The sequence below is a fragment of the Calliopsis andreniformis genome, chromosome 3 (genome assembly GCF_051401765.1).
Source record: "Calliopsis andreniformis isolate RMS-2024a chromosome 3, iyCalAndr_principal, whole genome shotgun sequence".
Classification (NCBI taxonomy): Eukaryota; Metazoa; Arthropoda; class Insecta; order Hymenoptera; family Andrenidae; genus Calliopsis; species Calliopsis andreniformis.
The window spans coordinates 242,124-355,069 of record NC_135064.1 but is presented as its reverse complement, the minus strand read 5'-3'; the positions used below and the strand labels follow the sequence as shown (position 1 = coordinate 355,069).

The 112,946-nt window shown below is 37.8% G+C and overlaps 2 protein-coding genes across 3 annotated transcripts; both read right to left on the bottom strand.

Moving 5' to 3' along the window:
* Nucleotides 1-19,630: 19,630 nt before the first annotated feature.
* On the bottom strand, nucleotides 19,631-108,328 carry Ccha1 (neuropeptide CCHamide 1). Of its 2 annotated transcripts, XM_076374953.1 has the most exons (6): nucleotides 108,165-108,328; nucleotides 87,533-87,635; nucleotides 29,912-29,947; nucleotides 29,357-29,603; nucleotides 19,825-19,996; nucleotides 19,631-19,745 (listed from the first exon to the last, which is right to left on the bottom strand). In XM_076374953.1, the coding sequence occupies exons 2-6, from the start codon at nucleotides 87,618-87,620 to the stop codon at nucleotides 19,719-19,721; spliced, it is 570 nt and encodes a 189-aa protein (XP_076231068.1). In that variant the 5' UTR covers nucleotides 87,621-87,635; nucleotides 108,165-108,328; the 3' UTR covers nucleotides 19,631-19,718. The 2 variants fall into 2 exon arrangements, with proteins under 2 accessions (XP_076231068.1, XP_076231069.1); XM_076374954.1 differs by lacking the exon at nucleotides 29,912-29,947.
* Nucleotides 52,554-53,954, bottom strand: LOC143188670 (uncharacterized). Its single transcript, XM_076393066.1, has 7 exons — nucleotides 53,858-53,954; nucleotides 53,600-53,812; nucleotides 53,403-53,557; nucleotides 52,993-53,332; nucleotides 52,690-52,905; nucleotides 52,624-52,642; nucleotides 52,554-52,581 (listed from the first exon to the last, which is right to left on the bottom strand). Exons 1-7 carry the CDS (start codon nucleotides 53,952-53,954, stop codon nucleotides 52,554-52,556), a joined length of 1,068 nt encoding a protein of 355 aa, XP_076249181.1.
* Nucleotides 108,329-112,946: the final 4,618 nt, after the last annotated feature.

The following is a 112,946-nucleotide window of genomic DNA, read 5'->3' as shown; positions in this document are numbered from 1 at the left end:
CGTACTGTTACCTCTTCGTATTCTTTCGATAGAACCTGAGAAGAAAATTAACAAGGTTCACAGTCATCTGAATTTGAATATCATGTATACCTGCAGAACAGATTTATTAACTCATTCAGGACCAATAGCGCTTTCTTTTGTAGTAATCATATAAAAAATGTCATTACTCGATGGAAATCACGGACACGCAGTGTGTTTCTTATATCGAAAAAGGTTAAGGGTGCGTGAAATTCGATTTCTCGTGCCTGTGTAGCGTGTCCGAAATACCTTATTCTTACACCGGGACCGGGCCGTGCGCAAAATGAACGCATGCGTTGCACATACTGATTTTTAAAACAAAGTGTAAGAAATTCGATGATAAAGTTCGGTGAATGTAGGCGGATCATGGTTGAAGTATTGATGTTTGAAATAAGAAGGAAAATTACTTGAGGGTCTTTATTTGAGAAAAAGTTAATTTTATTATCAAAAACTAATTGTAATATTCAAATGACATTAATTCATATCGAATAAATATTATATTATACGTATTTTTAATAACCATACGTTCTTTCAATATTAACTTCATAATATTGCATTCACAAAACTAAAAAGAGTTAGCTAAAATTATATAATAAGAAAAATTCGCTTTATGAGTTAATTCCGTTTGTTCCTTTTGGTATGTGTTAATTGTCACAGTACAATTATTTAATTGAAAAGTAACATTATTGACAGCACTGGAATTACTTGACAATGCTACTAACGCAGATAAATCTACTTCTACGTTAAGAGATTGTCCCGAGTGTTTTAGACGTTTTTAAACTGGGGTTTCCGAATCAGTCTGTGCCATAGGAGTCGATGTAAATGGATCCAACCTTTCGTCACGTGTACGTTTCAGACTTTTTTGAGCCGATACTTCAGAGTCAGTTTGCGGGATAGAAGTTAATCGATTGAGATTTATAAAGTTCGTTATCTCTTAGCCTATTTTCCTTTTGTTAGTTATAGAATTTTCTATGTATCTTTCTGCTACTGTGTTGGACTTCTACCCATCATGGTGCTTCAGGGTGGCGATATCAGTTTCAGCATCAACTCAAAGAGTAGCTAAAGTTCTGCGAAAGCTGTGATCAGTCTATAGTTTCGGTAAATTCAAACATTTTTCAATTTCTTTTGGCATGACACCAAACTTGTTAGTGCCGATTGGCTCCCTTATACATGTTCCATTGTGGAATTGCAAAAAAATCGATTAATCTCCATATCTTTTGGTCGTAACAGCATGAATTTCTTGCAAACATTGTAGACTTCCCCAGTAACCATGAACTTTCGATACCATTATTTGTTTTTAGAATCTTGACCAGTAACATGGTATTATGATCTTCAATGTCGTCCGTCGTCAAATTAGTCAATTCCTTTCTCCTGCACGCGCAGTAACTCCCATGATTAAAACAACCTAGAAACAAAATAATATATTAGTACGACAGTAAGAGGAGGTGGGAAGCGGTCTGGGCAGGGAGAAGAATTCAGGGACGCACCACCCATCAGGAAAATAAAAAGAAAAAAAGAAAAATAAAGAGAAGTTGAAAAATCACAAAATAATATATTTATCTTTGTTGTCAAAAATTTCTCATGTAAAGCCTCATTGCAAAATTTTGACACATTATTTGCCGTAAAAACTTTTGACTCCTTTACTTTGTGTCCAGAATGTTGTTTTTTCAAAAAAGAAATTAATTTTTTGTAAGTGTCTATGTTATTGTCATCATATGTTTGAGTAAGTCGATGACGCAAGAGTCATCGAAAGCTCATTCAAATATATTAGAAAAATTTCTTCAGAATAAAAATTTATATTTTTCGTTTTGCGCCATTTTTTAAATTCATTATAACCAGCAGTGTATTACTTTCTTGATTTATCAGGAAGCAAATTTATAGAAACTTTTTTTGCTTCTTCTAGCAGTTCCAGTGGCAAACAGTCACCAGAATTATAATTTAATTGATTGTCAGTATTCATTTTTAGTAAAATGATATGAAAAGAAACAAATTAATATTTTTAACAATGTTACGAGGCGGGAGGCGAGCAGCGCGAGAGACAGTCGAGGATAGGAATATTTCCAAAGAATAATATAGTCGTTGATGTGTTAGTTGGTACAACGGACGAAACTAATGCGAAATCAGTTAGTCGTTGGAATTATTGTAGGCGAGGACGAACTTGATGTAAAATCAAGGAGCCTCTGAGGATAGGTGTGCTTGCGGACGAAACTGATCTGTGATCGGTGAGCCGCAGGAGTGTGAGCTTTGTGAACGTACCTGATGCGAAATCAGGGAGTCACTAGGATCAGTTTTACAGACGAACTCAAATTAAATTGAGGTGCTGTTAAGGAGGTTGGCGAATTCGAACTGACGAGCTTGATGCGAAATCAGGATGCTGTAAGGAAGTTGGATAATATACAGACGAACCTGGTGTTACAGGTGGCTGTAGGAAGTAGACGAAACTGATGTAAAATCAGTTAGCTACAGGATAGGTTAGCTTTCGTGGACGAATTCGAATAAATCGAAGAGCCACTAGGTTGAATGCAGTTTTCTCTGGAAGTAGGGGTATGCTGACGAATCTGATGTAAAATCAGAGAGCCGCAGGAAATGTTGGTAAGCCTCGTAACCTTTTAAATTACTAATTGATATAACTTGAGCGGCTAAGCTGTATCGTGGTGGATCTGTCAACTTCGAATGGGATCGTTTAAGGTAATTATAGGGTTGAAAGTAATCTAAGCAAATTACTATATGTACTTGAATATATATTCTAAATTCAGTCTTTACGTAGAAGTGTACAGTGTAGTGTTGTCGCGTACGGTATATGAATTTAATGCACGGTGTTAACGCACTGGCGATGCGGGGACTTACAGAGTGGTCATAGGAATTGCCAGATAGAATTTATGCCGACTTGCGGATTCTATGAGGTTAAACGTAGACTCGAAAGGGAACTTTAGCCCGATCTAACTGAATAGCAACCAACTCTGACGAACTTGACTATCAACGTGACGGTACGGTTCTGATTCCGTTAGGGTTAAAATCTCTGGATTTATATAGCCCGAAAAATGAGTGGGGGTTCGTTAGAAATTTCCTTATATGGAAATTTCTCACGGTTGGTACAGCGTCGTGGTTGCCACCCAGCTGCTCGGAATCGCGCTTCCATTAAGATAACAAAAAATGAATGTGCTAGGGCGTTTTCTTTTAATAGGCAGAGACTCGAATATTTGGGAAAGCAATCGGAAAATATTCTCCATACGTAACAATAACACTACACGAAATCAAGAATCCAAAGCTTATACTTACAAGGAAACATCCCGAACCCGGAAATTCAAAAGATTATGCAACTTCGGGTATATGTAGAGCATGTGTAGGTATGTATTACGTAATTTTTTGTTGTTGTCCAAATTCACTCTAAGGCGTTGAAACAACCCTTCGAAAATTTGGCTATTTTTCGATTTTATTTTATAACTTGTGAACTATGTGAGATAGGAAAAAACTTTTCAGACAAAAATTATTTCTTTCGATTATGTTTAGCAAATGATAAAATATTGATCAATTGTTTGAACAATTAGAAATAAGTTATAAACAAAAGTATTGATAACTTTTAATAAAATTAGTTTTTCACGTGAAAACTTAATCGGTGGTACAAATAATTATGCAGAAGCATAATCCACGTTTAACTAAGGAAAGGGTCAATTTGCCGAAGTGCTGCATCCTTATCGATTTCGATGATTCTTAGATATGTTATAAAGAAGTCACCATACAATGCCGATAGGCATTTCCGTTGCACCCAATTAATAGAATTTTTTGAAACTAATATCATTGAACTTTTCTCGGAAACTCTGCGATGCAGCCGAATCCCCACTATTTTTCCCATAGATTTTTGAGTATAAAAAGGCCAAGAAATTCGGACTAGCGGACTCATTTTCAATCCAGTTCGAATTTAGTACGCGGCTTAGACTGGAAGCAAGATCGAGCATTAGTTCTCCTTCGAGCAGAATCTTAGAGTACTGTACGTAGAGTAAAGTCACTGTAACGTAGTCTTAACGACGCGTCCCCCGCATACCTCTGTGCGTAATCTAGAGAGAGAGGACTTAGTTCCGCGACACTTAAACTCATCAACACTTGTATTCCTTTAAGTTAAAATTAAACTTCTAATAATACATATTTTTATAAGGTTTGTTAAATTGGACTTAGTTCAATCAAAACCTTTTCTAAATCCAATAAGAAGCTAACGCATAACGATCCCACAAATATTATCCTAATAAAAAACTTCAACAAAGTAAAAAAATTACGCCAAGTACGGGTCATTCCACGCGAAATCGGGCACGTTTCGGAGCAAGTTCTTGTAATTTGCTCAAATTTGAATATGTTGTAGTCTTTAACGATATTTAAACGTACCCTAAAGGATTTTTCAAAATTTTGAAAATTGTCGATTTTACAGCTGTTTGAAGTTAAGTGCTACCTTTTTTTTAAAAAATTATAGCTATTGAACTAGTAAGCGGATGGAGATGAGCTTTACGGTGCTTATAGAGAAAACATTGAAGTTTGTAAAAGAAATTATTTCATTTAAAAAAACTTGTTTTTTAATCATCTTTTTTGCAATTATTTTAAAGAAATGCAGGTTTTTAAGATGATGTGCGATTTTAAAAATCTGAAAGAAAGGAGAATATAGTTTGATCCTTCCCCTTGATGGACAAACTTTCAAAAAGATGGACATTTTAAAATTGGCCCTGTGAAAATTGCCGAAAGTTGACGCTGCGTCGAGTCGCACTGCTGTAGCGGGCGTGTCATCGCTGGCAGCCTACTCGACTCCAGCAGGCGAAAAAAGGGTCTATCTCGAGAAAGGCATCGATGTGAGCAAACAATGAATAATATGAATGTACTGGTATTTAGAATGTGACACGTGTAAAAGTTATACACATACAAATATCATGTATCGTTTGATAAATACCACTACATTCGCACGATTCAATGCTATATTGAATCACTGAAAAATCTCAGCAATCGGAAATATCGCTCGTGGCTCGTGCCGCTTGTAGGGATTTGAACAGTTGAATATGGCGTTTCAAGAGTGAGAGAGTAAGACTCATATTTGCACTCTCTCTACTTTCCGTAAATGTCCGAAGTCGGTCGCGAAGTGTCGAGTTCACGTACAGATAACTCGTATAGTAGTATGTACAGTAGAGGGGGAAATTTTCTAAGGTACCTCTCGAATTCGAAATCTTAGAAAAGCTCCATCTTGCGTTCATCAGGCAGCGACGTGTCTGTGGATAATACTATTTCTGTAACGAAAACTGTAATAGCAGATACCGACCTGGCAATCTCGAAATGTCACGTGACTACCGTACCCCCTTAACCGCACGCCACACGAACCCCCACCTTTTCGGTTTAGGGACGTTACATTACCATAAACAACAGAGTTAATTGGAATTTTGTTCGAATGGTGGGACCGAAAGACCTGCCGCAATTGATGCTTACTCTGGTGAAATCTATTCTTAAAACGCGAATTGTATACTAAGTCGGTCATCGACACACGTTTGACAGCTGCTCGGTTGGTGTAACGCTGAGGTTGTCAAAATACCAGGTTACAGGGACACTCGGTTTGAAGCAATACTTCTGTTGAAATACAGTTCTCACTATTAAGTTTTCGGGTGTACGCCGTGTTCATTTGGAATTATTTTCCCATCGTTTCACCGGGGGGGTCAAGAGACACACACTGATGATGCCAACTGTATGATGCCGGGCCGTGAAAGTCTCAAATCAACTTCTGTTGAAATGTTATACATATTACGGTATGATTTAACCGGAACGTAACAGCAGTAATGAATATTTCACACTTCACTGCGGTGTGCCTTTTCATCTTTATCGCATATCGTCATCAAAATCCTTGCACGATCAGGGTCGTTCGGACGATGAATTAACAACTTTTATTCAGAATGACATTGTTTATTCTTTGTTTTATCGTTACGCAAGCGACACCATTGGATTCCTTGAGTTCTGCTGTTGAAAATTGTGTAAAGTGCTACAGAAATTACACTGTTATTAAGGGAGTTATAGAATCATTGATTTTCCTTTACTTCATTAATTATGGTTTGAATTATGTTGAATTTTAGATCAGCTTCATTGAGAGAATGCAAGAAATTGATTGATGTAACATTTGTCAAACTCCGATCAAAAATGTGAATTTTTATATGGTCTGTTATTTCTCCCTTATCTCCAGCAGTTTTTTGGGAGTCACGAATGTCGAGCCCCGAAACCCTTAGAAAAACGATCAAGAGGAATCAAAAGTGTGTAAAGCGCATACCCACCACGCTTAGATCAAACTGTTCGGACCTGGACAGTTCAGCTTATGCGGGACTTACTATATCGGAACATATTGTATATGTATTACAGGAGTGACATGTCGATGCATGTGTCGAGTAAAATACCGGGACCTGTGATACGTCGTCTAAGGGTCTAAAGAACATTAATTACAGACGTTTTTAAGACCTCCGTCTGATACATCTTTGAGACGTCTTAAAGACGTACATTTCAGTATTTGTAATTGTTTAAAAAAGCGTTAATATAATGAGAACTCTATCTCGTTCGCGAAAACCGTTGTATGTTGATCTACGTGCCCAACCGAAGGTCGCCTTCGGTTGGAGATTCAGTGTCACTAAGAACAAACACGGTGAATCTGATGAAGGACTCGTTTTTAGATAATTACAGTTGAACTCGAACAGGTGAACGACCCGACGTCGAGTGGGAACGTCGACCCTAGAAGAGAGAGAGAGAAAGTTGTCGAATATTAGATAAAGATAAAGTATGATAAGCGAGAGCCGCGTAGCGGCTAATTAGCGTATTCCGCGCATTCGCGGAGACACGCGCGAGTCTCGCAGTTAGTCTTGTTCCAGTCTTTGACAGGAAACAGTTCGATTAGCAGAAGTATAGCCATTTCGAGATTACTTCGAATAGAGCTTCTTGGTTTTTCCAACAAGCTCGAAGCACTTGAAGAGCAAAATCCTCCCTAATCGAACGATTTTCTCTTGCGGCTTAACCTATTCGTCTGTTCGGTTAACACGTATTATATGTGGGACAGACGAATCAGCCTGCAAAGAAGAGATTGCTATAACGATTGAATGCACTCTTGGAATCGGTGATTTTCACGATTCTCTGAGTTTGCTTATCGCCGGAAGAGCATCGAGCCCACTGCTCAGGAGCATTGGTTGACGGGTAAATCCAGATAGAGTAAACGTAAGTGCTTATCACCTCTGCGTTACTCGCGCTGTACTACCCGTTTAGAAGCAATCCCCGTGTGACGAATAGATGCACACGGTGCGGTGAACGGCGTCGTAGAGCTTCTGGCCGTCACCAGCCTCTGAGCCTAGCACTAGTTAGGAATAGTGCATCTCACCGCTCGCGAATGTCTGCTCTCGCAGGGATTCACCCGACGTAAACCTTTTTATAAGGTGTATAAGACGTAGAGAAGAGGTTCCTCCTCTCTGCGCATTCACCGGTCGACGACCCTTTTTAATTGTAAAGGAAAGTCGATCATACAGTCCACTGTATTACCTTCGCGTTACAGGCAAGGTATTACCACCGACTAGGTAATAATAGACCTAACATCCTATGTATTTTTCTGTCCCTGATTTTTGGGGTGCTAGCACCCCATTATCATTTTAGTGTCACCGCCAATATTACCGGCGAAGTCTCAAAGTAGATTGCAACGCCACGAATTTTCGGAATTACAATTAAAATGGAGTAGGCAGGTTATATTAAGCCCGCAATTTTTGAATGTTTATGTAAGAGTAATAGTTAATAACTATATTGCGAATTTCATTCATTTCTGCCAAAATATAGAAAATATGAAGAATATAAATCAAGTTGCAATATTTAGAAAATAAGACATACTACTTACATAAATAATAACTATACTCTACGTATCAGCCATTGAGATATTAAAGTTTAACATTTTGTAATGTATTAAGCTATTAAACAGTACAATTTTCTAACGATTTGAACTATTAAACTATAAAAACTTCTTAATGTATATATATTATTGTATATAACTAAAAAAAATCATGGTACTAAGAAACAATATTTGTTATATGTTGTAATAGTTGTATAATAACTTACTTTAACTTGCAATCTTTGTAAAGTTTCAAAGTATAAAGTAGTAAAGTTTCAAAGTTTCAAAGTATTTCAAAGTAAATAGTAATAATAAATAAACATAATAATTATAGTATATAAACAAGCTAAATGAGAGCACCTACATACTTGTCCTGTTTATTATTACACAATGTAATTTAACAATGGAAAGAATTTTTCCCAGTCATTCTTTTTACGAGATTTCAAGGTCACTGATATTTTTGAAACGAGATTCTATATTTTTTTCTATATTCTTCTGGAGGATATCTATAAGAATATATTTAACTTTCTTAATACTCGTAACGTTTCAATTATTATTTCGCAAGATGACTTGCTATAAATAACGCTCTGATCTTTTAAATAGAACTGGAAAAAATCCGTTAAATTATTGTTTATAATAATAAACAATTTTAAAATTTAGATATGGTTCTCTGATTCAATTTGTTTGGATAAATTTGTAAGAAATTGTATTGAAATTTATTTGTCAGAAAAATACGAAGAATAAGAAATCTGTTCCTTAGACAATGGTTGGGGTAAGTGCTGTGGGGTTCATCACAGTCCTGTTACCGAAAGGCAAAGCCTTCCCCACTCCGTGGTCAGATCCTTTAGGAACAATATTCCCATTCTTTAGCAATACGGTGTCGGGCCGCTTGCCTTCTTTAAACACTCGCTGTTCTTTCAAACAGTCACACAACACCCAATAACTGGAAGGCCAAACGTAGCCATCAGCCATCAGGCGCCAACGGGACTGTTTAATCTCATGCACCTTCAATCAGCCACAGGCAGACTAAGACCCTATTACCCTATCATAAATCCCTCAAAGACACATTCTCGTTCGGATAACCGTCCCAAACTCTCTCTCAAAATACCTTAACGCTAGCATATTTAATTATTTAAGTTGGAATTTGTTTTTCATGGTCTTCTTAATTAGTTAGTTTATTATTTTTATGTAAAAGAACATATTATATTTTCATATATATGTTTATATTTATATATCATGAAGAGACAAAAGTAACGACATGACTATATGTATAACTATGCAAAATAACATTTTTTTACAATATTTTAATTCGTAACACATAGTATGTGAGCTAAAGCGTGGGTGGGCAAAGCTCCTTTTCTATATTGAATGAACTGTCAAATTCGACTCTATTCTGAGAAGTCACACGTATGTAAGCACACACACTATTCGATATTTCACCACAGGTTGAAATAGTTCTCCACGTAAACGTTATTCGTGAGTAGAGATCGCCTAATTCAGTCTACAAACTATGCATCGGTAAGGCAGTTTGACATGAGACATAAAACCCCATTGAATGTTAGGTCCATCATTATCTGGTCGGTGGTATTACTATCCCCTCTATACAGGCTTGTTGTCACAGCCAGGAGTCGGGAATATTCGGTACAGCTTGACTTACACTCTCGCTTACCGTCGCGGTTCTGCCGCTATTTTCTTTTCCAGACGTCAGCGTCGCTGACCGGCGTCGCGTCGCCAGGATCAGGCCCTCCGTTCCACCGCCATCCGTCAGGAGCCCGCCGAGGACCAGAGGAGCCCCCAGCCCCCACGCCATAGAGCTTAAATAAACGTCGTAAATAAGCCCTTATAAGGGCCGACTCAAATTTAATCAAGTGTACTTGTTTCTTTTCTATACCCTCATTCTTACCTTGTCCGGACCCCAGTTAAATCACTTCCTTTAAGCGATTCGAACAGTAATACATCCACCTTATGTATCTTTTAGATGTCCTAAGGATGTAAATCTAAGATATCTTTAAGACGTTCATGTAATAATGGAGTATATTTTTAAAATGTCTTATGGATGTAAATGTCGGAAGTCTGTAAGACATGCGTTGTCGGACGTTTTTAACACATTCACGCCGGTGCTGCAATTCGAGTTTTTCGCCAATGGACGGCTGCTTTAACAGCTCTTTGCTTTATTGGACGGTGTGATCCATCGGTGGTACGCAACACTCGATGGGATATTCAAGTGTGTCACCAGTGGTACACGCTAACGTGAAGATATCCAAATTGTGTTGTAAGACGTTCAGACATAAAATACACACAAAATAAATTGTTGGATTCCGATGTTTAGTAATAAACTTTATTAGACTAAACTTAATTACACGAAATCTACTATAACTAAACACTTAGATTGTAGGTTCTAAATACTGTGAGTTTTCTTGACGCTGACTCTGAATTTCTAATAATATACATTCTAACTTAACGTAAGCTTTTATATGGTCGGAAGTTTGTTTTTGGAGGTAGTGGGAGTAAGGAGTATTCTAGGGTAGGAGTTGATGATTAAGGGTTTGAGGGTAAGGTTCGGAGTAGATAAGAAGGTTTAGGCGTATGACTCAGTTTCAATGCGTAATAGATTGACGGTCAGATGCGTAGCTATGTATAGAAGATACAAAGAAATGATGAATGGCTTATCTAAAACTAAACGATGTTTATACAATTATCTCTAAACTAGAATGGTACCTAACAAAATGTCTCATTTACTAAAAATTTAAAGAAAATAGACTTTTCATGAAGAAAAGAAAAATTCTCTATTTAATATGCGTTGCATTAATTTCCGGATAGGCTTATTTTATAGAAAAGATCTTTAAAAATGATAGTGTCTGCTATTGTTCGAATTTCTAAATAGGCGACCTCAGGACCCAATTTAAAAAATAACAATCTCTATTAAAATAACTCAATTAAAATATCTTTTAAAGCTACACAGTTTCCGAAATAAAAATGTTCGAATATTACCCATTTTTACAAGAAGAAGGATAAAAATTGTTAAATTCACAGCTCATTCCGTTTTTTAAGCAAATATTCCTATTTTAACTAAATCTCAGTTACGGAGGGAAAAAAATCAACGATTTGACGTAGAATGAACCTCAGGTAAATGGATTTAAATATTCGAGTATTTTGTTATATATTAATAATCGAACAAAATGGAGTATCAATATATTAATGTATATTTATTAAAAATATTACCCACGACGTATGTGTATCCATGTACAGTAATGTTGCGGACGAGAGCCGTTTCGTCTACACGGACGAGAGCCGCGATTTATCCCCACTACCTCGTTTGATACGTGCCGCCGAGAAACCAATTCTTGGAACCATCGCGTTCGAGCTCGACGCCCGAGAACAAGGACGTCATAAAAAATAACGATAGCATTAGGGATTTAAATAGGAAAAATTGAAGTTTCTTATTCGCAAACGGATTTTCGCGCAAGTAACACCAATCGATTCCTTGTGCTCTCCCGATTAAAATGATGTCAAACACGACATGATTCCGATTATTTTTAACAAAGATACATAAAACTTGGTTTGTAGAACGAAAGGTCATGCTCGTAAACAGACCCGGGCGCGACTCTCGTCCGTGAGTGGTAGTCGATTTTAAGCACGACCAGTCCCGAGCGCTGCTCTCGTCCGTGAATGGTAGTCGATTCTAAGGCACGAATAGACCCGAGCGCGACTCTCGTCCGTGAGTGGTAGTCAATTCGACGAGCGCGGCTCTCGTCGTAGGGCTCCCTATTATTCCCTCATATTTTTGTGTTTAATTATTTAATGACTGAAATTATTAAGAAAATGAAAGCGTAATACAAAAAGTATGTATATAAGTTCCGTTTTAAATGTTTAGAAATTTTTATTTTTTTATTTTTAATATCTTCTTTCCGACATCGATTAAATATAATATACATAAATTCTGTTTATGTCATTTTTAGCTCGTAAAGAACTGATAGAAAAGTAACTTTGACGATTCTCCGTAACCGTCGCAGGGTTCCAACCTTTATTATTTAAATATCTTTATTATAAATAATAGGAATCATGTCGTATTTGATATCATTTTTATCGGGAGAGCACAAGGAATCGATTGGTGTTACTTGCGTGAAAATCTGTTTGCAAGTAAGGAACTTCAATTTTTCCTATTAAATCCCTAATGCTATCCTTGTCTTTTCTGACGTCATTGATTTCGGGCATCGAGCTCGAGCGAGACCCTTTCTTTTTGCTTCTCCGGTCGTGTACCAATTATCTCGGCGACCGAGAGCAAAGGAAGCTGAATCAACTACCAGTCGCGGACGAGAATCGCGACCAGACCCGAGAGCGGCTCTCGTCCGCAACATTACTGTATTTGGAATTTCGATGCACAATACACAGGGTGTTCCAGAATAAGTGTAACTCCCGAGAAGGGGTGATTCCTGGGGTAATTCTAAGCAACTTTTCCCTTAGCGAAAATTTTCTCTGGGCCTTTGTTAACGAGGAAAACATCGATCAATCAGAGAGCGGTTATAGCGGACGGACGGCCGTCCAACAGGTCACAACCTAAGCGTAGCGTTCACTACTTGCTGTACTCGAGTCTTGTACGAGAAACCCAAGATCTCTACGTTATTGCTCAATTTTTCTTAAACTATTAGATGGAAAATTATGAAAAAGATGAGGAAAACGTTAGCTATCACGACCTGTGCTGTCAGACTGAGGACGCAAATCTTGAGAATTACGCCCTCCACTACGCATACTAACGCACGGGCCGCGTATCCGTGAGCTCGGCACTTTGGGCAGCTTCGAACAGCTTCGGACAACTTCGGGCAGCTTCGAGAGGTCGCGAGAGATGGATCGTGATGCGCACTGTCTCATTCTATGAAATGTTTACATCCCAAACGCTAGCAAGCGGCAAGCGGCACGGACCTTGCGCGAGCTTTCCGATTGCCTGGATATTTTCAGTTTCCAACTTAGAAACTATTCTAATGAAAAAAAATTTCGAAAATTTTTTTCTGCAGAAAAACTCATTTTAAAACCCCCTGATTACGTTTTAACTAATAAAAAAAGAGCTTTTTTTAAAAACCGCATATGTTTATTAACCCATTTGCATTCAAACGACTGAATGAATTTCAATGAAACTTTATATCTAAATTTTATATTCACATCTCAAGATCTTATTAGATTTAGAGCAAAATCGATGCATGGATTATGATATTTACCTCTTATAATTATATTTATATTACACATTGTATATTTTTTGCTATTAGGTGGGAAGATAAAGATTTTCATTTGTAAAGTTAACGTAACGCGATTTAGTCTGGAAAACACTGCTAGTTTAGAGCTAGGTTGGTTAGGGCTAGGACCGGGAAAAGAAATACTTTGAGTTGATTAGAGCTAGGGCCAGGAAAAGAGATGTTCCGAGTTGGTTAGAGCTAGGACCGGGAAAACAAAAATACTTTGAGTTGGGTTAGAGCTAGGGCCACGAAAGAATTCGAATTCGGTCGCGCGAGAATGATTCCGTTAAGACCTTTTGGAACCGAACCGGAAATATACCCAACGCCACCGCAGTCGCTCGGACGGCAAACTCGTGCTCTCATTGGCCGGTGTTTTTCGTTAATAACTCGTTAACGAAGCGTCATCTTACATTTTCGCTAAGGAAAAAGTTATTTCAAATCACCCCCTGAATCACCCCTTTTAAGGAACTACGACATTTTTGTGACACCCTGTATATTCGTAGATAATAGGCTCTAGTAACTACTGTCAAAAGTTACGGGGATGTAACACAACTCAAAGTATCTCTTTTCCCGGCCCTAGCTCTAACCAACTCCAAATATCTCTTTTCCCGGTCCTAGCTCTAACCAGCTCGAAACATCTCTTTTCCTGGCCCTAGCTCTAACCAACCCGAAACATCTTTTTTCCTAGCCCTAGCTCAGTAATTGAAAAGAATTGGTCTCAATAGAATTTATTTTCCTCTAAGTACCTCTAAGCCCTAGCTCTAACCAACCCGAAACATCTTTTTTCCTAGCCCTAGCTCAGTAATTCAAAAGAATTGGTCTCAATAGAATTTATTTTCCTCTAAGTACAAACAATTGATTTAGTTATTTCGCAATACAATTCGTAGAGATAAAAGTCCTTAGAGTACCCTCTACATACTCATAGGCTCTCTCCGACATTGCCGAGAGTTCTTATTGGCAGTTATAGTTCGATCATGGACGACGACACCACTGATGCAGAGTCATCTGTGGTAAGAAGGAAACTCAGGAACAACCGCAAGAGAAAGATTTCCTCCTCAGACGATGATTCTGACAATATTCCTGCTACACCTTTAAATAACATGGATACGAAAAATTACAATACAGAAAGAAAGAAACTGCTGGACAAGGCAAGTTATCTTAGTGACGTCACCCCTAAAGAAATGGACATTGAAATCCTGTCGACCGGGAATAGTTCTGAAATTAAAATTAAGTCAAAAAAAGTGCAGAAGAGCATTTTAAATTTTGTTACGCTCCCAGAAAATAACTTCTCGAATGACGCGATCAGGTTCATCATCTCCAAAATGAATAAATTGCACAGACTTCTAAATCAAACGCTAACTAAGTGTAGCAATCTTTAGGGGCAAATTGTAGCCCTCAAATAGGAATACTCGGAACAGCGGAAATCCCTCGAAAACGTTCAGCATAAAACAGCGAGTACAATGAACACGATGCGAACCGCTACGTGTGAAAGAGCGGGCGTTAAGTCCAAGGTTGCTTCGCCCTCAAACTTAAAACAGAACCCACCCAATATTATAACGATAGTGCCTAAAGATGTTAAAGAGTACGATACTAGTGAAAAAAACAAACACTTATACGGTTTATTTCACCTAAAACCGATGGACTTCAAGTGAAAAACATCCGAAAAATTCAGGGAAATGACGTGCTCATTGAAACTGCCAAGAAAACGGACATCTCGCTTCTTATGCAAAACGATAAGCTCAAGATTGTTGGTCTTGTCGTTGGTGCTCCACCGAAGAAGAACCCTCGTATCATAATCTATGATATGCCTCGTGACTCAAGTGATGCAGAAATTCGTGAAGCCATCCTTGTACAAAACGTGGACACCGCAAGTCAGAGAACTCTGAAGCAACAAGTTAAGCTTTCATTTAAAGCTGGTGATAAGAACAGGGACAGATGCAACTGGATCTTAGAAGTATTGAAGAACGCCCGGGAATTCCTCATCAAAAAGGAGAGAGTTTACACTGGATGGTCCTGTTGCAGCTTCACTCTATGAAAGCTTCACTCTATGAAACTGACAAGCCGAGCAATCTGTGCATGCGGTAGTACGGAGAAAACACCAATACACCTTATTTTCGAATGCAACCTATACAACAAAAGAAGAGCGATCAGGACAACATCAGCCACCCGACATGCAGGACGTCATGAATATCAGTATATACGAAGAGCTGGTTTACACTGTTAAAAGCATACTAAAGAAGAAAAAAGGCGAATGGTCAACACAGCGAACACATATACTTAGTGAACAATAGTGAACATGCCATGGACACATAAAACACACACAACCCTGACCCATCTGTGCAGGCGACGCGACGCTAGGGCATCGTGATGGTTAGGGTTTAACGGCAAAGACGAAGTCTAGCCAACCTATACTGGGTCGGGTGCTAACCAGCGGCTCTACCTCTTCGTGATCCTCGCTGGACGCTCCTACGCGGCGCCTCACGACGCGCAGAGGTGACTAAACGAGCCGTTTCCCAAAAGGGTAGACCAAACTTGTCCCATGACGCTTCACGGTAAAGGGTAGGGCTTTACCAAGCCTGAGCTTGACATAACACTTACGTTAGGCGCACCCTTGGAAGCGGATAGCGAAGGAAGTATTGTGCCAAGAACACCAGGCAGGCTATGACGATATGGGGGAATACCCCGAGGTGCGCGTCGTTTTCATGTATGACGTGGCCACCATTAATTGTATGTGTCAGGTTGTTGTCTCCTATGATAATCTGTGTGTGATGCCGTTTATCTCTACTTCAGTAACTGCACTGGCTTTAGCTGGTATTATTGTTCCATCAAAGAGTTTTAGCTTTTGTCCATCTAAAGTCAATGAGCTGTTGTCAATGTTGAAATTATATTTGTTTTTAGAAGTTGTTCACGATTGTATAATTCTTGAGGGCGCTCGAGGTATCGCAATAAATTGCACTTAACAAATCAATAAAATTGTCTAGGTCTAATTGTACTTATCTTATTAACTAAGTTTAGGGATTCTAATCACTATTAACCTGGATCCACTTATACCACTTCAATGTTCCTTTCGGCAGCATATACCGTTAAATTCTAATAAACTTAACATGAGGGAGCAAACTTTTCTACTCAGACGCGGGTCTTCCAAGAAGAAGGATCGATATCCGGGAATCAGTCTAGTTTGTTCGCATCGGGGGCATGTGACCACGGTCACGTGTTTTGGTTCGTTAGAAAAAGGAGTTATCCGCAGCGAGGACAAAGTACGATGTATCGAGCGTCGATATTCGTTGTCGACTCGCGAAAGTGTACAAATTTTGGAAGACAATCTGTGATTATTAGAATAAGCAACACGAATTATTTTGGTGTCGATTATCGGGCACGGAGTGCTATAATGCTTGCGCGATTCGGGTTTCCTCCAGGGGTGACTCGAGCGTTTACCGTCGTAATTGTTCGTGCCGATCGTTTCAGCGTTATTCCGGCGTCATTGCGACCGATGCAGTAATTGTAACGGGCGAGTCCATGCGTGTCGATTATCAAGGGCGCGTGACTGAACTTATTACCAAACATCCGCACCTGTCTTTTGTTGTCGTGTCGTATCGCACGGCCGATTTTTTTATAATAAATACCTGTGGAATATATGCGTGGAATATATTTCCGACCCACGACTTCTTCTCTTCAACGAGATAGCGAATCTTTCCGCTGTATCTACACTGCAACTTATGTGACCTTTTCGAATTTTTCGTTAATTGACACGAAAAACTCCTCACGCTCATCCGGAAAGAAAGCCCCCTTTACCCAGCTACTTGCAGGGCGGGTACGGCGAAGTTACCGTGCATCCCTGCCTCGAGCACACGGCAGCTGGACCCGGAGAAATAGCCTAATAGTCTTCTTTTCTAATAATGTTTTCAACAGGTATAACGATCTTTCGGAATAATTCGTGATAAGCACTCAACTTCGTAGCACACGCAGTGTTCCGTTAAAGATGTCTATCCCGACAGGATCACCAAAATGTAACGGTTACGTTGATAAAGAATATGACACAAATTATTCGCGTCAGATCGCTGTTCTGGCTGACATATGTTGGAAACCGAAACCGAGTATCCATGGAGTTCATTAGCTACATATCGCTTGCTTATCTACGTTCTTATTTTACAATGTATTGTCACACCTTTAATTTAAAGGTAGGATTGAATATGTGGATTGACATGCTATATTGGATTAAACCTTCCTCTATCGAATGAGTCCTTTTCCATCTCAAAATCTTTCAATATAAGGACGTAAAGCGTCAGCGCGTAAACCTCTGTTTTTGCCTAATTTTGTCGGTAATGTCACCGCCCTGACATATCTGATCCTAGGCCCTTAATGTTTAGCAACACGGCGTCGGGCTGCTTGCCATTTCCAAACTCTTTTCAAACATAAACAATCAATTCGTCGACACTCAGCAGCCGAGAGACCCAACGTGGTCATTAGCCATCGAGTGCCAGTAGGACCGATTAATCTTACATAGCCCTGTTTATGGCCTCTAATAGCCTAAGTCCCAGTTATAAAATCCTTTACTACAGGACGACCCAAAGCCGTCTATCCTTGATATTGCTAGAAAAAATATACTGATGCTAACATGTAAACAGCCAATTCCACTAACGTCCTACTTTTGTGCTCCGGTTCACCATTTGCTGAAATGTATGCGATAACTTCTAACCTACGCGTGGACCTACATCTCCCCCCTCCCCCATTGGGATTTAATTTCGGTAAACTTAAACTATCCTTAAAAGGACAGACAACTAGATTTACTTTAGTGCGCTTCTTTGGTTTAACCCACCTTTCTCCCTACTCCGGATCGTCGTTAGAACACCTTTATCGATTCTAACATATAATATAACCTCATGCTCCTTTATGAGCTCATTAATATTCAACTAGGTTAGAATGTTAATGTTAGGAGCAGAATAGACTTTTTTTATAGAATAAATTACTGTCAAGAAAGATCTAAGCCGTGGATTTTAGTTCTGTAACCGCATGCCATACGAACCCCCATCTTTCGTCCATTGGAAAACCGGTCTTCTATTAACAACACAGAATCGTTTTAGAAACGTTACATAAGACAAAATAACATTTTTATATACCTTGTACATATAAATTTTACTCTTTGAAACTACACAAACATAATAACAAACAATGAATTTAGAGTTTATCCTTGTGTAACAACCTATAACGACTTAACACTTTCCATTACAAAGTAAAAACAAAATAAGTATTAGAATAGGTATGCCTAGGTAACAGTAACCCTAATCTAGAATTATATCTTAACCTCAATTCCCGAAACTCAATCCACCCATGCGTACAACATCAGGACACTATCCGAGCAACATCCTATGGCATGCTCTCCCGCACGCGCTGACGACAAGATGGCGACAAGATGATGACACTGCGGTCCTATCAGCAGGTGAGTCTCTCGGTACGCATACGGAAACACTACGACACACATGTGCCAAGCATCGGAGCCTATTAGAAGCGGGTATCCTGCGACGATTCTCATCAACGCATGCGCGATATAACAGTTCTTCTCGGCTGAGGGGAATCACTGGCTCCAAAGAAAGGGGAGATCTCGGTACATTTTTGATCCTTATTGATCATTATCCAACACTGCCATCTGCCGAACCAGATTTCATAAGTCGTCTTAAATCGAAAGACATTCGGTTGGTGAATAAGTAGTGATAATTACCAAATAAATTAGTGAGAATACTCAACAGACTATTGTTCCTTTTATTCTAAAAGACTGAATTAGTAGTAATATTACGACTAGTTACCTTAAGTTTAACCGTTAACTGTATAGACTTAGTCAATAAATTTTGTTACACATAATTCTACGAGAAATCCTAGTTTGTAAAATTTATTTCCAGTTCACGGGTAAGCCTCTGTATCCGTAAACATCCTATGTACGACGAAGTTAGATCGTTACACTTAGGATATCAATCATAATATTATTATAATATTATGTAATTAGTATTATTATTTTTATAATATCAATATACTGAAATATTGGTATCTCATATTACTACCAACGCCACATTCTACATTCTGTCGTTACGTGTATGTATATGCTAACCTTCTTTATTTTTTTAAAAATGAGGAAATAAAATAAATTTCACTGTAACATGCACGTGCAAAAACTTTCTGTTGCGATCCATACAAAGTACAACCATCAAGTAAAAGAACAATAATAAACAATAACAGCTGTTATAAGAGAGTGTTATAATCTCCATAATGCTTAATTTTCAACCATTTCTATCAGATTGTGTATTTTATTTCATACTGCTGCTCTTTTCTTTAATATAACACCTCTACTTAATTAAACTATTATAATATCAGCAATAAAATTATTCACAGAATGACGAAATGAATCCTAACAAAGCTTAGAAGTATTAGAAATACATTTATAAAAAGAAAATTCTAAGACATTATATATCAAAATATTAATAAGATGATGATTCAGTTTTTATTCGAAAAACGAAGTAAATACTCATGTTCTTTAAATAATAATTTTCTTGCCTGTTTAGATACAATATATTTTGCTATTTTACATTGAATGTCATGAAGGTACTAAACACTTTTCATTCGAAGTTATTAATAGAGCCACTCTGAAAAATAAAAATAAGACATTAATACTACATGTCGAATATTAATATATTGAATTGTATAACTCGATTTGTAATTTACCAGAAATTCGAAAAGTTCCATGGTTTGCAATTCGCTGCCGTATCCATTGTTATTACCATTTGATATTAACCATATTTCTGGATTTTTTTGGTATTTGTCATGGATATTCTTCGCTATATCTTGCATATCGTAAATATTTCTTCGTGTATCGTAGTCCTCATTACTATTATGCCTGGAAAAGTTATAATTCTGAATTATTGTGTTTGTGGGGAGACAAAGTTAGTATAAGGATCAGAGTTCACTGAATAAGTTACAAATGTATTTCTCTAGCCAGTGGAATGGAAGGTACTGCTGCCGCTTAAATACCCTTCACCGTGGTAATGACACTATGGTTATGTAGAGTGTTTCATAACAGGTGATACAAATTTTTGGCAATACAGGATGTAACAATATATATATTTCAAAGTTTTAAGGGGTGACAGGACACCTCAATTGGATCACAAAATATCCTAAACATAGTGTCCGATCTACTTTCAGTTGCAATAACAATGCCATAAAGTTAACACTATAGTTTAAGACGAAGAATAGCTCGGACATATCGGTAAGACAAATACATTGAAAGAATTTGACGACCTAGAGTATTCGGTTACTTGAGAAGGTTGTGTTTGTACTCATTGTCCTTCAATGGGAATTCTACTGTAAAATTGTCCTTCCTTCATCGGTTACTGGGCCATCTTGAACAGCTAACTGTCGACAGTCTTTTGGTTTACACTTCCTCTAGAATTCCACATATTGGGTTAGTGAGATTCTATGGTACCAAGTAAGACGAAAATGAAGATTAACGAAGTTGCGTGGGAGACTTTGTTAAAAAAAAAAAGGATTTGCAAATTAATCGAGTACACATGCAGCTAATTAGCAACTGATATTACAGATCTCACTCCAGACCGTTGTTGTACTTGAGACAAGGTGGCAATAGTATCCTGTATAGTATTCTATGATATAGTACCCTGATAGTAAATACAGGGTGTCCCAAACTAAGTGCGGGAGCTGGAAATGGGAGATTCCTGGGGTGATTCTAAACAACATTTTCCTTTGCAAAAATGTCCTCAGAAGCTTTGTTAACGAGTAATTAACGAAAAACCCCGACCAACCAGAAAGCGCGAATAGCAAGCGCTAAGCCGACCAGCGACAGGGCACAAGCTACGCGTAGCGTTCACTACTTGCTGTGCTCGAGTCTTGTACCAGAAACTCAAGATCTTTACGTTATTGCTCAATTTCTCCTAAACTATTGTATGAAAAATAGTGAAAAAAATCAGAGACACGCTGGCTATCGCGACACATATTACAGAATTTTTTCAGATTTTTAAATTAATTATCCAAGTCGTAAAAAACAAAAAATGAGGAAAAAGAATTTAAAAATGCCGATTTAGTAAAGTAATGGCATAGCAAAAAAAATAAAAAGCAATGTTTTCGTAATTCCTACGGATTGTACGTTATTTTACTGTGTATTAAAACACTGAAAACTTTACAAGAATACTTATTTCATAATGAATGAACGAAAATTGGCCGTATTAGTTGCTGTAATTGGTAAAAAGTACGGAAACATTGAATTTTACTTTTTTAATTATGATGGACCAAAGCAAAAAATGTTTAAATAATTTGAGATTCATAATATGACTCTAGTAATACGAGTAACTACTATCGGTAAAACTCACCCATTCGGAGAGGAATTCACCTGCTGCTTGAACACTTGCTCCATTGTGTCACTGTGCCGATCCCGATCATTGGGGGATGATGCCCAGGTAGCGCTGATCACAGGTATACAACACAACAAGAAGCCACCTTGCATTTACAACAGTTCGCGGTCACTAGCACTGATCACTTCACCAAACGAGCACTTGACCTTTTAATGACCGATAACCGATTATTTAGAAATGTTCTGCGGCATTCCATAAATAAAAACAAGATGTTACGCAGTTCGGCGGCGAAATTACCGCCAAGTTCGCGTTTGCAAGTTCCTTCGAACTTGCAGGGCAATACCTGTGATCATAAATGGCCACATCTGAAGAAGAAAGTTGCACCTCCACTAAAAAAAATAATCGAGGAAGATCCAACCTCGTTGATGTCAACTAGCAAGCTAAATTCGAGTATTTTGACGAAGCTACACCCCGAGAAGTCGCACTGGAGGGATGCGAGGGCACGAGAAAAGAGACTTCGGAAAAAATCGTCAGTATCGATCGTAATTTCGCCGCCGAACTGTGTAACATCTTGTTTTTATTTATGGAATGCCGCAGAACATTTCAAAACAATCGGTTATCGGTCATTAAAAGGTCAAGTGCTCGTTTGGTGAAGTGATCAGTGCTAGTGACCGCGAACTGTTGTAAATGCAAGGTGGCTTCTTGTTGTGTTGTATACCTGTGATCAGTGCTACCTGGGCATCATCCCCCAATGATCGGGATCGGCACAGTGACACAATGGAGCAAGTGTTCAAGCAGCAGGTGAATTCCTCTCCGAATGGGTGAGTTTTACCGATAGTAGTTACTCATATTACTAGAGTCATATTATTAATCTCAAATTATTTAACCATTTTTTGCCTTGGTCCGTCATAATTAGAAAAAATGAAAATCAATGTTTCCGTACTTTTTACCGATTACAGCAACTAATACGGCCAATTTTCGTTCATTTATTATGAAATAAGTATTCTTGTAAAGTTTTAAGTGTTTTAATACACGGTAAAATCACGTACAATCCGTAGGAATTACGAAAACATTGCTTTTTATTTTTTTTGCTATGGTATTACTTTACTAAATCGGCATTTTTAAATTCTTTTTCTTTGTTTTTTATTTTTCACAACTTGGATAATTAATTTAAAAATCTGAAAAAATTCTATAATATGTGTCGCGATAGCTAACGTGTTCCTGATTTTTTCCAATGGTTTTCCATCTATTAGTTTAAGAGAAATTGAGCATTTACGTAGAGATTTTGAGTTTCTTGTAGAAGACTCGAGCACAGCAAGAAGTGGACGCTACGCGTAGCTTGTGCCCTGTCGCTGGTCGGCCGAGCGCTCGCTATTCGCGCTCTCTGATTGGTCGGGGTTTTTCGTTAATAACTCGTTAACAAAGCTTCGCAGGTCATTTTTGTGAAGGAATACGTTGTTTAGAATCACCCCAGGAATCTCCCATTTCCGGCTCCCGCACTTAGTTTGGGACACTCTGTATAGCGTGCTATTGTATGATCGCATCAATCCGTGTAGAACAGCGATCTATAGTGAAAGTCGTAACATCAGTTATTAATTAGATGCATGCGTACTCGATTAATTTTGAAATGCTTTTTACTTAAAAACGAAGCCTTCCTCTCAATTTCATTCCTCCTGATTTCTGTCGTATTTTGAGTCATACATTCTTCCTGTCCGTCTAGTATCATCAATTTCGAAACACTCTGTATATAAAGGGTCTTATGTGGGACACAGAGATGGATTCTACACATGAGAACATCAAAACAAGTTCATGTTAAAATACTTCTGTCGGAAGATATTATTTAGTGGATGAACTAGGTTTATGTTACTGTTTACGATTACAGAACTTTGTATTCTGTAAACATTTTGTCTTACAATTAGTATCATACATATATGATTTATTGGATTGCAGTAACTCTAAATATTAGATTACTGAAAATGGAAAGTTTCTTTCAATTTTCTTTCATTCATTATGAAATACTTATTCCTGTACAGTTTTCAATGTTTTGATACACATTAGAATAACGTACAATCTGTAGGAACTACGAAAACATTGCTTTTTATTGTTTTTAGTATGGTATTACTAGCCTGAACTTTACGTTGGGGAAACAAAAATTAATGTTTTTTTTACATATTTTAATAGTACTGAACGAGCGGAATCCAAAAATGCAAATTTTAAGTTTAGGAATCCAGCGGTTGAAAAATTATACGTATTTAGAGGTCAGCATTTTTAAACTGTTTCACTAGCTATTTCGACGCCATATTGACTTCTACAGGCAGGTGAGCCAATGAGCGATGCCGTTGGATATGAGCAATTGCGCCACTGATATCATAATAGCGACCATTTAGGCAGGATAAATTAAATTTCGATGTTCAAAGTTTTACGAGTGATTTGATTTACGTGGTAATACCACAATATTCCCTTGCGTTTGAGTTTAATGTCTTCATTGCCAATTTCTTTGATTTTGTGTATTTTCAATTTTAATATAGTATTTCTTGTAGAATAGTAGTTTGGTATAGTATTTTAACATTTGTTAAAGGTTTTTATAAAGTTTGAACAGAAACAAGTCTAAATAAAAGGAACTTTTATTTGGTAACACCTTGCTTAGTATATCTTTGTACTGTTTACCGAAACTAAACATTTAATATATATAGATTAAATTGGGCGACTCTTTGCAACGCACATCTCTCATACATTTCTCATTAATGCACACACCGGTTACGGAAGAAGGTTCGAACGCCATGAGGCGGAAGTGACGTCACATACCCGCAATGACGCTTTTATTCAACAACATTTATGGTATTGTAGTATTTATAGTATTTTAGTATTATTTAAAGTATTTTATGATTTATATTAGTTTTTATTTAATATTGTAAATTAGTATAGCATTTTATTAACGTATTTTAAGTATCATATGTATAGTATTTTAACGTTTCATTCGTATATTTATAGTATTTTAACGTTTCATTCGTATATCTGTAGTATTTTAACGTTTCACTCATTTTATATATAGCATTTTAACGTTTATATTAGCTTTTATTTAGTACATTCAACTAGTATAGCATTTATTTTACTTTATTGTTACGTATTATTAATTTTTGCCTACTCCTCGTGTTTTTTTCTTTTTTATTAGCTGTAGTATACCGTATATTTCTATTTCCTTTCATTTATTTATTTTTTTCTTCTGTAAATTCAAAAGAAAGTGCGATCGCCTGGGCTCGAGAGCATGGGTTGTTAAGGACAGATAAAAATTATTCTGTTCATCGAAAGCCGATGAAATTATATAATTCATCGCAACACGGTGCTAGGCGGTTTCTCTGTTCTGTTGGAAGGTCCAGTTGCAAACAATTTGCAGCCACAATTGATTCCTTTTCTGAGGATGTCCATTTGCCTTTTGATAAGGCGATAAAGTTAGAATTATTTTTCGAGACTTCATCAAATTAACGATTAAAAAATTTAGAAGATTCTTAAAAACGTTTTTTCGTTTTTGTAATGCTCGTTTTAGATTGATGTATTGTTTCACGCGAGATTTTTCGTACGAAGATACTGCCCATGAGTTGTGCGACTTTACAAAAGAAGATGGTAGCAATTTATCATCTGCCACTATTTCTGCGTGGTATCAATATTGCCGAGAAATGGTCGTAGATCATTTCTCAAGAATTCAGGCAGGAATGCCTAAATTGGGAGGCATTTTCGAATCTAGATCTTGTATAATTGTTCAGGTATCTTATATAACTGTTCTATAGTACTTTTTCTATTTCTTTTCTTTGTTTTTCTTCTGTAGTGACACATCGTTAATTTTATATTATTTCATTTATAAAAGATTGACGAAGCCAAATTTGGAAAACGAAAATACAATCGTGGCAGAAGAGTGGAAGGCCACTGGGTCGCCGATACCAAAACGAACGATTGTCGAATGATAGTCGTTGAAAATCGAGAGGCATCGACTTGGATCGATATCTTCGATAAAGATGTGATTGCCGGCAGTGAAATACACACGGACGGTTTTAAAAGTTACGCGGGACTTACTGCTCGTGGATATGTCCATAAAACAGTAAATCATAGTATTGAATTTGTAGGTAAGGGTTAAACTAAACTTCGTGTTCAGGACTAAAATTTTTGGCAATTATTTAGAATAAGGGCCTCCTCACCAATTTCTTTGAAACTTTTTTATATCATGTATCTTGATACGTGGATTAATTTTTCTAACTGAAATAATTGTCGCTCTCTTTTCGTTTTAGAGATAAAAATTTGTATATGCTTGAAAATTATGGTGGCAGACCGAGGGTAGGTAGCAAAAAGGGGGTTTGAGTTGGGTTAGAGCTAGGGACAGTGAAAGAGATGTTTGGAGTTGGTTAGAGCTAGGACCAGGAAAAGTAGCTACTGTCAAAAGTTACGGGGACGTAACAACAGTAGTTACTAAAGCCTATTATCTACACATATATACAGGGTGTAATAAAAATGTTGCAGTGCCTTGAAAGAGGTGATTCAGGGGGTGATTTGAAAGAACTTTTTCCTTGGCGAAAATGTAAGATGAGGCTTCGTTAACGAGTTATTAACGAAAAACACCGGCCAATGAGACCGCGAGTTTGCCACCCGAGCGACCGCGGCAGCGTTGGGTACGCGCGCTAGATGCTACGGTTGTACTCGGATCAACAAAGTCGTCATACATCGAAGAAAATAGCATTAGTATGAAAACTGAAAGCGACATAATAAATAATACCGAGTCCTTGTTTTGTTTATCACTTGAAATGAATAATTACTTAAAATCGCGGAAAACTACGTGCACCGTAAAAACACAAATACGTAAATTTCTCCTTCGCATAACGTATAAACAAAAGAGCAATACAACAAAAAATAAAGGGAGTGAAGAAGAAACTTCACCTGTAGTTTGTAAACCTGTGTCACTGGGTTACTGTATCGATCCTGGTCATCGACCGTCGAAATGGTTTATGCTAGGGTGGAATTTTTTCGAAGAAGCTCCTTCTACCCTGGCATAGTTTCCCATCGTTCTATTATGAGTTAACTTTCACTACGACCACAAGATTGAGAGAGAAAAAAATCAGTATCTGTCAAGAAAACATGCTTTGCAGAAGTGCACAACGAGCACCAACAAGCAGTTTTACAAAAGGGCTCACTCCACTCTTGTACTACCTACGTATCCAATGCTTGGAGACAGAAAACAGACACATTGTGCATCGGTCCAAAAGGGTCCACGAAGAAGAGAAAGTCTTTTCCGTCCCCGAAGAATAAGAAAAAAATTTTTAGCACCATGTGTCGAGTTGTCGCTGCTAGGGCCAGTCTAACCACCTTAGCAGAGATCAGGGGCACGCGTTTAAGTAATTTATTGCTTTATTGCTTTGGTTTCGAAGGAGATATGATCTCGGAGTGTCCAAACAAGGAAGGTCTGAGATGCTTAAACTACGTGGGGGCACAAGGAGCTTCTTTGAAAACATTCTACCCTACTATAAACCATTTCGACTGTCGATGACCAGGATCGGTACAGTGATCCGCGACACAGATTTAAAAACTACAGATGAATTGCATTTAATTCATTAATGATTGTTATTCCTTAAATCTAACGCAGACTACTTTCAACGTTTCTATCTTCAACGTTAATTCTCCAATTCTCCGTTCATTTCTTTTGTTGCATTGCTTTTTCGTTTATACGTTATGCAAATATTTTTATACTAATGCTATTTCCTTCGACGCATGCCGACTTTCTTGTTCGGTGTACAACCGTAGCAGCCAGCGCGTACCCAACGCTACCGCAGTCGCTCGGGCGGCAAACTCGTGCTCTCATTGGCCGGTGTTTTTCGTTAATATCTCGTTAACAAAGGCTCGGAGGAAATTTTCGTTAATGAAAAAGTTGCTTAGAATTACTCCAGGAATCACTCCTTCTCGGGACTTACACTTATTCTGGGACACCCTGTAGTGAATATAGGACTCCTTTCCTATACAGAGATATTTAAATTCCCTATACGTGTCTGGTGGTGTATACAAACGCACACGACTGTTTTGAATATACATGTGATCTACTGCATTTGTTTTTTCATTATACATAATCTAACTGCGACATCAGACGTGTATAGGATCTCACAATCTCACCTCGTAACCGTAATGAAATGATGAATATCAAAATGCACGGATCCCATTGCTCGAGTTCGGATCCCGTTCAAACCTGCAACTTTTTCTTTATTCTGCAAGTAATTTTAATATACAATTCCAATCTTTATATAAATTTGATTTTATATTATTTTGACTCAAATTATTATTTTATTCTATAAAAGACAGGTTGTAAAAAAATGAGAAAAGTACAACTGAGTTTTATGGCTATCTGTGTGGCTAAAATATGAATTATATATTCTACAGTATTTTATAAATGAAATAATATATGAAACGAAGAATTCTAAAGTTGAAAACTAAAAAAAATTCTGTATGAAATAAAAAAAGTCACATATTTGATCCTGCATGATAGCAAAAAACGGGCTGCGTATTCTTGTCTTCACGGGCTTTCATGAATATGTCTGGGCAAATGAAAATATCACGCGCGGTTTGTGTCCTTTGTCGGCAACTGGGACAGTATTTCAAGAGCGAGAGAGTAAGGTCCACTTTACATTCGCATTCTCTTTTGACTTTCCAAAGCTGTCCGAAGTGGCCCGAAGCGCCCAGCTCACGTACACGCTACACCTAACGTGGTGTGTGTAGTGGATGGGGAAATTTTCAGCAACTCGCATCGCCAATTTGGGCATCACAGATTTCGATTCCACATCGGCAGCCCTTCAAATTAGGCGCTGCTTGGTTCGCAAAAGCCCAACTAAATTTGTCATATTTTTTGCTCTGTTTTACCGGTAACCCAGCCAAAAGCAATACTATGGTATGGTTTTACGACCTGATACTTTTCGTCCTTATATGAGAACATTTTGAACTGGAAAAGGGCTCATTCGATAGAAAAAAGTACAACGCAGCGCAGTCAACTCGCGATTTCGTTCAAAACACTCTCTAAATTACATAAAAATGCCTTAATTTCTGTAGCTGTTAATGGTAGATTTTTGCTCTACTTTATAACATTCGTATTACTAAATATCAGTAGAATTTCGTTAAATCGCGAGTTGTCTGCGCTGCATTGAACTTTTTTCTTTCGAATGAACCCATTCTCAGCTTAAAATCATCTTATATAAGAACGAAAAGTGTCAAGGTGTAAACCCCTGTTTTTGCCGAATTTTGTCGGTAATGTCGCCGCTTTGACATATCTGATCGTACTCCCTTAAAACAAAGAAAAATGTTTATAATACGTACAGACCTTTCATTTTTCCGAAGCTAGTCATAAAAATCGACGTTTTCAAGTAGTTCACGAACCTGTATACGCCGCGTAGTTACATCAGTGGGGACCTACCTTAACGATACCACTTAAAAAAAATGCATATGGTGAATTAATTTCCACTGTTGAACTTTCGCCTCTATCGGTAAAAACTTGCAACAGCTGGGTAAATTGTATGATTTTAGATGGATATGAAAAGGTAATTATTTATATGACATAGTGGATATTATCTCTTAATTATTCTAATCATCCAAAAAGTGTGAACTTTATTACAATACCGTCTGATACAACAGTGTATATTTTGTGAAATGCTTTACGTAATTGTCTATTTTATATGTTGATAATTTGTAAAGCTCCTGCAATACATTGCCTAAATTCGAATCAAGGTACCGAAAGTTAGAAAATTATTTTAGTTAGTACTGCTACTGCAACTAATTCATTAATTTGAAAGTAAAAGGAAAATTGTTGACTTGAGACTCAACACTAAATCGTATATTATTATTCTATATATGTACGTAAACATTTCAAAACTTACCTAATAGTCTCATCATTGATCGTGCGTATATTAAAGTCACTATTGTGGGAATGCTGGAGTAAATGCGTTATTATCTTGAATGGTCTGACCCATTCTTCTTTATATTTGGTGGATACTGAAGGTCGACCAATCAAATGATATAATATCCATTGTTCCTTAGTAACTGAAGGTACATAATATTTTATATCGTGTACTAGTCTCGATGCAACGATGTCTTTGTTGTATCCTCCGCTACGTTTACCATGAGCTGTAATGCACATGTTATTAGAATTATTGTAAGAATTCTCTAATTGATTTGCTAACTAAATTCTATAATTGTGCGTTATATGTCCATATTTCTAATAATGTAAATATATGCTCCGAAGACAATGCTTAATGAAGAAATGAAAAAACTTGATAAACATACATCAAATTTATATGTATAACATTAACAAATAAATAATTCAATTTCATATTCAATTTTACATAAAATCTGATTTTTCACTTTATGATTATTATCGAACATGATTCTTGTTCCAAAATTTGACACGGAAGGAAAGATAAATGAATGTGTACCTCCCCAACATGAATGTCCATAGCTCAAGCAAGAACCTGAAACATGCAATATTTTATAATTAGTAGACAATTATTACTAATATACTCATAAGGGATACGTGCAATCATATTATTAACTACGCTATTTGCGTCAGTGAACAACTCCATTAATAATTCTTATTTAAGAAACTTGTGAGTAGACTGCGGATGTTTATCCAAAAATATATTTTTGTAAAAGAACATATAAAACAATTGAACTCGTAGAAAAATATGTTTTGTGATTAGAAAATTCTAAAAATGTGTTTTATATTTTTTATTCCTTACGCAATGCATTTTGCTCATATGCGATAAAAATGACAGCTCAAAAAAGTATATTTAGCAAAGTATACCTTGTATAATTTGTAATCCACGTTTCTTGAGGTGTGTCACTTCTATCACATATCATATTGTACATGTCTCTAAATTGCTACTGTTATGTGGTGTGCCGTTGCGCAAAGAGCCATCCCCCTGGTTAGTGAATTTAGTGTCGAAAAGGACTGTACAGCTCCCTTGCGGAACACGTGCTGTGTTGGAATCGCTTAAAATAAGGGATCCAACGGAGGTCCGGATGAGGTGAGATGAAGGGAATTCGAAAGAAACGAAAACACAAGTTTTATATTTTGTCGGCCCTGAAAAGGGCTTTTAAGCGACGTTTATTTAAACTTTTTGGGGGCTGGATGCTGGCTCCGGTCCTCGTCGGTGGATCGGATGGCCCTGGCTGGTGGTGACGCCGGCGCTCCTCTTAGCGACGTTGACGTCTGAAAAAGAGATAGCGGCGGAACCGCGGCGGTAAGCAAGAGTGTAAGTCTGGCTATACCAAAGATTCCCAACTCCAGGCTGCGCTCGCGAGCCTATTTGGAGGGGATAGCAAAACCTTGCCAGTAACGCAAAGGTAATGCAGTGGACTGTATTATCGACTCTTCTTCTGGCGCGAAGAAGAAGTCGATGAGCGAGTGGCTTGAGAGGAGGGGGGACCTCTTCTCTTCGCCATGCACCTTTTGGAAAGGTTCGTTCCGTACGAATCCAAGTAACTTAGGGATTCGTGAGCGGAGGGACACGCTATAACCAGCGAATTGCTGGTCCTGGAGGCTGAGGACGGCCAGAGGCTCCGCGACTCCGTTCACCTTACCGTGTGCTTCTATTCGTCACACGGGGGTTGCTACTAAACGGGGTGGCAGAGCACGAGTAACGCAGAGGTGATAGGCACGTACGTTATCTCTCTCTGTTGTAACCCGTCTCTCAGGGATCCAACAGGCAGCGGCCTTTGTTGCTCCGAGACGAAACGAGACTCAGAGAATCAGGGCAGGCCCCGATTCCAAGAGTGCAAATCTCGATCAATTGTCTCCTAAAACAACCCAGGTGCTCTTTCGTACGTATTATACGTACGAATCGAGCAGAGCTTCCTAGTCTGTCGGCGACAGAGGTTCAGCTTTTGAGAGCTAGTGAGATTTCAAGTGTCTGGTAACCAAACTACTTGAAATCTGGAAACTGGCGAGCTGAGATGCGCTTGACGAACGGTCGCACTGACTGCGTCAAGCTTGATTGTCGTAAGACGACTGGGGCGAGAGCCGCGCGTGTCTCCGCGAAGCGGAAGACGTGCCAAATTTTACCACTACGCGGCGCTCACAAATTATCTTTTGTCTCGTGCTAATGTAGTACGATGTACTCTCTCTCTCCTTCAGGCTCCGATGTCCCCACTCGACATCGAGCCTGGAGTTCAAAACCGTTGCTCGACAACGCTTACTTTGTTTGAACTTTAATTTTGACGACAAAAACAAGTCATACGACAGCTGATCGTGTTTTGCTGCTAGGACAACGTATGCTCCAACCGAAGGCCACCTTCGGTCGGTCACGTATACCAACAAATTACGAATCTCGCGGACGAGCCAAATGCCCGTTATATAACCGCTTTTTAAACATACCGCCCCCCTTGCACGGTCCGTGCAACGGAGAATCGGTAATGCTCTGTCGTATGCACATCGTAACGCGGGACTCGAAAGACTAATACTTTCTCCGCGAATGAGAGAGAGAGGTGCTGCAAGTGAAGTTCAATTGAAGTGAACTCACTCGCAGCGTTGTCGGAAATTCAATCAAAATATAAATTCAATTGAACTTACTTATTAGCGGGTGGAGCCGTGGTCTGCTGCTGTTGGAGCTGCTGCTGCTGCTGCAGCAGCCGCATCGATGTTTCGACCGCTATGCCGACTGCTGCCCGCGTAAGCTCTTCCAACGTCGGTCCTTGAGGCCGGGGTGGTCGCCGGGTGCGGCTGGCAGTCGGGGAGGGCCTGGCCGCCACCAAGGCCCTCGAGGTCGTTGGTGCTGGTGTCTGCTGGCGGTTTTCCTCCCTTGTCTTTGGTCGGGGCCTGTTGGGCGTTTTTCCGCCCGCTTGGCTCGCTGCAGCCGCGGGGGCGGCACTCCTATCCTGGCCTCTCGGCGTTGGGGGGTCCACCGCCGGCCGCCAAAGCAGCGACGTTAGTCGCTGCTCCCGATCCCATTTTAGGGCGTACCGCCCTCCGGGGACGGTGCAGCGATACCGCCGCGTGGTGCGCGGAATGTGCTCCGGCACCCTGAGCAATTGTGGGCCCATTCTTGGCGGGCCGATAGTTATTATCCACTCCTCCGGAGAGGTTTCTTGTGCAGCTTCCTGATGCGACTTCTCCGGTGGCGTGGGTGTGAGCGTCTCCTGTTGGAGGGCCTGCTCCCCGATCTTTAAGCAGCGATCGAAGGTCGCTGAGATTTGGCTTTGGGTGCTTTGTCCGTCACTCTCCATTGCTTGATCTCTACTGATTCGGCCGTCGCGACGCTCACAACCGATTTTGGTAGCGCCCGCGATTTCGCGGGGGCGCTTTTTCCCTTGGAGAGATAGAGACGGAAATACTTCGTCTCCCCTCCCAAGGGGCTTGGGGGTCAAGGAAGAGGGGGTCCCGATCGTTCGATTTTCTTCTAGAACAATCGGTCTCACCTTGGTGTCTCCCCTATTTTTTCCAAAATTGTTTTGGCAATTTATTTTGGCCGCTCGACCTCGGCGTCGGTCGTCATAGCGGGCTCATCCACGGGTAACCTACACATCCTTGTAATTGGGCGTGTGTATGTTGACTTCGCTGTACGTACTTTTACCACACGTACATTTCCGTCTTTCCCCGGGAACACCTCCTCAATTCTTCCCATCTCCCACTGATTGGGGGGAAGAAGAGGATTCTGCACTAGCACCAGATCTCCTGGTTGCAGTTGCAGTTGGGTGGCGCGCCACTTGTAGCGATTTTGGAGGTGCGTGAGGTAATCGCGCGTCCAATGCCTCCACAGTTGCTCGTGGAATTTCTGAATCGCTCTCCAACGCGACAATCGCGAGAGTTTTTCATTTTCCACGGACTGCAGCGGAATCGCATTTAGTGGTCCGCCTGTCAGGAAGTGACCGGGCGTAAGAGACGCATAGTCGTCTGGGTCGTCACTCAGGGGAGCGATCGGTCGCGAGTTAAGACTCGCTTCGATCTTGCAGAGCAGCGTCTGCATTTCCTCTCCCGTTGGTGTGAACTCTCCCAACGTGCGTTTCAAATGGTGTTTCACCGATTTCACGCCGGCCTCCTGCATTCCACCGAAGTGTGGGGCACTGGGTGGATTGAACCGCCACTGAATGCCCATAGCACCGCATTTATTATGCGTGTCCGTTGCAGAAAATACTGCACGACAGTGCTGTTGTAATTCTCGATCGGCACCGACGAAATTGGTTCCATTGTCACTGAAAATGCAGGACGGGATTCCTCGTCGTGCAACGAACCGATCGAGTGCGGCTAAGAACGCGCTCGTCGTGTAGTCATGGACGAGTTCGATATGGACAGCCCTCGTAGCGTAACAAACAAACACCGCGATGTACGCTTTGTGAGCTGTTTTGCCTCGGCCCGCGGAGTCGCGGACACGGTAAGGTCCCGCGTAATCCACTCCGCAATTGTCGAATGCTCTTGACGGGCGACAGCGCTCCGGGGTCAGATGCTGCATTATTTGCGTGGACGTGTTGCCTCGCCACCTTACGCATCGCATGCATTTGTTGACCACGGTTTTCGCTGCATTTCGACAACCGAGGATCCAATAATTTTGCCTGACAGTGTGCAAGGTCAACTGCAAGCCCCCATGCAACGTATCTACGTGGCACTGCCTAATTATTAATGTCGAAACATAATGCTTAGGCAGTATTATCGGGTGCTTGGTTTCCCAGGCAAGCGTCGCATTCTCCAGTCTTCCACCGACTCGCAGGACGTCCTTTTCGTCGAGGAACGGGTTGAGACTTTTCAAGGGAGACTTCACAGGGATACTGCGATGATTTTCTAAGCATCGGTATTCCTCTGCGAAATGCGAGCCCTGTATATGGCGTGCGAGGCGCTCAGCTGCGTTACGCATTTCTGCCGCCTCGATTACTTGACCGGCGTTTGACCTTTGATTGACGCGCGACGGTCTTCGCCAACGAAGACAGTACGCCGTTACACGTAACAGTTTTCTCCATGATTGAAAGCGGAACAGAAAATCCCATTCCGGCTTCGGAGTTGCTACGTGTGCATGCGCTACGCGCTTGCTTTCATCGGTCTCAACGGAAGCGGGTATGGCGGGCCATTGCGCTTCCGCTTCGCTCAGCCATGTCGGTCCAAACGTCCATAGGTTCGACTGCAGAAATTCTGCCGCGTCGATCCCGCGCGAATTTAAATCCGCGGGGTTCGAACGGGTCGGCACGTAACGCCATTCCGCGTTCGGGAGGGCCGTTTGGATTTTCGACACTCGGTTGGCCACTATAACCTTCCAGGTCGAAGGGTGTTTTTTCAGCCAAGCTAGAGCGATCGTTGAGTCGGTCCAACAGACTACACGATCTATTTTCATTGCAAGTGAGTCTCTCACGTACAAGATTAGCTCGGTTAGCAGTACGGCCCCGTTCAATTCAAGAACTGGGATCGACTGTGTTTTTATTGGAGCCACTCGTGTTTTTGCCATCAACAGCGATGTAAACACACCGTTGTCTATCGTCGTCACTCTTAAATAAGTGACGGCCGAATAGGCTGCGAGCGATGCGTCACAAAATCCGTGCAGTTCCACAGAAGTCGTGTCGGCTCCATAACGGATCCATCGGGGAAGTTTCCACTGGTTCAATCTGCTCCAATCCGCACAAAATGTGTTCCACATTTTTAGCGTTTCTGCGGAAACTTGCTCGTCCCACTGGATTTTCTCCAGCCATTGGGACTGCATTAAAGTTTTCGCGCGAATCACGACTGGCGAAAGCCAGCCGAGAGGGTCGTATAATTTTGCAATTTCCGAAAACAAAGTACGCTTTGTGATCGGTGTTGCAGACGGTTGGAAGCGTTGCAGATTAAAGTAGAAAAAATCTCCTGATGGAATCCATCGCAGACCGAGTACCTTTAATTCGGAATTATCAAACAAATCAAGGTCGACTGCGTGGGAGTGCGAGCTATGTGGAATATTGCCTAATAAATCTGGCGAATTTCCAGCCCACTTACGAAGGTTAAATCCACCTTGCTGTAAGAGCTCGCACGTTTGTTTACGGATTTGCTCCAACAATAGTTTGTCCGGAGCTCCCATAAACACGTCGTCAACATAGACGTCCTTCTCGAGGATAGGAGCGGCGAGCGGGAAGCGGTCGCCGTCCTGTTTTTTCAGCTCGAGAAGCGTTCGCATCGATAAATATGGGGCACACGCCGTACCGTAGGTCACGGTTTTTAACTCGAACGCTATATTTCGTTCGGTTTCTGGCGTGCGCCACACGATACATTGAAATCGACGATCCTCTGCAGCTACGAGAATTTGTCGAAACATTTTCTCGATATCTGCTACTAGCACGTATTGATACAGACGCCACCGCGTTAATACTGCGGTGATATCGTTCTGTAATTTCGGTCCTACGTGGAGGATGTCGTTCAGCGAGCGTCCGCCCGCTGTTTTACTGGAAGCGTTAAACACGACGCGCAGCTTCGTCGTAGCGCTTTCCGTTCGAACAACCGCTCTATGTGGAATGTAGAGTCGTGTTTTGTCGAGGAACTCTAGGCGAGTCATATGACTCAACGACTCATATTCAGTGAGAAACTCACTGTATTCCTTCATGAGGGTTTGATCCAGGTCCAGTTTTTTCCTTAACCTAGTCAACGCGGAGAGAGCTATTGGAAGAGATTCTCCCAACAGCTCGTCCGGGTTTTCGTGGTTGAAGGGCAACCGAACGATGAATCGTCCCGTCGCGTCTCGCGCGACGGTTTTTGCGAAGTATTCTTCGCATTCGTCCTCTGCCTTGGTATTCACCAATTTCGAGGGAATCTCCTCTATCTCCCAGAACCTTCGTATCGCTTTATCGAGCGATTCGAGGACGGTGCAATGCAGCGTCCTCACGGAGTTTGGGGAAGAGGTGGCTGCGTCGACCGGGCCTGACAGTATCCAGCCTAAAGCTGTTTCCTGCGCGATCGGCCCTCGCTTACCGAATCGCCGAAGCCCTGGTCGAATGATGCTCGCATATGTCCCAGCCCCGATCAGCACCTCTATTGGGCGGTTTGAAGCGGGGTCAGGATCCGCGAGTGTCAGTTCACGTAACGCGGTGTATTCCGGCACGTGAACCGACGGCGGGGCATACGAGGTGATTCGGGGCACCACGTATGCACTGGTGCGGAACGCCTCCTCAGTGCAACGTGTCGAACCGAACTCGATATCCACGCTATATTTTATATCCTGGGCTTTTCCGCCCCCCAAGCCCGTAACCGTGGCTGGGGTTTTCCTTCTCGCGAGTCGCAAGTCATTTGCGAGGTTCGCGGAAATGAAGGAGGCTTCCGAGCCCTGGTCTATGAGTGCACGCGCGATGCGCGTCGTGCCTCCCTTTCCTATGACTCGCACATTTGCTGTCGCCAGAAACACAGCTGGTGTTCCGCTCTCCGTCGCACTACAGTGCGACGTCACGTCGGCGCTTGATGTAGAAGCACGAGATTTCGTGTTTACATTCGCGGGCTCGCGTGCGGAGACGTTACTCCGTCCCGCTTCCCGCTGGCCCTGCTGTGGCTTTTTCGTCGTTCGACGATTGCCTGTGCCGACTTGTGGTGCGTCAAAGTGCAGAATAGTGTGATGCTTCTTACTGCACTTTGTACACGCTGCGTTCTTAGGGCAGCGCGCGACTGTGTGAGTCGAAGCGAGACAGTTTATACACGATTGATTCGCTTTAATATAATGGAAGCGCAATTCAGGCGTGAGCAGCTTGAACTTTTTGCACGTTGTAATTCCGTGCGTCAGTCCGCAGAATGTACACTCCAAGGTTGGACTGGGAGAGCTTTCGACTACGGCGTTATGTTGCCGTATGCGAGGTTTTGCCTTGGGGTCAACCGCTTGTTTCTGTAGCGGGTTGATCAGCACGTGCAGCCTGTGCTCTTGCTCCCTGAGAAAATCCAACATCTCATTAAATGAGGGGATTTCTGCATTGAGCTTTTGCGTGCCCTCCCACTCCCATTCTAGGGATTGGTCCAACTTAGATTTGATCAGGATGACCAACACGTCGCTGTAATGCTCTACCTTGCGCCCCAGCTTCTGGAGCACGGCGAGCGTTTGTTTCCAGCCGACGGTGACCTGTTGCAGGCTTTCTATGTCGCCCGTCCTGATCGGCTTCAGCTTCGTGAATGTTGCGAGTAGCTGAAGCACCATACGACGTGGGTTCCCGAATTGTTCGGTCAGGGTATCCCACGCCGGCTTGAAATTACGATCCGCAATTTCAAGCGTGGCAATCGATGCGAGTGCCTCTCCTTCCAAGCAGCCGTTCAGATATTGCAAACGTTGTGCATCTGATAACCGTTGATCTTTTATTATACTTGCGGTAAACAGATCCGCAAAGTGACACCACTTTCGCGGATCTCCGCTAAATCTCGGTAAATTCTGCTTGGGAAGCTCAAGCGTACTAGGCTGGCCGGTTGCTCCGGCACCCGCGGTATTCCCGGGGTTACCGAATCCAGCCGATCCCTTTTCCTGGATGAGGCTGTCCAATTCCGTCATCAGGAAATTCTGAGCTTCATGGAACGCATCTTCTGCATCATCCATCGTACTCTCGCTGAAGAAGGGTATGACCTTCCGTTTGCTGTCAGGGACTTCCTTTTTGAGCTGTTTAACTCGCTCTTGGATGTCCCTCCAAACGTCCGTCACATACTCTAACTTCTGCTTGAGGAGAGAGATGGTGTAATTATTTCGCCCCTTTTTCTTCAGATTAGTCACGAGTCGGGTCATTCCCCGAATTCGTGACTGAATATCCTCCATCTCAACCTCCAGGGCAGGAAGAGTCAACTGCTCCTTTGTGGGGTTCGACATGGTGATATACTTCGAGAGGTAAACACTGCTCGAAGGTTAACCTGAAGTGAACGTTTCTTTCACCCTTTCTCAACCTTTCAATCCGGCTCGAAGGACCTTTTGTTGGAATCGCTTAAAATAAGGGATCCAACGGAGGTCCGGATGAGGTGAGATGAAGGGAATTCGAAAGAAACGAAAACACAAGTTTTATATTTTGTCGGTCCTGAAATGGGCTTTTAAGCGACGTTTATTTAAACTTTTTGGGGGCTGGATGCTGGCTCCGGTCCTCGTCGGTGGATCGGATGGCCCTGGCTGGTGGTGACGCCGGCGCTCCTCTTAGCGACGTTGACGTCTGAAAAAGAGATAGCGGCGGAACCGCGGCGGTAAGCAAGAGTGTAAGTCTGGCTATACCAAAGATTCCCAACTCCAGGCTGCGCTCGCGAGCCTATTTGGAGGGGATAGCAAAACCTTGCCAGTAACGCAAAGGTAATGCAGTGGACTGTATTATCGACTCTTCTTCTGGCGCGAAGAAGAAGTCGATGAGCGAGTGGCTTGAGAGGAGGGGGGACCTCTTCTCTTCGCCTTGCACCTTTTGGAAAGGTTCGTTCCGTACGAATCCAAGTAACTTAGGGATTCGTGAGCGGAGGGACACGCTATAACCAGCGAATTGCTGGTCCTGGAGGCTGAGGACGGCCAGAGGCTCCGCGACTCCGTTCACCTTACCGTGTGCTTCTATTCGTCACACGGGGGTTGCTACTAAACGGGGTGGCAGAGCACGAGTAACGCAGAGGTGATAGGCACGTACGTTATCTCTCTCTGTTGTAACCCGTCTCTCAGGGATCCAACAGGCAGCGGCCTTTGTTGCTCCGAGACGAAACGAGACTCAGAGAATCAGGGCAGGCCCCGATTCCAAGAGTGCAAATCTCGATCAATTGTCTCCTAAAACAAACCAGGTGTTCTTTCGTACGTATTATACGTACGAATCGAGCAGAGCTTCCTAGTCTGTCGGCGACAGAGGTTCAGCTTTTGAGAGCTAGTGAGATTTCAAGTGTCTGGTAACCAAACTACTTGAAATCTGGAAACTGGCGAGCTGAGATGCGCTTGACGAACGGTCGCACTGACTGCGTCAAGCTTGATTGTCGTAAGACGACTGGGGCGAGAGCCGCGCGTGTCTCCGCGAAGCGGAAGACGTGCCAAATTTTACCACTACGCGGCGCTCACAAATTATCTTTTGTCTCGTGCTAATGTAGTACGATGTACTCTCTCTCTCCTTCAGGCTCCGATGTCCCCACTCGACATCGAGCCTGGAGTTCAAAACCGTTGCTCGACAACGCTTACTTTGTTTGAACTTTAATTTTGACGACAAAAACAAGTCATACGACAGCTGATCGTGTTTTGCTGCTAGGACAACGTATGCTCCAACCGAAGGCCACCTTCGGTCGGTCACGTATACCAACAAATTACGAATCTCGCGGACGAGCCAAATGCCCGTTATATAACCGCTTTTTAAACATGCTGAGAGACGTCTCCTGGAGGGAAATACGAGGGAAATACTCTTACGAGATTTATTTTGCTATACAGTTATTTACAATATTTATACTTATTACATAAAGTACTTAATACTAAATTTTTAGGTTACAGTTTTTTAAAAATCTGTATACGCTTGTACAGGCTACAATGTTCGGTTTTGCTATTATCATTTCCATGCTCAATGGCAGACGGATTTTGACTTCTGTACGTTCTGTTCTGTGTGAGTTAGGCGAAAGAATAATAGATAATGACAACCAGAACTCCATGAATGAAATGCCCACTAAACAAAATGCCGTAGACATCTATACAGATGGCAGTAAAATTCCTGGTAACGCATTCGTAGGTTCAGCATGTTACTGCCCTAGACTAAATATTGAAACAGGTAACATTATTCTTAACGCAAGCGTCTTTACGGCAGCATGTATCGCGATAAATGATACTTTAAAAGTCACTTTACAGAACCCTAACAAAAACTTTCTCATTTTTACTGACTTGTTAAGTGCCTTACAAAGCCTGCAGAATCCCAAAATAAGTATAAAAATAATTTCTCTCAAAATAAGTATAAAAATAATTCTCTTTCTACAATAGAACCCTAACAGCACAATAAAATTTTTCTAGATTTCGTCGCACCGAGAGATACAGGGAAATGAAGAAGTGGATCGATTAGCGAAATCTTCGACTACATCATCAGAAAATATTCTTCGGAAAGAAACTATCAGTGAAATCTGCACCGATCTTCCGTTGCCGTGCCGTAACGCACGGTCGATTTTCTTGTAATAAACACCTGTGGAAGATACATGCCATGTTGACATTGCCTAGCTGTGTAGGCTAGCATCCTCCACACGGTACTGACCCACAACTTTTTCTCTCCCACGAGCTAGTCGAAGTTTCTGCTGTACCTGCGTCGCAAGGACCGCGAATTTTCTGGATGTTTCGTTACTCGGCACGAAAAGTGTCTGGCGCCCATCTGGATGACTGTTCTTTCTACCAAGCGACTTTCCGGGCGGATACGGCGAGGTTTCGTCTGGCACCCCTGTCTCGAGTACACGGCAGCTCGACACGGGGAAAATAGCCTGATAGTGGATATAGAAATGTCAAACAAAAGAAGGGCCTTTCTCGAGAAATAGCTCCTTATATAATTGGACTGATAATTTTAGTCTGTTAAATAGTATTAAGACGGTTGATGAGGTTTAATTTCATTTCGTATGTATTGTGACGTGGCACCAGTGCACGTCACAAAGACGAACCTTTCCTGGGGCAGAAGCGGCCTTTAGTGCGCACCATCAGAAGTCATCACTTTGCTGTTATCAAATTTGTTTACAAAATACAGCCGGTCAAAGTTTTCAATTTTTGCCTATTTTCGTGAAACCGGGATGTACTTTGGAATTTTTATCTCAGGAACTATTTGTCGTATTGAGTTGATTTTTTTTAATTTTAATCGGCAAGGTTTGGCCTAGTTTAATAATATATTTTTTAATTGGAAACTCTTTTCTGTAATATGGAAAATTATAAACAATCTTTTCTTTTGCAAATTTCCCTTAGAGGGTCGGGGGTCAAAAATTTAAAAAAAATATGACCATATTTCTCGAACTTTAGCCTACAAAATAAGCTATTGTCGAAAATGGAACTCGTAAAACTAACTCCGCAGTGAGCAGATATACGTAGTGGTGCGCGCCGCTTCAGGTAAACGATCGCGCGTCCGGAGATTACGGTCGCCCTATCGGATCTCTCGCATCCCATATTATTTGACTGAGGTGTAAACACAATATCGATAGGTCGCGAATCAGTCTTAATGATACAGGTCGGGTCCTGGGCTTGACTTTGTACAAGTATTTAATACAGACAATAACTCATCAAGGCTGATTTCGGTGTTTAACTGAGATGCGGTCGTCGTTTTGTTCAGTATTTGGTATTGTTTGCTCTAGATTTTTTTTGTGGTTTAAAAAAAGTGGGTTGAAATTTTGATTGCTGGAATTTTTAGCGAAGGTTTCGGCAAAGTGGTTTGCAATGTCAAGTGAGTCTGAAATTTGGGAATCTTCTGTTGTGGTTGTACTAGTCATATTTGAGTGGTTTGGGTTCGCGTTTATACGTTTCAGTTTTTTCCATACCTCCGAGTCCGGTACATCTCTTTTGAGGTTGGATATATAATTCATCCATGATTGCTTTTTGCTTTGTTTGATGGCTTTTCTGGCCATGGCTCGATATCTTTTGTAATTTATTTTGTTTGCTTCTGTATTGTGACATTTATATACATTAAAAGCGTGTTTAAAGTTCTTGATTGCTGTTTCGCATTTTAAGTTCCATCATAGTACCATCATCACTTTTCTTCTGCTTCTTATGCTGGGTCTGAGGTATAGTCTGCGATACTGCTTTTACAATTGTATCTCCAAATTTTTGTACCAGTGTGTCTATAAGGTGGGCATTGGTCTTTTCAGGATTTCCTAGTCACTGTCGTGGAGTTCTGTGAGTGCTTGCCATTCTAGACAGTCTGCTATGTCGGAGGTACAAATTGAAAGATCGATTACACTTGTTTTGCCTGTAGCTACGTTGAAAAATGTCGGATCGTTATTGTCTAGGAAAATGAGGTCATTTTCGTCTATTAGTTTCTCAATTTGTTGTCCTCTTCGATCATTTTTGTGGGAGCCCCAAAGAATATTGTGGCTGTTGAAATCGCCTACAATGATGAAAGGTTTTGGAAGTTGGCACAGCACTTCGTATAGCTCGATAGATTGTAGCTGGTAACTATTATATTTGGAATATATAAATTGCAGATAGTAATCTTCTTATTTGCTAAAAATACTGTTACTGCACCTGCTTCTGGATTGGTATTTAAGTTTACTTTAGATGTGTATATTACTTTTTAAGTAAATAGCTACCCCGCCATTTGCTGATAAGCAATTTATCCTATTTTTGTGTGAGACTTCAACATTTTTGATTTTAGTATAGTAGAGATCTTTAAAGTTCGTTTCCTGTATATAGATTATGACAGGATCCTGTTCTGTTATGAGTTTTCGGAGAAATTCATAGTGAGACTTAAGACCGTTTACATTCCACTGGATTATTTTGGAGCTCATGAGAAGGCTTAGTTTGTATGAAGAGAGCTATCGTCTTCTTCTGACGATGTAGGATCTGGTGATGAAAAATTAGATGTTGAGGTCTTCAGTTTTTTTTGTATCCGCGAAAATCTGTTCTTAAGGCTTCTATCTTGAAGAAGAGGGTACAGTTTCTGCATTTGTGTGATTAGTTCTTCAGTATTTTTTGTATATTCCTCAGCTACTTCTTTAATGGCTTGTGAACCTTGGACTTTTTCGATGAAGCTTTTGAACTGCAAGTAGTTTAACAGGGAGTCAGGTTTGTCTGGTTCATCTTTTTGGGGAGACAACATTTCCTCAAGCGGTTTTGGTGTAGTAGCAGTGTCCTTGGCCTTCTTTAACTATTTTGGAAGATTATTTGGAGCTATTGTGGTATTCTTTGTTTCTTGTTCTGTATTGTTTGCATTGGTCGAGTTTTCTGAACTTACCATGGATCTTGTTCTTTTTGCAGTTGTGTTAGCGGTTACTTGGTCTGTAGTTTCCATAGGTTGCAGTGTTTGCGGTTTTTCGATGGTTGTATCCTTCGGTTCCGTCTCGTTTCTAGTGACATTGGGTACAATTAGGCTTCCGTTGTTGGTGGGAACTGGCCGTATGTTTTTGTCATTTGTCGGGCAAGTTTTGGCCAAATGTTCACCTTGTTTGCACAAGAAGCATTTTAGGTTGTCATAAGATGGATAGATCCAATGTGTGATATCATCGTGATTTATTTTGATAGTTTCAGGGATTTTTAGCGCGTCGTCGGGGTGCATAAGGACTTGCCGTTTGAAACTAAGGATGTGAGTATACCTTGGCTCAGATAGACCGGCTCTTACAAACGAAACTGATCATTCTCTTCTGACATCAAACTGATCTAGTATTTCCTCGATAATAGTATGGGGAATTGTAGAGTAAACGTTTGAAAATATTATACGTTTATGTTTGACGGGAGGAGACGAATTTCTACCGTAGTATTTCCAATGTTTGTTTTAGTGTATCTGCTCATTAAATCATCAGCAATGTCTTTGGAAACTAAGAATATACAGATTCTACTGTTGGATATCCTAGAAGCAAAGCGTATGTTACTTGGATTTGTCAAACCAACCAATTGCTTTGACATATTCTTTGAGTTCCAATCCTTCCTTGGCTTCCATGCTGATGGCGTGTTCTTTTTTTCGAGAACATGTTGTTTTGTGTAATAGCTGCGTAACTTACTTTCGTGGCACTTTCAACATTGAAACTTTGGAATACTGAAACTTGGGAATGACTTCTGTACTCAGAGGCCATTCTGATTTGTTGCTGCGGGAGCAACTGTTTTGAGCAACTTCACTGTAGGCACAAGGTTTTTTTTTAAATTTAATGAATTTTATGATAGCGTATTTCTACGTATGTCGTGTTTACTGTTGTAACGACCCACGGTCTCCCCTCTCACTCTATCCATTACTATCTCACTCCATCCATTATTATCTCTCTCTATCTACTACCATCTCTCTCTATCTCATTGTATTTGTATCCTTCTAATACCTTATTATTATACATCACCGCGTATTCTATTATCTTAATACTAATTAATATTCTTGTACCCTATTTTTATATCATATATTATAGGTTTCAATTATATTTTAACATAAATACAACGTATGTCGTACGTTTACATTTACGATTACAATAAGACCGCCATTAGAAATAAGACATTACGCATGCGCGAACTCCGACTAGCGGGTATATAAGGAGCTGCGGGAGCAGCAAAAACACATTTCTTCCTGGCATCAGGTTCCGAATAGACGAAGATCTTGAAGGTAGCTGATATACTTGTCCAGTGAGATCGAGACCGCTCCTTTAGAAATAGCGACCGTTTTCCAGATAGTAACCTTATGACAGGTGTACTGCAACGATTCCTGTTAATGTAGCGACTCTTTTGTATTAAACACCACAATATTCATGGAATAAATATATATTCTAAATTTCTCCCAAAATACACGTCTGTTCTATTCACAATCTCAGAAATCAATTCAATCCTATCGTTACCATAAACAAATTAATAATTGAATTATCAAACAAATTAAATAACGCGCGTAAATCGAATTTTCAAAGACGCTAGCTTCCTGTTTCCGGTTCTTCTTTATGTGGTAGACTTCACATTAAGTGCAGTACGGGCGACATCTTGCAGGTAGCTGATATACTAAAAGATCGAGACCGCTCCTTTAGAGGTAGCGATCGTTCTAACAAATAGTAATTGATGCTCCTTTAATATAGAGTTCGTGCTCGCTACGAGCAGACGAATCGCCTGCCAACAAGCACTAGAAGCCATTCCTAATCGGACACATTGCTAAGCCCGCTCCCGAAGAGTCTTTTCTCCAGGGTAGCGACTGATGTAGAAAAGATAACGAAGGGCTTACGGATGCGTAGATAATTAAGCAAAGATCACATGTTTCATGAAAACTTGAGACTGCTTTGAAATTATATCCACCTATAACTTTGGCGGCGACCAGGGCATACGAAACAGGATCTATTGCAAACACACACAGAACATACTGCGCCTTGTATAGAGGATCCTCTACTGCGAATAATATAAATGTATAATCACATAGCCTAACTCTCTTTCAACGATATATAAGTGTAGTTATATAACCATTGCGTTATTAAGATAATTGATTGATAATTGTATGTTAGATGATAATCATGGTCAATATAACCTCACATTTATATAATCACGTATAATATAAACTCATATTCTTTTATGATTTTATTAATATTTAACCAGATCAGAATAGATATCAACATTGCATTAACGTTAGGATTAGAGTACGTATTTGTTATTGAATAAATTATTGTTAAGAAAGATATAAGCCTTGGATTTCAACTCCTTAACCGCACGCCACACGAATTCCCGTCTCACCTTGGGCCTTTCCGGGGTGATGTCACCCTATGAAGTCTAGCCACTACCTTCACGCGCTGTCAACAAAGGCTTCCCTCCCATGTCTGTGGTGGGAGTTTTTGGGCATAACCTACCCCAGAGAGGCCTCCCTCGAAGGAGTAACGAGGGTTCCTATTTGTAAATATTTTCTCCTTACTCTAAACTCATTTCTGTATAAAGTAAGATTTATCAAAATAAAGATTAGATACAACTTAGAATTTAACGGTATCTCTGGTCCTTCGAGCTAAACGTTAGTCGGCACACCACGTGCAAAATTCAACAAAACCAGAAAGATCTATTGATCAACCGCTGGTCCAAACACCGATCATTAGGGGATGATGCCCAGGTAGCGCTGACCACAGGTACACAAGATCACAAGAAGCCATCTTGCTCGCGATCACTAAAAATGATCACTACACCAAACGAGCCCTTGACCTTTTAATGACCGACAACTGATTATTCTGAAACGTTCTGCGGCATTCCGTAAATAAAAACAAGATGTTACACAGTTCGGCGGCGAAATTACGATCGATACTGACGATTCTTTCCGAAGTCTCTTTCCTCGTGTCCTCACATCCCTCCAGCACGACTTCTCGGGGTGTAGCTTCGTCAAAATACTCGAATTTGATTTGCTAGCTGACACGAACAAAGTTAGATCTTCCTCGGTTACTTTTTTTAGTGGAGGTGGTGGTCTCTCCTTCGAGTCGAGAAAGTCGCAAGCAAATTCGTGGGGAAAAGCGAAGACCGTAACGAGTGTCTCGCAGATGTGGCCGTTTATGATCACAGGTATTGCTCTGCAAGTTCGAAGGAGCCATCGGTACCCGAGACTGAAGGCCGCAAGGGTCGCGTTGCCCATACCATGGAAATCCTTTTGATGCATTCGGACGGATGAAATATGGAATTACCCTTTGTTAAAAAGTGAATTGGGGTAACTCTTTTGCACTTAAAGATTTGGTCAACGAATATCTGGCCGAGACTATCACGTCGCCGCATCGAGGACTATATATATGAATTATATTCGAATCCCTTTAACTATTTCGATTAACTGCGTCCTACGACCGAGCCCTGCTTTTTATCGCGCTGCACATGTAGTGACCGTACATTTATTCTTGTATTATTACTAGATAAACCCTCTAATTTATTATTTCTGTTTGCCCTGCTACCTTTAAAAATATTTTTATGAAATAAAATCGGACAAATAAACAAATATTCGTTGAAATATTCCGAAGGAAAAAAAATATGGATCAATTTTCTTGTGGGAAGGATAGGAAAATGATACGGAAAAATAAGTTATTTTAGATTTTGTATTTAAACGGCAAAACCAGATAAACGGTTTGCTATTGTATTGAATTTAATTTTCAAGTGGTTTACAAAGGAAATCCCGATTTTACGTGTACCTAAATGCATTTACGTGCATGTAAAGCATCCGTTAAATCTTTAATACACCGGTAAGCCTCCCCTATAGGTAGTGATGGGACTTTGAGTCTCAACTTCGAAGCGATTCGAAATTTTTAGAAGTCTTAAAAGTTTTGATCGTCCTGGAAGTCTTGGAAGTGTTTTAAGTTTTGATCGACTTCGAAGTCTTGGAAGTCTTGATCGACTTCGTGAGTCTTGGAAGTCTTGATCGATACCACGCAGAAAAACAATAGAAAAACTGGTTGAAGATGCATCTATTCGGTAGAGGTGCGTTATCCAGGAACAGTTTGATGTTGTTTCGGATGTGTGTATCGCATGTGATACATGGAGCAGTTCCAATGTTGACAGTATAATATCTGTAACGTGTCATTTTATCGATAAGGATTTTGAGCTCAAAACTTATACGCTTCAAACTGAAAAAATTAGTGGCAGTCACACAAGCCACACAATATCACAAATGTTAGAAAATATTTTCTGTCAGTGGAATTTACAAGGCACAGTCAAGTGTGTAGTTACCGACAATGCAGCAAACATGCTTGCTGCCGTGAGAAAGTTGGACGATTCCATATATAGTGTTTCTCGTCTTAATCAATCTAATTAATCGGTCAAGACTTACAAGACTTCGAAGTCGATCAAAACTTACAAGACTTCCAGGACGATCAAGACTTTTAAGGCTTCAAAAAGATTCGAATCACGTTCGAAGTGATTCCAATTTTTTTCTATATATACTGATTCGAAGCGATCCGAAGCGCTTTAGATCCCATCACTACCTGTAGGTTGAAAAGGTTAACGAAAATTGGTGAAGAGAGAAACAAACATTGGATGATCATTGTGTGTGCGCTGTAATAAAATGCATGCTAGTCGCAGGACTCTAATATTGAAGTAACTAAAGAATGAGAATACAATTGCCGTAGTTTCCCCTCATCGACGAGTTTGTCTGTCTGTGCGAGACATCCGTTAACCAAATGTTTAACGTTCAGAAGCTTTCCCTAACTGGTGATTTAATAACTGGCAATTCCATATTTCATCCGTCCGAATGCATCAGAAGGACTTCCATGGTAAGCGCAACGCGACAGTTGCGGCCTTCAGTCTCGGGTACCGATGGCTCCTTCGAACTTGCAGGGCAATAGCTGTGATCATAAACGACCACATCTGCGAGACACTCGTTACAGTCTCCTACGTTAATCCGATATGTCTTTGCTATTCTCCATGAATTTGCTTGCGACTTTTTTGACCCGCAGAAGAGACTACCACCTCTACTAGAAAAAGTAACCGAGGAAGATCCAACCTCGTTGGTGTCAACTAACAAATCAAATTCGAGTCTTTCGACAAAGCTACACCCCGAGAAGTCGCACTGGAGGGATGTGAGGGCACGAGGAGAGAAATTTCGGAAAAAATGTAACAATTTTGAACTATGTTACATTTTGTTTTTATCTACGAAGTGCCGCAGAACGTTTCAAAATAATCCGTTGTCGGTCATTAAAAGGTCAAGTGCTCGTTTGGTGAAGTGATCACTGTTCGTGACCGCGAAGTGTTGTAAATGCAAGGTGGCTTCTTGTGGTCTTGTATACGTGCGATCAGCGCTACCTGGGCATCATCCCCCAATGATCGGGATCGGCACGGTGACACAATGGAGCAAGTGTTCGAGCAGCAGGTGAATTCCTCTCCGAATGTGTGGGTTCTACCGATAGTAATTACTCCTATTACTATAGTCATATTATTAATCTCAATTTATTTAAACATTTCTTGCTTTGATTTGTCATAATTAAAAAAATAGAAATTAATGTTTCCGTACTTTTTGCCGATTATAGCAACTAATACGTCTAGTTTTCGATCATTCATTATGGAATAAGTATTCTTGTGCAGTTTTCAATGTTTTAATACACGGTAAAATAACGGACAATCCGTAGGAACTACGAAAACATTGCTTTTTATTTTTTTTATTATGCCATTACTTTACTAAATCGGCATTTTTAAATTCTTTTTCCTCATTTTTTGTTTTTTACGACTTGGACAATTAATTTAAAAATCTGAAAAAATTCTGTAATATGTGTCGCGATAGCCAGCGTGTCTCTGATTTTTTTCACTATTTTTCATACAATAGTTTAGGAGAAATTGAGCAATAACGTAAAGATCTTGGGTTTCTTGTACAAGCCTCGAGCACGGTGAGTAGCAGACTCTCCACGTAGCTTGTGGCCTGTCGCTGGTTGGCCGAGCGCTCGCTATTCGCGTTCTCTGTTTGTTCGGGGTTTTTCGTTAATAACGACGAACACTTTTGCAAAGAAACATGTTGCTTAGAATCACCCGAGTAATCTCTCATTTCCGGCTCCCGCACTGAGCTTGGCACACCCTATATTTTACGCTCATATTACAGAACATATGACTTTCGGATTTGTAACATCTATATAATATCGGCATAACTGTTTACTGAGTACTTATAATTAATGTTTATAGGATATTTACTCAAATAAATAAAATATATTAGAATTCTTTTTTATTATTTTGAACACAGTTTTTTTTTAATAAATGTGTTATATATCACACATCACATATCACTTAACCTACTTTTCTTTCGTTTTATATTGATTTCCTCTGACATCCTAGATGGAACCATTCCAATCCTACTATATCGCAGTTCATTTTCCTAGAATTATCAAACGTACCCAGCACTTTATCTAAAAAAAATACAAAAATAAAAAAATTTTATACACATATTAGTAGTATAAGATATTACCAGAAAAGTCTGAAAAATTCAGTATACAAGGCTTAACATGTATACGTTTCAATATTTTAAGGGATGGTAGGAGATTTCAAATGAGTCACAAAATATCTCCTAACCTAGTGTCCGATTTGCTTCCATTTTGCAGTAATAATGCTTCAAAGTTAACATGACTACACGGTAAATTTCGAATCGGAGAATTTTGTAATTTTGCAGATATATTAAACAGGAGAAGTAGAAGACAAAAATCTTAATACATTTCATTATATCTCTTGCGGTTTAATTTTTATAAAGTTTTAAAGGTCAAAAATGCTTGCGCAAAAAAACGTAGTTAACACACACAAATATAGTGTAACCTAAAGGACTGTCGGCAGTCAGCTGTTCAAGATTGATTCAGTGATCGTCAGAGCATGGACCGTTTACAATGAGACTCCCATTGAAGTACTTGTGTCTATGACGATCTTGACATGTGTTCAGAAACAAACACAACTTTTTGGAGCCACCAAATTCTCTAGGTCAACGGACTCTTTCAATGTGTTTGTTTCACCGCTATGTAGACGATATGCAAAACGAAATTAGATCGGACACTATGTTGTAGGATTTTTTGTGATTAAAAACGGAGTATTCTACCACACCTTCAAATATTGAAACGCATACATGTTACAATCTGTATAAATACCTTTCATTATTTCTACCAATCATATGTTTAGACGTTCGCGACGGGCTGTACCATCGGTGGTACATTCTTGTCTGTCCCATGGGACAGGATGAGCCACCGGTGGTACATACACAAATGTCCCGCATTCAGGCCCGCCCCACGGTGCGGCCAGTGAATTCAGGCCCCGTCACGAACGTGTTAAGGGCCTAGGATCAGATATGTCAGGGCGGTGACATTACCGACAAAATTAGGCAAAAACAGAGGTTTACGCGCTGACGTTTTACGTCCTTATATTGAAAGATTTTGAGATGGAAAAGGACTCATTCAATAGAGGAAGGTTCAATCTAGCCCGCGCTGGTCATTATTTAATCAGATTCTGCTGATGTTCAGTAATCTGAGTGTTCAAAATAAAGCAAAAATCGACAAATTCACAGCCATGAAATCTAAGCATTTTTAGCTAATTTAGAGATTGTTCTGAGCGAAATCATGACCAGCGCGGGCTAGATTGATCCTTCCTCTATCAAATGAGCCCTTTTCCAGCTCAAAACCTTCCAATATAAGGACGTAAAGCGTCAGCGCGATTTGACAGTGCTTTTTGCCAGGTTAGAGATAAAACAGAGTAAAAAACTGACAAGTTTAGTTCCGCTTGAACACACCAGACAGCGCCTAATCAGGAGGCCCGTGCTGCCCAGAGTTGGCAGGCGAGTTTCGAGAATTTGACGCACTACTACACATGCAACTATACGAGCTGCGTGTTTCGTTCATGTCCCACAAGAAGTCCCATGAAAAGTCATTCCGAGTGACATTGTAAGGTTCGAACAGAAAGTAAGCTCGGCGGTTCGGACTGCTTCGGACGGCTTCGGAAAGATTCGGAAAGAAGCTTGAAACGCTTCGGCAAGCGCAACACGGCACAAGCAGCCTTTTTGATATTATAGATATTTTCACGTTTCGACTCGGAAGGAGATTATTCGGTGAGATCTTCAAAAATTTTTATGAAATTTTGAGGGATGAGTTTAAAGATCCAACGATGACATTCTCTGTGTATTTTGTATGAAAAATTAAATTAAAACAAGTTTATGTACAAGCTGATACAATCGAGAAAGAGCGATTCTATATGCAATAATAAACTAAAAATAAAGAATATAAATTGTTTATAATATTTATATGTTCTTAGGTCTGGGTTAGGTCTGGTTTAGGTCTGGATATATACAAAATAAAAGGAGACATTGCTAAAAATACATTAATTTAATATGTTTACTTTTTAATTATAATAATTTATAATTAAATTTTCCCCCCCGTTCCCGCCTCTTCCCCCCAGGCCAGGTTCGCAGTTGCTGCCGCAACCCCGACTGCGGCTTCTCCCATACTTCCACTTGCGGATTTTCTTTTTAAAGTCCCAAAATTATAATATGAAAAATAGACACATCTTATTCACGAAATTTACTTCGTTCTTGAACAAAAAATGAATAGATAAATTACTGAGCGCTTTAGGATAAGATCGCCTATGATCTACGTATCTTTTGTCGTCATGCCTCCTCTAAAGCTTGCACCGACTCCGGCGTCGGCGTCGGAGTCGGCGTTGGTGTGGGCGTCGGCGTCGGCGTCGGCCGTCACCACTTAGAACCACTTGAATTAGTTATGATTTCTTGAGCGGGGTGTGGAGGTGCAGCCCCCACACATACCGGGGGCCCGGGGGCAGAGCCCCCGGTGGAGGGTTGGGGGGGCAAAGCCCCCCCACTGACACAGATGGTATATTACTTTTCGCGCGAAGAGCGCCACGGAAGAAAGAGTAACGAGGTACGCACTTTCGTTAGAAAACCGAAGGCATCGATTTCAAAGGTAAAATTTGTTACACCTCTCCTCATGGCGCGCTTCGCGCGCAAAGTAATATAACATCCCCCTTTTCCATGTCAAATCACCTAGCGTAGAAAGTATTTTCCAAGTTGAACTTTGCCTGTGTGTCAGTGGGGGGGCTTCGGGCCCTCGGTGTGCGTGGGGGTTGCACCCCCACACCCCGCTTAGGGGATCACGACGTACAAGGATGTACTATTTAAATTAAGATAAATGTTAGATGTTGTGCGTTTCTACGTTAAAATATATGGTGGCCCTGAAAAGGGCCGTTTTGTGTAACATATTAATTGATTTCTTGGCTACTGCTTTCCTTGCTGGGTTCTCCAATTTCCTCTATCGTCGGTGGATGCAATTCAGTAATTAATTTAAAGAAATTTGAGATTCTGTTCTTATGCGGAAAAATTCTTTTAAAAATATATTCGGCAATGTATCCTTCCATGTGATAATCACGCGCTCCGTATCGCGGAATGCTGCTACGAACGTCTCGCCACAAACATTCTATGTTTTGTGTATGCGCGCCTAAAGATATTTTTTAAATATATTAATTTATTATTAATAATTAAAATACTAATTAATCCATTTTATGGGCCTGCATGAAAAACATACCTGTCTCCGGATTCACGAAATTTAGGCTGTGGTTCACCGTTAAATGTCGGAAGTTGTTGTTTTCCAAACATTTATACGATGTCCAACAATCGGATATAATGGTCGTTCCAGGTAAAATCCATTTCTTTATTACATCTAGTAATGTTTCTTGACTTCTGTTAGGTACAGGAACCAAAAAACATTTTTTGGAGTCTCTTTCGATTCCTCCAAAAATCCAATTGCCTTCAATAATGCGACCCCTATTATATTTTCTATGGCCAATTTTTGCCTCATCAATCTCAACAATTACTCCTGGCCCTCCTAATTTTTGCGAATTTTTTTCCACAAAATATATGCACACCTATAATTGCAATACATTTCAAATTTTTAAATATATAATGTTTTTAATTGCATATTTATGAAATACTTACCTCTCGACAAAAGTTTAACCAGTCTACAATAGTTTTATCGCATAAATTTAGTTCGTTTTTAAAAAATTGTTGACGGGGTGGTTTCATCAATAAAAAGTATGCAATAAAACGACATGCAGTTTCTATTTTTAAATTGGAATTGCCGAACCACGTATCTTTTCGGACACTCAAATAAAAATTACACTGTATTTTCATACGTTTCTTGTGGGCATTCGTTATGTATCCGGTTTTCCTGCATGAAAATATTAACTTCTCATAGTTTAGAAGTAATTCATTTCCGCATTTCTTGCATACGACTCTTGTACGCAATACCCCATGAGATGCCAAGAAATCAATTAATATGTTACGATCTTGAAGAATGGCTTCAAAATCACGCAACGATAGTGTAGTAGCCATGGTAGCCATTGTTGCTAATAATGTAAAAATAATGTGGGAAATTCAAGATTTCTATACACGCATGCGCGTCTCGTGAACCCATATTAGAGGCGCATGCGCACAACTTCCGTTCCGCCAACACCGTATGGCTAGTACAGAGGTACCCGTAACCAACATTTTCATATATATAAAAATTTTTATCTCGAAAACGAAAAGAGAGCGACAATTATTTCATTTATATTTATTAATCTACGTATCAAAATGCACCATACAAAAAAGTTTCAAAGAAATCGGTGAGGAGTAAGTAATTGTCAATAATTACCAAAAAAAGTTGCAGCTTTGAACGGGATCCGAACTCGAGCAATGGTAAAGATATAGATGACCGGTATAGGATCCGTGCATCTTGAGGTTCATCATTTCATTACGGTTACGAGGTGAGATTGTGAGATCCTATACGTCTGATGTCGCAGTTACATTATGTACAATGAAGAAATAAATACAGTAGATCACATGTATATTTAAAACAGTCGTGTGCGTTTGGATACAGCATCAGACACGCATAGGGAATTGAAATATCTCAATACCGTCGATTAGCTGTCGCGATTTCGAGTAACACTCGGTCATGTTCAACTCGCGTCGCGCTTCGCATCGCTAGCTCGTAACCTAGCGCGTTACCACCTATGTATGCATACCGGGGCTCCCGCATACACTGTACAGTCCATTTTTTCCTTAACTGTTTAAGATATAAAAAAACTGTTTACATGAAATTTGCATGGGGTAAGGGGGAAAATTTATTGGCTATAACAAATTATCTTTTAGATTATTATTTTCAAAGATACATGAAACTTGATTTGCAGAAAGAAAGGTCACGTTCATCCACGTATACAGTAGTGTTAGTCTATTGAGTAGTCGATTGAATGGTAGTCGATTCGATAGCCGCGGCCAGACCCGAGTGCAGCTCTCGTCCATGACTGGTAGACGATTCGGGTTCCTTTGCTCTCGGTCGCCGATATATGCAGAATGCTACGAAAAGTACTCCAATCCACTACAGTGATGATGCGGACGCTGCGCTCAGGTCTAATCGCAGCTCTTGTTCGACCGAGAGCAAAGGAAGCCAAATCGACTACCAGTCACGGACGAGAGCCACGACCAGACCCGAGCGTGACTCTCACATTACTGTATATGTATACGTATACGTATGTACACGCACACATATGCGTGATCTTCATATTAATATAAAAACGATATTTGGAAAAAGGGTCTATCTCGAGAAAGGCATCGATGTGGGCAAACAATGAATAATATGAATGTAGTGGTATTTAGAATGTGACACGTATAAAAGTTATACACATACAAATATCATGTGTCGTTTGATAAATACCACTACATTCGCACGATTCAATGCTATATTGAATCACTGAAAAATCTCAGCAATCGGAAACATCGCGCTTGACTCGTGCCGCTTGCAGGGATTTGAACAGTTGAATATGGCGTTTCAAGAGTGAGAGAGTAAGACTCATATTCGCACTCTCTCTACTTTCCGCAAATGTCCGAAGTCGGTCGCGAAGCGTCGAGTTCACGTACACATAACTCGTAAAGTAGTATGTACAGTAGAGGGGGAAATTTTCTAAGGTACCTCCCGAATTCGAAATCATAGAAAGGCTCCACCTTGCGTTCATCAGGCAGCCACGTGTCTAGGTACCTACAAATAGTAGGTAATACTATTTGTGTAACGAAAACTGTAACGGCAGATACCGACCTGGCAATCTCGAAAAGTCACGTGACTACCGTACCCCCTTAATATATGTCTAAATTTTATGGTGATACTGGTTAAGAAAATTGCGCACATATATGTACTAGCATTAACTAAGTATACAAATAGACCTTAAATCCAATGCATTTAACTGTCCCACGCAAACGATGCTCTAGAGCCACCAGTTACACCGTTACCAGTTTCGCGTCACTCTTGATGTTATCGATTCAGTCAGAAAATTTTGTTTTTTTTCACACATATTTTAAACGCAAACTGCTTGGAATCTTAAAATTACTTTAAAAAAATTAATTATATACCATATTTTGTTAATAAATTTCAATAAATAAGTAATAAATTCAATAAATAAGTTTGCTTCTAACACAAGAATTATGCAAACGTGGTTGCCATAATTATAATCTGTATGAAAATATTAGTAAAAATGAAAAAACGATAGAAATAACATTTTCATTTTTTATATAAAAAATATTGTATAGTAATTCCGAGCGTGACAAGTAATTTCCTTATAACTACATATCTAATACACTTATCTTTTCATTTAATGATTGATTTTAGCTTCTACTGTATTAAATTAATGAAACTAATTGTAAAAAGGTTACAAATTTCGTATCGTTCTTTCAAGTAGTAGTCGAAACATGAAGAATTCAAACGTTCTGCTGAACCAGAATCTCTCATAATTTGATACTTAGAGCTTAACATGAGAAATGCAACATTATATTTAAGCAAGTAGAATTTGGTTTTAATACTTCGTAGCGCTATTGCTATCTTTGTCTTTAGAACTAACTTATTTAGAACCCTCGGTGCAAATCGTTCAAAAAGTTCGACCTGAGTTCTCGGTGACCTAAATTCAGGATCATAAAAAAAAGGACCCCTTCACCCGTTTTCAGGAATGCTTCCGTGAAGAAGCAAAATATCGTGGTCAAGAAAGTTTAACTTTCACTGTACTTCGTTCCAAAATAAGTGATATGTAATGCCGTACCGATTTCTGGTTGGAAGGGTTAATACTGCTAACGCGCTTTTCTCATATGTGGTCACATTTCGGTCATGGCGAACCCATGAGTGCCAGACATTATTTTATATACTGAAGACTTTCCGGTGAAAATCATATGAAATACAGTATAATTTGAATGATTTATGAAGAAATTATATGGAAAAAAGATTTGCAAAATTTGAAACTAGCTTTGTTAAAAATTGTGCGATTTACATAGTGTTTGGTGTTATTTTAACGGGAGAACAAAAGAAGTTCATCTCTGTTATTCCTGTAATAAAAGTTGATATTTTGTAACAAAGTCAGAAATTTTCGGCTGCGAGACCCTAAACCCACCTGACGGACCTATCGGTTGACATTAACGGCCGAGGAATCCCGAAGCATCCTTGAGCCTGGGGTCATTAGCGTAAACAGTCACTACTACTTATTGAAAATCGTCAATGTTTATTAAATGTACGGTAATCATGCAAGAGAGAGATACTCCCGTCGATTTTGATCATTTTAATACATGTTACCACCGCTCAGTTTTATTTTTCGAAATATATGCAAAAACCTTATATATAAATGTAAGTAAGGTTTGTTGCTAATATTTCAGAAACTAAGGCAGAGCGACAGTTACATGTATAGAAAAATTGTTCAGAATGTTAAGTGAGTTTTGTAACATGAATTTTTTGTGTAATTAATGATAAATATAAACGAACGAATCCCTTATATTCACCCCCAAAAAATTGATAGCAATCACGACATAGTTCGGATCATTTTTAATTATTCGTATTATACCGTCTGAATCGTATACTTTACGAAAAGCAAGGTCGAGTCAAGCTATAGAGTAAAACCTCACAATGTTCAATTCTTCTACCAAAACCTAACGATTACTTATTTCTTTAATTCCTGCCAAAGACAAGTCATACATATTTACAAATATTACAGACCCTTTTTCTACTAATACTACGTTAACGACTAGTTCTTCAACTACCCGTTATTCGTAAGCAAAGGATGCTAAATACACTTTCGAATTTCAAAGTCGGTATTTCTCCCGTATTTTAAAATTGAATAGATACTTTTGAGCTGTATTTTTAAGGAAAATATTTCCCCATTTTGTACGAAATTAGGATTTCATCTTATATCAAATAAGCTGAAACTTGAGGATGAAATACAAATATTTATAAAATACATTTTATAAAAAAATTTGATAAAACTGGACACATTTTCTTTTTGAAATAAATCTAGTTATTTGTGGAACCTTTTCTATGCGATCAAGACTAAAGGAAAAAGTAAGCAGCTCATTTCTGGCGAGACAGTTTATAAAATAATATAAATAATTTAAATAATTTAAATTTAAGATGGTAATTACAAGCAATATTGATTGGTGAGTTTAACTGGAAAATTTAAGCGAAAGCTTTCATAATACTAATAGAAATGGCTTTAACACTATGAATTATAAACAATAATTTATAGATGCATGATATATCTAAAATTTTTATTCTATAAATTAATATATGACTTGTCGGTGGCGTACAAACGACAAATTAAATAAAAGGCTGTGCCAACTCCATCAACGTTTGTATTAAAAGGAAATGAATTTATATTTGTCCTCCACTTAGTAGAATTTAATAATGAAAAAGCGAGAGTTAAATGTAACAACGTTTAAGTCGAAGATGTAGGAAGTAAAAATGTCAGAGATGTTTTGCAAGCGGTTGAATTTGTTTCACAATCGCAAAAGTCACCACTCGTCTATTTGTTGACGTTCACGAGAAAACTTTGGCTATTCCAGTCTATTAAAGTTAAAAACATACGTTACATATACTAGCATTGGCACAAATAAGTGTTGTGATACGGTCCTTACTGATTTTTCGACCAGCATTTTTCACAGAAATCCTCTCTCATCAGCACTGTACACATTGTCCAAACTATAGCTTTCTTTAATTACCAAGTTATTATTAGTTTCTTTGAAGTCTTTTGCAACTGCGTTATCTACCGATAATTTTTTTCCGCTAATATTTAATTCTCGTATAGTGTAACGAGACCGAAATTTTTATAACCAGACATTATTGACTTAGAAATTTAGATTTTCATTCAATCTTCTATTGAGATCAAGAGAATTTTGAGATATAATAGGTCAAGATATTGGAATTTCATTTCGTCTACATTGAATAAATCAGTGCAAAAGTGCAGTGTTATATTTCAGTGTAATATGTACAATGTAATATTTCATTTTTCGGAACTTTTAGAGTTTTACGGTTAGAAGAAGCTTGCCGCAAATAATTCTCAATAACGTGTTTTCGTATCGTAATGTCTGTAATTATTAATTTACCAATACCATACTTTTTTACTAACGCACTCGCACTTTTACCATTCTCAAGTTCTTTTATTATTTTGTGTTTCGTTTTTATAGTTATAATGATAACTATAATAACGTGTAATGACACATTTTCGTCACAGCGACATGCTATGCTGTAATGAGTTACCAGCCAGACTAAACTGTTACTAGTTTCTATTAGCTGGTTTCTATCGCCAGATATTTAAATACTTATAACTAACAAAGGAAGCGTCAAACGCGAAATCGTTATTCCTGATTTTCGTCTTATTTTGGTATCTAGAATCACCCCTTAAGGAGATAGACCCGGATGTGTCGGGGCGGTGATGTTACAGACAAAACTAGGCAAAAGCAAAGATTTACGGGAATGCACTTTCGTCCTTATGTGTGAAGGTTTTGAGCTGTAAAAGGACTCATTCGATAGAGGAAGGTTCAATCGAGAGCACTCTGGTCATGATTTAGCTAGATTCTGTTGATATTCAATAATATGAATACTTAAAGTAAAGCAAACCTCGACAGTTCACAGCAATGAAATCAAGCATTTATAGGTAATTTAGAGATTATTCAGAGCGAAATCATGCCCAGAGCGCTCTCGATTTCATTCGCACAAGAAGTCTCGTGAAATGTAGTTTTGAGCGACACTGTAAGGCTCGAACAGTAGGTGAGCTCAACGGGTCAGGCGTTTCGGACCGCTTCGGAAAGAAGCTTGAAACGCTTATGTGCAAGGTCCAAGTCAACAGCAAGCGACACAAACCATACGTAACCTCTTTGACATTACAAATATTGTGACTTTCCGACTTAGAAGTAGATCCCCTGGTGAGATTCCCAAAAATTTTTATAAAATTTTGACGGATAAATCTAAGTCAAACGATGACCTTTCGTGCTAATACGTATTTTTTATAAACAATTAAATTACAACAAGTTTATGTACAATGTGATATAACCATAAAAATTGAATTTATATGTATATCTGTCTGATATACGTAAGGAAAGATAAACAGTACCGACATTATGATAAGTACTGATAATACATTTATTAATAATTGTATTGGTTTGTATTTATCATTTACATTACAGAATGAATTGTAGAAAGTGCCATCCTTAATGCATATACAGTCCTGGAAAGAAAGATAGCACATGTGTGCTACTTTTAATTACTCGGGAACTACGTAGAATTTTTCGAATATAAAAATTAGCACGTAAAGGTCAAGATACAGGAGGAAGAAACATGTTAGAGAACAAGGACGCCTTCACTGATGTTTGTACTTTAGACAAAAGACATAAATACTAAGAAAAAACACGTAAATACTAAGGGCGAAATGATACACACTTGAGCTTTCTGTTGACATTCTTCAGCAGCTTCTGATCTGTTGAGTAGTTATTAACAAGTTTTATGTATAACATCATCAGGCGTCGATATGAGTCGCGGAAATAGGTTCAATGAGAGTGATATTATTAGAAAGATCATTCGGCTGAAAAGTCGTAATTTGAATGTTTCTCAAATGTAAAAAATTGCGAAAAGAAGCTGAAAAGTTATATATAATTTGGTTAAACTTTACTTTGGGGAAACAAAAATTAATGGGTTTTCTACATATATTCTAATAGTACTGGACGAGCGGAATTCAAAAATGCAAATTTTAAGTTTAGGAATCCAGCGGTTGAAAAGTTATGCGTATTTAAAGGTGAGCATTTTTAAACTATTTCAGTAGCTATTTTGACGCCATATTGGCTTCTACACGCAGCTCAGCCAATGAGCGGAGCCACTGTCTACGAGCAATTGCATATGGTGATGGCCATCTAAGCGGTATATACAAATGTTACAATTTCCCTTTTTTAATTTCCTTTCTAGTCTAGACCTAGTGACGGCCTAGAACCGAGTGATGAGATATACTTCCAGTATACCTAAATCAGTCGTATTTTTGTGGCGCGCTTTGCGCGCAAAAAATATAACATCCCCCTTTTCCATAGCAGACCACCAAGCGTAGGCAGTATTTTCCAAGATGAACCCTTACTTTCTTAGTAGTGGGGGGGCTACGCCGGTCTGCGTGGGTGCTGCGCCCCCACATCCTCCCTTTCAGACGTTTCAACTAATTGAAGTCGTTCTAAATTCTAAGTGGTGACCGCGTGCAATAAAAAAAATTCATTATATTATCAACTAAATATATATTCTTTTCTAATAGCATTCATTAAAGATGACATCATATCAGTTTTATTATATTTACAAAATCGACGCCATAAGAATTCGCCTAAACGGTATGCGAATTCAATGTCGTGAAAACGAGCTCTTCCACGCATTCAGTCTTTCGCTGGTCGCCAGTTGGACTCAATTTTTTGAGTGTGGGTGCCATCGCTGGCTGTAATTAAAAAATTATTTACATATTACATAATCTGTACCGGACCGCATCACCGTAGGGTTACAATGCCAGGCATTCCCACTACGGCATGGTACGACCGAATTTCGAATGGAGGGGTTATACTCTCAGACACCATTTATTAGGATTCTTATAGTACACTTTCACTGGTTATGGCCAATTTATTAAACGTTGAACCGAGACAGGAGTGACCCGACGGAACTCTAATTTTCATAGGTCATACCCGCGCTTACTTATAAACGGTCGTCTTAACTCTTTCCCGCTCTTTCCCGAAACGGTAAGATCAGCGAACAGTGGCTGCACCCATTTTGTCCACTGGAACCTTTCCCAGTTGCTTGTCTTTCCTAGGGACCCTTGCCATCGGGTAGCTGGTTGCTGAGACGCGTTTGTTGGCACCATTTGCTCCTAACCGAGCATAAACGCGCCTCAGGAGAAGACCCTGAATGTCCTCTCAAGATATGAGCTCTTGCCATCGAGCGATTACACCGAGTCGTGTTACTTGGCACAAGGTTGCTCTGATCGGAGCATTAACACGACTCTGCTATGTTCAACCACTGTTCACGCCCGAACAACGTCAAGAAGACACGAGCCCACGTTTCCCGATTGTTCCGTCCGTCACCCGTGCCTCTCTCAAAGTAAAAGCCCCTATTCTGACCCCGCGGTGCGCCTTATTCTACTTCCCCTACCCCGGGTCAGACTTCAATAATACTATACAATTATAGGGCTGAACATAACGCAACCATTGGCACAACGCAACGCAGTGTTAATAATAACGACAACGATGATTACATATATATCGTAACAATCGCAGAACTTAACACGAAATATAAACTAATCATAACGATACAGCTAATTAACACAAACGAAACTTGTAATAATCACACAAAATATAAACTAATCCTAACGATACAGCTAATTAACACAAACGAAACTTGTAATAATCCCACAAAATAAAACCAGTCCTTAGACCTCTGTGTCGTCAACATAATCGGTGGTACATTTGATGAGTATATGTCATAAGTTATCAAAAGATTAAAATTTATTACAAAATTTGGTAATTATTTAGAATAAGGGCCTCCTCACCGATTTCGTTGAAACATTTTTTATATCATGTATCTTGATACGTGGATTAATTTTTCTAAATGAAATAATTGTCGCTCTCTTCTCGTTTTCGAGATAAAAAATTTTTATATGCTTGAAAATTATGGTGGCAGGCCGAGGGTGGGTAGCAAAAAGGGGATTTGAGTTGAGTTAGAGCTAGGACCAGTAAAAGAGATGTTTCCAGTTGGTTAGAGCTAGGTCCAGGAAAAGAAATGTTTCGAGTTGGTTAGAGCTAGGGCCAAGAAAAGAGATATTTCGAGTTGGTTAGAGCTAGGACCGGGAAAAGAGATATTTCGAGTTGGTTAGAGCTAGGACCGGGAAAAGAGATGGTCAGAAAAGAGATGGTCAGAAGAGAGAGGGTCACGAAAGAATTCGAATTCGGTCGCGCGTGAATGATTCCGTTAAGACCGAACCGGAAATAAGGTTTTTTTCACAAACATATATATATATATGTTTGTGAAAAAATATATATATATGCGTAGATGATTAGGCTCTAGTAACTACTGTTGTTACGTCCCCGTAACTTTTGACAGTAGTTACTTTTCCCGGTCCTAGCTCTAACCAACTCGAAACATCTCTTTCACTGGCCCTAGCTCTAACCCAACTCAAACCCCCTTTTTGCTACCTACCCTCGGCCTACCACCACAATTTTCAAAAGTTTTCAAAACTTTTATTTCGAAAACGAAAAGAGAGCGACAATTATTTCAGTTAGAAAAATTAATCCACGTATCAAGATACATGATATAAGAAAGTTTCAAAGAAATTGGTGAGACGGCCTTTATTCTAAATAATTGCCAAAAATTTTAGTCCTGAACACGAAGTTTAGTTTAACCCTTACCTACAAATTCAATACTATGATTTACTGTTTTATGAACATATCCACGAGCAGTAAGTCCCGCGTAATATCTATAATATCTTCGTTTATCGAAGATATCGATCAAAGTCGATGCCTCTGGATTTTCAACGACTATCATTCGACAGTCGTTCGTTTTGGTATCGGCGACCCAGTGGCCTTCCACTCTTCTGCCACGATTGTATTTTCGTTTTCTAAATTTGGCTTCGTCAATCTTTTATAAACGAAATAATATAAAATTAACGATGTGTCACTACAGAATAAAAACGAAGAAAAGAAATAGAAAAAGTACTATAGAACAGTTATATAAGATACCTGAACAATTATACGAGATCCAGATTCGAAAATGCCTCCTAATTTAGGCATTCCTGCTGGAATTCTTGAGAAATGATCTACGACCATTTCTCGGCAATATTGATACCACGCAGAAATAGTGGCGGATGATAAATTGCTACCATCTTTTTCTGTAAAGTCGCACAACTCATGGGCAGTATCTTCGTATGAAAAATCTCGCGTGAAACAATACATCAATCTAAAACGAGCATTACAAAAACGAAAAAACGTTTTTAGGAATCTTCTAAATTTTTTAATCGTTAATTTGATGAAGTCTCGAAAAATAATTCTAACTTTATCGCCTTATCAAAAGATGAATTATATAATTTCATCGGCTTTCGATGGACAGAACAATTTTTATCTGTCTTTAACAACCCATGCTCTCGAGCCCAGGCGATCGCACTTTCTTTTGAATTTACAAAAGAAAAAAAAATAAATAGAAGGAAATAGAAGTATAAGGTATACTACAGCTAATAAAAAAGAAAAAAACACGAAGAGTAGGCAAAAATTAATAATACGTAACAATAAAGTAAAATAAATGCTATACTAGTTGAATGTACTAAATAAAAGCTAATATAAACGTTAAAATGCTATAAATAAAATGAATGAAATGTTAAAATACTATAAATATATGAATGAAGCGTTAAAATACTATACATAAGATACTTAATATACGTTAATCAAATGCTATACTAATTCACTATACTAAATAAAAAGTAATATAAATCATAAAATACTATAAATAATACTAAAATACTATAAATACTACAACACTATGAATGTTAAAATACTATACTGAACTACTATTCTACAAGAAATACTATATTAAAATCGAAAATACATAAAATCAAAGAAATTAACAATAAACACCTTAAACTCAAACGCATGGGAATATTGTGGTATCACCACGTAAATCAAATCACTCGTAAAACTTTGAACATCGAAATTTGATTTATCCTGCCTAAATGGTCGCTATTATGATATCAGTGGCGCAATTGCTCATATCCAACGGCTCCGCTCATTGGCTAAGCTGCCCTGTAGAAGTCAATAGGGCGTCGAAATAGCTAGCGAAATAGTTTAAAAATGCTCACCTTTAAATACGCATAACTTTTCAACCGCTGGATTCCTAAACTTAAAATTTGCATTTTTGGATTCTGCTCGTCCAGTACTATTAAAATATGTAAAAAAAACCATTAATTTTTGTTTCCTCAAAGTAAAGTTCAGCCTATAATTTGTTAAAAGATCTGGTAAATTATGACAAACAAAGGAAAATTCTGGGAGGTCACCGTCTTTATTGGAACGAGACAAATGCGCTAGTATACGAGTCGCATTAAATTTAGTATCAACATCTCATGAAATTGTTTGCCGATCAGCTGTTACAGTGAACATTCGCAATGTACGCCGTGTTCTTCAAAGGTGTATTTATTCAGCGACTGAAGATGGACCCCCTCCCCCAACAGCAACAACAACACAAGAAGAAATGAGTAGCATTTGCGAAGGATCGAATTCACTGTAAGTGAAAATGGAGAAGAGTTTTATTTACAGACGAAAGGAAATTTAATGTAGACGGTCTTGGTAGATTTGCATATTATTATGACACACGAAAAAAAGAAATTGTAAGACAACAACGATAAATGGATTGTGGCGGGATAATGATTTGGGCCAGAATTGGTTACAAAACTGATATAAAGGCAAAACTGATACAAAGTTAATTAATGGCAAGATGAACAAAATATTTGAACAAATACATAAACCTGCAGACAAGATTACTAAATGAAATTTCATCTTTCAAGTTGCTAATACTACCGTGCATCGAGTCAAAATAGTAACAGCATATGTTACAAACCAAAAGATTGCAATTTTGCCATGGCCAACTAACTCCACAGACTTGAATATGATAGAGAATTGTTGGAGTGAATTCGTACGTGTCGTATATAAGAAAGGAAGGAAATATGAAAACATTCATGAATTAAAGGAATCTATCGTAAAGAATGGGACAAATTACCCCAAGAAACAGTAAAAAAGCTTTATGAATAATTAACGAATCGAATGATTGAAGTCATTGAGAATAAAGGCAGTTATACCCATTACTAATTTTGATGTAAACTATATTTCTATATAGAATAAATTGATCTGTGAATTTTATAAATGTGCTATCGTTTCGTTCTCAACATTTACGTGTTTCTTCTGCGAACTGAAAATAGGAGGGAAAGCGTTCTTATTTTCTAGCATGTTCCTTCCTCTTGCGGCGTGACCTTTATGTACTATTTGTTATATTTGAGAAATACTACGTAATTTTCGAACAATTAAAGATAGCACACATGTCTAGGACTGTACGTCCTTGTTCTTCATATCAAAAAATTGCGTACCGATATCACGGTGCTTTGATGTTTTAATTTCTGTAAAGCCTGTATTATTTCTTTTAACTGCAGAAGATTTAAAGTGCTTTCTGCGTACTCTAATTCTTCCGTATGACACGACAAATAGCTCAGCATTCAAGAAATTAATGTATCCTAATACGGTAACATCATTCTATGACTCCGATTCGAAGAACAAGCATTTGTAAACAGAGTGTCCCAAATAAAGCGCGGAAACCCTTAAGGGGGATCTCTGAAATGATTCTAAACAACTTTTTCCTTTGCAAAAATGTCAGCTGAAACTTTGTTAACGAGTTATTAACGAAAAACATCGACCAATCGTGAGCGCTCGGCCGGCCAGTCACGGCGCACAAGCTAAGCATAGCGTTTGCTCTCGCCATGCTCGAGTCGTGTACAAGAAATTCAAGATCTCTACGCTATTGCCCAATTTCTATTAAACTATTCGATGGAAAATTATGAAAAAAGTCAGAGACACCTTAGCTATCGTGAAACAAATTATGGAATTTTGTCAGACATTTAAATTAATTGCCCAAATTGTAAAAAATAAAAAATAAGAAAAAAATTGAAAAATGCCGATTTTGTATTGTAGCAATACCGGAATAATAGTGACATTAGTTTAGAAGATAAATATCACTAATGCTATTGCTCTCAATTCTTTTCACATTTTTCAATTTGGTATACCACAGTAAAAAAGTAAAAATCAATGTTTCTGTAGTTTCTACGAATTTCACATTACTGTTATGCATATTCAAATATTGAAAATCGTGTCAAAATGTTTGTTTTCTAAGAAATGTAAAACTAATCAGTACGTATCATATGTTGTAAAATGTAATCTGCAGAAACTATGTAACCAGCGATTTTTATTTCTTTAACTGTGGTGCACTAAACCAAAATCGCAACTATTCGGCGCCACAGAAATACATCTTATACTTAAAACACTCCGTGGTCACCAATAGTGATCACTTCATTAAAGGAGTACTTGACCCCCTAACCACTGACAGTTGCGGAACGAACCAAATTAAAAACCCGACGGTCACGGATTATTTTGGAACGACATTGTTCCTACGTTTAAAAACAATGTGGCCCTGAAATAGGTTTGGATACTTTTCGCTTTACATCCGCGTTGCCTCAGCACTCCACGGCAGAAGAAAAGGTAAGATTGCATCCTGCAGTGAAGAAAATCATGACCGATGCTGACGATTTTTTCTGAAGTCTCTTTTCTCCTGCCCTCCCATCGTTTTAGGTGCAATTTCTTAGGAGTGTCACTTCTTCAAAATAGTCAAATTCGATCTGTCAGTTGACATGACCGAGGGAGGATCTTTCTTGGTCAGACTTTTCTCCTGGAGGCGGTAATCTTCTCTTCAGGTCGAAAAAAGTCGCGAACGAATTCATAGGGGCAAGCAAAGGCATATCGGATTAGTGTAGGAAACAGTAAAAAGTGTCTCGCAGATGTGGCCGTTTATGTTCACAGCTATTTCCCTGCAAATTCGGAGAGCCCATCGCGCTTACTGTCGCGCTTACCGTTGAAGTCCTTTCGATGCATTCGAACGGATAAAATATGGAAGGTCCCGTCGTAAAAATACTAACTGCGAGACACTCGTTACGGTCTCCTACATTAATCTGATATGCGTTTGCTTTCTCCCATGAATTTCTTTGCGAACAAACCTGGTTGGTGTCAACTAACAACTCAAATTCGAGTATTTCGATGAAGCTACACGGACGTCGCGTCGCAGAACGTTTCAAAGTAATCGGTTGTCGGTCATTAAAAGGTCAAGTGCTCGTTTGGTGAAGTAATCAGTGTTAGTGACCGCGAAGTGTTGTAAATGCGAGGTCGTTTCTTGTGGTGTTGTATACCTGCGATCAGCGCTACCTGGGATCATCTCCCAATAATCGGGATCGGCACAGTGACCTAATGGAGCAAGTGTTCAAGCAGCAGGTGAATTTCTTTCCAAACGAGTGAGTTTTACCAATAGTAATTACTCATATTACTAGAGTCATATTATTAATCTGAATTTATTTAAACATTTTTTGCTTTGATCCATGTTGTCGCATACAAATCTTTATATCGATAAAGTACTTGTATTTACATCAACTTTTCTTCCGTGGTAAACTAATATCACGTAAGAAATCATTGAACTGATTTTTGTTTAAGTTGTTTTATTACTGCACGCTTTATATGATATGTCCTACTGAATTTATCGCTCGCTTGACTTCGCCTCTCTGCTCCCAACCGAATATTGCCTCGAACCACTGTTGGTTGCTATCAGTTAGTCCTTGGCAAAGGAGAGAGGGTACATCTCTTACATTGTTTTGTTTATGAGGTCAATCATAGTTTGGATAATGTAAGGACCTATACCTGAAAACGTCCTTTATAACCAGAACTCAATTCCTGAACGTTGTGGCCTCCTCTTAGGTCTTTAAGATGATCATCAAACAAAAATGAGTAGGTCCGCTTCTATCAACTAACTAAACTATAACGTGTTAGAAATTTATTGAAATTATGTTCTAACTCTTGAGCGCTTATTACAATGATTATAAGCTGACAATGAATTCGTCAAATCAGGCGCAAGAATTCCACCGATGTTGCTAGTAGCGATGCTCGAGCCAGAAGGAAGGGCCCTACGCGTGGGGTCCCTTTCCGCACGCAGTTTCGGCTACGTTGCCGAGGTGCGTTGTCTCCCTGGGTTTTTCCCTGGGTTTTCCCCCGGGGTTGCCGCTTGCCCTCGCGGGGTGCATTTCCGCCTCGGTGGTTGCTTCTGGGGAGTGCCACACAGGTCGTTTAGGCGGCAATTTTGAAAATTTCTTACAAACGTTCAACATCCATCATAATTAAAAAAATAAAAATCAGTGTTTCCGTATTTTTTACCGATTACAGCAACTAATACGTCCAATTTACGTTCATTCATGATGAAATAAGTATTCTTGTACAATTTTGAATGTTTTGATACACAGTAAAGTAACGTACAATCCGTAGGAACTACGAAAAGATTCCTTTTTATTTATTTTTTTTACTATGGCATTACTTTACTAAATCGGCATTTTCAAATTCTTTTTCCTCGTTTTTTATTTTTTACAACTTGGATAATTAATTTAATAATCTAAAAAATTCTATAATGTGTCGCGACAGTTAAAGTGTCCCTGATTTTTTTCGTTATTTTCCATCTACTTGTTTAAGAGAAATTGAGCAATAATGTAGAGATCTTGAGTTTTTTGCACAAGATTCGAGCACAGTGAGAGCAAACACTATGCGTAGCTTCTGCACTGCCACTGATCGGCCGATCGCTCATTATCCGCGCTTTCTGATTGGTCGATGTTTTTTGTTAATAACTCTTTAACAAAGAGAACATTTTTCCAAAGGAAAGGTTGTTTAGAATCACCGCAGGAATCTCCCCTTAACGGCTTGTCACCTTGTTTGGGACACCCTGTGTAAGCGTTTTTCGTATTTCTTGACCAACGCTTGTGTCATATGTTACTATCATCAGTGTGTATCCATGTAGAATTCTTTGGCTTAAGAAATCAGTATAATCTCCTGCAGGAACAGATTCACCATAGTGAAGTACAACACTCATTACTTTATGTCTTTGAAACTACTTCCAATATTGTAGTAGGCACAGTTTTGATGCTATACATATCATTAATTCTACAAATGTTCTGGACCTGTACAGAAAACAGTGCTACTTGAAATAATATAGGCTATTCGGCAGATGTTACGTCAGTTTTAAGCATGGTATTGCCTCCACAACTAGTACGTACGCAATCGAATGCGCGGCATTTTGAAAACGTCATCGAAACCATTTTTTTGAGATTTATATTTCTTGTGTTCGCCGTAGTTATTGGTACAGTTATTGGTTAAAATATAATTCATTTTCTGGCTAACACTAAACCTACCATGCGTGGTCAAATGACCGTTTTTGAAATTTCGTTTAGAGTTTCTCGTATACAACGTTACTGTATCACCATGTAGCTTATTGACTTTTCCTATAATATACATACAACCCATTTTTGAATATTCCCAACTTTCTTTAGTGTTTGCTTTCCGATAAAAATGTATAGCATGTCTAGTCTACCACGAACGGTCATTTGACCATTTGAAAAATTCATGTTATTTGCGACTATATTCTTCGGAAAGCGCACTCCTGAAATTGTTTTACGAGTCTACAATGTAATTGTGGATCTACAATTCTACAGTATAGACAATCGCGCGATTGGAACAAATGCATAGCGTTCTTTGTACGACAGTACGGTCTTGCGATCAGAACAGAGAGCATCAAAATTTCACAGTGTATAATAGAAATTATTACGTGGTATAAATGATAGTTTCGACAAAGTCAACAGAGCCAACAATATTTTGTGGTATGATTTACAATTGGTTTTTTTTTTATTTCTGGTCTCAATGTTTTTGCCCCGTTTGATTTATATATTTATATTTTAGTTTTTACTTTATCATTTGTATATTCATCCTAAAAAATGTCAAGACATTCGAGAAATATCAATTTATTAGACAAAATAAATAATGTCGACGAGGATTGTTCGAAAGATGATCAACAAGTTTCCGATATTGATAATGATACAGCAGAAAATAATTGTGACTTATTTGACAGTGATACGGACGAAGAGAATATTTTGAATATACGAAGAGGACAAAAAAGAAAGAGATTTATAGTTAGTTCCCAAAATGAAATGAGGAAATGAAGACCAGAAAAATATTTTGTTTACTATCCAATTAGCTAAAATCTCTTTCTATATTAAGGTACATATATTTCTTTAAAGCGGTCATTTGACCGCTCATGGTAGGATTAAATATACATGAAATGTCGGTAAGTTTAGTGCTAATTATCTTACAATTGCAGAGTTACACAATGGATAGAGCACGATAAGTGATGTTCCGTTATCAGTTTTAATTCATTGACATGTTGGATTAAAGCGAATAGAAATTCTGATACGTCTCGTCGAACGTTCTGTATAAGTGTCCCGCTTACAAATTGACGTGCTACGAAGGAACTTAGAGGAATACAGTTATTATTGCTCATATAAGCATCTGCCAAAATTCTGAGTTGGTCACTGCAGTCACGGTGAAGTAGTGCATTTTGGACATGCACATAATGAAACAAACATTGCATACTTGCGTTGGCGTTGATAAGAAACATGATCGTTATTAATAAATTCTTTTATATTTCGAATGATTGGACAATCATCTTTCTTTCTTTCTAGAAATTTCAGAACAGTAGTGGGCACAGCCCAATGTGAGTCGGTAACATGAGTAGCCTTATTTGTGGCATTCTCAATAGAAGGAAGGTCAAACATGTAAGCATGCCGTAAGCGATTGTACTCCGCTATAGCTACAACATTAACTTTTATGTAAGAAGGATCAAAATTGATTAATAGAAGGACCTCCAAACAAGTAACTCCAGAAAGTGCAACGTATACAACCCCAATGTATTTAACCCCAACTAAAAACTGTATAGCCAATATCAACTACAGCCGTTTTAAGCTCAAAGTCTGACTTTTATGAATGTACACATCGTAACTAACGGATAAAGGAAACTGATACTGTAATACGAATACTCTATCAATAATTTCGAATTTCCTTCTGTTTCTTTCCACATATGTATACTCCAGACGGTAATAAGACGGTAATAATTTCACCAATTGTCCTGTTTACAAGATCCAATATAATGTCAATATTACGTCGTTACATAATTTTTGCACTTATTTTTACAGCAACAATTTTATGCAAACCAACTGTCCCAGCACTATCCTCTTCATACTTCTCCAAGGTTCTATAAACTTGTTTTTTAAGATGTCTTAGACAATCAATTTCATCGTATGTCATGACCTGTACTTTATCACACGACAGTTTTTTAATCATTGCTGTATTGAGCACGTCGCACACATAATATATTAGTAAAAGACATACTGCATCGGAGGGCAAGCGGTTGATGTAGATACTATGTTGTGTCTCAAGACAGAAAAATGGTATTTTCCTCGTTTCCAGCCTATGCGTATATGACTGCGTAAGAATACCTAAGTATATCACTAATATCATAAAAGTATATCAGTATATCATTCCGCAACGGCTTCCTTGCGGAACACGTACCGAGCGTCGCCTCCTGGAGGAAAATATCGTGAATTCGAATCGTTGTTATTTTTGGGTGCCTCCGTGTCGAGCGCGCACGACGTTTCAGAGCCGTCGTAGAAACCTGAGGGACCCCGAGGCCGTCCCCGTCCACCCGGCCGTGCAGTTTCCGGATTCAGACGCCGTATCAACACCGAATGGTACAGGGGCCCTCCACCCCGGAGTTGAGGGACTTGCCGCCTCCGTGGAGGACTAGAGGAGCCGAATGAAAATCTGCCAACTACGAGCTAAGGGATGGTTCCGCGGTGCTGCCCTTTCACAATGGCTCAAGAAGAAGGCGAGGGTAGAGGAGAGAGTGGAAGCGAGCCCAGAGATTATTGCCCAGGCGGCCGGAGCCATAGGAAGTCCTGGGGAAGTCTCCACGATGCCGAGGAAATGCGGATCGTCGCTGGAGAGGAGCGGAGCCCCGCTCCTCGCATACGCGCCTGGACGATTGCGAGTACGCTGAGGGGTTGTAGCGCTTGCGCGGGGGAGGATCGTACCGCGAATCTGGGGGCTCGCATGCGCGTGTGCCGAGCGTCGGCATTTGTTGCTGATACGCGACTGTCGACAGATCTGTGACAAGCGATTAGGGATCAGCGATTTTAGGCTAAACTGCACAGATTATTTTGGTCTTTATTACCGAGCATGGAGTGCCGTTGATGCTAGGGACTATTCGGGTTTCCTTTAAGGCGTCTCCGATATCGTGGTTATGTGTAATTCCTTCTTATTATATCGTTTGTTCCGGCGTCACTACGACCGACACAATTTTGTGACGGGCGAGTTCGTGCCAATATTGTTAGGACGCATGTTTGTTACTACTGCCGACCACCTGTGGAAGATACTCACCGTTTCATCTTTGCCTTCCCGTGAAGGCTAGATTACTCCGCGCGTCCGGACCACGACCTTTCTTCTCCCTACGAGATAGTCGAGGTTTTCTGCCGTACCTGCACTGCAAGTGTCGCATATTGCTGCCAATTTTCGTTGTAGTTGGCAAGAAGTGCCTGCCGCCCAATTGTCCTTTTGTTGAGCGACCTGCAGAACGGATACGGCGAAGTTATCACGCTGTCCTGCCTCGAGCTCACGGCAGCTCAACGCAGGAAAAGCTCTCCTCTAACGCCTTGTTGATAAAAATTAGCTTGATAGCGATAAGCATTATTCCCTTTTCGTCTCATGTTAATAGTCAATTCATCATAAGCATACCCACTGATTAACTGAGCTCAACCAGCTAAAGTACTTTTCATTTTTACTGTTTGATATCTTAATGAAAAATGGTTCTTCATGAACTGTTGGTAGCTGTAGCAAGTCACCGACGAAAAGAATATGTTCTATACCAAACCATCCATTGGCCTTACCAGTAGTGTTGAACATTTTCGATAATCGCAAGTGTATATGTAAGACTTATATTGGAAACCATCGATATTTCGTCTATAATAAAAGATACTGTATTCTTTAACTCATTATGCAGTGGTTTCAGTGTTGAGATTATGGTAGACAAGGACAAACCTCCTGTAAAATCAGGGAGCCTCTGAGGATGGATGTGTTTGTAGACGGAATTGACCTGTTATCAGTGAGTCATAGAAGTGTGAGTTTCGTGAATGCATCTGATGGGAAATCAGGAAATTACTAGATTCAGTTTCACAGACGAACTCACAATAAATTGAGGTGCTGTTAAGGAGGTTGGCAAATTCAAACAGATGAACCTGATGCAAAACCAGGGTGCTGTAAAGAGGTTGGATAATGTACAGACGAACCTGGTGTTACACGTAGTTGCAAGATGCAAACGAATCTGATGCAAAATCAGTTAGCTGCTAGATAGGTTAACTTTTGTGGACGAACTCGAATAAATCGAGGAGCCATTAAGTTGAATTCAGTTTTCTTTGGAAGTAAGGGCATACGGATGATTCTTATGCGAAATCAGAGAACCACAGGAAATGTTAGTAAGTCTCGTAACTTGTTAATTATTAATTTATACAACTTGAGCGACTAAGCTGTATCATGGGGGATCTGTCAACTTCAAATGGCATCGCTTATGGTAATTACCATATAGGTTTGAAAACAATCTAGTCAAATTTCAATAAACTCTTTAGTATATTATAAAATCAATCTTTACGTACAAGTGTATAGGGTAGTGTTATCGCGTAAAGTGTATGATTTCAATGTTCGGTATTAATGCACTGGCAATGCGGAGACTTATTGTTAGAGAGTGGTCATACAAATTGCAAGAGAAAATTTATGCCAACTCGCGGATTTTATGAGGTTAAACTGTAGACTCGGAAGAGAACTTTAACCCGATCTAACTGAATAGCAACCAACTCTGACGAACCTGACCCTCAAATTTGCCCATTCCTGCGCAACTAATTTTTATTAATGTTCTTACATCGTAGGTGTTGAGTGCATTGTTCAACGCGTCGAATTTTTGTTTATCCTACATTAAGAAATTGATTAATCTACATATGCTTTTGACGCATGGAATATAAGGAATCAAAAGATTAAGTGAAAGAAGAAGTGGATGGTAAATTTCAGGTTTAATTTAACAATCATGCGAATGACCACGTAATCATTTCTTTACAATCTATTTTGCAAACTACGTTATAATCCTCTATGAACTTTTTCTGTATTTCTTGAATTTGCGTTTTACAAACCTTACCAATTTTTTATTTTTGTACCGAATGTGTTCCTCCCCAGCTTTTAAACATCATGCCTGTATCATCAGTAAGGAAAGAACTTTTAGTTCAGGACTACGTGCAATATTTTGTGGGAAATGTAGAGTAATATGGGATCTGAACATATTAAGCAAGTGGTAACGCATTTTTGTATGATCGTCATTCACCCTGTTTGGATGTATGGCAAGTTATAAGGAAGTGACGAAGGTTGTAGCAAATACACCACAGTCGAAAAAATTGAATTGCAGTTTTTTCGTTAATATTGAAAAACGAATACAATCTCTTTGGAAACATCCCATGATCATTATGTAGCATTTTTGTGTCTAGTGAATCATAAACAAAGATGGTTTTTATGTCATAACAGCTACGAACTCGGTGTCCAGTTACGTCGGAAGACCTGCTAAATAACATTTGTATATGATCCTCGTGCGATGACAAAACGAGTCCAATAATTTCAGAAACTTGTATCTTCTATGTATCACGTGGTGCATAATTGGTAAAACTTTTAACAATATTATGAAAATTTTCCATGTGACCACAATGCAATCAATCACTTCGACTTAAAATTCTTTTTTCATCGTTTGTCAATAGTCTAATTGTTTTAGACACTTTTTAAGTGAGAACTAAAGAAAGTATTTATAGGTCTTGGATTTTGGTTACTGCTTTAATTGTCGAATGTGGCGTGGAAAAGATAAAAAGTTTCTGCACATCTCATTTACTTTGACAATTAAACACATAATATATTTATTATGATTAAGATAAAAGTTAACATAAGGTATTGTAATTGAAAACTCGAACACACTTTCACATTTTTCACATCTTAATCTCCGCATATTGAAAGCGAAAGAAAACCCCATAGTCCGCACCACACACTCACATATCTTGCACGCCCATGGCGCTATACAGGGTGTAACAAAAAAGTCGCAGTTCCTTAAAAGGGGTGATTCAGGGGGTGATTTGAAACAACTTTTTCCTTAGCGAAAATGTAAGATGAGGCTTTGTTAACGAGTTATTAATGAAAAACACCGGCCTCATCCTTACATTTTCGCTAAGGAAAAAGTTATTTAAAATGACCCCCTGAATCACCCCTTTTAAGGAACTGCGATATTTTTGTTATACTCTGTATAGCGCGTAATTTGAATTTTGATTGATCCTAATAATAGGTTAAAAAATATTAATTAAAAATTATACTTATCTAACATGAATTCTGCCACAGATACATATTCTAAAAATAAAATTTTTGTTACAAGTAAGAAGAAGATATCTCGAATTGAATATTATTTTATTTCAGACCATTTGAAATACAATTAAAAGATATTAATTAAAAAATATACTTACCTTGTTACGAGACGGGAGGCGAGCACTGCGAGAGACCGTCGAGGATAGGTATAATTCCAAAGAATATAATGGTTGATGTGTTAGTTGGTACAATGGACGAAACTAATGCGAAATCAGTTAGCGGTTGGGATTACTGTAGGCGAGAACGAATCTGATGTAAAATCAGAGAGCCGCAAGAAATGTTAGTAAGTCTCGTAACTTGTTAATTATCAATTGATACAACTCGACCGACTAAACTGTATCGTGGAGGATCTATCAACTTCGAATGGGATCGCTTAAGATAATTGTGAGTTTAAAAACAATCTAATCAAATTGCAATGAACACTTTAGTACAGTTTGAAATCAGTCTTTACGTACAAGTGTACAGTGTAGTGTTGTCGCGTAAAGTGTATGATCTTAATGCACGATGTTAACGCACTGGCGATGCTGCGACATACAGAGTGGTCGTAGGAATTGCCAGATAGAATTTATGCCAACTCGCGGATTCTATGACGTTAAAACGTAGACCCGAAAGGGATCTAACTGAATAGCAACAAACTCTGACGAACTTGACTATCAACGTGACGGTACTGTTCTGAACCTGTTAGGGCTAAAATCTCTAGGTTTATATAGGCCGAAAAATGAGTGGGGATTCGTTAAAAATTTTCATATAAGGAAAGTTGCGCTTCCATTAGGATAACGAAAAAATGAAACGAACTTTAGGGCGTTTTTTCTTAACAGGCAGAGACTCGAATATTTGGGAGGGTAATATTAGAAAATATTCTCCGTACGTAACAACTGCAACCTTATGTACCGTTTCGTTGAGTAGGTCTGCGTTGGTCTTTATAATTTGAATTTGCTCTTTGACTGCTGTTCTTAATGTGTTACTCTGGGATTTTAACGCTTCTTATTGGTCATGAATTTTCTTTCTGTGCTTCGAGTCCATGAAACCGGATAGGGATTCACCTATGTAGTCAAATCTGTCAAATAGTCCGCCATGCTGTTTTGTGTCTGTACTTATGGTTTGTTGGATGTATGTGGGTAGTTTAGTGATTCTGACTAGTTTTGTCTAGATGTTAGTGAATGTTTTCCGAAATTTTTGCAAATTAGGTATATTTGAAGTTTTGTATTGTGCAATGGCGTCATAGAGTGCTCCTTGAAGTGTTTCTTCGGGACCAGAGATCTTCTATGTGTATATATGCATCATGGAACTTTGCTTGAATCGTCTCCTTAAAATCTTTTCCAAAGAACATGAACGTCACAATTTATGTGAAGTCCAATACTTATCTCCACCACTGTATCATTTTCTTTGACCACTCACGAGCTTTCCGGGTCGTTGTCGTAATGTTTTTTCTATACACCACATTACATTTATGAATGCTCCGATACTAACACCAGCGGCCATATCTGTGGGTATTTCTGCTTCAATAATAGCTCTAAACATTCCTATGTTCTGAATGGATGTTGTCTGACACAACAGTACAAGGTGGGTGGAAAATCGTAATACAACTGGCCAGGAAATAATTCCACGTAAAAAGAAATAAGGAAAAGATTTGGTATTCAATTTTTTTATTCGTGGTTCTAGGCGTGGTTTTCGAGAAAATCGAATTTGAAGTTTGCTCAACTACACAATGTGATTTACTTATCGTATATTCTATTATCAGTTGTTAGTGTTCGTGTTAGTGTTTATAAACATTCATAATGATAAGACACCTTCTTCAATATTGTTGTACAGTCATTGACTACCACCACGATTTTCATGACACGATACAAATGAGCCAGTCTCAGCTGCTGTTTACTTCACTGTCTATATGACACTCCTATCCGAATGTCGGTGATTAGGAAATTTTTCTGTGCAGTATGTATTTGCAGCAGAAGCGTTATCTCCACAAGCTCCTAAAGGGGGTAACATGTTAATATATTTTGACAAACTATGACTTTTGTCAGATATCGAACTATTTTGGTATTTCCTATAGTACCCTATAATTATCAATGTTTCTTAGCACAAGCAGGGGCAGAGATAACCGGTAATAGAATACCCTTTAAAATAAAGTAATCCCTTTCTTTCTTTTAAGTACTTCCAACTTTCTTCATATAACTACTCATTTCTTCTCTTTCAATATTATATTTAATTGTATATGGATTTTGTGTACTCCACAATATTTTGAATAACTAATTTCTGAGACTCTAAATTCTATTTTGATAGCATTTATATGAAACCGAAACTTATTGAGGTTATCTCTTATAAACTCAGTTTAGAAACCGAAAAGTATTTCGGTTTTTGACATAATAACCGTTTATGAGAACTGTAAACAGGGTTTCTAAAACTGTATCATAAAGAAAAACCGAAATACATATGGTTTCATTGAAAAATTATATTAAAATTAAAATGAATTTCAGTTTCAGGACAGAATACCATCCCCGATAAATTGTACTTTAATGTCATATTATTGGATCCTTGTTTTAAGCATTACCTTGTAATGTGGCATAAGTACACGTCACAAAGTCGGTCCCTTTCCGCGAAAACAGCTGTCCCGGGCTCGTCGACCCGGCGGTGACCAGCGATGACATCTTTTGCCATTCTCTCGTCTACTTGCGAGAGGTAGCGTGTTCCGTCTCCGATCATCGTTAGGCGTGAAGGAGGTAGGATTTTGGGGTCTTTGGTCAGGTTAAAGAGTTAGAACTCACCGTGAATTTTAGTACTTTTTATTCAAGCACTGTTTAGCTCTGGTACTGTCGCGATCTGTATCGCAAGACGGGCTACGCCTAAGTGCACCGAAATTATCGGTCATTTCGGCGACCAGCAGGAGGCAAGACGAGGGATCAGGGCCGACACGTTTTGCCAACTCTCCTGGAATTCGCTAATTTGGCGCGAAGTAATTGACAGAATACACGTATAATTAGCACAAGCTATAACACGTCATTGACGGGAGTAAGCTGGCGGACGAGTATAGGAGCCGACACAGAACGCTTATGACGGATCCTTTGGTTCTAGACGATTGCAATGCATTAGGATTACCCAGCCCAGGCAGTGAGAATGACGCTTTCAGGGCATGGGAGAAAGTCGTCATATCCTACAGGAGACGCCTTCGTGATTAGGAGGAGGTGGACGACTCGCCTGTGGAGGCGAGCATTAACTCCACCACGGTTACGTGGAGATCGAGTAAAAATGGAGCAGACGTCAAACGAGACTGGCTATATCGTAGCGCGTGTAGCGGTTGCTGCCGGGCATCCTTGGCATCGCATTGCCGGTGAAGGGTGACGAGGAAAGCCCAGGGCTTGGAGAAAACAGTCACCGCTCCGAAATCGTCACCGTGATAGGGCCGTAGACCGAATCAGAGCTCCTCCCGCAACCATCAATTGATATTCACACGTTCTTGTTGGAGATTGATTGTGATATGGCGTCGTTTGGAATCGTCCACGGCTCGACGCCAACGATCACGTCGCGCCGCAGCCTATTGCTGCGAACAATGTATACATAGCCATTGCCTGCTATGTTCGCAACGAAGAATAGAAGATGTCTTCGAAATTAAGAGAATTGCATCACAACTGTCATCATGACAGAACGTCAATCCAACTATATAACGATAACATTTCCAAAACTTGTAAATAAAGCCTGTATCATATCGTGTAAAGTGTTTATTATGTCGGTGCGGAGGTCGCGAGCTCCTGGTACGCACGGGTAGTCCCCGGTGAGTCCTCAAATCCGTTACACTATTATTGACAGAAGAAGAACATAAAGTGATAGAAGCATTAAGCTCAACTATTTCAGATATCTATGAGGAAATGTACTCAAACAAAAGTATATTAAACGAACACAATACAAGATGCAACAGTAAATTTCTAAAATAATAAGTGAAATTTCCTTATTATTTATTTCATTATTTATTCATAAATTTTGTTGCAACTTATATAGGTACAAAAACTTCGGTAACGTTATAGAATAATGTAATGACCCCAATCCTATCCTACTGGAACTTCTTTCAACTCGGCCTAAAAATTTCAGGCTATCCGAAATCATCGGATTATCCGACATCTTCGGGCTACCTGAAATCTTTCGACTACTTGAAATCGTGGGACTAAGCGAAATCGTCGGGTTAAGCGCCCGTCCGATTTTTTACGAGCCAAAACCGAACCTCGATTTTAGAATTTAATAGAAACATTTCCCCTCTTTTTGTCTAACGCTTATCATTTTTTCATCATTTATCTTTCTCGCATGCACCTCCAACGTTCTCTCCATGGCCGCTAAGAAAAGTGTTGAGTTCTATTGGTAATTTAGAGAAGCCCGTGTCGCACGGAAAAAATAATGGACAACTGGAACAATGTTTTCTTATGAGACAGTTTACGTTATGGCTATTCTATGCAGCAGAAATACATGTACAGCAAATATTGTTGTTATAATTATATAATAATTTATGTAATATACATAAATTACGTGTATTACAGTTACTTAAATAATGGTTAAGAATTAAATTAATATAAATAATACACCCTTACTGGCTTGTATCATGTTTCAGAAGTAAAAAAGGAACAAAAAGTAGTAAATAGTAAATAAGAAGGTAGTATGGAAGTAGAGAAATCCCTGAGATAAAGAGAGACTATAGACTATGCAGATTTAAATAACTGTTATGTAAAATAAATGTATTTTTATCACATACAATAATATAATATACACTAAAATTCATCTGAATTCCTACAATACTGCATTGTGATTGTTCGATTTTGCAACTCTTTGTAGCACGGCTTGAACGCGGAGCCGATGCTCGCCCAGAATCGTCGGAGTTAGGCGTAGGAAGGTCGCGGAATCAGTGCGTGGAAGGACAGAAAGTCGTCTAGAGTATGAAGCAAGTGACCCAATATTATTGGAGACACAATCACTTTATTAGTCCGTGTAGTATGTCTTCGTTAGCGCGATTAGGCTGAGAGATTGATATGGGAACGTTAGTTCACGGAAATTCGCGATGCTACAAAATCGGTCGCGTGAACATAGAACGTGAAAAATTAAAATGTGCGACATATTTGAACAGTGATCAAAATTCCATGCATTTGTCGAAGAAGTGAGTAAATAGTCAATTTCACATGGGTGCCATTACAACCCGACAACGTTGCGGGAATTACGCATTTAGCTTTGGGTCTCTCCCGAGCCGAGCGGATGCCGCTTGGCACATCTGAGGGATCTTCTTTCGAAATGCAGTACTGTCTCCCAAAAAAGCTGCACATTGGAACTGTTAACAGCCGTTTTACGGGACTGGTATACTATTTTTTTTTGCTTTTCATCCTTGGCACGGCACCGTGAAAGACAACGACGAGTCATAATTTTCACGTGCAACAAGAAAAGACAGAATTAGCATATTCTAGTAGGTATGGGTCGCATTCGACCTATTTTTGTCTCTTGATTGTTGGATCGCCAAATGTGCTTCCCAAGACATTTGGTTGGAGTATCGCTTACATCCTCAGACTTTTCTTAAATGTCAAGCCTCGAACACTCACACCAGATGGAATTTTAGTACAGGTTTTTTTTGTGGAAAACAGCAAGATCGCATACTTTGAGGTCATTTCCCGCGCTGTAATTTTATAACCTCATGATCTGAATTTTATATTTAAGGCCCGATGCACACGAGCGATATTTTGATATTGTTACTTTAGCATAAAGGTGTGTTAATTTTAAGGTTGCAAAATCAAGACAATATCAAAGATCAAGACAGATCAATATTTTAAAATATTGAAAGCTATATTATCTGTTACACTTTGTATAGGTTATGTATAGGTAACTAAATAAACTTCGTACATGTGTATATGTATATTATCCTTAATGTTAAAATAATTATTATTTATAACTAGAATTAACGTTATAGATTGAATGAAAGGTGTATGACAGTGATTTAAATCAGACCGTAATTTATAAATATATTACTCCGCACGGACTATGTACATGCATAGGTCCACATAGTTCCATTGATTCTGTCAGAACTAGATCTAGAGAATTTAATAGAGGATGCAGAGAATTTCGAATAAGGTTATGCCGACTAGAAACATAGTTTTGAAAACCTCGCTCAGGCACCGCAAATGTCTAAATGTGCGGCCAGCGGGGGCCGCTTATTTGACGTATAAATTGACATACCGACATTCTATTTCAACTTAGGTCCATTTGAATTCTGTAGCTCACCTGTTGTAAAATCAGTAGATTTGTAGCAAATGTAGCAAATTGTAACAAATGTAGAAAGTATAAACATCAGTTTCTCAATTTTACAGTAATAAAAGGGTAATTAAATTATTTGAAATTTTATCTATATTCACATGCACAGTAAGAAATACATTATTAAAGCGATATGTATAATTTTTTTTCGTTTTGCGGGTCAGTATTACACAAATAATAGTGAAGCACTTTGTAATATGGTGAAACCTTGGTTATCGGAATACGCATTCTCTAAACTCTATTATCTAAGGGTCAATAAATACGAGCAATATTTTGAAGCACGATTTCGTTGCGATCATATTGTTTTCTTTGTTTTCCCAATTACAAACAATGAAGACAGACATATGATCGCAACGACATCGCGATTCAAATTATTATCTTTGAAACATTACATAGCCTACCAAGATGCAAGGATTCTGATGAAACTGACGTGAGTCAGAGAGCGGCGATAGAGTAGTTTGAATTTCATAGCAAAAATAATAACAGAACAAAAGCATGTTTCGATGAAGTTTTTAAAAATATTATAGAAAAAACTTTAGACGACAACATCTCGAAGTATAAATGTCCGATTTTTATGAAACTTGACATTATTTGTAGATTAGCCAAAATTAATAGACACGTATTTTTTTCATCTATCAGTATCCATGTTCAGAGTAAAAACTACCCCCAAGGTTGAAGGTGGAAAACATATTTGGCTTAAAATATCCCAAAATTATTGCGTCTAGCGAAGTGGTGTAAATGGGACAATTACGTACTTTCAACAAGAATCCACCTATATAAATAGTTTCTGAAAATATTAATTTGTTTAAAAAATATGTTAGAAACTAACATATTTTTCTTATTTTTCTCGACTAAATGTTGATCAATCTTTTTACAAAGTATGTGAATACTATGAACCAAAACACAAAATACAGTTAAAATAGTTTCGAATTTTTACAGTATAAATGAAATAATAGTAATCCTAGTTAGATTACATTTTATGTAAAGTTGAACACCTGAAACGAGTGGCTTTACGAAAAACATGTATCTTTATAATACTTTCATCGTTATATTATGATATACCTACTGTTTATTGTTCACTAAACATATGAATAATAACACCTCTACTGAATACTCGTAACGTCTCGTACTCGTTGCAAACAGTTTGATGAGTTCAGCGTCGGTGACTTTTGCATAGATGAAAATATAGCAAGTGAAGATGGTTTATAAATCGTTTCTCATGAATAATTATTTACCATTTTCAAACAATTAGAGTTTCGCCAGTGAACATCGTTTAGTTGAATGAATTTACAAGAAAGTCCAACAACCGTGCGCGATAATTTTGTCTTTTCTTTTTTTCAATTTTTATATTCTATAATTCTAATGTTCATACATCTTCTCATAGATTGGAATTGGTTTGTAATAGAAACAATTTTGTTTGACAAATTTTTCGAGCTGTCTTAAATTTTGAAGAAAGAATCATGCAGTGTCGTTATACGGATAGAAGAATATTTTTCGGTTCTGTCTCCTCCTCAGTCACTACCTTATCGTACTCGGCTACTGGACTTTTTTGTAAATTCGTTCAACTAAACGATGTTTACTGGCGAAACTTTAATTGTTTGAAAATGGTAAATAATTATTCGTGAGAAATAATTTATAAACTATCTTCACTTGCTACATTGTCATATATGCGAAAGTCATCGACACTGAACCCATCGAACTATTTGCAACGAGTGCGAGACATTGCGTGTATTGATTAGCGGTATTACTATTTATATGTTTAGTGAATACTAAACGATATATATCATAATATAATAATGAAAGTATTATAAACATATATGTTTTTTTACAAAGCCACTCGTTTCAGGTGCTCAACTTCGCACAAAATGTAATTTAATTAGGATTGCTATTATTTTTTTATAGTGCAAAAATTCAAAATTATTTTATCCGTATTTAGTGTCTGGGTTCATAGTATTCACATAAACATTTGTAAAAACATTGATCAACATTTAGTCGAGGAAAACAACAAAAACATGCCAGTGTTTAACGTATTTTCTAAACATGTTGATATTTTCAGAAATTGTTTATAAAGGTGGATTCATCGTTGAAAAATATGCAATCTCATTTATTTCATTTTGTTAGACGCGACAGTTTTGGAGATATTAAACCAAATATCTTTTCCACCCCTAAGTTTGAGGGTGGTTTTCACTCCTTTAGTATGGATGTCAGTAAATTAAAAAATTACGTGTCTAATACTTTAGGCTAACCTACAAACATGTCAAGTTTCATTCAAATCCGACATTTACACTTCTGGATGTTCTCTTGCTAGATCGAAAGGAAAACGAATATATCAAAGCTTTTGAAATGGGGTTTAGGTGGTATGAAGCACAAAAGGAATACAACTCCAAGAAATTACTAATGCTCAGAAATTAGTATGATCTAGCAACTAACAAGGAGAGTTCGCTGAGTGTTAATCGCCAATTTTAATGAAATTTTGTACAATTATTCTATGGTCCTACGTAAGAATTTTGCTGTACAAAGTAGCTGCCCATACGCACCTTTAAGGGAGAAACTACCCCTTTAATCCAACTCGCCCTTTTCATTTCGGTGCTTATAGCTCACAAAGTATAAGCACTATAAAAAAATGTTGCAACAAAAGTTTTACTTTTTTTCAAGACCTATAAGACGGCTTTAAAAAAATGTTGAAAAAACGAATTGTTTATAAAAATTCAATCCCCCCCCCCCCCTCCCTGTTTCCAACAAAAAATATTTTTATTTCAGATAAATAAACAGCTTTTTGTTGTGAATTCGGTGTTCTATAGCAATATACAGTTATTCTATTTCTTGTATACAAAAACGTTGCATCATTTTTCCATAGTGCAATATTCGCCATTATTGGTACGGTGAATTGAAGTAAATATCCAATTATTACATTTTTCATTCTCATTTTTGGGTGTTATCGTTATCGTTGTACAATCTCTTACTCACAATCAGCTATCTTCGCCTAGATATCATAATATCTTTAAACATTCATTCATCGAGATCGCCCACATCGTTACGAGAATCCAGTTGATTATTGTTTCAGGAAACAAGATATCGGAATTCATAGGTGTCACATATGCGGAGAAATTGCAATTCTTCGTTGTGCTTGGTGTAAAAAATATTTCTGCTTTAAACATTTCTACGAAGCGTATCATTATTGTGAAAATTACGTACAATAAATACATGAATAAATTAACAGAATATAATCTCGGATTGTATTGTGAAATCCTATTTCGATATTGTAGACGGTGAGATCGAAATATTATACTACTGTCTCTCCCTGATTGTATGTTTTTTGATTTTGAAATAAATAAGAATTATAAAAAATCATGGGTAAAATTAACTGAAATTGCTATTTTTTCTCCCCTTTTAATTCTTTCTCCTTCGTCCAGAGCTGTCAACTACAATGCAAGTTGTGCCATTCCATACACAAGTCATATGTATACAAAAACTATATTGCATTATCGGTAGCATTCAAAGATCAGAAAATATGTCAGAGGGGGGGGGGGGGGGGGTGGGGGGGGGGGGGGGGGGGGGGGGGGGGGGGGGGGGGGGATTGAATTTTTATAAACAATTCGTTTTTTCAACATTCTTTTAAAGCCGTCTTATAGGTCTTGAAAAAAAGTAAAACTTTTGTTGCAACATTTTTTTATAGTGCTTATACTTTGTGAGCTATAAGCACCGAAATGAAAAGGGCGAGTTGGATTAAAGGGGTAGTTTCTCCCTTAAAGGTCAGAAAATATAGTTTGTTATTATTGCCGGGGCATTGTAACGTACAATGATAACGATAACACCCAAAAATCAGAATGAAAAATGTAATAATTGGATATTTACTTCAATTCACCGTACCAATAATGGCGAATATTGCACTATGGAAAAATGATGCAACGTTTTTGTATACAAGAAATAGAATAACTGTATATTGCTATAAAACACCGAATTCACAACAAAAAGCTGTTTATTTATCTGAAATAAAAATATTTTTTGTTGGAAACAGGGAGGGGGTGGGGGATTGAATTTTTATAAACAATTCGTTTTTTCAACATTTTTTTATAGTGCTTATACTTTATGAACTATAAGCACCGAAATGAAAAAGGCGAGTTGGATTAAAGGGGTAGTTTCTCCCTTAAAGGTGCGTATGGGCAGCTACTTTGTACAGAAAAATTCTTACGTAGGACCATAGAATAATTGTACAAAATTTCATTAAAATTGGCGATTAACACTCACCGAACTTCCCTTGTCAGAAGGTATGGGACTTGTAAGACTGTAATTCTTCGTATTATATCATTTGTATCATTTGCATCATGTTTGGTAAGATCTAGTATGAAAATAAATCGAATTTAGTACAAAAAACTCTGTTGTTCTATTTTTCGAAAATTCAATTACCAGGACATATATGTCTCACTATTAGTAGTGATAATCGAGGTCCTACTGTATTCCTAATCAAATATTCAATTATTTCAGTGTAGGTAAATCTTATTTTTTGTAACTGCATTTTTTCCGTACGTACGATAATTTAGCTGATCCTTTTCTTTTTAAATAAATCCATATAAGGTAGGTGGCCCTAATTTTGGTATGCAAATGTTTATAACGTTGTATAATCTTTCTAAGTACATATGTAGTAAAAGTATTGACTGTGTCATAAAGCTTAAGGTTTTATCTGACACCTATACTAAATTATTTTCCATAAAACGGTTTTATAATTATAATTTAGAACAAGATAGTAGGAGGCTGTAACTGGTAAAATCGCTATGCTCTCGGTACGCTATTTCGCTATATCGCAGCAGAAAAGGTTGTCAACTTGGTCTATCTTTTTCAAAGTTTGCTATTCAAACTGGAAAAATTGTTTGCCTCAGTACCTAATTTGCATACAAAATAAGACAAATCTTACTAAACAGAGAACTTTGTGTAAGTCATCTTATACCCCTTCAGCGATCATGTCGCGTTTCATACAAATGTTTAGTACTCATTAGCATATTGTAATTTTTAGTTAAAACGTTGTAAAACGAAGGTCTTTCTCTCTACAAATCTTACACTAGTGTTATTTTGCGATTATAATTATGAATTAATGAGTTTCTCATGGATGACGAATTTGAGAGCACTGACCAAATTGGGATCATCTACCTTATCTTTTTCTAAATATTTTAATTATATAGTACACATAAAAATACAGTATCTTTTTGTTGTAAGGTTGCCACTTGAGATTAATGATAAAGTATGGTTAATGTATTAATGGTATCTAGTAGTTTTGACCAAATGGCTCACATAGAGATTAATCTGTTCAGGAGGTATAGATCATATTAATAATGGTAGAAACTTGTACATACCAGCTGCGCAGCCTACAAAGCAGGAAACTATCATAATGGTCCAGGTGCGTACATAAATACTTCTTGACGTATTCGAAGCGTTCGCCATGTGAGTGATGGTACTCTGCATTAGTAATAAGTAACTTATTAAATATTTCATAGTTTTACTATACGAAAACTATGTATTATATAATTTATTATTATTAATAATGCCTGACCTTATTGATAGCATAATCTTGTTAATAATCTTATTGAATAAGTGTTTCGACCTGTCCTGAATTTTAAACACAGAATCATCCGGTGTCGTTACACAAATGCACGAATATTTTTCGATTCTCTCTTCAAAATTCAAAATAGCCCGAAGCATTTTTTAAACAAAATTGTTTCTATTACAAAACAATTCTAATCTATGAAAAGTTAAAAATTATTTAATATAAAAATTGAAAAAGAAAATAAAAAAGTTGTAGAAAGACTCGAACTTGAGACCCGCACGTTATCTTTTTGCACTCCCTTATAAGACTTTCTTGTTTTGTTCAATTAAACAACATTTGTTTTAGAAGTTCTAATGGTTTTAGTACGATAAAGAATATTTATTGATAAGTAAGAATTTATAAACCATATTCGCTCGCTACATTTTTATCCGTGCAGAAAATACGGTTAAAATAGTTTTGAACTCTTATAATATAAATGAAATCATAGCAATCCTAGTTAGATTACATTTTACGTGAAATTGAGCACCTGAAACGAGTGGCTTTATGAAAAACATGTATTTTTATAATATTTTCATCGTTATATTATGATATATATATTGTTTATTGTTCACTAAACATATAAATAATAACACCGCTGGTGAATACTCGCAACATCTCACACTCGTTGCTGACAGTTCGTTGGGTTCACCGTCGGTAACTTTCACATAGATGAAAATGTAGGAGGTAAAGATGGTTTATAAATCATTTCTCACGAATAATTATTTGTTTGCAACGAGTGTGAGACGTTGCGTGCATTCATTAGCAGTATTACTACTTATATGTTTAGTGAACAGTAAACAGTATTCACGGTGTAACAACAATGTTGTAGTTCCTTGAAAGGGGTGATTCAAGGGATGATTTGAAACTTTTTCCTCAGCGAAAATGTTAGATGAGGCTTCGTTAACGAGTTATTAACGAAAAACACCGGCCAATGAGAGCGCGAGTTTGCCGCCCGAGCGGCCGCGGTAGCGTTGAGCACGCGCTAAGCGCTACGATTGTACTTCGAACAAGAAAGTCGGCATGCATCAAAAGAAACAGCATTAGTATAAAAACTGAAAGCGACATAACAAATAATATCGAGACCTTTTTTTGTTTATCACTTGGAATGAATAATGAATTAAAATCGAGGAAAACTACATGCAACGTAAAAACACGAATACACAGTTTTTTTTGTTTAAGGAGAATCAAGAATAATAATTACTTGATGCGAGAGGACAAAATGAACGGAGAATTGGAGAATTAACGTTGAAAATAGAAACGTTGAAAGTAGTCTGCGTTAGATTTAAAAAATAATAATCATTGAATTAAATGTAATTCACTTTGTAAACCTGTGTCACTGGGTCACTGTACCGATCCTGGTCATCGACCGTCGAAATGGTTTATACTATGGTAGAATTTTTCCAAAGAAGCTCCTTGTACCTCCTCGTTTAGTGTAAGTACCTCAGACATTCCTTGTTCGGACACTCCGAGATCACGTCTCCTTCGAAGCCAGAGCAATAAAGCCATAAATTACCTAAACGCGTGCCCCTGATCTCTGCTAAGGTGGTTAAAGTGGTCCTAGCAGCGACAACTCGACACATGTTGCTAACAATTTTTCTGTTATTCTTCGGGGACGGAAAAGACTTTCTCTTCTTCGCGAAGTATTGGATACGTAGGCAGTAAAAACGTGGGGTGAGCGCTTTTGTAAAACTGCTTGATGGTCCGTTCGTTGTGCACTTCTGCAAAGCACGTGTTTTTATGGGGGATACTATACTGATTTCTTTCTTTCTCAGTCTTGTCCTAGTGGGAGTTAACTCATAATAGAACGGTGGGAAAGTACATGGTCAATAGAAGGAGCTTCACTGGAAAAATTCTACCCTAGCATACACCATTTCGACGGTCGATGACCAGGATACGCACAGTGATCCAGTGACACAGGTTTACAAACTACAGGTGTATTACATTTAATTTATTAATGATTATTATTTTTTAAACCTAACGCAGACTACTTTCAACGTTTTTATCTTCAACGTTAATTTTCCAATTCTCCGTTCATTTTTTTTGCATTGTTTTTTCGTTTATACGTTATGCGAATAAGAAATTGACGTATTCCTTGTTACGTATTTCTTCTCTCACATCAAGTAATTATTATTCTTGATTCTCCTTAAACAAAAAAACTGTGTATTCGTGCTTTTACGTTGCATGTAGTTTTCCTCGATTTTAATTCATTATTCATTCCAAGTAATAAACAAAAAAAGGACTCGATATTATTTGTTATGTTGCTTTCAGTTTTCATACTAATGCTATTTCCTTCGATGCATGCCGACTTTCTTGTTCGGAGTACAATCGTAGCGCCTGGCGTGTACCCAACATTATCGCGGCTGCTCGGGCGGCAAACTCGTGCTCTCATTGGCCGGTGTTTTTCGTTAATAACTCGTTAACAAAGATTCGGAGAGCATTTTTGCAAAGGAAAATATTATTTAGAATCACCTCAGAAATCTCCCATTTCCGGCTCTCGCACTTAGTTTGGGACACTCTGTATAATGCTGTAGGATCGTTTATAATTGTAGTACTCTGCACCACTATTTATTGGAGCTTGTAGAATAATGTGCTTTCCGTCTATCACGCCTATACATTTCGCAAAATTCCACTTATTTTCAAAATCGATAGCTACGTTATGCCAAGCTTCAGAAGTTCGTGGTTCCCAAAAAATTGAAAAAAGTGAAAACGGAAATTAAGTTAAAAATTAAAATTAACAATGTTACGTCCCGGGTGCGGGGATAATACAGTATTCTGTTCGGAAATTCAGGGTTGAGTTCACTTAGCTTATCACGTATGCACGTACAGTTAGTTTTATTTATAATTCTCGTTTCGGAGATTAAACGTTATTACAAGTTGAATATAAATTACAATATCTGATTACCTTAATTTCGGAGGTACGAAATCGGGAGGGTCATTCCACGCGAAATCGGGCACGTTTTGAGCACGAGCTCATCTTCATCCGCTTACTATTTCAATAGCTATAATTTTTAAAAAAAAAGGTAGCACTTAACTTCAAACAGCTGTAAAATCGACAATTTTCAAAATTTTGAAAAATCCTTTGGGGCACGTTTAAATATCGTTAAAGACTACAACATATTCAAATTTGAGCAAATTACAAGAACTTGCTCCGAAACGTGCCCGATTTCGCGTGGAATGACCCTTACAAGATTCGCTTCCCGGTTTACCGTCGCGTTACACTATACACACTATAAACTGTGACCTCCGGGCGTATTCCTTACTTGAGTTTAGTGTATGGAAAAAGCAAAAGTCAAAAGTTCCGATAGGTTTTAAAGGAGTTGATTGGAATTTGTTCAAATTTTTTGAGCAAAAATGAACGTCACGACAACGACGCGACGCGACGCATGAGTGCGAATGCCGAGGGAAGCAATCGCGTCAAGCGTGAAGTACGTGAATAAACAAGCCGTATTCTTTAATTATTTTTTGTAGTTATAAATATTCGAATATTCAACGTACAGTTTATGAGTGCTAGTGATTGGTGAAATTGTGTTTTTGTGCACAATGATTAAGAATATGAGTGTCTCAAATGTGGAATTAACGTGTTGTTCATGTGTGTGATTCTTCTGAAATATTCGTGTAAACTTCCTATGGTTCTCTCTTACACTTCTAGCGCGAATGAATTAGAGAGAACAAGAATGGGAAGATGAACACATTAATCCTTTCTATTCCAAAATCTCACACGGAATGTTTCGATTTGCTTTATGGATTGTTGGGAGAAGTAGACAAGTTTATTGTTATTCAACAATACCCATCAATTTTCTACGCAACGCATCGCAGAATCATCTAGTCGAGACAAATATCGTCGATTTTGCTGTCTCTATATCAGGTATGTCAGGCTTCGGAATTAACTGCTCTTTTCGGCCGATTTTCGAAGGAGACGCCTCCTTTCTCCCTCGCACGTCACTTCTCTCCGCGGCGGCCCTAGTGCTCGAAAGGGCTCAGGCGCGTGTGCCACAAAAATCGTGCGTGGCGCATTTGGGCGACGACACTTATATCAATAGATTTCCACATCACCCATGAGGTACTATTGTTGATGCGTTTTTGTTTTGTCAGTGGTATCCCCTGACGCGCGATTCTTGTGGCACGCTCCTGAGGCCTTCCGAGCACTAGGGCCGCCGCAGAGAGAAGTGACGTGCGAGGGAGAAAGGAGGCGTCGCCTTCGAAAATCGGCCGAAAAGAGCAGTTAATTCCGAAGCCTGAGGTATGTCATTCGTTGTTTCAATGGCAATGATTACCACTGTGATGTGATCATATCATCTGCCGCGTACCCGATGCGATCGATATTGTAAGACAGTTTGCTCGATTACAGGCGGATTTTACCAAATTTTTAATTGCTTATAAATAATTAATGGAACACTGAACACCAATCATCATTCTCGATTTTCGTTTTATTTTGATCTCTAAAATTGTATCCTAAAATTTCTCCCACTTGTAACCGAACACCCTATATCTATGAATGTTTGTACGTATGAATGAAGAATTCCTTTCCATACTGAAATAAAGCGAAAGTACAATTTAAGTCTGCTGTTACTCATTATCAGTCTAAAACAACGTAATTTGCAACTGTAATTGCAGAAACCAATTAAAATAATTAAATTTACTTTTAGCAGTTTTACCTTCATTTACCTTAATTGTAATAATAATACTAATAAAAACTAACGAAAGTGTAATATACAAAATGTTTTATTAACTATTTTAGAAAGTTCAGTGTGACAACATTAACATTAAATCTAAATATTTTCCTCGGATTTATTTACACGAAAACAAATTTATTTAAGAGTGAGTCAGTTTTTACACTTTTCTTTTCAATCTCTAGTTAAAAGTTTCACTTTGCGAATTAATAACATTCATATATTGAAGTCAAACTCAAGAAGAATAGAAATATTCAGCTTTTAAACATAAAGATGCTTTCTATAACGTTTAAAACAAGATACGCATTGCAAAAAATATTAATTATTAATTATTGTACGATATTTTATTTCAGTTTCAACTATTAATTACTTCTATATATAAATAATAATTTCATAGTTTTTGATAGAGATTTGTCTCACATTTGAAATGCGCGCGGTACTGGAGACGCACGAGGCGTGTGCAAGTGTAGCGCCAGTGGTGTCTGTCGGTCATAATTTGTTTTCTGTCCGTTCTGTGCTTCCAGACTGAGGACGCAAATCTTGAGAATTACCCCCTCCACTACATATACTAACGCACGGGCCGCGTATCCGTGAGCTCGGCGCTTCGGACAGTTTCGGGCAGCTTCGGGAGGTCGAGAGAGAAGGTGGATCGTGATGCGCACTATCTCATTCTATGAAATGTTTACATCCCAATCGCTAGCAAGCGGCAAGCGGCACGCACCTTGCGCGAGCTTTCCGATTGCCTGGATGTTTTCAGTTTCCAACTTAGAAAAGTATTCTAATGAAAAAAAATTTTGAAAATTTTTTTCTGCAGAAAAACTCATTTTAAGACCCCCTGATTACGTTTTAACTAATAAAAAAAGCTTGTTTTTAAAAACCGCATATGTTTATTAACCCAATTGCATTCAAACGACTGAATGAATTTCAATGAAACTTTATATCTAAATTTTATATTCACATCTCAAGATCTTATTAGATTTAGAGCAAAATCGATGCATGGATTATGATACTTACCTCTTATAATTATATTTATATTACACATATATTTTTTACTATTAGGTGGGAAGATAAAGATTTTCATTTGTAAAGTTAACGTAACGCGATTTAGTTTGGTAAACACTGCTTGTTTAGAGCTAGGTTGGTTAGAGCTAGGACCGGGAAAAGAAATACTTTGAGTTGATTAGAGCTAGGGCCAGGAAAAGAGATGTTTCGAGTTGGTTAGAATTAGGACCGGGAAAAGAAATACTTTGAGTTGGGTTAGAGCTAGGGCCACGAAAGAATTCGAATTCGGTCGCGCGAGAGTGTTTCCGTTAAGACCTTTTGGAACCGAACCGGAAATAAAATTGTGCTTATATCTATATACAATATACAGTATGTCCCATGAAATACTGGACAGTCGATTATTTGCTAACCTATTAAAGATACGAAAAAAGTTTTTATATGAAATTGAATGGCAAGAGGGGGCTGATTTATTGGCCGTAACAATTTTTTTTTATCATTATTGTTTACAGAGATATGAAAGTTAAGTTTAGTTTTTTAAATGGGATTATATATATTTTTTCTGATCAATAGATAGTACGTTTCAAGACGAATTCAGCAAACATTAATGTATACACCTTTTTTCAAATAGTTTTTAAGATATTACGCGTAAAAGTTTACTGATTTTCGGTGGAAGATTTAGGCCTGCCGTTCCTACCACAGTCTCTTCGTATCAGGTTCAAGAGGCACGGTTTAACACGTTCGACGCGCGACAGGGTAGATCTATCGAGTTGAGCCCGTTGCCCCGGAGAATTATTGACCCGGCGGTGCTGCCGCGCGCTAGCATACAATCGGACAAACCTTTTTCGACCATTTTTTTACCCCCGCACGCAACGTGTTAACCCGTAGCATCTTAAGTGTGGTCGAGAGTCGAGACTCCCTACTGTGCTTCCTGGTCTCGCAGATTTTCTTCCACCGAAAATCAGTAAACTTTTACGCGTAATATCTTAAAAACTATTTGAAAAAAGGTGTATACATTAATGTTTGCTGAATTCGTCTTGAAACGTACTATCTATTGATCAGAAAAAATATATATAATCCCATTTAAAAAACTAAACTTAACTTTCATATCTCTGTAAACAATAATGATAAAAAAAAATTGTTACGGCCAATAAATCAGCCCCCTCTTGCCATTCAATTTCATATAAAAACTTTTTTCGTATCTTTAATAGGTTAGCAAATAATCGACTGTCCAGTATTTCATGGGACATACTGTATATTGTATATAGATATAAGCACAATTTTATTTCCGGTTCGGTTCCAAAAGGTCTTAACGGAAACACTCTCGCGCGACCGAATTCGAATTCTTTCGTGGCCCTAGCTCTAACCCAACTCAAAGTATTTCTTTTCCCGGTCCTAGTTCTAACCAACTCGAAACATCTCTTTTCCTGGCCCTAGCTCTAATCAACTCAAAGTATTTCTTTTCCCGGTCCTAGCTCTAACCAACCTAGCTCTAAACAAGCAGTGTTTACCAAACTAAATCGCGTTACGTTAACTTTACAAATGAAAATCTTTATCTTCCCACCTAATAGTAAAAAATATATGTGTAATATAAATATAATTATAAGAGGTAAGTATCATAATCCATGCATCGATTTTGCTCTAAATCTAATAAGATCTTGAGATGTGAATATAAAATTTAGATATAAAGTTTCATTGAAATTCATTCAGTCGTTTGAATGCAATTGGGTTAATAAACATATGCGGTTTTTAAAAACAAGCTTTTTTTATTAGTTAAAACGTAATCAGGGGGTCTTAAAATGAGTTTTTCTGCAGAAAAAAATTTTCAAAATTTTTTTTCATTAGAATACTTTTCTAAGTTGGAAACTGAAAATATCCAGGCAATCGGAAAGCTCGCGCAAGGTGCGTGCCGCTTGCCGCTTGCTAGCGATTGGGATTTAAACATTTCAAAGAATGAGAGAGTGCGCATCACGATCCACCTTCTCTCTCGACCTCTCGAAGCTGCCCGAAGTTGTCCGAAGCTGTTTGAAGCTGCCCGAAGTGCCGAGCTCACGGATACGCGGCCCGTGCGTTAGTATGCGTAGTGAAGGGGGTAATTCTCAAGATTTGCGTCCTCAGTCTGGCAGCACAGTGTCCGTTAGATTCGATTGCGTAGTTCTGAACGATACAGCGTGTATTAACATACGATGTAAAGTCGAAGTGAATAAATATATTTTGTTTATTGATCCACAAAATCACCATCAAGGTTATGGGCCCAGGCAATGATTCCACTGAGCAAAAATCAGGGCAAGTGAGTACGAAGTAAAGAAAGATTACCCACGTGGAAAGGGCTATATAAGTAAGGTTATGTTCGTACAACCACGTGCTTGATAGACGAACGAGTGAAAGTAAAAACGCAATGGCTAATTCGAGTCAGATCGTGGATCGAATTGATAAATTAAACGGAAACAATTATCGTTCGTGGAAATACAACACAAAAATGGCTTTAGTTCAACGCGAATTGTGGTAACACGTAACCGGCGAAGCTGGTCAGCCGCCGGCAGACAATGCAGAGGCGAGAGAAAGATTTAACCGAAAAGAAGAGAAAGCTTTGGCCACGATAGCACTTAGCATCGAACCAGAACACCAGATTCATATTATGGACTGCGAAAAGCCATCTGAGGCTTGGCAAACTTTGGCGAAAGTGTTTGGGCCAAAATCCCGGCCAAGAATACTACAGCTTAAGAAACAAATGGTCTCAATAAAACTTGAGACAGATGAAACCATGACGTCATATCTATCAAGAATGAAAATATGCAGCGACAGCCTGAAGGAGGCTGGTTACGACATAGGTGATGACGATTTGGCATATTCGATGCTGTGCGGTTTGCCAGACAGTTATGAGTGAATTGTGATGGCATTGGCAAACCTTGATGACGAGAAATTCAAGTCATCAGAAGTAAAAGGAATGCTACTTAGCGAGTACGAGAGGAGGGCAGCGAAGGAGTCTACGTATACAGAAAAACGGAAGGAAGCATACCACCAGATTAAGGGAACGTCGCATAAGCAGATTGAACAGAAGAAGGACGAAAGGAAGTGCTTCGCCTGCGGAAAACAAAGACACATTGCTACCAACTGTAGGTTAAAAGATAAAAATAAAAGGGCGAATTGGAAAAGTGGTACGTCGAGTCAATGTAAGTACAAAGATGGGTTCTTGCTAGAATTAAATAATGTACAGCTTGATAATTCATGGTTAGTAGACAGTGGTGCGACACATCACATATGCAAAAACAAAAGCTGGTTTAGTAATTATAAACTTATAGTAGATGAAACCATTTACTCAGCGGATAGCAGTGCGCAAAATAGTTTAAAGGCAGTAGGTATTGGCGACATTGACATAGAAACCTACGTAGGCAATAAGACGTTCAGTATTACATTGTATAATGTGTATTATGTTCCTAATGTGAGAAGAAATTTGTTATCTGCGTCACAAATAGAGAGTAGGCAGAAAAGACTGATTATAGATAATCATAAGTTACAAATATTAAATAAAAAGTCTAATATGATAGTGGGGGAGGCCATTTGCAAGAATGGGTTATACATAGTTAGAGCTAAGGTCATTAGAAATAGTTCAAATCCAGCTGAGGCACATATTACTTGCAATAATAAATTGAATGATAGTGATAAATGGCATAGAAGGTTCTGTCATGTGAACGTGGGAAATATTAATGAGCTATCTAGTAAGGATTTAGTTAGAGGACTAGAAAAGGTAAAAATCAAGGATGTCCATTGTGATGGTTGTAGTGTAGGAAAATCTACAAAAGCACCTTGTAGAAACATAGGGATTAGACAGACGAAGAATGTATTAGAACTAATCCACTCAGACTTATGTGGATCTTTACCTGTAAAGTCAATAGGGGGTTCGAGGTACTTTCTCACAATCACGGATGATTACTCAAGAAAAATAACAGTCTATTGTTTAAAAACTAAAGATGAAGTAATGAGCTACATACAAAGATATATTGTTAGAGTAGAGAGAGAGACAGATAGAAAGGTAAAAAGAATAAGAACAGATAATGGTCTAGAATTCTATAATAAAGATATGACTACATTTCTTGACAGTCTGGGAATAAAGCATGAGCGCTCGAACGCGTATACTCCACAGATGAATGGGGTAGTAGAACGAGTCAATAGGACGTTGCTTGATCTTGTGCGTGCAATGCTGAAAATAGCAAAATTACCTGATAAGTTTTGGGCGGAAGCTTTATTAACCGCATGCTATATTAAAAATAGAACAATACATGCAGCAATTGGCAATAATGTTCCAGAAGGCATATGGACTGGAAATAAACCAAGCGTAAAGCACATAAGGATTTTTGGATGTTTAGCGTATGTGCACCTTCCAAAGCATGGCAAACTCAACTCGAGGGCAAAAGAGTGCATATTTGTAGGCTATTCGAATCAGACTAGAGGATATAGATTATGGGATTCATCAAAAGATGATATTATACATTCAAAACATGTAGAGTTTGTGGAGGAGATATGTGGATTCGATTATATTTACAGGAAGAACACATATGAGGCAGTAAGTGACTTCGGGGAAACTATAGTTGATACAAGGAATGAAGCAGAGTTAGAAAAGGTAGAAGAAGATACAGAACCAGGTGAAGACAAAAATACGAGCAACTCGTTAACGAACGAAACACAGGAAGTAGAATATAATAATGAAAAGACTGATGTTGATTACAATGCTAGTTTCCAAGAAGTACCCTATAAGGAAACACCTATTCGCACTGGGCGACGGGGAAAGGTAGTGAGAAATCCTTGGGGCTGTAAAGGTAAGCCTAAGAACGTAGAGATCAACCTAGCTGAGGTAATAGAACCGTTAACGTTTGAACATGCGATGTCTTTACCTCAATGTGAGGAGTGGAAAGTAGCCATGGATGAGGAACTTCAAAGTTTAGAGAATAGGGATACTTGGGAAATTGTTGATAAAGTTGAACATATGCAATGTATTGGAAGCAAATGGGTTTATAAAGTTAAGACAGACCCGGCAGGAAACATTATTAGATATAAAGCGAGGTTAGTAGCACAGAGCTTTGGTCAGAAAAAGAACGTAGACTATTTTGAATCTTATGCCCCAGTCGCAAGTATTTCAACAATTAGATTGTTACTAGCAATGTCCATGTGTCAAGGTTGGAAAGTACACCATTTAGATGTTAAGTGCGCATACCTATTGCCGCCAGGATATAATGATTTAGATACCAAAGTGGCGAAATTGAAGAAACCAATTTATGGATTGAAACAATCGGGTCGGAATTGGAACAATGCAATCGATATGTTTCTAGTCGAAAATGGTTTCCAAAGATTAGTAAGTAATAATTGCGTATACACGTATTGTGATCTTATACTAACTATTTACGTAGATGACATTGTATTGTTCAGTAAAAATGCGAGTACGTTAGAAAAGGTGAAAGTACTATTAATGTCAAAGTATGAAATAAGAGATTTAGGTTTAGCATCTTATTTACTAGGAATAAGTATAAGTTACACTACTAACCAAACCATGAAATTATCGCAAGAGCTGTACATACAAAAATTGTCAGACGAGTATAATGTGATAGAATGTAAAACCACTAAAACGCCAATTGAACTGGGTTTAAAATTATCAAAGTCTCATGGTCCTTCAAGCGAAGCAGAAAAGGACGAGATGAAAAATGTCCCATATAGACAACTAATCGGATCGTTGATGTATATAGCGTTAGCGACTCGGCCGGATATATGTATGCGGCGTCGAAATTAGCGCAATTTGTGTCGAATCCCGGTAAGATACATTGGGTGCAAGCGAAAAGAGTGTTAAAATACTTGTATACTACTAAAACGAAAGCTTTAACGTATACTCAGGGAAGTAATGATATAGAAATATACAGCGATGCAGATTGGGCAACTGATGTTGACGATAGGCATTCATATAGTGGCATGGTAGTATTTTTGGGAGGTAACCCAATTTCTTGGAAATTCAGTAAACAGAAATCCATATCCACTTCAACTATGGAAGCGGAATATGTTGCGTTAGAAAATGCTGTAAAAGAGGCAATATGGATGAACATGATGTTCAAAGAATTACGGTCATTGACAAAATTAGATATTCCTCGTGAACCATACATTGTTAGGTGCGATAATAGATCAGCTATAGATTTTACCCATAATAGAGTAGAAAGATCAAGATCAAAACATATAGATATAGCGTATCACATAACCAGGGAAAAGTATGAGGAAGGGTTAATAAAACTAAAATATGTCGCGTGCAGTGATAATGTTGCGGATATACTTACAAAGGCATTGCCTCATAACATAGTATGTATTCATTCAAATAGATTAAGATTGTATGAGAGTTGCGCTTACGAGAGTTGAGTGTGTGACAAAAGTGGGGGAATGATAGAGATTTGTCTCACATTTGAAATGCGCGCGGTACTGGAGACGCACGAGGCGTGTGCAAGTGTAGCGCCAGTGGTGTCTGTCGGTCGTAATTTGTTTTCTGTCCGTTAGATTCGATTGCGTAGTTCTGAACGATACAGCGTGTATTAAGGGGGCAGACTCCTTGTGTTTTGAGCTGTGTGCGTGCGCTCACACAAGCAAAGAAAGTCATACACGTATACGCGATGAGCGAGAGAGACAAACGGTTTCGTAAATTACGCTTTACGTCTCGATACTTGCATAAATGAATTTTTCGCGGGTACAGAACCCACGAGTAGACTTCATTACAGGGTGCTCTGGTCCGTTTAAACTCCAATAGACACTATACGTTGAGTTTACTGTAAAATTACAAACTGTAAGCATGAAACAGACGCTGTTGTAAACTAGCAAGATGGCTGCCGAAGTGACATTTTCGCAAATATCTCACGATTTAATGGTTTTTTCACTCATAGCACACCAGAGCACCCTTCCTTGAATTAGCACAATATCGTGGAAATGCGATTTTCCTCAATTTAACACTTCTTGAAGGCGTAAAGCGTAATTTTCGTTGTGCACCCGTTTTGACACAAAAATAGTTCAACGATTTGCCGTTAGAAGCGTTAATGGTATATCTCAATCAATTGGGTCATATTACCATCAGCATCGATAAAAATACAGATCAGACGGTAAATGTAATCTAGAATTTGACAGCTGAATGGCGTGTTCACCAAATACACGAATACAGACGCAAGAAAGGCTTAGTTGCCAAAACGTATTGAAAGTTTCGTCACGCTGTTGCCACATATATGTATGTACATATTACAATTCTGCCCATCAGGAAAACTTGAACGAATCCAACTCCAGCCGAGATTTTGATTCTTACTAATAAGGGAACATCGCGAGGTGAAAGTCTCTGATTTTGATGAAACTTTGTAGGATTGTAGAATAGCCGAAAATATTCGACACGTATTTTTTTTTATTGCTTCTAATTCATCTAAAGGGTGTTAAAACCACCCCCAAAGTTGGGAGTGGAAAACATATTTCGTTTAATATCTCCAAAACTGGTGCGTATAGCAAAATGATATAAATGGGGCGATTGTGTATTTTTGAACGACGAATCCGTTTATTTAAAAAATATATTAAAAAATAGTATATTGTCGTTGTTTTCACTGACAACATGCTGATCGAACGTTTTGCAAATTTATATGCAAATACTATGAACCAAAACACAAAATACGGCTAAAATAGAATTTTGAATTTTTACGTTATAAACAAAATAATAACATTCCTAGTTAAACTGCATTTTGTGCGAAATTGGGCCCTGAAACGAGTGGTTTTACGAAAAATATATACCCCTATAATGTTTTTGTCATTATATTATGATACATGTTTATTGTTCACTAAATATATAAATTATAACATTGCTAATGAATACTCGCAACGTCTTGCACTCGTTGGAAACAGTACGAGAGGTTCAGTGTGAGTGACTCTTGATCGATGAAAATGTAGCAAGTACAGGTGATTTACAAATCATTATTCTTCAATAATTATTATTTACTATAAACAAACAATTGGAATTGTTCCAGAAGGTATAGTTTAATCCACTAATTTTATAAGAAAGTACCGTAGTTGAGTGTGAATTAGGCATTCCCTCATAATCTGTAGGTGCCTGGTTCGAATCTCGTAGTAGCTTTTAATTTTTTTAGTTTTCAATTTTTATTTTAAATAATTCTAATTTTTGTATACCTTTTCACAGATTACAATTATACCACTCATAACATTTTTATTTTTAAATAAAAAAAATTAAAATAATTTCGTTTGTTTATTTCTTAAAAAGTATGAATGAATGATTGAATGAATAGCATGAATTTAATGAATTATTTATTCTATATATATAAGTTTTAGGATTTCACATATTAGTATATATATATGCCCATAATTATGAAAGTGGTCTAAATTGTATATTTCTTATTTTGGGATATTGAAAGGATTACATTTAAATAAATTAGAAAATATTTTTATATTACGTAACATTATAATTAGTCTTGATTAATGAACATTTATTATAAATGTGAAATTTTGTGTGAATCTCATACGAAAATGTTGTTTCTTAGACCACTTTCATAATTTTGGGCACATATGTATTGTTTCATTCGTGATACTCTTTCTTTCTCGTTCGCACCGTCCTTTTCTATATTCCGTATGAAGCAAAATATCGGCTCAAGGCGTATTCAGTAGAGATTTACTGATGCATAAAATTGTAATTGATGTGGCAACAGCGTGACAGAACTTTCCTACGATGCGATTTGGCAATTATATCTTCGCACTTCTCATTTGTGATTCAACAGGATAACGCTAGATGCCACATTATCAAATGTCGCATGTATAAATTATATGTTTTCACTAATGCCCGTTTTTTCGCAACAGCGCTTCGATCGATTCGGAGTAGGCCCCGAAGGAGTCTGCCCCCTTAACATACGATGTAAAGTCGAAGTGAATAAATATATTTTGTTTATTGATCCACAAAATCACCATCAGTTTTAACATAACTAAAACGGAAAATAGAAAATGTAAAATAAAATGTTCAAATCAATTTACATAGATGTTTAAAATGCTTGTTGATTACGCGTCTAGGGTGCAAAGTACTATACACAGTACTTTATACAATATGATACATACAGTGTTTTGAGTATAAATTACTTGAAATCCTTAGGTCTGAATAAAAGTGTATTTGCTTTTTATTTCAAACTATGCAATAGTATTCGAAATTACATATTAGAAATATAAAATATCGATAGATACCTACATATAAGGCTGGCTTACATTAAGTTCAGAGTGATACAGCATAATGCTGTCTTTCTGTAAATAGCGTAAAACAATATGATACCACATTAATGCGTCAGAAACGTAACGTAATAAATGATGCGCCAATGTACGGTATTATATTACTTTTCGTTGTTTACAAAAATACTGTGTTCCATCACTCTGCGCTTCAATGTGTACCTAGTCTAAGATGCTTCCCGAGAAGAAAATTTTTTGAAATCTTGTATTGTAGTAGTTATTTATACAACGTGTTAAGAAAACTGTGGGACATTTTTGGAGGATAGGTTCTAGGCGCAGAAACAATGAAAAAAGGTCATGTACATATATATCCGAAAACGCATAGTTTTTTAGTTACATGCTATTTTATGTTGCATAAAACGCTGGCCCATTTGTTGCCTGCACGATGTGTTATCCCTTTTAAGGTCTTACTAGACCCAAATATACTCCGGCCACTTGAATGAGTGAAACTGTCATGAATCTTAAGAAATGCGTCCCACCATACGGGTCATTCCACGCGAAATCGGGCACGTTTCGGAGCAAGTTCTTGTAATTTGCTCAAATTTGAATATGTTGTAGTCTTTAACGATATTTAAACGTGCCCCAAAGGATTTTTCAAAATTTTGAAAATTGTCGATTTTACAGCTGTTTGAAGTTAAGTGCTACCTTTTTTTTTAAAAATTATAGCTATTGAAATAGTAAGCGGATGGAGACGAGCTTTACGGTGCTTATAGAGAAAACATTTAAGTTTGTAAAAAAAATTATTTCATTTAAAAAAAATTGTTTTTTAATCATCTTTTTTGCAATTATTTTAAACAAATGCAGGTTTTTAAGATGATGTGCGATTTTCAAAATCTGAAAAAAAAGGAGAATATAGTTTGATCCTTCCCCTTGATGGACAAACTTTCAAAAAGATGGACATTTTAAAATTGGCCCTGTGAAAATTGCCGAAAGTTCACGCTGCGTCGAATCGCACTGCTGTGGCGGGCGCGTCGTCGGTGGCAGCCTATTCGACTCCAGCGGACGAATGTGCGTTATTATTTGCAATCAAGGCGCCAAATATTGGTAACTCACTCTTTGTCAATGATACTTATTGACAAGTTCACATTCATTTTTGCCATGTGAAGTTGCAAAAAAGTGCCATTCTGCATTAATACCAAAATCTTCAAAATGAAAGCTAGGATTTAAGAGATTATATTTATGTTTTCAAGAATAAGACGAAGATTGAATTACCAATATTTATTGATTGCATTAAACCTTGCAAATGCTCGGAGATAATGTAAGATAATGTTGGGTGAAGTCGCCTTGATTGCAAATAATAACGCACGTTCGCCCGCTGGAGTCGAGTAGGCTGCCAGCGACGACGTGCCGGCCACAGCAGTGCTACTCGACGCAGCGTCAACTTTCGGCAATTTTCACAGGGCCAATTTTAAAATGTCCATCGTTTTGAAAGTTTGTCCATCAAGGGGAAGGACCAAACTATATTCTCCTTTTTTTTCAGATTTTTAAAATCGCGCATCATCTTAAAAACCTGCATTTGTTTAAAATAATTGCAAAAAAGATGATTAAAAAACAATTTCTTTTAAATGAAATAATTTTTTTTACAAACTTCAATATTTTCTCTATAAGCACCGTAAAGCTCATCTCCATCCGCTTACTAGTTCAATAGCTATAATTTTTTAAAAAAAAGGTAGCACTTAACTTCAAACAGCTGTAAAAACGACAATTTTCAAAATTTTGAAAAATTCTTTGGAGTACGTTTAAATATCGTTAAAGACTACAACATATTCAAATTTGAGCAAATTACTAGAACTTGCTCCGAAACGTGCCCGATTTCGCGTGGAATGACCCATACGTAATATAAAATAGCATGTAATTGAAAAAGTAAACGTTTTCAAATATACAAACATGTTTGTGCGCATGAACTTTTTTCATTATTTTCATGTCTTGAATCTATTCTCCAAAAAAATCTCAGTTTTCTTAACACCTTGTATATGTTTAATGACAAGAGAACTCAATTCTTAAAATTTTTAAAACTTGTATTTCTAACATATTTTTAATTTACTTATGTATTCCATTTATTTTTATTAGATTCATATTACTTTGATACATATTACTTTGTACTGTGATTGGTAATTATATAGATTAGGAGAGCGACCTCGGATTTCAATGACCTTGGAGTATGTTGTCAAGGTCATCATTCTGAACAACTTTTCCCTATACATATACCGGGCGGTCTCTTTTAGTTTTCGAGACATTCGCAAAAATGTTTTCAATATTGAAAAGAGTGATCGAAATAGGTCTGGGTTAAATTCGTTAGCGACAGCTTCTGTTTATCTTCCTCGCTGAAACCTATATTGTTGATATTTCTTATGATGTTGAAAGAACTCGAGGATAAACGATTTATTATTATCAGTTTCGAATAAATCGTTGTAACGTGACGTCGTGCATTAATGAGTACAAAATCAAATTTTTCGAATTTCTAGCGTTAACGATGCGATACGATGACCTAATGCAATATTTTTGCGAGAAAAATGTTCTTCGTAATACAATAAAGTGTCCACGATGTGAAAATATTTAACGCCTAGATACAAAAAAATTAATTTTTCATTGCATAAATCATTATTATAATCAAACAAGAAAGCGCAAACGGACACGTTTAACGTGATATTTTAAAATTATTGCGCACTACGGAACTTGGTTTTCCGAAAGCACGTCTAAACATTGATGCATTTTGTCGAATAATTGGTTACGTTTTAATGATGAATGCCCCTCGTCAGATGTTTCTTCAAAAAGAACTTAATATTTCACCAAATACCGTAGTTGACTGGATCAATTTTTGTCGGGAGGTAATTAATTTAAACAATTTTACTACTTTTGTTTTCAACGCATATTCTATTAATAATTAATACTTGTTTAGCTCATGTATAAATGGTTAATAAATAATGAAGCTCAAATTTGTGGAAATGGAGTTATTGTAGAAATCGATGAAGCCAAATTTGGACGTCGAAAGTATAATCGTGGACGACATATTACGGGACAATGGATTTTCGGTAGTATAGACCGTGACACAAAAAAGGTATTTGTAGTACTAATTCCATCTCGTAGAGCAGAAGTATTACTGCCTCGTATTTTAAAAATATTGCTCCTGGAACAATAATCTATAGTGGTTGTTGGAAAGCATATGAACAAGTTGATAAAAATATATATCAACATTTTGTAGTGAATTATTCAAAAAATTTCGTTCATCCCATCACAGATGTCCATACCCAGAATATTGGAAGAGTATGGAGAGATATTCGTGGCAATATTCCTAGGTATGGTCGTACAAAATAGCATTTCAGCCACTATCTGGCAGAATTTGTATTTAAAAGAACATTCGATTTCGACGAACGATTGGATGCTTTTTTTCAAGTAATGGCAGATACATATAAAATAACTGAAGATATAAAGAAATAAACAAGTAGGAACGTGTCTATTATTTTGAGGAGGGGCGGCAGCCTCTGAAGCAAACCCCTCCGTGCTAATGAACCTATCCCAGACCAACTCCGATCACACATTTTAATATTGAAAACATTTTTGCGAATATCTCGAAAACTAAAAGAGACCGCCGGGTATATATATAGGGAAAAGTTGTTCAGAATGATGACCTTGACAACATATTCCAAGGTCATTGAAATCGGAGGTGGCTCCCCTAATCTATATAATTACTCCGTGATTACTATTTTATAATTCTTTAAAGAGAAATAAATGACACTTGTTTAAATAACTTAGAATATAATTTTTTAAAGAAATACAGAAAAAAATATATGTTCTAGTCAAAATTGTATTGCAAAATGTACGATATTAGAATGCACAATCATAACGATATATTTCTGAGTATTTTACAATATAAAACAATTGCTAGTACCTATTTCTTATAAAATATTTCAGAACAACTAAGAAAAATGCTTATAGATTTTATCTCTGAACTTATGCCCCCTTTTTTGTAGATATGATAAAAAAATAAAGTTTAAGTAAAAGTTATGCTAATGATGTTTGGAGACTGCAAGATTAATCATTCTAGGCTGTGTTTAAGTGCTGAGAAACAAGGAAATACTTAAAAAATATGAAAAATGGAAACAACTGTCTTGCAACTAGATTAAAAGTGACTATATTCAATTTCATTCTTTATGAATGATATTAAATGATATTGAAGCATAAATGAATTTTAGTTCCCATGAAGTAAGACGTATATTACCCCTGTAATGAATATATCGCACAAAAAAGGAAAGTATATCGCATTAAGAACGTTTTCTATTTCCGTGAAATTTATTACAAAGGAATAACAACTATAGTAGTGTTAATAGTATTAGGTATATGTTAATAGTGCATCATTTTCAACTAAACTTATACTCATTTTATTCATTTTGATGGTATTCTCATATGTATTTCCTCTGTTTATTTACAGTTCAATTTTTTCTACTTTCAATACTATTTAAATTTAATATTATATACATTTTCAACTTTAGTGATAAATTCTTGCACCTATTTCTGCGAATTAGGTCTCATTTCCCATGTAAGCGCTCTTCCTGTTCTCTGTCTTTAATTTGTTACAGATAAAGACAAAACATATAACTATTAATTTTATACAAAGGAAATAAAAAAAGTGTCAAATACCAGTAATTAAAGCCACGTTTACATTAGGCAACCTTTGATCGATCGACCTTAAGTTGTTTAAAATCGCTCGTGTAAACACAATAATTCTTTAACTTCAACCAAATTGAAACGATTTCTAATCGTTCAATTGGAAGTAATTAATTCGTCTATTTTTGGTTGAACGACCTAACCATTATAGTTGATCGTATAAGTATTGAAAAATCGGCTGGCGAGTAACTATACTATTGCACTTCAATTATAGTTGACCGTGTAAACACTAAAAATTCAGTTGACGAGTGATTACAAAGACGTCGAAATTAAATTGAACAACAGATAAATGTAACCATATTGAATAACAAAATGTTAGATAATAAAATCATAGCATCAATCTTTTCGTTAAACGACTCGAGGTCGGTTGACTCCTTTTGCTTCTCTTCAAAGTAGAAAAAAAACTGCTGTGCCCACTTCTGATACGAGAAAAACATAAAATAAAGCACAAATAACGAATCAGAACGTAAATAGAACCACAGCTCACATAATAAACTAAATTATCATATGCAACGCGAATGAGATATCCTCAAACAGTGATCAAAAGTTTGTCAAATACTGTTTTTGTTCGCTTCTTTCGATCCTCTAAAAGACAATTGTTGAATAACATACAGACACTAAGTAAGTTAAAATGTAAATGGAATTGTAGGTGTCATAGTGGAGCAAGTCATTAAATGTTTGTAAAACGTTTCTAAGGAGTAATCAAACAAAGAATTATGCAGTAAAACATGACACACTGGTTTGAAATCAACTATACTCTTTGGTTCACCTTGGAAAATAATTTTAGTTCACCTTAGGTTTGAAAAGAAAACGACGACTCGACGGGTCAAGAGGTTTGCGAAGCAAGAAGATGGTCCGTGGTCGCACGTGTTCACGGAACAACAAAAATCAAACTGTCACGCTCTCTCGATCTGCGAAAGATCCCGATTGAGGAGATAGTCGAGTAAACTGGAAGGCAGCAGGTCGCACGATGAAGGCTTTTATAGATGAATCTGCTGCATAGTGGCGTACGGTGACGGTAGTACATGGTGGGGCTGCTGATTCTCTATGCGCCTTCTGAATGCGCACCTGCGTCGGCGGATATGAGCACTTGTAAGTAGATTCTTTTCTGTCCTATGTGATCAGAAAGTAGCATAAATGTGTATGTGTGTGCATATACTTTAGAATTTACGGATTCACATTTCCTAATTTGCACCGAGCCTCTGTTATTCAAATGGGAAATAAAATATGTTTTGATGCAATGAGCAAATTTGACGACGTAATTGCATTAAGAATCATAGAATCAGGGATTTCCACGTAGTTGTTTCAGTCAGTTAAGGCTTCTTGAAGTGGGTTAAGATAATTAGTTACTTGCAATATATTGTTTTAAACAAGTAATGTCTGCTCAATTTTTTAAAAGTTTTATAGTACTTATTCGTAACTATCAATTTTGGCATCAGCGAAATTCAACGGTGCAATTCAATTGTACAAAAAGGCACCAAATATAATTTTGATTTCCAAAAAATGGATTGTTATAACTGTCTCTGTATTTACATATATATATAGGCCACAATATTTGCTCGTCATAAGTTAGCTGTTCTTCCTTTCTTTTTTGTGGAATTATTTACTCTGTTTATTTCACTCTTGATAAAACCATAAAATTATAAATTGATCTCGGTAAGATATTGTGTATTTTCTATGAATTCTTTGTTTATAGCAACTTGCGAGCTTACAACAAATAAATATTGCAAGCTATTAAGTTCTTAGTCGTGTTACTAAATACTTTAAAATAAGTGTAACTTTTCACATTTCTTTTAATTATTTGGTACATCTTTGTAGGTTCGATTATCGAAGTACTGAGACATTCTTTCAGGAAAATATTTGGTTTCAGAACTGTTTCAGACAAGTCGCTTTGTGATAATACGAAGTTTTATTTAAAATTCTATGTTCTTGTTACAGTTCGTGCGACATCTTAGCCACCGGAAAGTACAAAAGAGTTTTATCGCTTTGTCAAAAGAAGAAACAAAATACAAATCTCCCTGGAGTTGTGGTGTCTGATATTCACATTTCCATACATGTATCTAAGTAAATTAATGCATCTTTTATAAGTGACAACAATATTGTGCCCCAAATAGTTTAAATTTTATTGTGTACAAAACCAATCACAGTAATGGTCTGCGGTGAAACCTCCTAATATGGATTATTAGTTAGGCGTACGTATATTCGATTGATTTTCAAATGCATCTTTTTTCGAAAATGAACCCATTATCGAGACTAACGATGGGTACACAACAATGATAGGTATTTGACCAATATTAATACATGCGCGACGGGGCAATTTTCATGGTATGTCACTATTGGTGATGGGCAAATTTTCGGAATCTTATGAAAAAAATATCACAACTTTTTTACCAGTTATTATTTGTACTATTAATTTGGTAAATAGACATAGATTAGCGGTTCTGAACATTTTGTATTATAAAAGTAAATAATTGAAGGAACAAAAGAAACATTTATTCAACTTCTTCAGACTCTTCAAATGTAGAATTTTGAGAAATTTCAATTTAAATATAGATCACCATCAATAAAAGCAAATAACATACTATAAAAAAAGTTAAAACAGACATAAAAAATTTCACATAAAAGAAAACTAGCTAAAGAATCTAATTAAAACATCTGAAGCAGGAGAAGCCGATGGTATATTGAAACAGATCCTGAGATAGGATTAGGTATTTGTCTCTGCGTGCCACAGTGCCGAAAAAAATGCGATGTACTTGTAAGCGCGCACAAGTGCGCGCCCTGTTGTATAAATGGAGGAAAAAAAGCGCGCATATATGCGCGCACCAGCGTTTATGTGTTAAGGCTAGATAATTTTTTATGACTAATTTTTAGAAAAGTATTGAATCTTTTAATTCCCTGTTTTTGCTACTATAAAATGATATAGAAGCCTGGAACCTTCGCCATATTTCTGTTTGTAATACCCATGATTCTGCTTTCCTTACATATAAGGCTGCATCGCTTTGTTCATGCTATGTATAATTAAAGACATTCCATTAATATTCGGACCCTGAAATAAGTTTGAGTTTTAAGCTTCGTGTTCGAAGTATCAGTACAAAGAGTAAGGAAAATATATCGCATTACATTACAGAACAGAAGGAGAGGAGGGATTATTTATAAATATAATTCGTAATATGTTCAACCATTTCTAACATGTTACTGTTTGTTGCAATAACTAATTCTTCGTGGAAATAACATTATTTTAATTTAATGATTTCCATTTTCTTAATTTTTTACAATTTCTGTGACAAAGCACAAATGAATATTTTCTTGCTGCGTTCATTGATTTAGTGAATGAATGGTTTACTTATGTAACATTGACATGCGTTCATTCTTGGTTTTTCTTCTAAAATTTAAACAGCTGTATGTAGTAAATCAGCAATGTTTAAAATTTTTACTATTTATACGTTGTGCATAGTTTGATATTATATACAGCGTGGGTGGAAAATTGTAGTACAACCACACTAGGGGGTAATTCTATGTAAAAACATATTATCGTTCATTCTATTACCAGTGTCTCTGTCCGTGCTACTGTTTATAATACTGTAGAAAATACCAAGGTAGTTCGATTTAAAGTTCTTTTGTGATACATTGTCTTGATTAGAAAAAGTACCTCTAGCTATCAGAACTAGAATTATTTTTTAACATGATGATACCCCTCCACATTTTACAAGACCAGTTTTAAATACCTTAAATGAAAAGTATTTGTGCTGGACAACTCGTGTCGGTAAAACACACTGGCCTCCAAGGTCTCTGAATCTCGCACCCCTGGATAAAACATTGCACAACCAAAAAATTCGTCAACTATTTGAAAACCTAAAAAATGATAATACGTTAAAATCCGTTCAGTTATCTTTAACTCGTTGTTGCATGCAGCAACAAGGAGGGCATTTTCAACGGTACTTGTAAAGTAATAAGCTAAAATGAAAGTAATAAACTTCAGATTCGATTTTTTCAGAAAGAAAGACTCGGATAAAAAAATTGAATATTAAACTTTTCCCTTATTTTTTTACGTACAATTACCTCTGGTCGGTTGTTCTACGATTTTCCACCTGCCCTGTATAGTTGTTACGTGTTTTATATTTATTAAAAGTATGAAGGCTACAGGTTCGAGTTATACTACTGTCCGAATATTAATAGGAGTCACTGTATGTGTAAGATGTTTGTTACAAGGAATTTTCTAACTTTGATCTGTTATTGTAATGAAAATATGGAAACACTGTTCAAAAATCTGACACAAATGTAAGGAAACAAATTAGTTAAATATTATATTGAATTCTTTGTTTCAGACTAATAGAACGAACTGGAAGGTAAACAAAAATTATATATCAAAAAACAGTATAGGTTATTCCTTCTATGTAGAGATTTATTACACTCCTTGAAAACAAGCAAATAGAATAGCAGGATCTAAAGAATAGTACATTCAACAGTTCTTCTAAAAAAGGATTATGAAAAATGACCTATTTTTAATCCTGTTTTTAGCGAGTTTATATATACATATCTAAGCACTCAATTAGAGGAATTCAGAGCCCAAGTCATATATACCCTTATTCTATAGAACTCTGAACATGTATTATCCAAAGTTAAATTATTTGAAAAGATTTAATGTATACTAAAGAAAATGAATAAATAAAATGCTTGTATAGACAGAAAATTTCTGGAATATAAATTTCGTGAGGCTTCAGTGGAATATGCTTATATTGTTTTCAGAAATTAAAACGTGGTGCGAATTCGGTGAAACTGAAATATAGACGAGACTAGATTTAATTATGCAGAGAGAGTAGGCCCATCGTTGCTTTTCAACTGCACGTAATAAAGGAAATCTCTATGACGCGTGTCAGACTTGATGAAACTGTGAAACATGCGCCCCCAATAGCACCAAATTAAATTATCATACAACGACGTTAAAGGTTTAAAGTGTACATTTTCGGTATTTTTAGTCGTAATAGACAAAACATTAAAATCTATTTTTTTATAGTTAGTATTCGTCAACGTTTGCTTCTCATATTTATTTTAAAGATCATAAAACTCATCATACTTATTCATTTATGAAAAAATTATAAGGAAACTACATAACATAGGCTGATATTATTGGATGACTATCTTTAGTCCTAAATTATAAAGGATAAATATGATAAAATGCTCTGTTCAAAACAACTTAGGTCATTGTAGTTTCAGCTCGTGACTAATTGTAAGTAAGCTAAGGGCTAAGTGCTCATTTACCTTCCAAACACTAAATATATGTATACACCAGGAAAAATGTAAAATGTCAGAATTAAGAATAGAAAATAGAATAGAGCAGAGAGACAATTCTGTACTCGCAGCCTTCTTAGCTAATACATACATACTAGTCAGTCTTCGTAGTCTATATATATTATACGCGTTGAAATAAGTTACTTAATTAAAAGTATAATTGTGTATTTTAATACTTACGGGATTTCTATCAATATTATATTAAATATTTTTTATATTAAGCTTTGGAAACTCATTGTGAGGAAAACAAACGAATGAAAATAATTTTTTATATCTTATACTCAC

Excerpts from the sequence above, each read along its gene's own strand:
- LOC143188670 (XM_076393066.1), bottom strand. The coding sequence starts at position 53,954 with ATGTTGGTTACGGGTACCTCTGTACTAGCCATACGGTGTTGGCGGAAC. Across the intron at positions 53,558-53,599 it reads AACGAATGCCCACAAGAAAC|ATACGTGGTTCGGCAATTCC; the intron begins GTATGAAAATAC and ends GTGTCCGAAAAG. Across the intron at positions 53,333-53,402 it reads GGTTAAACTTTTGTCGAGAG|GTGTGCATATATTTTGTGGA; the intron begins GTAAGTATTTCA and ends TTGCAATTATAG.
- Ccha1 (XM_076374953.1), bottom strand. The coding sequence starts at position 87,620 with ATGGCGAACGCTTCGAATACGTCAAGAAGTATTTATGTACGCACCTGG. Across the intron at positions 29,948-87,532 it reads CTTTGTAGGCTGCGCAGCTG|GTTCTTGCTTGAGCTATGGA; the intron begins GTATGTACAAGT and ends TGCATGTTTCAG. Across the intron at positions 29,604-29,911 it reads TGGACATTCATGTTGGGGAG|CTCATGGTAAACGTAGCGGA; the intron begins GTACACATTCAT and ends TGTGCATTACAG.